This window comes from Nerophis lumbriciformis, linkage group LG02 (genome assembly GCF_033978685.3).
Source record: "Nerophis lumbriciformis linkage group LG02, RoL_Nlum_v2.1, whole genome shotgun sequence".
Classification (NCBI taxonomy): Eukaryota; Metazoa; Chordata; class Actinopteri; order Syngnathiformes; family Syngnathidae; genus Nerophis; species Nerophis lumbriciformis.
Window position 1 is genome coordinate 28,877,934 of NC_084549.2, and position 144,179 is coordinate 29,022,112.

At 39.8% G+C, this 144,179-nt stretch overlaps 2 protein-coding genes across 3 annotated transcripts in view; both read right to left on the reverse strand.

Annotated features, from left to right (window-relative positions):
• Positions 1–35,202: 35,202 nt before the first annotated feature.
• Positions 35,203–93,166, reverse strand: ism1 (isthmin 1). 2 transcript variants are annotated; one of them, XM_061960291.1, is made up of 6 exons: positions 92,540–93,166; positions 53,632–53,856; positions 46,905–47,169; positions 38,669–38,812; positions 36,363–36,452; positions 35,203–36,243 (listed from the first exon to the last, which is right to left on the reverse strand). In XM_061960291.1, the coding sequence occupies exons 1-6, from the start codon at positions 92,663–92,665 to the stop codon at positions 35,726–35,728; spliced, it is 1,368 nt and encodes a 455-aa protein (XP_061816275.1). In that variant the 5' UTR covers positions 92,666–93,166; the 3' UTR covers positions 35,203–35,725. The 2 variants fall into 2 exon arrangements, with proteins under 2 accessions (XP_061816275.1, XP_061816264.1); XM_061960280.1 differs by having other exon boundaries at positions 53,632–53,859.
• Positions 93,167–138,025: 44,859 nt separating this feature from the next.
• sptlc3 (serine palmitoyltransferase, long chain base subunit 3) overlaps positions 138,026–144,179 on the reverse strand; it is a 58,779-nt gene continuing 52,625 nt past the window's right edge. The window contains exons 11-13 of the mRNA XM_061960307.1: positions 142,079–142,214; positions 139,963–140,092; positions 138,026–138,342 (exon numbers count right to left, since the gene is read on the reverse strand). Coding sequence (XP_061816291.1) covers positions 138,220–138,342; positions 139,963–140,092; positions 142,079–142,214 — 389 coding nt within the window. The 3' untranslated portion in view covers positions 138,026–138,219. The remainder of the gene's footprint in view (positions 138,343–139,962; positions 140,093–142,078; positions 142,215–144,179) is intronic.

Here is a 144,179-nt window from a genome sequence, read left to right on the forward strand (position 1 = left end):
CAACCTAGTGGTGCGCTCATGATGGCGTAACCAAAGATTTAATTTAATGATCTTATTTTGAATATTTATTCCCTTTTTTACATTTAGTATATTTAAATATTCATTTATAAACATTGAATACGGTATAGCGTGTGGTATAGCGCGGTTGGTAGAGCGGCCGTGCCAGCAACTTGAGGGTTGCAGGTTCAATCCCCGCTTCCGCCATCCTAGTCACTGCCGTTGTGTCCTTTGGGCAAGACACTTTACCCTCCTGCCCCCAGTACCACCCACACTGGTTTAAATGTAACTTAGATATTGGGTTTCACTATGTAAAGCGCTTTGAGTCACTAGAGAAAAGCGCTATATAAATATAATTCACTTCACTTCAATACATTTCAAATATCAATAAAATGCAATTGCCTTCATCTTATAGGGTAATGTTTAGTTACACCAAGTCATGAGCGTAACACTACGCTTCATCACTTTGACTTGTAATATCTCTATTCTGGTGGTGTTTTATGCTTTTTTCTTTTTGGAACATGTACTATACATATAATACAATAAAGTCCCATATAAAATTATGTTTTTAGAAATACTTTAATTTTGCCACAGCGTACACGTCGATCCCAGTCCTTCAACAATCGCTATTTTTTTTAAATTAAAATATATACTATATATATCTTCATATGTTTCATATAGCCTAATATTTGCGCACTATTGACTAGTGATGCACCGAAAATTTTACCACTAAAAAGATACTTTGCTCACCAAAGGATGACATATCCATTTCCGCTGGTGGTTGTGTCTTCCTGGGCACACGAATAGTGTAGCTCACCCAAAGATGACATAAAAGTCGCAATAATGTCGCATTTCTGTTTAGACTGCCATCACGTTTGGAAAGATAAGATTCCAGTTGAATTAGACTATCGTATTTTTCGGAGTATAAGTCGCACAGGAGTATAAGTCGCACCTGCCAAAAATGCATAATAAAGAAGGAAAAAACCATATACAGTATAAGTCGCACTGGAGTATAAGTCGCATTTTTGGGGGAAATTTACACCAAGTATAGACATTTGAAAGGCAATTTAAAATAAATAAAGAATAGTGACCAACAGGCTGAATAAGTGTACGTTATATGACGCATAAATAACCAACTGAGAACGTGCCTGGTATGTTAACGGAACATATTATGGTAAGAGTCATTCAAATAACTAACATATAGAACATGCTATACGTTTACCAAACAATCTAACTCCTAATCGCTAAATCCGATGAAATCTTATACATCTAGTCTCTTACGTGAATGAGCTAAATAATAATGTTTGATATTTTACGGTAATGTGTTAATAATTTCACACATAAGTCACTCCTGAGTATAAGTCGCACCCCCGGCCAAACTATGAAAAAAACTACGACTTATAGTCTGAAAAATATGGTATCTCCCTGTTTTGGCCTAAATCTGATGTCAAAAGATCAGATTTGAAGCACTTTGGAGCATTTGAACTGGCAAAAAATATCCTATTGTCACTTGACGACAACAAAATCAGATTTGGTGTACAGTGTAAACGGGTCCTGTCAGTCTTTTAAACCATGAAATAGGTTAAACAAGTAACTTAGGAGTGCATGCATACAATATAATCTCCACACAATCACAAAGAAGCAGGATGCATATATGCACTTCAAGAGCTACGCTAAATAGCACTTAAGTAGTAGTTTATATATCTACCCCAAAGAATGACGCTTAGCAAACCATTTAAATAATGTGTATTTATGTAGTTACTTTAAGAGACACATGTATTTTGTTGAAAGTAGGGTAATTCAAATCTAATTTGTTTATTTTAAGGGTGAAGTTACTCGATTAGATAGTAGCTAGTGAAAAGACTTAGGACAATTATTTAAATGTATTATTGTTTCCTGATAATGCAGCATAAAACTGTGCAAAATGTTAAAATCCTAATATGCACAGCTCTACACATAGTTTAAGAAGCAATTAAACTCTGATGTTACTGTGTAACTGTGCCCAACTCCAGTCTGTCTACCTTCAAGACTTTTTCTTAGAATTGTAGTGTTTCTTCTACAAGAAAGACATGCATAGCTATTTGGAGAAAATATTTCCAAGCCTGAAAGACAGCATTATGTGGACTGTCAAAAATGTATAGTCTGGGAATAAATTACATGCTGGTTGGAAAAAGAACACAGCAGACGGTTTCCTGTATGCTAAAACGCCTATGAAAGTATTGAGGAGCTGCAATTTTTACTTTCGGCTTTTTACCTCATAACATAGACTTAGTTTTAACTATATTCAAACAGATGTGATGTTTAATGAGGTTACCGTGTCACGTGCTCTAATTTCTAACCACCTGACTATTCTGTGTCAAAAGAAGATTTAAGGAGAACACTTTTTTTTGGAATTTTGCATATACACAATCCCTACTGTATGTGTGATAAAAACTGAAAAACTGAGTATGATGAGGCTAGGTAATGGGTGTCATCCACTCAGTCTGTATAGCACTCTAAAAATATCCAAAATAGGCTCCTGTTACATGTCGTGATTTACAGTCTTGGAGGATGCTTATTCATTGTTTTTGTAGGGGGTAAAAGCACATAGAAGACACGACACAAAACTATAGTAATTTCAAATTAAACTAGAAGAAATCCAGAAAAAAAATTGTAGTCAGTAAAAGGTTTTTTTAATCAAGCAAGAGTTTATGGAATCACTCCTTTTTGAAAATATCATGAAAAACACAGTAACACTACAACACCACCAGTACTTTGTTGCACCACCTCTGGCTTTTATGACAGTTTGCAGTCTCTGAGGCATGGACTTAACAATAGACAAACAGTACTCATCAATCTTGCTCCATCTTTCTCTGATTGATGTTGTCAGACCATCTTTGCAGGTTGGAGTCTTGTCATGGACTTGCTCTTCAGTTTCCACCACACAATTGGTGGTGAAATTGAGATTGCGATCTGGACTTGCAGGCCATGCCATTGACCTTATATATATTTCTTCAGGATAAGTGTTTCTAGTTTTTTCTCAATGGCAAGATGTATTATCTTAAAAATTATGTCATTATCCCAAACATCTTTTTGATGGATGGAATAGAGTCCAAAATGTCTACGTAAACTTGTGCATTTATTGAGGAATGTAATGGAAGACATCTCGCCTGTGTCATTACCTGACATGCAGCCCCATATCATCAATTACTGTGAAAATGTGCATGTTTTCTTCAGGCAGTTGTCTTCATAAATCTCATTGGAACGACACCAAACAATAGTTCCAGCATCATCACCTTGTCCAATGCAGATTTTCGATTCATCACTGAATATGACTTTCATCCATAACCCACGGGTGCTTTTCTTTAGCCTATTGGAACCTTTTTGCTTAGGTGTTAATGACAGCTTTTGTTTTGCTTTTCTGTATTCGTATCTCATTTCCTTTAGGCGGTTTCCTTTAGGCGGTTTCCTTTAGGCGGTTTCTTTGTTTCGTCACAAATGGCTACTCCAGTTTCCACTCATTTGTTTTTTTCACCTGTTGTGCATTTTCTGTTATCAAAACATATTTCTTTAGGTTTTTGGTCTTGACGCTTTTATGTTTTCCTTTGTCTAGTAACGTTTGATTTTTACAACCTTCCCTTGTTGTTTGTATTTGGTACAGATTTTAGTCACAGCTGACTGAACAATTAACATCTTATGCAACATTGCATGATGATGAACTTTCTTGAAGAAGTTTGATAATCCTCTCCTTTGGTTCAATTGACATCTCTCGTGTTGAAGCCATGATTCATGTCAATGCACCTGGTGCAACAGCTCTCCCAAGTTGAGCACTGTGAGCACTCCTTTTAAAGGGGAACATTATCACCAGACCTATGTAAGCGTCAATATATACCTTGATGTTGCAGAAAAAAGACCATATATTTTTTTAACCGATTTCCGAACTCTAAATGGGTGAATTTTGGCGAATTAAACGCCTTTCTATTATTCGCTCTCGGAGCGATGACGTCACAACGTGACGTCACATCGTGAAGCAATCCGCCATTTTCTCACTTTCGTCGGTGTGTTGTCGGAGGGTGTAACAACACGAACAGGGACGGATTCAAGTTGCACCAGTGGCCCAAAGATGCGAAAGTGGCAAGAAATTTGACGAAATTTGTTCAAAATACGAGGCTGTGGGGAAAGCCGACGAAATGGTCAGTCGTTTGTTCCGCACACTTTACCGACGAAAGCTATGCTACGACAGAGATGGCAAGAATGTGTGGATATCCTGCGACACTCAAAGCAGATGCATTTCCAACGATAAAGTCAAAGAAATCTGCCGCCAGAACCCCATTGAATCTGCCGGAGTGTGTGAGCTATTCAGGGACAAAGGACCTCGGTAGCACGGCAAGCAATGGCGGCAGTTTGTTCCCGCAGACGAGCGAGCTAAACCCCCTGGATGTCTTGGCTCACACCGTCCCGAAGATGATCAAGAGAAGAATATCGACCCTAGCTTCCCTGGCCTGCTGACATCAACTCCAAAACTGGACAGATCAGCTTTCAGGAAAAGAGTGCGGATGAGGGTATGTCTACAGAATATATTAATTGATGAAAACTGTATTCATTACTCACGGTTTTACGTAAATTATTATACATAAACTGTGTTTACCAATAATTTAGCTTAAAAACATTTTTTTCAATCATTCGAGTACATTCGGGTAGTCTTGTGTAATGCAGTATTTTGTGTCTATTTAGGTATGGTTAACCTGAGTGCTGAAATCGTGGAAAAATATATGTTCTTAGCGCGCCTGAAATGGGCTGTCTGCAAAGTGCATGTTGTTGTCAAATGTATTTCATATGCTGTAAACCTAGTTCATAGTTGTTAGTAATTATCTTACCAGACAGTGTTAAGCCGCTGAAATCCGAGTCTGAATCCGAGCTAATGTCGCTATACCTTGCTGTTTGTTTGTATTGGCATCACTGTCTGACGTCACAGGAAAATGGACGGGTGTATATAACGATGGTTAAAATCAGGCACTTTGAAGCTTTTTTTAGGGATATTGCGTGAAGGGTAAAATTTAAGCCACTGGGAACTGATTTTTAATGGTTTTAACCCTTCTGAAATTGTGATAATGTTCCCCTTTAAACGGCAGACTAATGAACACATGTAATTTGAAAATGAACATTTACAGGGTGATTCCATAGTTGTTTCCCCCATCAGAATCTATCTGATCTAAAAACAAAACTTACTGACTACCACAATGTTTTAGTGTTACTTAAAGATGGAAAGTTGCCATTTGAAATAACTATAGATGTTTTTTTCTTCAAAATAAACAACTGAATGAACATACTCCAAGTCTGGTGATTTCACACGTTTTTCAGTGGTTTTATTAACCAAGCTATAGCAAAATTGTTTTAACAGAGAGGAACTACTTGTCTAGCATTATGACATATCGTCTTGCTCACAGTGCTTCTCCGACCAAAGTCAGCTACCAGTGAGCTTGAACTGCTAAAATTGTTGTTCGTGACTCACAATAAACTGAGGCAGAGGAAAAAGGAGCTAGATTATACATCATGCATCTCACCTGTATAGTTAAAGGTTGTGGCATCAGTCAACTTTGAAAATCCACATGCTATCAACTCAAGAAACGGTATGCAGCATAGTGCCGACAACATCTCTAGGAAGCATGTTTTATCTCGACGAGTGAGGATCATTCTTACGTCCTCAAAGATGCAACATCCCAGTTAGTCACTGTTTTATGTTTTTATTTGAAACATTTAGCTATAAACGCTACCACTGCTGTGTGCTTGTGAAATCACTGCGCCCAGGAAATACGTTTTGGTGATATGCCTAAAATACTGTAAATATCACATGTAATCATGAATGTGCCTGTTACTACATTATATACATACTTACAGCATGTATATAAAACGGTGTTGGGGCTATGGCTTTATAGGCGCAATAGATCGTATCCCAATCACCTGCATAGTTGGCCGCCTCTTAGTAGCGTATTTTTACTATTTAGAATGCACATAAAAGGGAAAGACGTGTGTACTCGCCTCACATATGGATGATGGGCACAATTCTGTAAAAAGCAGTTTTCTTTTAAAAGTTTGACAAGAAATGCATGTGTTTGAATCATTTCGGTACTATACATCCACCCCCCCCGCATCCCCTTCGTCGTCATGTGACATTGCTGGTTTACGAGAAGACGAGCATGTTCGGCAGTGCACAATCACAGAGTACTTACGAACAGACACAGTATGTAGACAGAAAAGGGAGAACGGACGCATTTTGGCTTAAAAACTAACGATAAAGATGAAGTTATAACACTGAAACGCCCACCGAAAGAGGTGATTTAAGACATGGCTAGCTAGCTAGCAGCTAAAGTCCAGCCGCAGTCGGCAGTGTTTTAGCTACTTCTAAATCACTAATTCTGGTCTCCATGGCGACAAATAAAGTATGTTTTTTACAAGTATCATCCCTGCAGGACGAGGAATAGCTAAACATGCTTCACTACACACCGTAGCTCACCGGCGTCAAAATGTAAACACACGCCATTGGTGGATCTACACCTGACATCCACTGTAATGATACCAAGTACAGTAGCGTATCTAGTCGATACTACTATGATTACGTCGATATTTGTTGGCATTACATCTTCTTTTGGTTTTTTAAAAATTTATATTATGTTTATAAACTCAGGAAATATGTCCGTGGACACATGAGGACTTTGAATATGATCCTGTAACGACTTGGTATCGGATTGATACCCAAATTTGTGGTATCATCCAAAACTAATGTAAAGCATCCAAACAACAGAAGAATAAGTGATTATTACATTTTAACAGAAGTGTAGATAGAACATGTTAAAAGAGAAAGTAAGCAGATATTAACAGTAAATGAACAAGTAGATTAATAATTAATTTTCTACTACTTGTCCCTAATAATTTATAATAATAATAATTGGGGCGGTATAGCTCGGTTGGTAGAGCGGCCGTGCCAGCAACTTCAGGGTTGCAGGTTTGATCCCCGCTTCCGCCCTCCTAGGCACTGCCATTGTGTCCTTGGGCAAGACACTTTACCCACCAGCACCCAGTGCCACCCACACTGGTTTAAATGTAACTTAGATATTGGGTTTGTTTCACAATGTAAAGCGCTTTGAGTCACTTGAGAAAAAGCGCTATATAAATATAATTCACTTCACTTCACACTTCACTAATTTTGACAAAATAATATAATGGAAAATGACATTATGTTACTGCATATGTCAGCAGACTAAATTAGGAGCATTTGTTTGCTTACTTACTACTAAAAGACAAGTTGTCTTGTATTTAAGGACAAACTTGCAATAAAAAACATGTTTAATGTACCCTAAGATTTTTTGTTAAAATAAAGCCAATAATGCAATTTTTTGTGGTCCCTTTTATTTAGAAAAATACCGAAAAGTATCAAAATAATCATACTGTTACTTGTTCTTGTGAATTTGAAATCAATTATTCTTTAGTAACTTTGCAGGAGTTTTCCACAGAGTTTTGGATTGCATGTGGATAAAATGCAATTGGAAAATGTTCTCCAATGAGTTAGTTTGAAAGCAGCTATTGTTCTGTGCCGCTCGTGCACATTTTTGCAGGAGAGCAACAACATATTGACTTCCCTCGGTTTGATTTTCAGGTGTAAGAAGTCACAGTCCTGTGAGATCACCAACACCCAAAATGTAGCTGACAGGTCAGGAGAAATGTCAAAAATAAGAGGGTTGGGGGTTGTGGGTGTCTTCATGTGTTGGTGTTTGCTCCCCGGCCTCCCGACCCTAGACTGACCCTGCAGGGTCCGTCGGAAAAAAGAGACGTTTGTTAGCTTTTCCCTTCCCAATAGTCACACTTGTCACCATTAGCTTGATTACGGCCATTACGGAGCGTCCACTTTTCATCAGAGCAAATCTGCGTTGCCGGGAGACCCCTCAAGCTAAAATGCATCTCTGAAACCTTGCCCCTCGAGCATCAACCTCCTCTGCCCTGAATCCCCTTCTGCTTTGAAAAAGGATCCTGGATCTTTTAAAAAAGTGGACAAGGTCCTAAGCCGTTCAAGGTGTATCCAATGCCGGGTGCTCGGCGAAGCTCTTAAATGCAAAACAGACGGTGGAGCAAATAAAGATCAAAGGCAACGGGCCGGCCCGCTGTCCTCACATGCCAAACGCCGCTGTCACAATGAATCACGGCCATGCGCCTTCCCATGCGAAATCTCCCACCTCAGAGACGCCGACCTCCTCGTCACTGTCACCATGTCTCACATCAACACACAGTCAGCATTACACCGTGTACTGGCTGCTTAGAACTGGACCATTGTGAGGTGGTTACCTTTTTAAAGCCAGAGATGAGCCTTCTGGCTCTATTTGTGCATGCAGAATACAGTCGTGGTGAAAAGTTTACATGCACTTGTAAAGAACATAATGTCATGGCTGTCTTGAGTTTCCAATCATTTCTACAACTCAGATTTTTTTGTGATAGAGTGATTGGAGCACAAAAAAAACATTCATGAAGTTTGGTTCTTTTATGAATTTATTATGGGTCTACTGAAAATGTGACCAAATCTGCTGGGTCAAAAGTATACATACAGCAATGTTAATATTTGCTTACATGTCCCTTGGCAAGTTTCACTGCAATAAGGCGCTTTTTGTAGCCATCCACAAGCTCCTGGTTGAATTTTTGACCACTCCTCTTGACAAAATTGGTGCAATTTTTTTTCATCTGACATCACATGGACAAAGATAAAACCCTTCTGGAGGAAAGTTTTGTGGTCTATCCATCCATCCATCCATTTTCTACCGCTCGTCCCTTTTGGGGTCACGGGGGGTGCTGGAGCCTCTCAGCTGCATTTGGGCGGAAGGCGGGGTACACCCTGGACAAGTCGCCACCTCACCGCAGGGCCAACACAGATCATACTTGCCAACCTTGAGACCTCCAATTTCGGGAGGGGGGGGGGGGGGGGCGTGGTTAAGAGGGGAGGAGTATATTTACAGCTAGAATTCACGAAGTCAAGTATTTCATATATATATACCGTATTTTTCGGAGTTTAAGTCGCACTGGAGTATAAGTCACACCTGCCGAAAATGCATAATAAAGAAGGAAAAAAACATATATAAATCGCACTGGAGCTCGGCCAAACTATGAAAAAAACTGCGACTTATAGTCCGAAAAATACGGTATATATATATATATAAGAAAGACTTGACATTCAGTGAATTCTGTCACATGGGGGTCGCAGCTTGCTGCGGGGTTGTTCTTCCATCGCAAAAGACGGCTCCGGACGACAGCGTGAAGGTAGGCTTGGTTTTATTAACATAAATAATCCTTGGATTTATTAATATAAATAATCCAAACTACCACAAACGCAAAAAATACAAGAAGAAAAAGGCAAACGTGCCTAAAACACAAAAAGTTACTCTAACAGAAACTAGGACATGGACATGGAAACTTACTTGGTCAGAATCAGATTTAAGCCAGTGTGACATCAAGACAACGAAGGCAGAAAGAGTGACTGGCAAAGGCAATTTAAATAATGCCTCTGATTAGCGCTCAGGAAGCAGGTGAGCGGTCGAGCACTAATCAGAGACAGGTGAACACAATGAGTGACCCTGACAACCAAAACAAACTCACAGGAGCACAACCAAGTACTAAAGCCGTCCAAAACTAACAGAAAATAATTAAACAAACATGATCCGGACCACGGATCATGACAAATTCTAGCTATATATATGTATATATTTATTTTATTATATATATAAGAGAAATACTTGAATTTAAGTGTTCATTTATTTACACATATACACACACAACACTCATCTACTCATTGTTGAGTTAAGGGTTAAATTGTCCATCCTTGTTCTATTCTCTGTCACTATTTTTCTAACCATGCTGAACACCCTCTCTGATGATGCATTCTGCTTCGTCTCTTTGTTGTGTGCGCAGTTGTGCACTGCACTCTCTAAAAGCCCTAGATGTTAATGTCACTTATGCATGTACAGTAGATGGCAGTATTGTCCTGTTTAAGAGTGTCACAACATTGCTGTTTATGGCAGACGGACTGCTTTACGGTAGACGAAAACGTGACTGCTGTGTTGTGTGTTGTTGCCGCGCTGGGAGGACGTTAATGAAACTGCCTAACAATAAACCCACATAAGAAACCAAGAACTCGCCCTCGATCATTCTACAGTTATAACGTGATTGGGCAGGCACGCTGTTTATATTGTGGGAAAGCGGACGTGAAAACAGGCTGTCCTCACTCAGGTCCGCATGGAGCTGGAGGGGGCGTGGCCTCCAGCTCCGCCTGAATTTCGGGAGATTTTCGGAAGAAAATTGGTCCCGGGAGGTTTTCGGGAGAGGCGCTGAATTTCGGGAGTCTCCCGGAAAATCCGGGAGGGTTGGCAAGTATGACACAGATAGACAGACAACATTCGCACTCACATTCACACATTAGGGCCAATTTAGCGTTGCCAATCAACCTATCCCCAGGTGCATGTCAGATGAAACAAAAATTGAGCTGTTTGGCCACAATACCCAGCAATATGTTTGGAGGAGAAAAGGTGAGGCCTTTAATCCCAGGAACACTGCTCCTAGCGTCAAGCATGGTGGTGGTAGTATTATGCTGTGGGGCTGTTTTGCTGCCAATGGAACTGGTGCTTTACAGAGAGTAAATGGGACAATGAAAAAGGAGGATTACCTCCAAATTCTTCAGAACAACCTAAAATCATCAGCCCGGAGGTTGGGTCTTGGACGCAGTTGGGTGTTCCAAAAGGACAATGACCCCAAACACGTCAAAAGTGGTCAAGGAATGGCTAAATCACGCTAGAATTAAGGTTTTAGAATGGCCTTCCCAAAGTCCTGACTTAAACGTGTGGACAATGCTGAAGAAACAAGTCCATGTCAGAAAACCAACACATTTAGCTGAACTTCAGCAATTTTGTCAAGAGGAGTGGTCAAAAATTCAACCAGAAGCTTGTGGATGGCTACCAAAAGTGAAACTTGCCAAGGGACATGTAACCAAATATTAACATTGCTGTATGTACAGGTAAAAGCCAGTAAATTAGAATATTTTGAAAAACTTGATTTATTTCAGTAATTGCATTCAAAAGGTGTAACTTGTACATTATATGTATTCATTGCACACAGACTGATGCATTCAAATGTTTATTTCATTTAATTTTGATGATTTGAAGTGGCAACAAATGAAAATCCAAAATTCCGTGTGTCACAAAATTAGAATATTACTTAAGGCTAATACAAAAAAGGGATTTTTAGAAATGTTGGCCAACTGAAAAGTATGAAAATGAAAAATATGAGCATGTACAATACTCAATACTTGGTTGGAGCTCCTTTTGCCTCAATTACTGCGTTAATGCGGCGTGGCATGGAGTCGATGAGTTTCTGGCACTGCTCAGGTGTTATGAGAGCCCAGGTTGCTCTGATAGTGGCCTTCAACTCTTCTGCGTTTTTGGGTCTGGCATTCTGCATCTTCCTTTTCACAATACCCCACAGATTTTCTATGGGGCTAAGGTCAGGGGAGTTGGCGGGCCAATTTAGAACAGAAATACCATGGTCCGTAAACCAGGCACGGGTAGATTTTGCGCTGTGTGCAGGCGCCAAGTCCTGTTGGAACTTGAAATCTCCATCTCCATAGAGCAGGTCAGCAGCAGGAAGCATGAAGTGCTCTAAAACTTGCTGGTAGACGGCTGCGTTGACCCTGGATCTCAGGAAACAGAGTGGACCGACACCAGCAGATGACATGGCACCCCAAACCATCACCCAACCATGCAAATTTTGCATTTCCTTTGGAAATCGAGGTCCCAGAGTCTGGAGGAAGACAGGAGAGGCACAGGATCCACGTTGCCTGAAGTCTAGTGTAAAGTTTCCACCATCAGTGATGGTTTGGGGTGCCATGTCATCTGCTGGTGTCGGTCCAATCTGTTTCCTGAGATCCAGGGTCAACGCAGCCGTCTACCAGCAAGTTTTAGAGCACTTCATGCTTCCTGCTGCTGACCTGCTCTATGGAGATGGAGTTTTCAAGTTCCAACAGGACTTGGCGCCTGCACACAGCGCAAAATCTACCCGTGCCTGGTTTACGGACCATGGTATTTCTGTTCTAAATTGGCCCGCCAACTCCCCTGACCTTAGCCCCATAGAAAATCTGTGGGGTATTGTGAAAAGGAAGATGCAGAATGCCAGACCCAAAAACGCAGAAGAGTTGAAGGCCACTATCAGAGCAACCTGGGCTCTCATAACACCTGAGCAGTGCCAGAAACTCATCGACTCCATGCCACGCCGCATTAACGCAGTAATTGAGGCAAAAGGAGCTCCAACCAAGTATTGAGTATTGTACATGCTCATATTTTTCATTTTCATACTTTTCAGTTGGCCAATATTTCTAAAAATCCCTTTTTTGTAGTAGCCTTAAGTAATATTCTAATTTTGTGACACACGGAATTTTGGATTTTCATTTGTTGCCACTTCAAATCATCAAAATTAAATGAAATAAACATTTGAATGCATCAGTCTGTGTGCAATGAATAAATATAATGTACAAGTTACACCTTTTGAATGCAATTACTGAAATAAATCAAGTTTTTCTAAATATTCTAATTTACTGGCTTTTACCTGTATACTTTTGACCCAGCAGATTTGGTCACATTTTCAGTAGACCCATAATAAATTCATAAAAAAAACAACTTCATGAATGTTTTTTTGTGACCAACAAGTATGTGCTCCAATCACTCTATCACAAAAAAATAAGAGTTATAGAAAGTATTGGAAACTCAAGACAGCCATGACATTATGTTCTTTACAAGTGTATGTAAACTTTTGACCACAACTGTATTTTGGAATTCATCACTTAGTTCCATGAAAGAGTATGGGGTCTTCTCCATCAGCAGCTGTGAACCCCACCTGGATGACTACAGACATGGAACATTATGAACCACATCTTACAGCTGTAGAATTTATAACCAGTCATGACTTTTATTAACAGCAGAACAAGTTTACAGGCGGGTCAGCCATCTTCTGCACTTTTGTCTCTGCTCCCTTTATCTTACATACGATAATAATGCTTCATACATTTTCTTCTTCCCTGCAGGATTTCACAGGCTTTTTTTTTCTGATTTAGCGGCCTAACAAGCCTGATTTTTTTTTATAAAAATGCAGCAAATTTGCAATGTTCCGAGGTTTATTTTTTTTCAACAACATTGAAATTACTGTATTTTTTGCGCTGTAGCCGCAACCACCAAATTATAGAAGAAATACATATATTTACATACAGTATATGAGCCGCAATGGACCATAAGTCGCAGATACAGTCGCGGTCAAAAGTTTACATACACTTGTAAAGAACATAATGTCATGGCTGTCTTGAGTTTCCAATCATTTCACAAGCTTCTGGCAAGCTTCTGGTTGAATTTTTTGACCACTCTTGACAACATTGGTGCAGTTCAGCTAAATGTGTTGGTTTTCTGACATGGACTTGTTTCTTCAGCATTGTCCACATGTTTAAGTCAGGACTTTGGGAAGGCCATTCTAAAACCTGAATTCTAGCCTGATTTAGCCATTCCTTTACCACTTTTTGACGTGTGTTTGGGGTCATTGTCCTGTTGGAACACCCAACTGCGCCCAAGACCCAACCTCCGGGCTGATGATTTTAGGTTGTCCTGAAGAATTTGGAGGTAATCCTCCTTTTTCATTGTCCCATTTACTCTCTGTAAAGCACCAGTTCCATTGGCAGCAAAACAGGCCCAGAGCATAATACTACCACCACCATGCTTGATTGTAGGCAATGACAGTTACTTAGCTGGTGGACCAACTTTCTGTCACTCGGCAGCACATTTGGTTAGTGGAAATTTCATTGTATCCTTCTCAGATTCAATCAATCAAAGTTTATTTATATGGCCATTAATCACAAGTGTCTCAAAGGGCTGCACAAGCCACAACGATGTCCTCGGCTCAGATCTGACATCTGGGCAGGAAAAAACTCAACCCAATGGGATACAATGAGAAACCTTGGAGGGGACTGCAGATGTGGGGATCCCCTAGGGTGACCTGTGCAATGGACGTCGAGTGGATCTAGTTAATAGTGTGAGAGTCCAGTCCATAGTGGGGCCAGCAGGAGATCATCTTGAGTGGAGACAAGTCAGCAGCGCAGAGACGTCCCCAACGGATGCACAGATGAGTGGTCCACCCCGGGTCCCGACTTTGAACAGCTAGCGCTTCATCTGTGGTCACCTAATAACCCCTCCACGCAGGAGAGGGGGGCAGAGCAGAAAAGAGACGGCAGATCAACTGGTCCAAAAGGGGGGTGTATTTTAAGGCGAGTGTATACAAGAGTTTTAAGATGGGACTGAAATGCTTCCACTGGTTCAAAACAACCTGGGCCAGACGCAACCATTCATCCCCAGAACATAACAATCCACAATCCTATCTCTGTATCTATAAATGAGCCCTTTCAGACACATAATATTACAACGCTAAGATGGTGTTTTGCAGTCTTTGAAACCTTCTAGTGAAGAATTCTAAACATAGTAACACAAAAGTGAGAACAGACACACCCCACAATCAAACACAGCCTTGTTTTCTCTCTAATGTGTGTCATACTGCTGGGCGTGGAACATATTTATTCCATTATTTGACCAAATACTCCAAGAAAATATCTTCTAAATGTACTTAGGAAGAGTGCAGTACTTGTGTTTGTGATAAAGGTATTGCTTTTTATTGGCCAAATTGGGGGGGCTTGAGCCAAATGTAATACAGTACATAATTTTTTCTGACACGGTTAGTGAATTAAGCGAATTATTCCCCCATATTTCTACACAATAACTTTTAGCGAGCAATAATGAATATGGAGCAATTTTTGGTCCGGAACATATTTTGCTTTATTCATTGTGGAAATGCTCCAAAGCATTCCTACATATGGTTTTCTACACTAAAATGCATCTATTTATTAAACTTCTTCAAATTCTTCTTCTCTGCCTTCCACATTTTTCACCCGATTCAAACTCTTCCAACTTCAAACTGTTCAGCCTATTCGGGAATCGCGGGCTTTCCGTTGAAAAATTCAAAAAATTCCCAGAATTCCAGGTTTTGAGGGACATTTTTCCCATCAAAAATGATTTGGCCATTTTTCAAACTTCACTATTTCCACATTTTTCAACCAATTCAACACATTCCACCATCCTGTAAATTCAAACTACCCTTTTTCCCAAGTTCAAAATAATTCTGGGATTTTCCAGAATTGCTGGTTTTCCAAAGCCCTATTTCCGCCCTTTTTTCTGGCGACTACTCCTCCCACATTTTTCAACCCACTGTTCCACCATCAAAACATTCCTCTTAATTAGGACAAAAAACAAAGTTGTTTTTTGAACTGGAAAAATTCCCGGTTTTCCCAAAATTCCAGGAATTCCGCAATACCATTTCTCAATTCAACATGTTACGACTTCAACATTTCTCAACCGATTGAGACACCAACCATTTCAACTCATTCAGACTATTCAAGTTTGTTTACCATTTTCCCAAAAATTCCCGCTTTTACCGAAATTCCCAAATTTTGGGGGAATTTCCCATTCAAACCAATGGGACATTCTTCAAAGTTCCACAATTCCCACATTTTTCATCCGATTCAAACCGTTTCAACTCCAAAATATTCAGCCTGTTCTAAATTGTGTGCTTTCCTTCAATTCCCGGATTTCCAAGAATTCCCAATTTTCATAGACATTTTCCCCATTCAAAATAAATTGCACATTTTTTTAAACTTCCACAATTCGCACATTTTTCAACCTATTCAAACCATTCCAACATCAACACATTCCACTCATCCAACTAACACTTTCCCAAGTTCCAAACCAAATTCCGTTTCTCCTGGAAATTCAAACTTTTCAACATTCAAACCATTCCAACATTCAAACTATTCTTACATTCATACTACATTCTGTCAGCATTTCAGTTCAACTTCAGCATTGGAGCATTCACACGCAGCAATTCCTGAAGGAAGACTTGGACTTTGGCGTGGTTTGTTTTCCCATGGTGCAAAGGATTTGGACCGGACATGGCGTGAAGGTAAATACATGATTTAATAATAGACTATAAAAAGTATAAACAGAAGGCGAGCACAAGGCGGGGAACAAACTTGGCTAATAAAACAAAACTCGCACAAAAGCAGAACTATGGAAAAAAAGGAACAAATAAAGGCGCTCACAGCGGAGGTACAAAACAGTGGCTTGAATAAACAAAAAAAACTTACGTGGCAAGAAAAGAGCAGCATGAACTATGACCTGGACAGAGTAAGCAGTGTGTCAAGAGTGCAGAGCATGAATGTGATGTCGCCAGGCCGACCAACAGAAAATGACAGGCTTAAATAGTCATGTGGTGATTGAAAACAGGTGGGTGAGTTCAAATGAATCAGGTGTGTGAGTTCAAGACGTGAAACAGGTGACACTAATGGTTGTCAAGGTAACAAACAAACAAGGAAGTGCAACCAGGAACTGAAAAGAGTCCAAAAAACAAACAGCACATGGCCAAACAAAAACATGATCAACATACATGACTTCTAGTTATTAAAGTATTTCTTACCACATTATGTTGGACATTTTATGTGGTTTCTATTTATATTATCATATATCATCACACCAAGAAATGTGGTTTATTTTACCCTTTCAATGTCTACATCCGTTTGTATGAACTTTCTCTGCGTCTGTTATGGAATAGTCATAAGACTATTCCATAGTAGTATTATTTCATGTGGTTTTACTGAGATTCAATAATTGTCTGTTTTTGTCAAACCATCTCTATAAATGTATGAATTTCTTCTGTTATTATTTGTATTAGCTTCAGTGTGTTCTCTCCTAAACAAAGTATGTCTGCAAATAGTCTTAACTTCACATCCCTTGTAGCTCTACAAATGTCGTGTAAATAGAGAATAACCAATTTTGATCCCAGTATTGATCACTGAGGTAAAAATTTAGGGCTGTAAACGTGTGTACGCACAGTGTCATGTATTGATGTTTGCACGCGTTTTAGTACACACAGACCTTTAGTAAATCAGGCCCGAAAAGTTTTGAAAGTATCCTTGTTCGTGTGGACATGGCGTAAGTTTTCTACACTGTTTTCCAATTAAACGCGGTTTTGTTTAAACGTTCCCCAGAGTCATATCGCTCACAGTCTGGTGTCTGTGCTTTTCATGGCCTCCTCGTCCTGACCTGTTTATTCAGCTGTTCCCACCTCCTTCCATCCCAGCCATTGGCCTCAGCCCTGTTGTGCTGCTCAGACAGGACAGGCGTTAAAGGAGAGGAACGCACAGCGCAGATAAGCAAGCCCCTAAACTAAGTCAGCTATTCAAGATTAGAACAGAAGAGCTTTTAATTTGCTGTTGAGTTAAACCGTGGCCCAGACACATCCAGCTAAAAATGACACAAAGTAGAACAATTAATTACCGACTGTGAGCGCTGCACCTGACCGACATTTCACAAGTTCTTTTCATGTATTTGTCATACTTGCCAACCTTGAGACCTCCGATTTCGGAAGGTGTGTGTGTGTGTGTAAATATACTCTCTGTATATTTACAGCTAGAATTCACCAAGTCAAGTATTTCATATATATATATAATAAGCGGTAGAAAATGGATGGATGGATGGATATAAGATATACTTGACTTCCAGTGAATTCTAGCTATATATATATATATATATATATATATGTATATATGTATATATATATATATATATATATATATATATATATATATATATATATATATATATATATATATAAATAAGAGAAATACTTGAATTTCAGTGTTCATTTATTTACACATATACACACACATAACACTCATCTACTCATTGTTGAGTTAAGGGTTGAATTGTCCATCCTTGTTCTATTCTCTGTCACTATTTTTCTAACCATGCTGAACGCCCTCTCTGATGATGCATTCTGCTTCGTCTCCTTGTTGTGTGCGCAGTTGTGCACTGCACTCTCTAAAAGCTGTAGATGTTATTGTCACATATGCATGTACAGTAGATGGCAGTATTGTCCTGTTTAAGAGTGTCACAACATTGCTGTTTACGGCAGACGAACTGCTTTACGGTAGACGAAAACGTGACTGCTGTTGTTGTGTGTTGTTACCGCGCTGGGAGGACGTTAATGAAACTGCCTAACAACAAACCCACATAAGAAACCAAGAACTCGCCCTCCATCATTCTACAGTTATAACGTGATTGGGCAGGCACGCTGTTTATATTGTGGGAAAGCGGACGTGAAAACAGGCTGTCGACACATCACTTAGGTCCGCCTGAATTTCGGGAGATTTTCGGGAGAAAATTTGTCCCGGGAGGTTTTCGGGAGAGGCGCTGAATTTTGGGAGTCTCCCGGAAAATCCGGGAGGGTTGGCAAGTATGGTATTTGTGCTCCTGAAAATGACTCTGCCAGTCATTTCCCATGATATCAATTAGTTTTTGAGTAACCGGTAGATAACTAACGCCCCCTTTTCAATTGCCAGACTTGAATATGTCGCCCCCTCTTCGTGTGATGTCATCTATGGCAGTGGTTCTCAAATGGGGGTACGCGTACCCCTGGGGGTACTTGAAGGTATGCCAAGGGGTACGTGAGATTTTTTTTAAATGTCTGTCAAAAAGAACTGTGAAAAGAAATGCAATATTCAGTGTTGACAGCTAGATTTTTTGTGGACATGTTCCATAAATATTGATGTTAAAGATTTATTTTCTTGTGAAGAAATGTTTAGAATTAAGTTCATAAATCCAGATGGATCTCTATTACAATCCCCAAAGAGGGCACTTTAAGTTGATGATTACTTCTATGTGTAGAAATCTTTATTTATAATTGAATCGCTTGTTTATTTTTCAACAAGTTTTTAGTTATCTTTTTTTCCAAATAGTTCAAGAAAGACCACAACAAATGAGCAATATTTTGCACTGTTATACAATTCAATAAATCAGAAACTGATGACATAGTGCTGTATTTTACTTCTTTATCTCTTTTTTTCAACCAAAAATGCTTTGCTCTGATTAGGGGGTACTTGAATTAAAAAAATGTTCACAGGGGATACATCACTGAAAAAAGGTTGAGAACCACTGATCTAAGGTACTGGAGCCCATTTCCCCGCATGGACAGTGTGGATAAAGGCACGTAAAACTATTATTTTGATCACTTAATTGCATGTTTTTGTCACCTCGGTCCATGATTACTTCAAAACTGATATGGTTGATAATATGACAAAAAAAGACATATAAAACAATATCAATCAATCAATCAAAGTTTATTCATATAGCCCTTAATCACAAGTGTCTCAAAGGGCTTCACAAGCCACAACGACATCCTCGGCTCAGATCCCACGTCAGGGCAAGAAAAAAACTCAACCTAATGGGGTACAATGAGAAACTTTGGAGGGGACCGCAGATGTGGGGCCAAGAACCGAACCCTGTGGAACTCCGCACGTTACCTTAACGCAAGAGTTCTTCTAATGTTATTTCATCAAAAAGAGAGAGACTATTTTGGTAGGCAATATCCGTCGTATATACATTCGTATATGTGTTAATATGATAAATGGTTTATACTTGTATAGCGCTTTTCTACCTTCGAGGGTACTCAAAGCGCTCCGACACTATTTCCACATTCACTTATTCACACACACATTCACACACTGATGACGGGAGCTGCCATGCAAGGCCCTAACCACGACCCGTCAGGAGCAAGGGTGAAGTGTCTTGCTCAAGGACACAACGGACGTGACGAGGTTGGTAGAAGGTGGGGATTGAACCAGGAACCCTCAGGTTGCTGGCATGGCCACTCTCCCAACCACGCCACGCCGTCCCCCAATAGAACCCAGTTGTAGCTGGAATATCCATTCTCGGACTTCCATACACATCATGCTCTTTCGGCCTTTTCCTAAGCGACTTGGTGAAAACATCAGTAGAAGAGGACACAAAATAGAATATGTTTTGCCTTTTTCTGTCTTTTTTGAGCACTGGGTCTATTCTTCTTTCGCCCGTTTCACAGCAGGTTCTGACTCAGTCTTTCTCCTTTTAAGGGTGCTCCTGATTATCATAATCACATTTGGCTCGAGTCTTTCAAATTTTTTCCATCCACTCTCTGATTAAAACCCTTCCTCTTCACCACATGTATTAAAAGTTGCATGGATTTTCTACAAACAAACTGTGTACCTTCAAATCCAGAAAACAGAGTACGCAGGAAAACACTTCAGATGTATCAAAGTCTGCGTCCGCACTAATACAAACATATTTCTTTTTTACGTCCCAAACAACGGATGTCCACGCCCCCTTTTTAAATATGCAAATCATATTTGAATTAGCCATGTGCCTGAGCTCTGCCCAATCAGAATTCAGTAGGAGTCAGTGGGAAGTGCTTCTTTCTCCTGTTTCGAGCAAACGAAAGAGGGTTGGGATTTTGAGCCTCTCAATTCTGAGGAGTTCAAGAACCGCACACAGGAAGAGATAAGAACTAAGTGGTACTAAATCGGGAAAAAGGTGAAGAAGAACATGAGTACCTGAGATAAAGTAGTGCCACACCTCGTTTGAAAATATAGTCGATGCAATGATACGTACAACTTTAGAAGAGGTGGGTGGGTGTCTGTCATTACCCCCAATATAAATGTAATTTATTCATGTGTTCATACAGAAGCTTGCTCACAGCCAGATTAGAGTTTCATGTGAACATTATGTAATATTTGGTTTGCAATCTTTAACATTTAAACTTGCCACCACATCAAAAAGGATACAAAACACTTAGACTCTTGTTTGATGACTCAATTTATTATTAAAACACAGGAGATCCAGAGTGCATCGGGAACGTATTGACCGTCCTTCACTTTTTCCACATTTTGTTATGTTACAGCCTTATTCCAAAATGGAATACATTCATATTTGTCCTCAAAATACTACACACAATTTTCCATATGCAGCTGGGATCGGCTCCAAGAGGGACAAGCGGTAGAAAATGGATGCTACCTCAGTAGAAGCATTTCAGTCCCATCTTAAAGCTCATTTGTATACTCTAGCCTTTAAATAGCCCCCCTTTTTTAGACCAGTTGATCTGCCGTTTCTTTTCTTTCCTCCTCTGCTCCCCCCTCTCCCTTGTGGAGTGGGAGACAGGTGGCCATGGATGAAGTGCTGGCTGTCCAGAGTCGGGACCCGGGGGTGGACCGCTTGCTTGCTGTGTATCGGTTGGGAACATCTCTGCGCTGCTGACCCGTCTCCGCTAGGGATGGTTTCCTGCTCGCCCCACTATGGACTGGTCTCTTACTATTATGTTGGATCCACTATGGACTGGACTCTCACAATATTATGTCAGACCCACTCGACATCCATTGCATTCGGTCTCCCCTAGAGGGGGGGGGTTAGAGTCATTCACATCGACGTCCCACTGGGATGAGTTTTTCCTTGCCCTTATGTGGGCTCTGTACCGCGGATGTCGTTGTGGCTTGTGCAGCCCTTTGAGACACTTGTGATTTAGGCCTATATAAATAAACATTGATTGATTGATTGATTGATTGAACTGAACCACAGGTGGACTCCAATTAAGCTGTCGGAACATCTCAAGGATGATCAGTTGAAACAGGATGCACCTGAGCTCACTTTTGACTGTGAATACTAATGTGCATGTGATTTCTTAGGGTTTTTTTTACATTTTGAACAAATGTGCCAAAATTTCTAAAAAAAAACACACAAAAATATCATACACGTTGTCTTTATTGTCTGTTGAATTTTAATGATAAAGATGAATTTATTCTATTTTGGAATAAGGCTGTAACATAACAAAATGTGGGAAAATTCACTGTACATGCGCTAACAGCCGGTTGTGACACGAAGTTGGGCCACTCTTCCACTGTCTTAGGTTCCATTAATGTTCTGCATCCACCGGGTGATGCAATTGTCCGCCCGACTGGCCACGTTGGTGCTGGAGTCAGAAAAACACACGGTCTCCTAAATTAATAGACGTCTTCACAAATATTAATATGAGTATGAAGCATTAAGTGCATTGGCGAAAAAGTTAATTTTGTGTTCTTCCCTCTATCTTTTTACCTTATTGAAATCAAATGCTGGCAAAGTCCCACCACCCACCACTGTGTGTCACCAAAGTATCCACAGCCTGTAGAAAATGTGCGTACGTAGGGCATGAAGTTGGCACACATTTCAACTTTGTCGTGAAAAAGGGCGTGCGCCGGGTTTTTGTGCGTACGCATGCTTAATACATGAGGCCCCTGCTGACCCACAGCATGCAGCAGTTAAATTGGAGTCATTTATTGAAGTAATTTGTGCACTCAGACCCGGATATCAACCAGTACTACTCCGCTTCTCTGGTCCACGCTCCGCAGACTATTGAAAATAGACAACTTTGATGGGTGATTATGACAGATAAAATAAATTAATGAAGTGCTGACACACATAAATTAAATCATTAAATTGGTAAACAACAATTAAATGTTGAAAAAATAAAATGATTAAATAATTATTTGTAATTTAAAATTAAATGTATTTGCCAGTCTTGTCACTGACAGTTTGGGTGTTTGTGTTTATTTCCTGTCAGCGCGCTTATTTTGGTTCAATTTCCTGCATGTCTCCCTGAGCGCTCGTTTCCCTCACCTGTCCCTGATTGGCAGCCTGGCACACCTGGTTACAATTGCCAATCAGGCTACTATTTATGCCGGCCCCGCCCTCCAGTCAGGGCTCGAGGATTGTTTGGTTCTCAACCTTTTTTCAGTGATGTACCCCCTGTGAAAATTGTTTTAATTCAAGTACCCCCTAATCAGAGCAAAGCATTTTTGGTTGAAAAAAAGAGATAAAGAAGTAAAATACAGCACTATGTCATCAGTTTCTGATTTATTAAATTGTATAACAGTGCAAAATATTGCTCATTTGTAGTAGTCTTTCTTGAACTATTTGGAAGAAAAGATAGGTTTTTATTTATATTTATAAAGGATTTTTGAAGTTACTATTTTTAGAATGTTTAAAAAAAATCTCACGTACCCCTTGGCATACCTTCAAGTACCCCAAGGGGTACGCGTACCCCCATTTGAGAACCACTGCTGTAGACCATTTTAGATGGGGGCCGCATGGAGAAAAATGTACTCCAAAGTTGGCCGGACTGGTAAAATCATGGCACGATAACTTAAAAATAAAGACAGCTTCAGGTTGTTTTCTTTGTTTAAAAATAGAACAAGCACACTTTACATGCTGCGGTTAATAGTACTCTATCTTTCTTTGTCGTTATTTTTCCTTTCTGAATAAATGATGTGATAATGTTCATCAGTCAACTCATTGGTGTTAATTTTCAATCTATCAAGATAAAAAAATAATATCAAAATCAAATTACAGGATGTTATTTATGTAGTTTGCTCATTTTCCTCGACTGGTGCACTAACATCATGTGGTTTATTTCTTTTACATATGTATTTTAGCATCATCTACAAAGATACAAAGAATATTTATTGTGACATTTAGTGGGCACATTTAGAGCACCAATTTCTTTCATTCAAAAAATTTCGGCCCATTTTGATACTTAACAAACTCATCCCGCGGGCCGGATAAAACCTGTTCACGGGCCTGATCCAGCCCGCGGGCCGTACGTTTGGCACCCCTGCTGTAGACTGTTGCCTGTTTGCTGTCTCCTGGTTTCTGTTTTCCCTGCATTTCCTTTCCACATCAAAGTCATGTTTTCCTGCAACACGCCTGCAATCTCTGCATCTTGGGCTTCATCACCAGCAGTTGCTGACAGAATCCTCAAGTCCTGAGTGGAGGGCGAGGCCGGCATAAATAGTAGCCTGATTGGCAATTGTAATCAGGTGTGCCAGGCTGCCAATCAGGGACAGGTGAGGGAAACGAGCGCTCAGGGAGACATGCAGGAAATTGAACCAAAATAAGAGCGCTGACAGGGAATAAACACAAACACAGAGGAAAACCCAAACATAACCAAACTGTCAGTGACAAGCCTGACAAAATTAAGGATCAGAATCAGAATAAGAAATACTTTATTAAACCTCAAGGAGAAATCAAGAGCAGACAAACATTACAGGGAGACAGAACAGGAACGCTGACAGGTCTGCCAACTTCCGGCGGCCCTTACAAAAAAGGTGAGAAACAGGTCAACGATGGGGAGGGGTCTAAGCCTGGGCCCCTGGAGAGGGGGTCCAGACTGAGGCCAAGGAGAAAAAAAACTCATAGCCATAGCACACATAAGCATGTGTGTAAGAAGGAAACATCAAAGAACACAAAGGACATTAAAGACATTAAAAAAGCAGAGCTGATGCAAACAGCCATTTCTACATACAGCAACAAAAGTAAAACAACAAAAAAATAAAATAAAAAACATATACCCTGCGGTGGCCTCTGCAGTGTTCCACGCCATCGTCTGCTGGGGTCGGGGGAGCATGGCCAGAGACAGGAGCAGACCCAACAAAGCAACCAAGAGAGCCGTCTCCACCCTCAGTGTCCAGTCCGCATGTATGAACGAGGATGCGTTTAAAGGCCTACTGAAACCCACTACTACCGACCACGCAGTCTGATAGTTTATATATCAATGATGAAATCTTAACATTGCAACACATGCCAATACGGCCGGTTTAGCTTACTAAACTGCAATTTTAAATTTTGCGCGAAATATCCTGCTGAAAACGTCTCGGTATGATCACACCTGCGCGTGACGTCACGGATTGTAGAGGACATTTTGGGACAGCATGGTGGCCAGCTATTAAGTCGTCTGTTTTCATCGCAAAATTCCACAGTATTCTGGACATCTGTGTTGGTGAATCTTTTGCAGTTTGTTCAATGAACAATGGAGACAGCAAAGAAGAAAGCTGTAGGTGGGAAGCGGTGTATTGCGGCAGGTGTTGTGCCGGATAATGCACCCCCGCCGTAGAATGCACCCCTTGACTGTTGTGCCAGATAACACAGCCGGTGTTTCATTGTTTACATTCCCGGAAGATGACAGTCAAGCTTTACCATTGGCCTGTGGAGAACTGGGACAACAGAGACTCTTACCAGGAGGACTTTGAGTTGGATACGCAGACACGGTACCGTGAGTACGCATGCAGCTGCGGCTTCCAAACATTTGATCGCTTGCCCGTACGTGCGTGCCGCTATGTGCATGTCACGTACGTAACTTTGAGGACTTTGGGGAAATATATGTGCTGTATGAACTTTGGGGAGGTGAACGGTACTTTGGGCTGTGGGATTGAGTGTGTTGTGCAGGTGTTTGAGTTGTATTAGCGGGTTATATGGACGGGAGGGGGGAGGTGTTTGTTGTGCGGGATTAATTTGTGGCATATTAAATATAAGCCTGGTTGTGTTGTGGCTAATAGAGTATATAAATGTCTTGTGTTTATTTACTGTTTTAGTCATTCCCAGCTGAATATCAGGTCCCACCCGCCTCTCACAGCATCTTCCCTATCTGAATCGCTCCCACTGCCCTCTAGTCCTTCACTCTTACTTTCCTCATCCACAAATCTTTCATCCTCGCTCAAATTAATGGGGAAATCGTCGCTTTCTCGGTCCGAATCGCTCTCGCTGCTGGTGGCCATGATTGTAAACAATGTGCAGATGTGAGGAGCTCCACAACCTGTGACGTCACGCTACTCGTCTGCTACTTCCGTTACAGGCAAGGCTTTTTTATCAGCGACCAAAAGTTGCGAACTTTATCGTCAATGTTCTCTACTAAATCCTTTCAGCAAAAATATGGCAATATGGCGAAATGATCAAGTATGACACATAGAATAGACCTGCTATCCCCGTTTAAATAAGAAAATCGCATTTCAGTAGGCCTTTAAGGAGACCGAGGTGTCCGATACCTGCTCATTCAGCCAAGACACTGTGAAGCTTGTCTGTCCCGGCGCTCAGCGCTAGCTCCGCAGCCCTGTCTCTTTGTCCGCATCTCCTCCAGTCTCTCCAAACTTACGTCCAGAAGGTCTTATCTTTGTCCATGTGATGTCAGATGAAACAAAAATTTAGCTGTTTGGCCACAATACCCAGCAATATGTTTGGAGGAAAAAAGCAGAGGTGAAGCCTTTAATCCCAAGAACACCATACCTATTGTCAAGCATGGTGGTGGTAGTATTATGCTCTGGGCCTGTTTGGCTGCCAATGGAACTGGTGCTTTACAGAGAGTAAATGGGACAATGGAAAAGGAGGATTACCTCCAAATTCTTCAGGACAACCTAAAATCATCAGCCCGGAGGTTGGGTCTTGGGCGCAGTTGGGTGTTCCAACAGGACAATGACCCCAAACACACGTCAAAAGTGGTAACAGAATGGCTGAATCAGGCTCGAATGAAGGTTTTAGAATGGCCTTCCCAAGGTCCTGACTTAAACGTGTGGACAATGCCGAAGAAAACCAACAAATTTAGCTGAACTGCACCAATTGTTTCAAGAGGAGTGATCAAAAATTCAACCAGAAGCTTGTGGATGGCTACCAAAAGCGCCTTATTTCAATGAAACTTGCCAAGGGACATGTAACCAAATATTAACATTGCTGTATGTATACTTTTGACCCAGCAAATTTGGTCACATTTTAAGTAGACCCATAATAAATTCATAAAAGAACCAAACTTCATGAATGTTTTTTGTGACCAACAAGTATGTGCTCCAATCACTCTATCACAAAACAATAAGAGTTGTACAATTTATTGGAAACTCAAGACAGCCATGACATGTTGTTCTTTACAAGTGTATGTACACTTTTAAATCGCGACTGTATGTATTTAATTCCAATTATAATTAACGTGACAATAAAGTAAATATTTAAAGATGTATTTATATAATTTTGTCCCTGTGCAGCAGAGAGGGTCTGCTATGATAACGATCCAAGCTGTGTACTGTAATCTTTAGCTTCAGACAAACTGAGGACGAGGAGGCAGAGGACAGGACTTACAAAAGTTTGAAGCCTGAGGGATTTACAGTTTCATTACAGTTGCTGATGAATTAAGTTTGAAGAAGTGGAAGGATGCGTGGTGAGGTTCTGGAGGAACAGCAACACATAGGCAACACGAGCCCTGCAGCCAGCCAGCTGTGCTGCACGGTAAACTGGAGGAATGAAGACGATATGAATGGCTTCCCCTGTGTGACAATGGCTGCAGCTGGTCAGAGGTCCTTACTATGTCCAGGCACAACTGTGTGTGTGTGTGTGCGTGTGTGTGTGTGCTGAAAAATTAAGTAGGAATGTAGGAGGATACTTTCCAAAGACAAATATATTTCAAGAGGCTCTTTCAATCGTCAGCCTTGAAAGAAATCCCATCAAAAGGAAGGACCACAGCGTTGCACTAGATTAAACACATGAAAGCCTCTTACAAAGGTTTGATCCTCTTTGGCCAAGATGAGACGACACGGCCTTTTTACTGTGAGAAGAAAAAAAAAAAAAGAAGAAGCAGGGGCCTCATTTCTAGAAGGTTGCTGCAGACAAAAAAAAAAGTTGCGTCAAACGTGGTGATATGTACGCAACTTTCACCACTAATGTTTTGTTTTTTTATAGAAAACAATTATCTACGCACCTTTTTGACTTGTTTTTCGGACACGGAATCATGATGACTTTTGGTGTCACCACCAAAATCACATGAAAAGGGCACACAACACATTTATTTCAGGATGTACTGTATATGCAGTATATACTGTATATATGGATAGATTGCAAACTTAATTGTGAGTAACTACTTATGAACATATGCAGCTGTATTGATATAGTTATATTGTACATACGATTATGTGATGGGTCATTGAAGTATCGTTTATTTTGATCACATTTACTTGAATGACAGCAATGTATAAACATCTATGTTTTATAATATTTTGTGTGTGGCCAAAAAATATTTGGTTAGATAAACTCATGTTATAAAATTAGGAAATGATTACATTTATGTATTTAATTCCAATTATATATATATATACAGTATATATTATAATATAGAGCCTGCTGACCAACAGCATCTCTGTCTGGACTGGAGCCTGCAGTGCCTCAGACTGGAAGTCTCTCCAGAGAGTGGTGAGGACGGCGGAAAAGATCATCAGGACTCCTCTTCCTCCGATCCAGGAGATCGCAAAAAGCCGCTGCCTGACCAGGGCTCAGAAAATCTGCAAAGACTCCTCCCACCCCCACCAAGGACTGTTTTCACTGCTGGTTTCTAGAAAGAGGTTCCACAGCCTCCGAAGCAGAACCTCCAGGTTCTGTAACAACTTCTTCCCTCAGGCCGTAAGACTCTTGAACGCATCATAATTAAATTAAATTATCCCCTCAACTCCCCCCAAAATGGATTAACTCGCTGGAATAAAAAAGACAATATAACATACATCCATAAACGTGGACGCATGTGAAAAAGTGCAATATATTTATCTGTACAGTAATCTATTTATTTATTTATATATATTTATTTATTTTATATATATATATTTATATATTATTTATATATATTTATTTAATTATATATGCATCTTATTGCTTTTTTATCCTGCACTACCATGACCTTATATAACGAAATTATGTTCTTATCTGTGCTGTAAAGTTCAAATTTTAATGACAATAAAAAGGAAGTCTTATTATATCTTTGTGGAAAATGTTGGACGCGGTGTGTTGTCGGGCTTATGGGATGCGATGCAAGTGTAAGCCACTGTGACACTATTGTTCATTTCAATTTTTTTTTATTAATGTTTTTAATGATGATATCAATGAGGGTTTCTTAATCACTGCTATTTTGAAATTGTTACTAATATTGATGCTGTTGTCGATAATGTTAATTTTTGTTTCACTACATTTGGATTTGTGTGTCCTCAATAGCTCTCAATTGCTCTGTTTGTTGTTGTTGTTCTTAGTGTTGCTGGGACGGGTTTGGTTTTGGAATTGGATTGCATTGTTGTGGTATTGTTGTGTATTGTTTTGTTGATTGATTAATACATTAATTTAAAAAAAAAAAAAAAAAGGAAGTCTAAGTCTAAGTCTAATTTAACTTTTTTCCAATACATTTAGACCAGGGGTGTCAAACGTATGGCCAGGTTTTATCCGGCCCGCGGGATGAGTTTGCTAGGTATAAAAATGAGCCAAAAATTTTTTGGAATGAAAGAAACCGCTGTTCTAAATGTGTCTTCTAGATGTCGCAATAGCAATTATTTGTATCTTTGTAGATGATGCTAAATATGTAAAAAACAAAAACAAACACCTGATGTGAGTGAACCAGTCGAGGAAAATGATCAAACGACATGAATAACATCCTGTAATTTGATTTTAATATTATTTTTTTATCTTGATAGATTGAAAATGAACACCAATGAGTTGACTGATGAACATTATCACATAATTTATTCAGAAAGTATAAATAACGACAAATAAAGATAGAATACTATTAACTGCAGCATGTAAGTGTAAAAAACAACAACATTATGATTTGTACATTTGTGCTTGTTCTATTTTTAAACAAAGAAAACAATCTGAAGTTCTCTTTATTTTTAAGTTATCATGCCGTGATTTTACCAGTCCGGCCCACTTGGGAGTAGATTTTTCTCCATGTGGTCCCCGATCTAAAATGAGTTTGCCACCCCTGATTTAAGACTGTAGGTGTTTCTAACATAGTTGGAGTGCAAATGTTTGGATCTCACTCAGGATATATCAAGAATATTGTCATTATTATTACCACTCAAATATTTATTTTTTAAGAATAATAGCAGTGGAAAAAACACATTTATTGTGCCAATAATATCCATCCATCCATTTTCTACCGCTTATTCCCTTAATATATTGACATAATTTGGCTTTAATTATCGCTCACAATGACTACTTATGTGCATTACTTGACAAAATAAATACAGATCAAATATAAAATACTTTATTTTGAAAAAGACTTGGCAAACAGAATGACAAAATGTGAACATGTTTTGTTCATCTCAGCAACAGTTTCAGTCAAAGTGGAGCTGACACCATCCTTGTTCACACTGCAGGTCAATTCCGATTTTTTTTGCCCATGTGCGACCTGTATCAAATTTTTTCACGTCTGTGTGAACAGTGCAATTCCGAATTTTTCCTAATCGACCCAGGCCTCTTTCGTATGTGGATATACATCGGAAATATATGTGATGTGTCCTCAATGTGAATGCTACAGCGCCCAGGTCGCATTCATCCGACCACGTCATCAAATAGCGACAAGTGTCATAATTATTTGCCAAAATAGACGGAGAAGAAAACAGGTAAAAATAAAAGGTTTTAGGAACTCATGTGAAAGTTTTACCACTCCTGTCTGCTTAAAGAGTGTGTCTGTGGGTGAGCAGTCGCAGACAGGTGTGGTAAAACTTTCACAGAGTTCCTAAAACCTTTGATGCAATATAGTGTACTATAATGCAATATATATATATATATATATATATATATATATATATATATATATAAAACTAATATATATATATATATATATATATATATATATATATGTATATATATATATATATATATTAGTTGTTTTTTATATATATATATATATATATATATATATATATATATATATATATATATATATATATATATATATATATATATGTATATATATATATATATATATATATTAGTTTTTTTATATATATATATATATATATTATTATATACATATTTACATATATATATATATATATATATAATATAATATATATATATATATATATATATATATATATATGTATATATATATATATATATATATATATATATATATATATACACACATATATATATATATATATATATATATATATATATATATATATATATATATATATATATATATATATATATATATATATATATATACATATATACGTATGTATATATTTATATATAATTTATATATAATATATATAAAATGCAATATAATGTAAACCTGTCAGAGCCAAAATAATTGTCCTCTTCCTTCTAATCTTCGACGCGCAATAATTCGGTTCAGAAAATATTGACTTTGATTACAAAAAATCCTTGAAATTGCCACAAATGCGCCAGTACTGAGACCGACGAGAGTGGGAGGCATGTTTTCTTCCGTAAACACTGCAGTGCGTTCGACATCCTTTCCATCCTTTGTAACTGAGCTCCTGTGTGGAACAATTTTTCTTTGTGGATCAATAAAATGTGTCTAAGTCTAAGTCATGAGCGCATGAAAGAAGAAAGAATTCGCCACTAAAAAAAAGGATTTGAGAAAAAAATCTAAATTGGACATCCGACCCTGCAGTGTAAACATAGCCTAAGACTGGTCAAATTCTAATACTAATTATTTTTTTAAATTAAATTTGACGTTACGTATCCGTCCAAACTAGGGTTGTACGGTATACCGGTATTAGTATAGTACCGAGATACTAATGAATCATATCGGTACTATACCGCCTCTGAAAAGTACTGGTCCGGACTTTGAATATGACCAATGTATGATCCTGTAACGACTTGGTATCAGATTGATACCCAAATTTGTGGTATCATCCAAAACTAATGTAAAGCATCAAACAACAGAAGAATAAGTGATTATTACATTTTAACAGAAGTGTAGATATAACATGTTGAAAGAGAAAGTAAGCAGATATTAACAGTAAATGAACAAGTAGATTAATAATTAATTTTCTACCACTTGTCCTTAATAATGTTGACAAAATAATAGAATGATAAATGACACAATATGTTACTGCATATGTCAGCAGACTAATTAGGAGCCTTTGTTTGCTTACTTACTAATAAAAGACAAGTTGTCTTGTATGTTCACTATTTTATTTAAGGACAAACTTGCAATAATAAACATATATTTAATATACCGTAACATTTTTTGTTTAAATAAAGCCAATAATGCAATTGTTTTTGCCACAAACTTTGTGGTCCCCTTTATTTAGAAAAGTACCGAAAAGTATCTAAATAATTTTGGTACCGGTACCAAAATATTGGTATCGGGACAGCACTAGTCCAAACATAATATCCTTACGTTGCGCGACGAAATAAACAACAATCTGAAAATATTGCTTTCTTTTTTTGGAGCCGCCATATCTGTCTTCATTGACTTAAACTCATCACCATATTTATGAGATACTGTAATTAGCAGGACCATTTATGGGTGACTGGGCAACAACACTGGGGAAGGAACTATCCTGCGCACAATTAGTAGTCAGCTGGAGGCGTGTCTGAATAAAATTAAACAATGGATGTCCGCTAACTTCTTGCAACTCAACGCCAAGAAAACGGAAATGGTGATTATCGGTCCTGCTAGACACCGACATTTATTTAATGATACCACCTTAACATTTGACAACCAATTACACAAGGCAACTCGGTAAAGAATCTGGGTATTATCTTCGACCCAACTCTCTCGTTTGAGTCACACATTAAGAGTGTTACTAAAACGGCCTTCTTTCATCCCCGTAATATCGCTAAAATTCGTTCTATTTTATCCACTAGCGACGCTGAGATCATTATTCATGCGTTCGTTACGTCTCGTCTCGATTACTGTAACGTATTATTTTCGGGTCTCCCTATGTCTAGCATTAAAAGATTACAGTTGGTACAAAATGCGGCTGCTAGACTTTTGACAAGAACAAGAAAGTTTGATCATACAGGTAAAAGCCAGTAAATTAGAATATTTTGAAAAACTTGATTTATTTCAGTAATTGCATTCAAAAGGTGTAACTTGTACATTATATTTATTCATTGCACACAGACTGATGCATTCAAATGTTTATTTCATTTAATTTTGATGATTTGAAGTGGCAACAAATGAAAATCCAAAATTCCGTGTGTCACAAAATTAGAATATTACTTAAGGCTAATACAAAAAAGGGATTTTTAGAAATGTTGGCCAACTGAAAAGTATGAAAATGAAAAATATGAGCATGTACAATACTCAATACTTGGTTGGAGCTCCTTTTGCCTCAATTACTGCGTTAATGCGGCGTGGCATGAAGTCGATGAGTTTCTGGCACTGCTCAGGTGTTATGAGAGCCCAGGTTGCTCTGATAGTGGCCTTCAACTCTTCTGCGTTTTTGGGTCTGGCATTCTGCATCTTCCTTTTCACAATACCCCACAGATTTTCTATGGGGCTAAGGTCAGGGGAGTTGGCGGGCCAATTTAGAACAGAAATACCATGGTCCGTAAACCAGGCACGGGTAGATTTTGCGCTGTGTGCAGGCGCCAAGTCCTGTTGGAACTTGAAATCTCCATCTCCATAGAGCAGGTCAGCAGCAGGAAGCATGAAGTGCTCTAAAACTTGCTGGTAGACGGCTGCGTTGACCCTGGATCTCAGGAAACAGAGTGGACCGACACCAGCAGATGACATGGCACCCCAAACCATCACCCAACCATGCAAATTTTGCATTTCCTTTGGAAATCGAGGTCCCAGAGTCTGGAGGAAGACAGGAGAGGCAAGGATCCACGTTGCCTGAAGTCTAGTGTAAAGTTTCCACCATCAGTGATGGTTTGGGGTGCCATGTCATCTGCTGGTGTCGGTCCACTCTGTTTCCTGAGATCCAGGGTCAAAGCAGCCGTCTACCAGCAAGTTTTAGAGCACTTCATGCTTCCTGCTGCTGACCTGCTCTATGGAGATGGAGATTTCAAGTTCCAACAGGACTTGGCGCCTGCACACAGCGCAAAATCTACCCGTGCCTGGTTTACGGACCATGGTATTTCTGTTCTAAATTGGCCCGCCAACTCCCCTGACCTTAGCCCCATAGAAAATCTGTGGGGTATTGTGCTAAAGGAAGATGCAGAATGCCAGACCCAAAAACGCAGAAGAGTTGAAGGCCACTATCAGAGCAACCTGGGCTCTCATAACACCTGAGCAGTGCCAGAAACTCATCGACTCCATGCCACGCCGCATTAACGCAGTAATTGAGGCAAAAGGAGCTCCAACCAAGTATTGAGTATTGTACATGCTCATATTTTTCATTTTCATACTTTTCAGTTGGCCAACATTTCTAAAAATCCCTTTTTTGTATTAGCCTTAAGTAATATTCTAATTTTGTGACACACGGAATTTTGGATTTTCATTTGTTGCCACTTCAAATCATCAAAATTAAATGAAATAAACATTTGAATGCATCAGTCTGTGTGCAATGAATAAATATAATGTACAAGTTACACCTTTTGAATGCAATTACTGAAATAAATCAAGTTTTTCAAAATATTCTAATTTACTGGCTTTTACCTGTATTACGCCTATACTGGCTCACCTGCACTGGCTTCCTGTGCACTTAAGATGTGACTTTAAGGTTTTACTACTTACGTATAATATACTACACGGTCTAGCTCCGGCCTATCTTGCCGATTGTATTGAACCATATGTCCCGGCAAGAAATCTGCGTTCAAAGAACTCCGGCTTATTAGTGATTCCCAGAGCCCAAAAAAAGTCTGCGGGCTATAGAGCGTTTTCTATTCGGGCTCCAGTACTATGGAATGCCCTCAGAGGTAACAGTTGGAGATGCTACCTCAGTAGAAGCATTTAAGTCCCATCTTAAAACTAATTTGTATACTCTAGCCTTTAAATAGCCCCCCTTTTAGACCAGTTGATCTGCCGTTTCTTTTTCTTTCTCCTCTGCTCCCCCCTCTCCCTTGTGGAGGGGGAGACACACAGGTCCGGTGGCCACGGATGAAGTGCTGGCTGTCCAGAGTCGGGACCCGAGGTGGACCACTTGCCTGTGCATCGGTTGGGAACATCTCTGCGCTGCTGACCCGTCTCCGCTCGGGATGCTTTCCTGCTGGCCCCACTATGGACTGGACTCTCACTGTTATGTTGGATCCACTATGGACTGGACTCTCACAATATTATGTCAGACCCACTCGGCATCCATTGCATTCGGTCTCCCCTAGAGGGGGGGGGGGGGGGGTTACCCACATATGCGGTCCTCTCCAAGGTTTCTCATAGTCATTCATATCGACGTCCCACTGGGGTAAATTTTTCCTTGCCCTTATGTGGGCTCTGTACCGAGGATGTCGTTGTGACTTGTGCAGCCCTTTGAGACACTTGTGATTTAGGGCTATATAAATAAACATTGATTGATTGATGACAACTATCTGTAAATTTGAATTATATTGAGAGTACATGTGCGTAAATCTGAATCTTTTTGAGCATGCGTACATTCCAAAGCGTGTTCTTCCTCAATGTTCTACATCCATGCACACTTTTCTAAACGAGGCCCCTGGTGCTTTCATGGACGGACGCCGAGGAAGGCACTGCGATTTTCTTAAAAGTTTTATTCATCGATTTATAACCTGCAAAAATATGTCCACTATATTGCATTCACACAGTCCACTATCAACCTACACTGAGACATTAATCTTCCCGCATCAGTCACAGCTACTACTCAAATAAATACTTTACAGAAAGACAATGCAGACTTTTTACAATGGAGGTCTGTTCACGAATGATATGTGCATGCTAAATGTTAAATGCATGCTAAACATACACATAAGTTTACTGCAAATGCAAAAAATGTGGGGGAAACCATCACACACACTTGGACATGTCTATCTAATATTCATTTCCCTTTAAGAATAGAAACTCCCTTTATTGATGACAGGATACCACTAAAAAAAAAAAAAAAAAGCATAATTTTTTTTCAGAGGTATATTTTTTTTTTTAAAAGGCACACTATTCAGTGCCAGGTAGTTCTTGGTGTCCATATAAATGGTTCTCATTGATTTCAGGTTCTCGTACTTTAAAGTCTCGGAACCTTTGAATCCAAAATGGCGGCATCACCATGTTGGAATAGCGTCCAAGCGAAGGGCTAGAACTCTGTCGCTTCTTCGAACTGCTTGTAGTAGTCGTCTTCCTGGGGGTTGTGGCGACATTTCTGTCCGTTGTTGGGCGGCCTGGCCTGGTTGTAGCGACTCCAGTCCCCCTTGCATATGATCCAGGGCAAGATGTCCACTTTGTAGTGCAGGTCGGCCGAGAACTCGGTGCTGATGAGATTGGGCGTCCCCGCTCCTTTGCCGCGCGTGATGAGCTTCATGCCGTCGTCGTAGCAACAGTGCTGCGCGGCCAGCGTGGTGGACTCCAGCGTCAGCATGGAGCGGATGCAGTATCGCGCCGTGGGCTTGTAGATCTCCAGCTTCTCCTTCGGCCCGCTGGCGTCTTTCCAGCGGAAACTTCTGCGCGAGGCGGCGTCGTGCACGTTGGCCGTGCTGTACGCCACCTCCGTCGGGTACGAGCAAGGGCAGCTCGGGAGGTCGTTGGCCACTTTGCTCATGTATTTCTTCAAGAAGTCGCTCTTGCAATTCATCCATCGCTCGCAGCTGTCTGTGTCTAGAAGATACAAAGACACTGTCAAGCAAAAAATACTCCCATCTTGTTTTAATTGTAGAGGATGCATGGAATTATGTTTGTCTTTGACAGCACCGGAACATTCCAGGGACTGAACTTACCAACGCCGAAGAGCTCAGTGGCATTGAAATCATCTGTTCCGGCCAGCAGGCTCACTTCTGTGGCTGCGGTCTTGAAGGCATCTTCAATACCTTTGGACAGAAAGTATTTGGAATGTTTTTGTGACCAACGAGTATGTGCTCCAATCACTCTATCACAAAAAATAAGATTTATTGGAAACACAAGACAGCCATGACATTATGTTCTTTACAAGTGTACATAAACGTTTGACCATGATTGTAGGTGCTAATCTGATTTAGTGTGTCAAGTATCATTGCTGTAGAAGTGTGCTGCACCATTCAGGGAAGTGTAGATAATAGTAAGGTAACCAAAATATTAGTAAGTGTTCCTACTAAGGTTCTGTAACAGCTTCTTCCCTCAAGCCGTAAGACTCTTGAACGCATCATAATTAAATTATCCCCTCAACTCCCCCCAAAAATGGATTAACTCGCTGAAATAAAATTGACAATATACCATACATCCATAAACGTGGACGCATGTGAAAAAGTGCAATATATTTATCTGTACAGTGATCTATTTATTTATTTATATATATTTATTTATTTATATATATATATATTTATATATATTTATTTATTTGTATATGCACCGTATTGCTTTTTTATCCTGCACTACCATGAGCTTATGTAACGACATTTCGTTCTTATCTGTGCTGTAAAGTTCAAATTTGAATGACAATAAAATGAAGTCCAAGTCTAAGTCTAATATACAGGACTGTCTCAGAAAATTAGAATATTGTGATAAAGTCCTTTATTTTCTGTAATGCAACTAAAATCATGGAAATGTCATACATTCTGGATTCAATACACATCAACTGAAATATTGCAAGCCTTTTATTATTTTAATATATATTGCTGATTATGGCATAGAGCTTAAGAAAACTAAAAAATCCCATCTCAAAAAATTAGAATATTTCCTCAGACCAAGTAAAAAAATAAAGATTTATAACAGCAAAACAAAATCAAACATTTGAAAATGTCAATTAATGCACTCAGTACTTGGTTGGGAATCCTTTAGCATGGATTACTTTTAGCTCATTTGCATTATTGGGTCTGGTGTCTTTCAGCTTCTTCTTCACAATACCCCACAAACTAAATTCTCTATGGGGTTCAGGTCAGGGGAGTTGGCAGGCCAATCGAGGACAGTAATGCCATGGTCAGTACACCAGTTACTGGTGGTTTTGGCACTGCTGGATCATGCTGGAAAATGAAATCATCATCTCCATAGAGCTTTTCAACAGATGGAAGCATGTAGTGCTCTAAAATCTCTTGGTACACAGGTGCATTGACTCTGGACTTGATGAAACACAGTGGACCAACACCAGCAGCTGACATGGCTCCCCAAACCATTGCTGACTGTGGGAACTTCACACTGGATTTCAAGCAACTTGGATTTTGCTCCTATCCAGCCTTCCTCCGGACTCTAGCGCCTTGACTTCCAAATGAAATACAAAACTTGCTTTCGTCTGAAAACAGAACTCTGGACCACTCTGCAACTGTCCAGTGCTTCTTTTCCATAGCTCAAGTCAGACGCTTCTTCCGTTGTCTTGAGTTCAGAAGTGACTTGACCATGGGAATACGGCTACATGCTTCCATCTGTTGAAAAGCTCTATGGAGATGATGATTTCATTTTCCAGCATGATCCAGCAGTGCCAAAACCACCAGTAACTGGCGTACTGACCATGGCATTACTGTCCTCGATTGGCCTGCCAACTCCCTTGACCTGAACCCCTTAGAGAATTTGTGGGGTATTGTGAATAAGAAGCTGAAAGACACCAGACCCAATAATGCAAATGAGCTAAAGGCCGCTATTGAAGCATCCTGGGCATCCATAACACCTTCGCAATGCCACAGGCTGATTGCCTCCATGCCACGCCGCATTGGTGCAGTAATCCATGCAAAAGGATTCCCAACCAAGTACTGAGTGCATTAATTGACATTTTCAAATGTTTGATTTTGTTTTGCCGTTATAAATCTTTATTTTTTACTTGGTCTGAGGAAATATTCTAATTTTTTGAGATGGGATTTTTGAGTTTTCTTAAGCTGTATGACATAATCAGCAATATTAAAACAATAAAAGGCTTGCAATATTTCACTTGATGTGTAATGAATCCAGAATGTATGACATTTTCATGTTTTTAGTTGCATTACAGAAAATAAAGAACTTTATCACAATATTCTAATTTTCTGAGACAGTCCTGTAATGGTGCAGAACTTCATTGCATTTTTGATACAGCCCTTGTTTTGGATGTCATTAGACTTAATGAAGTAGTGAAGCATTTATTTACCTGGACAGTTTGGCATATCACAGGTTCTGGACTCGGTGGCGGTACAGGCGTAACCACAAGACCTGGTTCTCTTCTGGTTGCCGTTTCCACAGGTGACGCTGCACAGTGACCAGTTACTCCAGTCCCCCTCTCCATCCATGTAGTCTGATGCCGAGAGAAAAAGACGAGAGCGCTGAAGTAGGGCCACAAGCTGAACATCCTCAGTCCTTACAGCATGCCTGACGAATAATAAGTAGGGGCGGCAAAGTAGTCGTGTTCTGTGCACACATATGTCTTGTACAGGCTCACACTGGATTGTTAAACAAATAACTCCAAGGCACCGAGTATGTGTCTTCAGTCAGCGAGTCAAGTAACAAGGATGACTTTGGCAAACTCCACCAATGATTCAAGGCATTTAGCGTGGAGCGCAATTTATCTGTGATTCGTCGGATTGAAAATGGGAAGTGAATTGGCAAGAAATCCTCTTTAAGTCCAATTATCGCTGAGCGCACGGCGGTAATGGCCATACATGGAAACAGTTACACTTGGCCATACAACTGCCTAAGTCCATCTGCACGACCGCATGCAAACCCAGATCTCCCTGACACACACGTCTTGAAAGCGGTGCTCCTTCAATGAGGAAAATTAATGTGGGCATGTTGGGATGGAAGTATTTCTGGCCAGAGTCCAAGCCCTCTTATACAGCCCCCCCTCCTGACCATCTGCCCCGCATTACCAACAGATAGACACCCAACGCCCCTTCTCTAGCCCTCCAATAAGATATCATGAGCAAAAAGTGTGAGCTAAATCTTTCTAATGCTGATGTGTTAACTTGTTGATCGATTCGCCTCGAGACATCTGCTGAGGCACCCTTGTGCAAGGCACAGAGCCTTGCTTTTGTGTGCACACCTCCAAGGTTATGCATTATACAAACCCTATTTCCATATGAATTGGGAAATTGTCTTAGATGTAAATATAAACGGAATACAATGATTTGCAAATCCTTTTCAACCCATATTCAGTTGAATGCACTACAAAGACAAGATATTTGATGTTCAAACTCATAAACTTTTTTTTTTTTTTTGCAAATAATAATTAACTTAGAATTTCATGGTTGCAACACGTGCCAAAGTAGTTGGGAAAGGGCATGTTCACCACTGTGTTACATGGCCTTTCCTTTTACCAACACTCAGTAAACGTTTGGGAACTGAGAAGACACATTTTTTAAGCTTCTCAGGTGGAATTATTTCCCATTCTTGCTTGATGTACAGCTTAAGTTGTTCAACAGTCCGGGTGTCTCCGTTGTGGTATTTTAGGCTTCATAATGCGCCACACATTTTCAATGGGAGACAGGTCTGGATTACAGGCAGGCCAGTCTAGTACCCGCACTCTTTTACTATGAAGCCACGTTGATGTAACACGTGGCTTGGCATTGTCTTGCTGAAATAAGCAGGGGCGTCCATGGTAACGTTGCTTGGATGGCAACATATGTTGCTCCAAAACCTGTATGTACCTTTCAGCATTAATGGCGCCTTCACAGATGTGTAAGTTACCCATGTCTTGGGCACTAATACACTCCCATACCATCACACATGCTGGCTTTTCAACTTTGCGCCTATAACAATCCGGATGGTTCTTTTCCTCTTTGGTCCGGAGGACACGACGTCCACAGTTTCCAAAAACAATTTGAAATGTGGACTCGTCAGACCACAGAACACTTTTCCACTTTGTATCAGTCCATCTTAGATGAGCTCAGGCCCAGCGAAGCCGACGGCGTTTCTGGGTGTTGTTGATAAACGGTTTTCGCCTTGCATAGGAGAGTTTTAACTTGCACTTACAGATGTAGCGACCAACTGTAGTTACTGACAGTGGGTTTCTGAAGTGTTCCTGAGCCCATGTGGTGATATCTTTTACACACTGATGTCGCTTGTTGATGCAGTACAGCCTGAGGGATCGAAGGTCACAGGCTTAGCTGCTTACGTGCAGTGATTTCTCCAGATTCTCTGAACCCTTTGATGATATTACGGACCGTAGATGGTGAAATCCCTAAATTCCTTGCAACAGCTGGTTGAGAAAGGTTTTTCTTAAACTGTTCAACAAATTACTCACGCATTTGTTGACAAAGTGGTGACTCTTGCCCCATCCTTGTTTGTGAATGACTGAGCATTTCATGGAATCTACTTTTATACCCAATCATGACACCCACCTGTTCCCAATTTGCCTGTTCACCTGTGGAATGTTCCAAATAAGTGTTTGATGAGCATTCCTCAACTTTATCAGTATTTATTGGCACCTTTCCCAACTTCTTTGTCACGTGTTGCTGGCATCAAATTCTAAAATTAATGATTATTTGCACAAAAAAAAGGTTTTCAATTTGAACATCAAATATGTTGTCTTTGTAGCATATTCAACTGAATATGGGTTGAAAATGATTTGCAAATCATTGTATTCCGTTTGTATTTACATCTAACACAATTTCCCAACTCACCAAAAGTCAAGTTTGTTTGACTGGTGGGAGCGCTATGAGTGGGGTGTTCTTTGATGGCCCCAGCATAGTTAGCAAAGAACACGACTGGTGCGTGATTAATGATAACCTCCACCGTGAATTTTAGAAATACCTAGGGCTGCAACGATTAAGCGATTAAATCAGGGGTGTCAAACTCATTTTAGCTCAGGGGCCGCATGGAGGAAAATCTATTCCCAAGTGGGCCGTAATGGTAAAATCACGGCATGATAATTTACAAATAAAGACAACTCGGTACGGCAAAATGGTACGGCAGCTGCACCGCTGCAGACAGGGAGAGGCTCCAGAGAGTGGTAAAGGCAGCACAGTGGATCATCGGCTGCCCTCTCCCTTCCCGCTGCCTCAGCAGAGCTACCAACATTATCAAGGACAGCTCCCACCCTGGTTTTGACCTGTTTGCCCTGCTGCCCTCAGGAAGGCGCTACAGGGTCATCAGGTCTAAGACAAACAGACTCAAAAACAGTTTTTTCCCTGAAGCCATAACCACGGTGCACCCTCATAGGCACTGATTTTATAGTTTAGCACCTCTCTGTCTGCAATTTTTACTTTCCACCCACAGTCTGAAAGCTTCTGTATATATGTATATAGTATAATATTTAAACAACAGGACTGGACTGTGCACCTTACCTCCTTTTGCACTATTTTTTATTTTATTTCCTTCCTATGTTTTGCATATTTGTAGACTGTCGCACTGATACTGGAGTTGCTTTTAATCTCATTGTACCTGTGTATAGTGACAATAAAAGGTATTCTATTCTCTAACTCCTGGTTGTTCTTTTGTTTTACTTTGGCCAAAAATAGAACAAGCACATTATGAAAATGTACAAATCACAAATAATACTCTGGACAAAACACTTCAAGTTTGTTGACAATTCTGAGGAACTTGGTGCAGTTTCAAAAACACAATGAACTTAGACTTCGTCTCAGTGTATCTACAAAGCCAGGATTAAACTTTAAGTCACAGTCTTTCTGGGATTGAACAAAAAACACAACATGTAAACTCTTCTAGGTATCAAATACCTCTTTTGTCATGTCCACGTATCAATCCAGTGCTAACTCAACAAATGAAAGAAACAGACGTAAAAACTATTCAAAAGGGTTTTCTCATGTTTGACAGAGACATTTTGGGGCAACGAGGATGCCAAATGACGATGTGTTCGAAGCAGAAGACATAAAACGGCAGGTTTTAAGTTTCATGTGGGACGAGGAGGAGGAGCCACAGTCACCCTTTACTGTGTATCTCTTGCTTGGCCCCGGTATAAACCGTTTGCTTGCCTAACAGAATTGCTATTGTGACATCCAGTGGACACATTTAGAACGGCAGTTTCTTTCGTTAAAAAAAAAGCAGCTCATTTTAATACTTGGCAAACTCATCACTTGGGCCGGATAAAACCTGTTCGCGGGTTTGACACCCCTGGATTAAATTGTTTATTAATGGTAACTAATGAAACAATCCTAAAATCCGGACCGCATGGAGTGCCTGTATCTTTAAATACGCGGACATAGGCCCTGCAAGGACGCTACAATCAAGCGCACATGAGAGCTGCCACGGCGCATGCGCAATCCCGCATGTCATCTGCTGCAAGCTCTGCCGGCACCTCTGCTAGAAGCGCGCCAGGACACACCCCTGCTCGCTCTGCCCGCATCGCGGCCACGCGCCTGCAAGGCTGCAGGCAATCACCAATCGGCGCACCTGGGTCTGATGAAGACAGACAGCATTAAGACTAGCGGACCCGAAGATCCAGTGCCGGAACGTAGTTCACTCCTTGTAGTAAGCATACTTGCGTACTTGCTCTCTCTGTGCCTTCCCGGTGCCCGTGTCTTATGTCCTCTGTGTTTCCCGCAATGTTTCCCCTGATCGAGCTGTATGCTTCGACTTCCTTATGGATTCCGGACTGCCTCCCTCGATCCTCGACCCATGCTTGGACACGGACCTCGTTGCTTCTCTCCAGCATCCCAACCTCTTGCTTGCCCATGGACTGCCTTCTCGCCTTGCCCCTTTGGTCTGACGAAGGATTCATCCAACACGCACTTACAACAAACTCTGGTAACATTTACATTGTTAATTCTACTCATCGTCTTTCCCCATTCACTTTTAGTAGCATACACACCCTACCACTTCATCAGCATCGGGTTCAATAAACCTAATGAACTGATCTCTGCCGTTGTGTCGTCTCCTTCCCCCGTCGTAACAACAAGAGCAGTGTTGTGTGGGTGCCTTGATATGTGTGGCGTTTAATAGTGTTTGTTTTTTTAATGCACACATATTAAAAGTGCAATTTTAAAGTTGATGATGTGTATTTATTAGAAAAAACAGTGAATGTTAATGGCAAGCATTAAAATAGATGCTAATTTCAATGAGGGCTGCAACTATCGATTATTATAGTAATCCAGTAATTATCGATATTGTTTGATTAATCTAGTAATCAGATAAAACCCACTTTATAGCCTCAATGCGTATTTTAAGGAAAATTGTTTGAATAATAAGAAGAAAAAAATTCTGCTTGCCATAACCTTCAGTTTTTTTCTAATAAATGCACATCATCAACATTGAAATTGCACTTTTAACATGTGTGCATTAATAAAAAATTAAGATCACGACACTAACACACAAACACATACTTACTAAACCGCCCCATGTGTAATGTCTGTAGGATTGCATAAGCCCACCTGCTATTGTAATGTAATGACGCTCGGGTCGTTAACATTAGCCAATGTGCTAACACTTCTACAAGTGTCTGTGTCAGTATTATTAACTTACAATGGCATTCATTTTTGTAATGTTCCAGTTTCACAAATTTCCTCTGTAAACTCACCGAGACGTCACCGTGGAGTTATCGAGTCTGTTTAGCTGATTGGAGAGCTAGCTTCCACAGCTTGTGGGTCTGTGACGATGACTTCTGTTTTGTTTGAACCGCTGTTTAACTGCCATGTTACAGGCACCGTTTGGAAACAATTGAGGTATTAGTGTTGTCCCGATACCAATATTTTGGTACCGGTACCGGTACCAAAATTATTTCGATACTTTTCGGTACTTTTCTAAATAAAGGGCACCACAAAAATTGCATTATTGGCTTTATTTTAACAAAAAATCTTACGGTACATTAAACATATGTTTCTTATTGCAAGTTTGTCCTTAAATAAAATAGTGAACATACATGAAAACGTGTCTTTTATTAGTAAGTAAGCAAACAAAGGCTCCTAATTTAGCTGCTGACATATGCAGTAACATATTGTGTCATTTATCATTCTATTATTTTGTCAAAATTATGAAGGACAAGTGGTAGAAAATGATCTTTTCAGAGGTGGTATAATGCCGAATATGATTCATTAGTATCACGGTACTATACTAATACCGATATACTATACCGTACAACCCTATGAGGTATGTAAATAAACATTTACAAAATCTTTGTGTAAATAACTCATTTTGCAACATATATATCTGCGGCATATAGTTCGGTGCGGCTAACATGGAAACATTTTTCCCCCCTAAAATTTAGTGGGTGCGTCTAATACACCAGTGCGCTCTGTATTCCGAAAAATACGGTAATTGAAATAAAAATTCAAAATAAGACAGACTTGGAAACACTGCAGTAATGTGCGGCAGGGAGTGGCGCAATAGACTATGTCACTGTGTTCTGAAACTGGAAGCAAGAGCAGAGTAATTGGTTCCACGACTTGGCAAATACCAGCAGAGGACGCAATTATTCAGGACCAATTAGTTTGCGGCCTCAACAGGTTGCCCTAACTGACAAAGCAAATAAAGAAGCAGAGTTTAATATTAGGTCGTTTTCAAATGAAGTGGGAACACAATTTGCTGCTAAAATTGCAAGACATACACATATCAGAAATCCTATGTGACGTGATCACCAGAGAAGTTAACCCATCCATACTGCAGCTGTCAGTTTGTAGGGCGGCTGCTTAAGGGGTTGTTCATAAAATCGGTCGCCATTCGTCGCCATCGGTCTACAGCGGTGGTTTCAAACTCATTTTAAATTGGGGGCCACATGGAGAAAAATCTACTCCCAAATGGGCCGGACTGGTAAAATCACAGCACGATAACTTAAAAATAAAGACAACTTCAGATTGTTTTCTTTGTTTAAAAATAGAACAAGCACAAATTTATAAATCATAATGTTGTTGGGTTTTTTTTACACTTCGATGTTGCGGTTGATTTGTCGTTATTTATATTTTCTTCATTGGTGTTAATTTTCAATCTATCAAGATAAACATTTTGTTTTATCAAAATCAAATTACAGGATGTGATTTATGTAGTTTGATCATTTTCCTCGACTGGTGAAATAACATCATGTGGTTTATTTTGTACATACCATATTTTTCGGACTATAAGTCACAGTTTTTTCATAGTTTGGTGCGGCTTATATTCAGGAGCAACTTATGTGTGAAATTATTAACACATTACCGTAAAATATCAAATAATATTATTTAGCTCATTCACGTAAGAGACTAGACGTATACGATTTCATGGGATTTAGCGATTAGGAGTGACAGATTGTTTGGTAAACGTATAGCATTTTCTATATGTTATAGTTATTTGAATGACTCTTACCATAATATGTTAGGTTAACATCCCAGGCACGTTCTCAGTTGGTTATTTATGCCTCATATAACGTACACTTATTCAGCCTGTTGTTCACTATTCTTTATTTATTTTAAATTGCCTTTCAAATGGCTATTCTTGGTGTTGGGTTTTATCAAATAAATGTCCCCAAAAAATGCGACTTATACTCCAGTGCGACTTATATATGTTTTTTTCCTTCTTTATTATGCATTTTCGGCCTGTGCGACTTATACTCCGGAGCGACTTATACTCCGAAAAATTCGGTATGTAGCCTCATCTACAAAGATACAAATAATTGTTATTGCGACATCCAGTGGACACATTTAGAACAGCTGTTTCATTCATTCAAAAATTTCAGGTACATTTTAATACTTAGCAAACTCATGCCGCGGGCCGGATAAGTCCTGTTCGTGGGCCTGATACGGCCCTCGTGTCACACGTGTGACATCCCTGGTCTACAAACTAGATGACATAATGCAACATAATACATAACCATCACTGGCTGTCCACAGTTCTGACTACTAATTTAAAACCAGGAGCAAGTTAAAGCTGTGTTAGTCAGTCATGAAATAAAGCTGACCACAGTGATAAGCCAGTCACATTAGATATGGGCATTGGGATTGACACAAAAAGACCATAAAGTCGCACTTCTAACCACTTTCGTAAAAAGGGCAAGTGGATAAAATGTCATTTTCCACAGCAGCCGCATTCCTGTTCCACCACATTGGTTTGGGCATGCTACAACTCGGACTGCACGCACACTATATGACAGAGAGTGTAAATTCTTCCCCAGCTGATTTATGTGCAAGGTCTACTGTTGGAGAGGGTTGTGAGCGCGGCGAGGCAGACGAACAGCGCTCTTGGCCTCGTTCCTGCTGCTCAACTTTGATGTCGGGAGGCATTTAAATTGTGTCACCTAGCCAGCTCGACACCGTAGAGGAATCTGTCTCATAAAGGAGTGTTAAAAGGTTTCAAGCGAGGGCTGCCAAAAGGCCTGTATGGGGATAGCAACACTTGTTATGGTGACAGACTGAATCAGCAAATCTGTAAATTATAGATTCCGCATCAAGCTGTGGCCAAACGTTGGACATGCTAGGCCATGAATCCTACTATAAATATTCTGTCACACACGCGGCTGTGCTTCTTACCGTATTCCATTTGGGGTTTGCCTCTTTCTCCGGTACCTCCTCTCCGGTCCCAATCCACCGGCGGCCTCAAGAAGTTGCTGTCTTCGCCGTTATCTCCGTAGGACCGATCGTGCTCTGGCGCTTGATGAGTGGTGGAGGACGATGTGGAGGACGTGCGAGGCCACCAGTTTCTCCAGTTGGTAGAAGCCCAGTTGGGTTTGCTCTCCTTGCGGTGGCCTTTTTCTGGCTCGTGCGCTTCTAAACCATCCACGACCTCAATTGTCACCTTCCGTAAAAAGACGAAATACGGTTAAAACGATAATAGCACAGACTTTGAGTCATGCAGACTGTCTTTTGGGAAGGGTTAGAGAGGCTCAGGCTGGAAGTACTTTGGAAAGACACCAAACCATCCCTTTTGACTATGGATTCCATCTGAACAACTGTTGTTGTGATGGCAGAGGTTTGATTGATTGATTGAAACTTTTATTAGTAGATTGCACAGTACAATACATATTCCGTACAATTGACCACTAAATGGTAACACCCAAATAAGTTTTTCAACAAATATATACTATCAGCATAATACAGTCATCACACAAGTTAATCATCAGAGTATATACATTGAATTATTTACATTATTTACAATCCGGGGGGTGAGATGTGGAGGGGGTTAGGTTTGCTTGCTATCAGCACTTCAGTCATCAACAATTATATCATCTGAGAAATGGACATTGAAAGTCTGACTTCGTAGGATATGTACGGCGAGCAGTGAACATAGTGAGCTCAGAAAGCATAAGAACAAGTTTATACATTTGATTATTTACAATCCGGGGAGGTGGGATGTGGTGGTGGAGGGGGTTGGGCTAGGGTTGTAGTTGACTGGAGGTGTTCTTTTAGTGCGGTTTTGAAGGAGGATAGAGATGCACTTTCTTTTACACCTGTTGGGAGTGCATTCCATATTGATGTGACATTGAAGGAGAATGAGTTAAGACCTTTGTTAGATCGGAATCTGGGTTTAACGTGGTTTGTGGAGCTCCCCCTGTTGTTGTGGTTATGATTGTCATTTACGTTAAGGAAGTAGTTTGTGTGTGATCATGTTTTGTTTTAGTCATGTTCGGTTTTGTTTTTGGACTCTTTGTGCACTTTTGTTTGTTTTGTCACCATAGCAACCCATTAGTTTTCACCTGTCATGTCACGCACCTGTTTCACGTTTTGAGTCACGCACCTGTTTTCACTGATCATGTCACTGCTATTTAAGCCGGTCTGTTTCTGTTGTTCGTCCTGGTGATTGTATCCTTTCATACCATACTACTTCTGACACCCATGCTACCTCTGTTTGTTTCATGCTACCATAGTTCCATGCCAAGTACATTTTTGTCTATTGTTCATAGTTTCTGCCTTTGTGCAAGTTTTGGTTTCATTAGTCAAGTTTGTTCTCCGCCATTGTGCGCACCTTTTGTTTGGTTCTTTTTTTGTAGTTTGTTAGTGTTATAAATAAATCATGTACTTACATTCACGCCTTGCCCGCGCCAACTTTCCTTTGCATTCCAGGAAAACAAACTCCAAGGTCCACGTATTGACAGTAGTTTGACATGTACTTCGGTATCAGGGAGGTGTAGTGAATTTTATAGACTAGGCTCATTGCAAGTTGTTTTACTCTGTCCTCCACCCTGAGCCAGCCCACTTTGGAGAAGTGGGTAGGAGTGAGGTGTGATCTGGGGTGGAGGTCTAGAAGTAACCTGCCTAGCTTGTTCTGGGATGTTTGGAGTCTAGATTTGAGGGTTTTGGAGGTGCTGGGGTACCAGGTCTCTCTTCTTCGCATCTTAACAGCTGTCGTTTTGCGCCACAATAGAGCAAATCAATTCTTGTCTGGGCATGCCTCCTCCTGTTGAGGAGAAATACTTTGGATCCGCCATCAAGCGCTCAGGCTTGATCTGCCTTACGTCTGTGAGCATGAACTGATGATGAGAGGCGAAATGTCTTCCAAGACATTCTGAACTGTCCAGATGTGATTGATTCAATGCCCTGAGAATACAATGACCTGAAGAAATTAGAATATTTTACAAGCTTATTATGAAGACATTCTTGCACAATCTTTCTTATGATATCTCTCCTAAGGCCACTTCTACACTGAGCCGGCTAAGGTTATCCAGGGTAAATCCCACTTAACCATATCCTTGTCCACGCACACACACAATGCCGTCGTTTAAGACCCCCTCCCCCTCTGTCCGCCGGCGCAACGCGAATTAGTACGCATGCGCGGAAAATGCGCACGTCATAGTGTGCTGTTGGACCCTATTGCAGTTAATCACACTTGAGCCATCAAAAATTAATCAAATCTTTAATGGACATGTGAAAGTAAACAATGTGACAAAGAACATTTTACAACAATCAATCTAGGGATCTAGATATCTGGTCAGGACACTCCTCACTCTTTTGCCTTCACCTTCATTGTCCATTCCTTTTTTGGTGACTTAATATACTTTGGACCTAGACGTTGAGTCCGCGACATACATGGCGGACAATAACTGATACAGTCTGCTTTGCCAGTCCAAAAGCATTCGCTGTTTTACGTAGTCTTTCCTTGACGTCCAGGTAATACAAAGCACACGGTACCTTTTTTAATCACATCCACGGGAGCCCGCATTCTCGTTGTCTCTCCTTCGACAAATGGACAAAGTTTTTCGCTAAATAGCATCACAGCTGACCTGGACATTCGAAAGTTCTCTTTCCGTCTGAGAAGTGTTGTATCCGAAATAGCTGCAATCGCGCGTTTTCTTCTGTTAAGCTATTCATGTGTGATATTAATGAAGTAGTTGCCAGAAACAAGGGCATGTCTGGATGACTCGCCTCCATCTTTCCAGTGGTTAGGTCCGAGTTACTAAGGCAGTTGCTATGAAGCTGGCTGTGTCGCGTTCTTTCTGACGTCACTTCCTGTGAGGGGAGCGGTCTTTTATGGTTTCACTTCATCTCCGAACACAGTTTGTAAACGATCGATGAGTCCATACAAAGCTAAGAGCCGGAGATTCAAGAAATACACGGCGCACTTAACCTTGTAAAAAAATATCCCAGGAGGTGAACCTTAAACGATGGTTTAGTGTGGCTGAAACGACGCTTAGGCTAAATAATTATTTGTTTAAGTAGTTATCCGTCTTAATGTAGACAGGTCCTAAGGGTTTTACTGTTCATTTTTTCATTTAATTTTTTTTCATTTATATATTTATTTCAGGCAATGACATACAAAAATAATAAAAATAATAAAAAAAAAAAGTTGACAACACATAATAATATAAATTAATATCGTGCAAAAGGTAATGTACAAATGCTCTGTGTATGTAAAGCATGATTGTCTAGTTTTGCCTGAAAGGGAGTGTGAAGAAGTTAACTTATTATCAGGGTTTTACTGTTGAGAAGATACTCGCACTCGGCCATTCATACGGTGCACTCTCCTGGCCCTCTCTGGCCTGGGTTCACACAGAGCATTTGTACTTGGGCCTATTGCTTTTATTCTGCTGTATTACTGCAATTTCTCTGATTGTGTGGATTATGTCCTGTTCCAAATGTCTCTTATTACTTTTGTGCAAAATAAATTAACTAATTGGGAGAGAAGCCATCAAATTAATCGCACACAAATGCAGTCACGGAAGAGTGAACCAGGGATGGAACCATTCGGTTGACCTGACACGTGTGTTGTTTATCATACCATGAGCTTAAGTAACGAAATTTCGTTCTTATCTGTGCTATAAAGTTCAAATTTTAATGACAATAAAAAGGAAGTCTAAGTTTGTATTGCATGTTTAAAAAAAAAAATTTTTACTACTAAGTTTTCATATCTTACTCAAAAAATGTATTCCGTCTGCACACAATAATCTTGTACCTAAAGGTTCAACGATAAAGGACAAGTCTGTGGCTTTGTACACAGTAGGTCTGCTGAATGGGAGCACTTTGACAGACCTGCCAACTCCTCCGGATTCTCCTAAAGACTCCCGGATATTACCCTTGTCTACCAACATCTCGGATTTTGATGTTTTTGTGTGGATATAAAATATTTGCCTGGATGTTGAAAGGATGACAAGGAGGTAGTTGAACAACAATCACGTGGTTTTCCCTTCTGTTTATCCTACGCTCATACAATCACCAATCAGGACACATTCAATGACTCTCAAACAGGTCATTCGTGTTAAAAAAATGGCCGAGTGGAGTTTTAAAAAGATTATGTCTGTTAAAACACATTCACCAGCGCATGTTGTCCAGTCAGAAATAAACTACCACAGATGACTGGCACAAACCACCTTCTTCTGTTCATCAATATATTAATATATTAGATGTGTACCGTATTTTTCTGGCTATAAGTCGCAGTTTTTTTTCATAGTTTGGCCGGGGGTGCGACTTAAATGTATCAAAATCAAATTACAGGATGTTGTTTATGTAGTTTGATCATTTTCCTCGACTGGTGAAATAACATCATGTGGTTTATTTTGTACATACCGTATTTTTCGGACTATAAGTCGCAGTTTTTTCATAGTTTGGCCGGGGGTGCGACTTATACTCAGGAGCGACTTATGTGTGAAATTATTAACACATTACCGTAAAATATCAAATAATATTATTTATCTCATTCACGTAAGAGACTAGACGTATAAGATTTAATCGGATTTAGCGATTAGGAGTGACAGATTGTTTGGTAAACGTATAGCATGTTCTATATGTTATAGTTATTTGAATGACTCTTACCATAATATGCTAAGTTAACATACCAGGCACGTTCTCAGTTGGTTATTTATGCGTCATATAACGTACACTTATTCAGCCTGTTGTTCACTATTCTTTATTTATTTTAAATTGCCTTTCAAATGTCTATTCTTGGTGTTGGGTTTTATGAAATAAATTTCCCCCAAAAATGCGACTTACAGTATATATGTTTTTTCCTTCTTTATTATGCATTTTCGGTCGGTGCGACTTACACTCCGAAGCGACTTATACTCCGAAAAATACGGATGATGTTTGTACTATCTTTCAATCAGCGCACAAGAGTCGTCACACAGATGCTGCAATCCCCCCTGAGAGTCTCAACAGTCAGAATCTTACCCCAAATATTAATGAAGTCGTTGCCAAGTATCGAGCTTAGACAAAAGTGTAACTGTAACTATACATGACATAATTGATTTAAAAATGGTAATGATAGATTACTGAACCAAAAATCGTGACCACCAACTGGGATAAGTAGTTACTGACAGTGGTTTTCTGAAGTGTTCCTGAGTCCATGTGGTGATATCCTTTACACAGATGTCGGTTTTTGATGCAGTACCGCCTGAAAGATCGACGGTCACGGGCATTCAATGTTGGTTTTCAGCCTTGCTGCTTACGTGCAGTGATTTCTCCAGATTCTTTGAACCTTTTGATGATATTACGGACCGTAGATGGTGAAATCCCTAAATTCCTTGCAATAGCTGGTTGAGAAATGTTCTTAAACTGTTCGACAATTTGCTCACGCATTTGTTCACAAAGTGGTGACCCTCGCCCCATCCTTGTTTGTGAATGACTGAGCATTTCATGGAAGCTGCTTTTACACCCAATCATGGCACTCACCTGTTCCCAATTAGCCTGTTCACCTGTGGGATTTTCCAAATAAGTGTTTGATGAGCATTCCTCAACTTTCTCAGTATTTTTTTCCACTTGTGCCAGATTTTTTGAAACATGTTGCAGATCCGAACCATGGATTTTGTGAACCGTTCCAGCCATAGTACAATGCTTGATTGTTGGATCATTTTGAGTATTTGCATTTAATTAATATAGTGAAATGTGTCAGCTATTGTTAAGAATTTGAGGAGTGATCACATTACAGACAATATTTGACTGTTCATGTTTCTACCTACTTCTTCCAATTGTGCCATAAAGGGAGGGGGCACGAATCAGCACTCCCACAAGCCAAACATGCCGGATTGTAGTGGTGTGAAATGGACCCAAGCACAGTATGTCTGGCCTATAGTGTGAGTATGTCCTGAGTGAATGGGTCAACCGCGTGTAAAGAGGTGACACCTCCTCATACCCATGTCCCCCCTATCCCCGTTTGTCCAAACACATGTGCCTCCCAGATGAGTTGGGACCAGCACCCCTGCCCCTTAGGCACCCTCCCACCTCACGGGCTCTCTCCACCTAAACACAAAGTTCAAAGGGCTCCTCAGCCTCCTCCAGACCATGAAAGCCAGATGAATCCCAGGATCAAAGAACCCCTCCTCTTCCTCCCTCTTTTCTCCCACAGCCTCACGCCCTTGCTCAATTGGTGGCTCCTCTTTCCCCGCACATCTTGAGATGTTAATACACTTTGATCGTCCTCGGATTTAGCGGGCGATGATTTTAGAAATGGAGGCGACCCCCTTGCTAGATTAAAACAGGAGAACAATTTAAATATAGCAGTGGTTACCCGGCCATCTGCACCCCGGAGGAACTTAGGGATGAGAGCTCGCCGCAAATTTACATAAGCTGCCAGCTGTATTCCTGCATGTGGTTGAGCAGTCGGGCATTGCTGGCAAGTGTCTGCCTTTCAGTTGTCATTATGATGGATACGAGACCTCAGAGGCTACCCCGACATCCCCAGGAAGTGGGATAAAGGGGGTTAGTGATGTGCACCAAAGTATTTGCCATCTTCCTGCTCACTCTTCCTGCCCTGATTGCTTGAGTAGCCATGTCTTACGAGTCAGTGAAAGCATGAAAGCAGCGGGGCAGGTGCACAGTCACACATGATCACCTGTATGTTGGGATTCTGCCCATTGATATCAGCTTTGGAGAGGTCGGGGAAATTGTGCAGGTCCAGCAGGAAAGCTCCGGGCCCATCCTTGTGGACGTTACTGGCTGTGCCTTGCGTCCACGGGAGAGCAGCGGACCGGTGGGCGAACCGACGCTCTGGACTGGACCGCCATGATCCGTCAGGAGTCAGTTGGCCCGACGAGCTGCTTTTTGCATGGATGATGTTCTGCTGAAGGGGGGAGGGAGGAAAACATTATTTTATTGCTGGTTTGTGAAGCCCTGATACAAGACATTTTTACTATCCGTTTAATGTCAGGTGTGAATGAAAAAAACAATCCCCCAGTATGTGACTTGGCATCTGCACGTCTCAAGTTGACAAAACGCTCATTACTTCTGCCATAAATCTTCGAGCTCCAGATAGAAGGAGCCAGAAATAGTAGTCGGCTTTCGCCAAAACATAATCTGTCTAAATCATCATCGTCTGTTGGACTGTGCAGTTATGCTTTGACAAAGTAATATGGCGTGCACATACTCTATGTATATAGCACACGCTGAGGCTGGCTGGAAGACCAACTGTGTGAAACTGATAGTTTTCCATTACTAAGTCTACACAGAGAACCCAAAGTAAACATGCAAAATCATTACTTGGGTTTCTTGCGGCCAAAGGAACATTTGGTTTCTCTGACAAAAGGTACTGAGAGTGTATGGATCTTCTGTCAGGTATACATGCAAGAAACAATCGCTCCTTAATTGGCCATACAGCTCTACAAAGTCAGCAATCACTGGGCGGGAGAAACTACCAACAAAGAAATCACCACTCATCATGTTTTCTTTGTTCATGCTCCATTTCTTCCACCCCACTGTTTTTGTGGCCTGAGAACATAGCAGCAGTGTGCTGTACGGTTGCGCCGGTCAGTCACAGACAAAGTGTCAGCCCAACCGCATTGTGGGCTCCATAATAGCCCCCCGGTGGAGCTGTTTGTGTCCGACCAAGGTGCACTCTGGGCTAGTGTAGGCACTTCTAAATGGAGCTGCACAGCATGGATGGAAGGGTTATAAATGTAGCTTTAATTCAAGCGCAAAGGGAACAGTGGCTGCACAGAAACGGTTTGAGTCCATTAAGCATATTTAACTTTATTCTGCAAATAAAAGTAATGATTTAAAATAATTTAAAATATTATATACTTTTTAGTGTCTTTTTCCCCCTGACAGTCGCCCCAAAATCTAAAGAAAAAGAAAAGGAATAACAGTCATTTTGTAAATTATTGGAAATTGCGTGGTAAAATGGATGGCCTCTTTCTGACTGTGGTTCAGCCATTTGTGCGTAACTGTGCCAGTTTGCACATACATTCCATACTTGATAAATATAGAGACAAAACAGTCTTGGAAAATCACATTGCGTGTGGTAAATGATTACATTTGCATCTTCTACTACTACTATTCTGGTCGTTTTATTAATCAGCGAATACAACATTTTGCATATGAATGAAGACAAACACGCTAAATGGACTGCCATCTCTATTTTGCTCATTTAAAAGATGCAATACTTGATACACAAGCTTAGTACATTATCTTTGCGTGCACTATCAAGTTTGTATGCCTTTTAGTAAACACAAACTTTTAGTAGATCAGGCTGTTGATGTTTTGTTGTTAAATCAGTTAAACATATGGTAACACTTTAGTATGGGGAACATATTCACCATTAATTAGTTGCTTATTAAAGTAACAAAGACTTAATTTAGAGTTATTTGGACACTAGGGGAACATATAAGGGTTAGGGTTAGGGTTACTAATAAGCAATAATTCTGAGGTTATTGAGGGAAGACTCTTCAATGTTAATGGCTTACTGGTTATATAATAAGGCCATGAAGAATAAGGCATTAGTAAGTACTTAATAATGACTAATTAAGAGCCAATATGTTACTAATTTGCATGTTAATAAGCAAGTAATTAATGGTGAATATGTGTTCCCCATACTAAAGTGTTACCAAAAATATATTTATAGAAAAATACACATTCTTGAAATATTTACCGACTGACAAACTCTACGGTCAACAAAATATCAATCATTTAGTCGTCCTCCCTGAATTTCCTAAGATTGGGCCTGCACGGGCCTATAGAAAGTTAAATTAAAAATGAATTGAACTTTTCTAAGCTTTTGGTAATCATGACAATATTTAAATCTGGTGCTTTTTCAAACATGAGCAGACTCCTGCTGCAACATGTGCCATTTTATCGAAATAACACAGAACAGACCATCGCATCATGAAACCCAACAAGAGTGTTTGTGGGCGATTTAGTCCTCCATTCTCCAGTGTAATCTGATCCAGACGAGTATTGTGTTGAGTCACATACTGCGTAACATGTGGTCTACAGATGACCTAATCCTAACTCACAATTAGATGACCTCATATTCAACATTCAAATATTCTCATACATTTCATCGCAACAGCCATGTTTCTTCGTAGTGTATCTCCAATACCATAATTCAATGTGGTTTATGCATGTCAACTATTTTACAGACAGTAAACTGGCTCTTTGGATGGACCGCTAATAGCAACAGTGAAACAAAAAAATAATGGTCTCATCTTGAGTCAACCAGCTTGACAGTGTCAACATTCCCATTAGAACATTCATAGTACATTCACTGTTGCTTTCAGTTGTCAATCAAGATTTTGTGCTATTGGACATTTTCCATTTCAAAGTTTATCCTGTGGAGACGTTTAAATTTAATTATATTCAAAGCTAAACATGACATAAAAGTCCTTAAGTTTTTGAAGGCCATCCAATATATTTTATTCACATACTTTAACTACATTTAATGAAATGATGAGTGTTTATTTTATTTATTATTTTCATTTTATTTTATTTGAGTATTAATGGTTGCAATTATATTTGTATTCTGTAAATATATACTGGTACTCAACATACTATGTTGTATACTATATACTAATTTAATTGTGTTAAATAAGGTCAACATGTATTCTGTTGATAAATAATCAGATTATTAAATCTTAATGGGGCAGGACATACCGTATTTTTCAGAGTATAAGTCGCACCGGAGTATAAGTCGCACCTGCCGAAAATGCATAATAAAGAAGGAAAGAAACATATAGAAGTCGCACTTTTTGGGCTAAGTCGCATCTTTGGGGGAAATTTATTTGATAAAACCCAACACCAAGAATAGACATTTGAAAGGCAATTTAAAATAAATAAAGAATAGTGAACAACAGGCTGAAAAAGTGTACGTTATATGACACATAAATAACCAACTGAGAACGTGCCTGGTATGTTAACGTAACATATTATGGTAAGAGTCATTCAAATAACTATAACATATAGAACATGCTATACGTTTACCAAACAATCTGTCACTCCTAATCGCTAAATCCCATGAAATCTTATACGTCTAGTCTCTTACGTGAATGAGCTAAATAATATTATTTGATATTTTACGGTAATGTGTTAATAATTTCACACATAATCGCACCCCCGGCCAAACTATGAAAAAAACTGCGACTTATAGTCCGAAAAATACGGTAAGTGTTTGCTTCTTCCTGCTACTTTTCGGACACATATGTTATTTTTATTTTATTTACATTTTTAAAATTGCATAGGTGGAGAGTACGTTTGATTGTTGTGATCGAAATAAAGGATAAAGTAAAAAAAAAATTGATATTTTGGATTCTTTTTTTTCTTTTTCTTTTTTTTACGTTTTTTTGCGCAAAATTCTCAAATGTCAATGCTAAACAAAAATATCAAAACTACTGTTTTTTTTCCCCCTTTTGAAGGCATTTTGTTTAGATTATGTCACAGGTTCATGTGAGTAAAATAACTTATTATGCAAATGTATACTAATTTGATGAAAAGGTATTTAAAGGGTAAAAAAAAAATAAATAAACATTACTGTACTGTTTGGTAATTTAGGGCTAACGTTGATTGAAAGATTTGATCAAATAAAGTTAAAAAAAAAGAAATCAAACATTTTTTCATGCCCTTTGAAAAATGAAGGACTTTTATGTCCTGTTTGGATTTGGGGTATTGTGGAATAACTGCCAGTGTATCATACACCTGTGAAAGAATTGGATGTTGAAATGTTATGATATAGCATGAAAAAAAACTATTTGGAATCATGTATAATGGAGTAACACAACATAAATTATAGCCAAATTACAGCAACAATTTACTGAAAGTCCAAAAAAGTCAGCCTTTGTCCTCGGAGGCAAAAAGGTGCATTTTATTTACATGTCTGCGATGAGGTGGCAACTTTTTAAGTGCTCCCTGTGACTAAGTCCTGTACATTTCCTTCTAGAAATAACAATTTTATTAACAAATAATTTGTATTCATTATAAAATATTTTCTTCCTCTGATATTTTGTAATAATTGGGAAAAAACGTCACTATTGGGGACATTTCCAAATGGCTTATTCGGAGTAAGTATGAAGGAGGGCAATAAAACATACTAAAAAAACTAAAAAGAAGGTCAATATTTTTCACAATTAACAATTACATTAAATAAAAATAGCTTGTTGGGCCGAGAAAAAAGTTTGACGTTCAGGATTGTCAGTCACGACTGTCTTGCGCACACGTACACACAGGGAGTGCGTGCACATACCCAAAAGCAGTCCCAGAGAAGCAACTAATGATTTGCAGTCTTGTTGTTGTTACGATAAAATAATATAATGATAGCTAAGGTTAGTAGCTAAACTTTGTCAAATCGAGCAAACAAAGCTAATGCATGTGTTACGTGGGCCGTAGTTTAGATGCTCAAAGCCACAAGAGGGTGGGATATAATGCTTACAACACTTTAGACGGTTGATTGATTGATTGAAACTTTTATTACTAGATTGCACAGTGAAGTACATATTCTGTACAATTGACCATTAAATGGTAACACCCGAATAAGTTTTTCAGTCGGGGTCCACTTAAATTGATACATTAGCAACCTCTATTCAGCTATGTAAAGGTTTAAACAGTCTAATGTGTGTGAAACATGTCATCAGCATTGCTGATTCTGATATCATCGTAATATCACAAAATGTATTGCAAATGTTGCCCTAATACTTTTGATAGGTTACAACCAGAAAATACAAGGAAATAAAAAAATAAACAAAAATATGTACACAGCCCTGTTGTAGTATGGTCGGGTGTATGGAGATTCAAATGTGATTAAATTTGGTAAATAAACCTTTAAATAATTACTTTGTTTCATTATTAATTAAAATTGGAATTAAGTACATAAATGTTATTAAATGTGTCATTAGTATTTAATATGAAATTATATATCTACTTAACAATTTAATTACTTACCAAATGTATTAAATATTACTTTATGTAATTAATATTATGCAATTAATTACTTCAACTATTCATTTCACAATTTAAATAATTGTTTCATGTTTTAGTTATTTATTTCATGATTTATTTATTTGCCATTTATTTCACTATGTGATTATTTCACAATTTAATTAATTGTGTATTTATCTAATTCAAGAAGCTGCGTGGCAGCATTTCATGAATTGATTTTATCCGTCAAACTTAACCGTCAATTGGTTACTCTGCGCTTCCACTTGTGTGGAACCCTTCTACTGGAGAAGCGGAGGAGTACTGGTCGATATCTTAACTCGAATAACTTTAATACATTCCTCTATTTTAATGGGTCAGCAGGTCTTGCTTCCACATCAATACAGTTGTGACGGTGGTAACGTGGTCAACATGACGTCATCATATCATTTGCTTAACAGTCGATGATGCATGTATTTTCTTTTAAAAAGAGTAAAAAAATGTACCTGCCGTATTTTCCGGACTATAAAGCACACTTAAAATCATTTTTTTCCCTCAAAACTCGACAGTGCGCCTTAAAACCTGGTGTGCCTAAGGTAAGGAATACGTTTGGCTGAGCTTACCCACCTCGAAGCTATTTTATTTGGTACATGGTGTAATGATAAGTGTGACCAGTAGATGGCAGTCAAACATAAGAGATAAGTGTAGGCTGCACTATGATGGCAATATGTCTCAAGTAAACACCAAGATTTTAAATGTTCCATTGAAAATATAGAATATTACACACAGCGCTCAATGAAGCCACATTGTCGGCACATTGCACATACCAGTATTATTATGGCGTATGTATAAGGTAAGACATATTATATGGCGTTTTGTTTCGCAATGTTATGCAAAAGCAACTTTTCTTACCTTTTGGTACCTGCTGATCTGTATAAGTCCTGAAAAATTGCGCCCTTCTGCCTTTGTAGTCCGCGCCAACACCGTGGTTGATAAGCTTCTTCTTTTTCTCTATCTTCTTGTCATGGGACATTCATCCTCCGCTGTTGCCATTTGTAATATAAAGTAGTGTAAAGTTCTCACTGATATCTGTCAGTAAACTCGCCATGAAAGCGCTAAAACATACCGGTATAGTGAGTTTACATTATTCACCCAAGGATCTTTAGTTATTAGAGAGTTGCGGTCGGACATTTTTTCACGGGACACGTTTCTTGTGTTGTTGTTTCCGGATGAGGAGATGCTGCTCCGATATTGATTTAAGTAAAGTCTGAATATCATTAAAACAGTTAGCTCCATCTTTTGACACTTCTTCCACGCCCGTCCTTGCATGCTACACCGCTACAACAAAGATGACGGGGAGAAGACGCTGCCGAAGGTGAGCCACGTAAATAAGACCGCCCACAAAACAGAGCATCCTGAAGCGATTGTCAGAAAGCGGCTTGAAGATGATCTGTAAAACATAATATATGCAACATTTTGACCAAAAAAAACACCATTACATATTGTGTAGACCACAAGGAAGTGTTTTCAATTTAAAAAAAATAAAAATAATAATATGACTCCTTTAATCCGGTGTGCCTAATATATGAAAAAAGATCAACAATAGACTATTCATCGGCAGTGCGCCTTATGCCCTATGGTCCGGAAAACACGGTACATTTAAAAACAAGTCTGGGTTATTAGTAATGAGTATTCACATATTTTTTTCTTTTATCATATGCTCTATCTTTTTAAATGTTATTATTGTACAATGTAAGAAGAGGCCGTATACCAGTGGCGGTTGCTGGTCTTTCAAGTAGGGGAAACTAATATTCGGCTACTCTCTAAACATTAGTACAGTCTGTACTTAAAAGATATAAAGCTGCATACAAAGAAAACATTAATACAAATTCTCCATTTCAACAGGAATAAAAATGAAAAAGGCTATGGGGGTGTTATATATTTCAAGGTCGCTCATTTTGCTGTCAGACCAATCATCCAATGATGCAAAAGCCCGGCGTCCAGACCAGTCGAGGCCACGCAAACTTTCATTACATTTTCAGAGACGCGCCAGCCTCCGTGGGCGGGACAAGGCAGAGCATTTATCCAATGATTGTCTAGTTACCCTGCAGAGGAACAACCCACGCTATGCTCCGAATAAATTAGAAAAAATCGAGTCAGCTGTCACGAGAGTAGATGATTCGGAACAAAAGTTGAATGCATTCGCGCCTGTATTTAGTCAATGAAAAGTAAACACAAAAGTAAATATTTTACCACTTTTTGGGGGGAGAATCAGAATCAGAATAGTTTTTATTGCCGTTGTTGAATTTTACTTGGTACAACTGCGATGAGGTGGCGACTTGTCCAGGGTGTACCCCGCCTTCCGCCCGATTGTAGCTGAGATAGGCTCCAGCGCCCCCCGCGACCCCAAAGGGAATAAGCGGTAGAAAATGGATGGATGGACAACCGTGCAACATAAAACACATATAACACAGAATAGAATAACATGAGCTGTGACTGAGCTATCAGATCTTGTTATTGTTCATGTGGTCCCAACCCCATTGATAAAGCAAGAAATTCCACTAATCAACCCTGATAAGGCCCACCTGTGAAGTGAAAACCATCTCAGGTGACTACCTCTTGAGAGAATGCCAAGAGTGTGCAAAGCAGTAATCAGAGCAAAGGGTAGCTATTTTGAAGAGACTAGAATATAAAACATGTTTTCAGTTATTTCACCTTTTTTTGTAAAGTACATAACTCCACATGTTCATAGTTTTGATGCCTTCAGTAACAATCTACAATGTAAATAGTCATGAAAATAAAGAAAACGCATTGAATGAGAAGGTGTGTCCAAACTTTATGTATACATATGTATATATGTGTATGTGTGTGTATAATATATAAAACTCCTGAAAAAAGGACAAGTATATCCTCCATAGCCGTCACTTTTTGGAAATACTTCCAGGCTTCAGACCAAAGCAACCATTGGACTAGTTTCCAGTTAGCCCCGCCCACTGACTTTGACGGGCGAGTTTGTCAGAATAAATAATCTCATGAAATGCTGACACAAAAGTTTATAAAATAAATAAATACGTACCTAATTAAATAAATAATGAAGTAATTGATTAAATTGTGAAATAACTAAATACATTGTGAAATAATGACATAAATAATTGAATAAATATGAAACACACATTCATTAACACAGTTATGTATTTAATTCCACTTCTAATTGATAATGGCACATATAAGTAATTATTTAATGATGTATTTTTTTTATTTGATTTTGTCCCATTTGACCCTCTTGGTGGGAGAATCCTGCTTTCAGGAAAACATTTGACTAAGATGCCATGTACCCTAAAAGCATATAATAAATACAAGAAGGATCCCCCATACTAGTTATTCAGCAAACTTGCAACCATTTTTTCCAGTAGATTGAGGGAGATATTTGTCAAAACTAGACATTTTTATGGGCTTGCAATTTTTCACCATTCGCAAGTGGTCTCGGAATGTAACCCCCGCATATTTACTGTATTTATAAATATAATTGGCAAAATAATCAAAACATCAGTCGAGTCTTTATAGTTTATAAAACAAAATCTGTAACTGATTTTGCACATCCTCTTTGACTTACTACTAAGATATATTTGTGCTTAATGACTTGCTTGTATTTCATCTTAAAACGATGCGGAGCCAAGTATTGCATCATTCTTGCCTTATCCTTTAGCTGGAGTGACTTCTCTTGTACAAACCCCGTTTCCATATGAGTTGGGAAATTGTGTTAGATTTAAATATAAACGGAATACAATGATTTGCAAATCCTTTTCAACCCATATTCAATTGAATGCACTACAAAGACAAGATATTTGATGTTCAAACTGATAAACTTTTCTTTTTGCAAAAAATAATTAACTTAGAATTTCATGGCTGCAACACGTGCCAAAGTAGTTGGGAAAGGGCATGTTCACCACTGTGTTACATGGCCTTTCCTTTTAACAACACTCAGTAAACGTTTGGGAACCGAGAAGACACATTTTTTAAGCTTCTCAGGTGGAATTCTTTCCCATTCTTGCTTGATGTACAGCTTAAGTTGTTCAACAGTCCGGGGATCTCCGTTGTGGTATTTTAGGCTTCATAATGCGCCACACATTTTCAATGGGAGACAGGTCTGGACTACAGGCAGGCCAGTCTAGTACCCGCACTCTTTTACTATGAAGCCACGTTGATGTAACACGTGGCTTGGCATTGTCTTGCTGAAATAAGCAGGGGCGTCCATGGTAACGTTGCTTGGATGGCAACATATGTTGCTCCAAAACCTGTATGTACCTTTCAGCATTAATGGCGCCTTCACAGATGTGTAAGTTACCCATGTCTTGGGCACTAATACACCCCCATACCATCACGCTTTTCAACTTTGCGCCTATAACAATCCGGATGGTTCTTTTTCTCTTTGGTCCGGAGGACACGACGTCCACAGTTTCCAAAAACAATTTGAAATGTGGACTCGTCAGACCACAGAACACTTTTCCACTTTGTATCAGTCCATCTTAGATGAGCTCAGGCCTAGCGAAGCCGACGGCATTTCTGGGTGTTGTTGATAAACGGTTTTCGCCTTGCATAGGAGAGTTTTAACTCTCACTTACAGATGTAGCGACCAACTGCAGTTACTGACAGTGGGTTTCTGAAGTGTTCCTAAGCCCATGTGGTGATATCTTTTACACACTGATGTGGCTTGTTGATGCATTACAGCCTGAGGGATTGAAGGTCACGGGCTTAGCTGCTTACGTGAAGTGATTTCTCCAGATTCTCTGAACCCTTTGATGATATTACGGACCGTAGATGGTGAAATCCCTAAATTCCTTGCAATAACTGGTTGAGAAAGGTTTTTCTTAAACTGTTCAACAATTTGCTCACGCATTTGTTGACAAAGTGGTGACCATCGCCCCATTCTTGTTTGTGAATGACTGAGCATTTCATGGAATCTACTTTTATACCCAATCATGGCACCCACCTGTTCCCAATTTGCCTGCACAACTGTGGGATGTTCCAAATAAGTGTTTGATGAGCATTCCTCAACTTTATCAGTATTTATTGCCACCTTTCCCAACTTCTTTGTCACGTGTTGCTGGCATCAAATTTTAAAGTTAATGATTATTTGCAAAAAAAAAAGGTCTATCAGTTTGAACATCAAATATGTTGTATTTGTAACATATTCAACTGAATATGGGTTGAAAATTATTCGCAAATCATTGTATTCCGTTTATATTTACATCTAACACAATTTCCCAACTCATATGGAAACGGGGTTTGTATTTTGTGAACATGTTATATGCAAAAATCACTGTTGTAAAAACAGAAATAACTTTCACAGCACCAAATATATATTTAAAAACAATATTACTTAACAATTAAATTGAATTGGAATAGGCCAGGTTTCAGCAACCCGCGGCTCTCGAGCCGCATTCGGTTCTTTAGTGCTTCCCTAGTGGCTCCCTGGAGCATTTTTAAAAAAAGGATTGAAAATGGAAAAAGATGGGGGGAAAATATTTTTTTTCTTTTAGTATGTTTTATATTTGACGACCAACATGACACAAACATTCCCATTGTGTGTATGCTTCACTGATGAGAGTATTTGGTGTTTTGTCCTACTAATTCCGGCGGTTCTTAAACTCATCATAGCGTGGACTGTGACGCAACAGTTTGTTTACATGAAAAATCTTTCACTCCTTATTTGTCTCATTTTGTCCACCAAACATTTTATGCTGTGCGTGAATGCACAAAGGTGCGCTTGGTTGATGTTATTGACTTGTTGGAGAGCTAATCAGGCATATTTGGTCAGTGCATGACTGCAAGCTAATCAATGCTAACATGCTATTTAGGCTAGCTGTATGTACATATTGAATCATTATGCCTCATTTGTAGGTATATTTGAGCTCATTTAATATCCTTTACTTTTATCTTCTTTGTATATAATTTAGTTTTGCATGTCACATGACACATTATTTGTATGTAATATTGGCTGCATTTAGGGCTGAAACTAACGATTAATTTGATAATCGATTAATCTGTCGATTATTACTTCGATTAATCGATTAATAATCGAATAAAAGAGACAAACTACATTTCTATCCTTTCCAGTATTTTATTGGGGGGAAAAACAGCATACTGGCACCATACTTATTTTGATTATTGTTTCTCAGCTGTTTATACATGTTGCAGTTTATAAATAAAGGTTTATTAAAAAAAATAAAATAAAATAAAATAAAATAAAATAAAAATAAATAAATAAAAAAATAAATTGCCTCTGCGCATGCGCATGGCATAAATCCAAAGATCGATGACTAAATTAATCGCCAACTAATTTTATAATCGATTTTAATCGATTAGTTGTTGCAGCCCTAGCTGCATTTCAGATAGTTGTTTGTGTGCCATGTTGTTCCAGACCACAGCAAACATTACCTAGCTTGCCAAAGATTGTAACAAATCTATTAAGAGAAGACAGCCTGCCGTTTCCTTTAACTTGGACACACACATCTATACCTTTGGCCATTAAAAGCCAGTCATTTCCAGGAGTAATCTCACCTTCTGAGTAGCCTCTGATTTACTAATGGTTTCCAATGTTGTAAAAATGTGTAGAATAAATATTACATTTCAACATTTCTGTCAACGAAGATTTGCTTCAGCCTCTGACACATTGTCATTTTGATAGTAGGCTATTATAGCTAATATAGACTCTTACATCATGTGTTGCCTTCATTATAACACTTATATACGGCTTTTCACTTTTTGCGGATCCAGACAGATTTGTTTTTTGTATTTTTGGTCCAATATGGCTCAGTTTAAGGTTTTGGGTTGCCGGATCCTGTAATAGGTTATGGACAGGTGTAATTTCCATTTTTAATTGTATGCATAATCAATAAATATAGTAGGACAGGCTGAGCTCATTCTGCCCTCCGCCTACGTGAGTGCACGGCTGAGAAGCATCTGGCACAATGTGCAACTGCCTTCATTTCCTGCCAGCCTCCTGGGAGGCGGAAAGGACCCCTGAGTTGTTCCCAATTGAAAATAGAGTCATGCCCCTTTAAGCAGCCCTCACAAAGTGAAAAAAAGGGGAAGCGGGAAAAGAACAGGAGCGAGGGTGAGGGTGTGTGTGGGTGTGTGAGGAGGCTGGCTTGTGTGCATGTGTTCATTCAAGGCTTTTAGGAGTAGGGGGTGACACCCTGGGGGGCCCAGATGAACTGAGGGATGGTGTGTCACTTTTGATCTCCAAATTAAAGCACACAACTCATTGAAAAGGATTGCACAGCACTGGCTGCAAGTGGAGCGCGGCCTGACATTTTTTTTTTTGGTACCACTTTTTTAATATGCTTCCTACTCTGGACTATATTAGAGGCAAATGAGAAAACGGCATGTGTTTCCCCACTGAGGTTGAAATAAATGGAAAAACTGATGTGCTCACTTTGACACTATCAGGAAACAGAGGTCTAATTCCTTTCACATGACTTATTCACAATTTTTTCACACATATAAAGTATGTATTTTTTCTCCAAATCATTTTGCAGAAAATAAATCAGTGAATCTGTAATTTAGGCATAGCAATAATGTGTGCTTGTGGGTTAGATACTCTATTTTATTTTAGGAATCTATGGGCTATATAAATAAATGAATATCGATTTTTTTTTTTTTAGTAATCGAGTATTCTATCGATTAGTTTGTTCGATTAATCGACTAATCAGATAAAAACCTACACTGCAAATTATTTGCCAGTTGACAAGATTTAAAATGTTATTTCTAAAAGTTTTAAGAGCTGTTTGCTTCTTTTCAGTCATTGACTAATCTTAATTTTAGCACAAATAATCATGATGTTTCTATTCTAGTCTAAAAAGATACAATTTAAAAAATAACTATTCAAATAAGATATTTTGGTTTTCCCCAGATAGAGATTCTGCAACATCTCGAGGATGCTTAATTTAAGAATTGTAAGTTGAATAATGCTTTTTTCAGAATAGATACTTATTTATATCTTGCTAATTTCTAGATATACAATCCTTAATTTAGAATGTCTTATCAAGTACAATTATCCGTCCATGCAGCGAATCTAATCTAATTTCATTAGATTTTAGTATTTTTTCCTAAAATCTAGTAATTTTATCTTATATTTGACAGCTCATGTTTGCAGTGCACTTTATAACCTCAATGTGTACCTTTGGAAAAAAATTGAAATAAACAAATATCTTTCTGCTTGACATAACCTTCATTCTTATTTTTCATAATAAATGCACACCATCAACATTGAAATTACACTTTTATTAACATGTGTGCATTAATTTAAAAAAAATAAAATACTTTGCTGTTCGCCGCCACTTAGATCACAACACCCACACATCACCGCTCTCATGTTTGCACTATTGCAGCGGCTGTGTGCAAACTATGTTCGCATATTTCAAGTTGCATGCGGTCCAGATTTGACCAACTTTTTTTTGTTACACTCGTTAAACGATTAAATGAAGCAACAGAATATAAATCAAAACTATTTTCTAATTGTTTTAATTGATTAATCTTTATAGCCTTAGATCAGGTGTGTCAAAGTCAAGGCCCACGGGCGAGATCCGGCCCGTGAATAAATTATCTATGGCCCCCGGGATGATATTTAAATAGTATTAGACAGAGGTGTGGACTCGAGTCACATGACTTGGACTCGAGTCAGACTCGAGTCATGAATTTGATGACTTTAGACTCGACTTGACAAAATGTAAAAAGACTTGCAACTCGACTTAGACTTTAACATCAATGACTTGTGACTTCACTTGGACTTGAGCCTTTTGAATTGACATGACTTGACATGACTTGCTACTTTCCCCAAAACCCAAAGATGAAAAAGTTATTCGGGAGCGCTCCGTATTTTTCATTGTGTACTTGTCTATCAGCGTTGCGTGTGTCAGCTGGTGTGCTCTCAGTACAACAGCCAATCAAATTAGATCTACTTTGTTTTCATCACACAGCATTCATCCAATCAAATTGAAGGACAACCAACGAAGAAGACATGTCCAAACCACACGCCAGTGAACAAAAAATGATACCTAAAATAATTTTGTTTGGGTATAAAAATTACGAGGTGGTCAACACCAAACGGTTTGCAGTATGCAACACATGCGGTTCGAAAATTACTGATGGAGAGGCAACAACTTCCAACTTCGTCCGGCATTTGAAGTTGCACAAAGAACGGTAAGTTTTGAATGTAAGATAACGTTTATTGGCTAAGTAACGTGACTTTTATTTGCTGTGTAGTTAAATCAGTGAGGCTGTAAACTCACTGCTAACGTTATAACGTTATTGCAAACACGGGAATCTGTTGCAGTTCACTACCTTATTCATACTTTTTGTTCAGTGATTTTTTTAAGCAGGGTTACGTTAGTCAATATATCACACGTAACGTTAGACGGCGGTCAGCAGCACCGCGTATTTTAGCCACCTAAAAAAAGACAAAAATAGTAAAATAAAGGTCAGTTAAAATGTATACTATATTATGAATATGTGTACCTTTCTGACATACTGTTGGTTGTTTACCTCAGTGGTCCCCAACCACCGGGCCGCGGCCCGGTACTGGTCCGTGGATCGATTGGTATCGGGCCGCACAAGAAATAATTTTTTTTTTTTTTTAATTTTTTTAATTAAATCAACATAAAAAACACAAGATACACTTACAAGTAGTGCACCAACCCAAAAAAACTCTCTCCCCCCTTTTGTTCTGGGCATTGAACATGAAGACTCTTCCTTCACTGTTCCGAGTGGCCATGAGAGTCTTGGCAGTGCCTGCCTCCGGTGCTCCAGTGGAGCGAGTTTTCAGCCATGGTGGCATCATACTAGGCCCCCATCGTGCACAAATGACTGACAGACTCTTGGCTAATTTGGTCTTTTGCAAATGCAATGCAGCATAGGGCCCTGACATATAAAAAGTACAACTTTTTTGTTATGTTCACGTATATGTCATGTTTTTTCAATGTTAACACTTTTGTACAAATAAGTACATTTGCACTTTATTTTTCAATGTGTTTGTTCTGTAAAGGAATGAGTTAATGTTTAAAATGACTGGTTAATAGTGCTATTATAAAGTGCAATGTCAGCACAATTTTCTTTCCTGCAATTTAAAATGCACTTGTTTTAATAAATAAATACAGCGTTTGAAAAGCATACACAATCTGTGTTAATATATTAGTCTGTGGTTAAAAGGACTTGAAAGGACTCGAAACTCAAAATGCAGGACTTAGGACTTGACTTGAGACTTTCCAGTCTTGACTTTGGACTTGACTCGGGGCTTGCCTGTCTTGACTCGGGACTTGACTCTGACTTGAGGGCAAAGACTTGAGACTTACTTGTGACTTGCAAAACAATGACTTGGTCCCACCTCTGGTATTAGAACCGGCTCGCAGGCCACAGCCATCTGCTGCTGTTTTACACGCACCAATACTCCATCAGTGTTGGCGCAAGGAATTTTCAAAATGGGGTCCCACAGACCCCATCAAGTCATAAAAATACGGTCCCGCAGTAAATTTTAGGGGTGCCACTTTTTTGTAACCGTTTTGAAAACAAATGATACATGTATGCATTTATATCTCACATTCTATATTGTGTTTTGGAAAAAGGTTGTCATAAACGTTACTTAATTCATAAAATAAAATAATACAAAAGAAAAAAAATGTATGCATATGTTAATGTATTCAGTTATAAACGTTCATTCACTTTCTTCTTTCCTTCATGGATCTAAACTTTACCGTTGCCGGTATTTTTTTTCGATATTTTTATTGTAATATTTTCAGAATGTGTTGGTTCTATTTTTGGCCAAAGTAAGACAAAGAAAACAAACTAAACCTGTCTTTATCTTTTTGTTTCAATGCCATGGTTTTAAAAGTCCGGGCTATATGAACAAACTATGATTAATTAATACTTTGTTGAGAATTGTTTAAGTTTCTCGAGACTTCTCAAATCATTGAAATTACTTTATTTTTTTAATCAAAAACAACTAGCAACAAATCTAGCATACGTTTCTATTGTTATTGGAGACTGTACTGGTGTTTAGATACTTTTTACTTCTGTTGCTCAATGTCCGCGACGAACAACAATAGCTGCAGCCTGACATCACACTTGCTGTTGCAGTTGGACTTTCTCTCCTTAAAAGCCGCTACTGTCCTCTTAATATTTGCACATTTTATAACTTGTAAAGCGCTATCCGCGGATATATGTCGGATATAAGTACGTCCACATTGCAGACATGCTGCCTTCGCTCCAGACAATCCTGTGCGTATTGCTTATGTTATCACAACATCCGGTTACGGCAGTGCGGGAAAACAAGTATTTTTTCGGTGCATCACTAGTCCATACCTGCCAACTTTTGAAATCAGAAAAACCTAGTAGCCAGGGTCCAAGGGCCGCAGGCCCCGGTAGGTCCAGGACAAAGTCCTGGTGGGGGGTTCCTTCGCCCCCCGACGCAAAATGATTATTAGCATTCAGACAGGTTAAAATGTTGCTAAAACCATCACTTTTCTATCAGTTACAGTGACTTTTCAAAACAAAAATATTACAGCAAAAATCATATGGGTTGATTGACATGTTTATTCTGTAAGCTAACTTCAATAGTTTGAAATTATTTTGACAGTTAATGCCAGTTATCCTGTCAACCTTTCACAAGACTTCAATTTGTTAATTGAAAGTATAAACAGTATAAACACTTTTTACAGTAAACAAATGGTAAAACAGTACTAAACAATTCCATTAAAAAAAAAATTGGTGTCATTATTAACTTTCTGTCCAAGCTTGTATAATCTACTGCTTTGTTCAATTGTAAAAAATATTCTGTGCCTAAAATTCACATTTCTATCACAATTATCATACTGTAAACATGGTAAGCTAACTTCATTAAAATTAATAGTCCTGTCAATAGCATGGAATTACAATTCAAATGTAGTTTTTTTGTAAGCCTTTCAAAAGAATTCAAAATATGAAAAATTAATGAAAACTAATTTAAGCCATCAGACACTTGAAAAGTGGCACATCACATCTCTAATGTAATCATTTTAACTTTTCAACAGAAATAGCACTGCAAAAATATTAAGGACATACTTCTGTATTTTGGTAGTTATGCTGTCAACATTTAACAAGATTTCTTCAACTTAGACTTGAAAGCATAAATAGTATAAACACTTTTAACAGTATAACAGTACTAAACAATTCCAATAGATAACATTGGTGTCATTACCTTTTTGTTTGCTCAATTATTGCCTCCGTAAATAAAACTTCGGCATTTATCACATCCAAAGAATCTGTTTGGGCGACGAAAAACGTTGAAAGTTTTCCACTTGTATCGCTAGCAACGGCATTAGACTTGTGTTTTTTTGTCCCAACGTGGTCTTTTACATCGCTAATTCCTCCGTGTCCGATCGAAAAATCTTGTCTGCACAAGGTGCAATTCGCGTAGTTTTCACCCTTTTTGGAACGGATAATTATTCCCGGATAGGCTTTTGAATATTCTTCACGGAATGACTGCAGTTTTCTTTTCGGTTTAAGACTCGTATGCGATTTTTCTCCGGCTGATTCCATGATCGTTCGCTCGTTTGGAAACAATGGCAACTGGTGCCTCGTGCTTGGCAGCGGTGCTATAAATAGCCTCGCGCATGTGTAACAGGTACGTTAGCTATTATAGTAGACGTTCTCAATATTTGGGCTAATCAGAAGTCTAGATTACGACTCGGAGAGAGTAGGACAGACACAATTAAATGCTTTAAATTATACTGGTGTTATTTAAATATGTACAGTGCAACAAATAGTGGACATACATTGATAGGAATGGCCATTCAAAACAAAAGAAAAAAACAGCAAGGGTTCAGGTAATTCATAACAGGTAGTATCAAAAGTTCTTAAAAGGTCATATGAGACTGATCGCAGTCCATATGCGCATTCAGAGTTCATACAGCCACACGGTTTGGGGTTGTGGGTATGGCAGTTTGTAGTGAGAGTTCAGTTTATGGGCAGGGTGTGTATGAGGTAGTGCAAAGGGCCGCAGAGCAATGAGGTGCGAGGCAAGGGGTTCGGCTATAAGCCGCCTACCGGCCCGACCAGAGCAGGTGGAGTTCAGGGGTTGAGAGGTGGAGATCCTTGGGCTCAGGCTTGAGGCCTATCTACAGCTCGCCATCCAAGACTTAGGGACCTGGCCTGCGTAAGCACAGGACCCGAAGTTCAATCAATGTGCGCACATAACATCCACATTAAGTCATCTATCGTTCGACCTTCAATAAATAAGTTACTTATTATTATCATTATTAGCTATAATACTGCTAACATTAACAATATTTAAACAATCACATGCATGTATAAAATAAACACGACAGTACACAGTGTTGTCACTATGACGGGAGTAACATTAACAATAACAGTGACGTCACTATGACGGGTGTAACCGCACACCAGCGGCAGTATTCATTCATTGTCTTTACCATAGCACAAAAAGTGCAAATGGCCTTAAAACGCCACAACACTCAGTTACCATATGTAAATACTCAAAATAAAGACTCGACATAAATATAAATTCAATCGGATCAGAAACATTGGAGGAAACGGGATTAAAACCCGATGCTAACCGCCCATAGGAAATACATGGGTACGGCTAGTCGCTACTATTAGCAAACAGATTTACTTACCAACTCGGCTTAATATCTTATCATCGACACACTCTCTCGTCGCAACACGTCCCTGATGTTCGGCACCTACAAGTTTACAATTAGTTGTAAAATGTTGGACGGTTGTTTTTACAATATGCAAGCAAACGACAACTTTAAAACATACCGGCTTCATATGTCCCCAGGTTTAGCCACTGCACCTGGCAGCCATCTAGGAATGCTGGATTTTATAGAGCGTGATTGGCTGCAGCGGGTCACGTGAGCGCGTGTGTTAAACTCGCGAGATTAAACGTGGAAACGGCGCAGGTAATATGAGGAGATGTCATGAGAGGAAATATGGCTTATTTCCCACCCGTGTTACACATGGCATTCGGAATGGCTCGATAGGAAGTTACGGGAAGCAATGTCGATTGTCATTGTTGTTACGCGATTTCGTGAATAAAACTTAAAAAAAAATATTTTTTTTTAAATTAATGAAAAACCGTATTTTTTATCACTGCAACCGTAACCCGGAATAGGTTGATGAAAACCGTACTAATTACGGGAAAACCGGAGTAGTTGGCAGGTATGCTAGTCAATAGTGCTAAATAATAGGCTATATATATATATATATATATATATATATATATATATATATATATATATATATATATATACACACACACACACACACACACACACACACACACACACACACACACACACACACACACACACAGTACATGCCAAAAGTTTGGACACACCTTCTCATTCACAACACAACTGATGGTCCCAACCCCATCGATAAAGCAAGAAATTCCACTAATCAACCCTGATAAGGCACACCTGTGAAGTGAAAACCATTTCAGGTGACTACCTCTTGAAGCTCATCGAGAGAATGCCAAGAGTGTGCAAAGCAGTAAATCAGAGCAAAGGGTGGCTATTTTGAAGAAACTAGAATTCACCTTTTTTTGTTAAGTACATAACTCCACATGTGTTCATTCATAGTTTTGATGCTTTCACTGACAATCTACAATGTAAATAGTCATGAAAATAAAGAAAACACATTGAATGAGGAGAAGGTGTGTCCAAACTTTTGGCCTAAAAAAATATTTTGGGTGTGGCAGTTTTTATTTTTCGCGGCGAAACCCTGGAACATAAAGTATTCAGCCTGACTTCGGATCGGTGAGGCGAGCGATGTGCGACAACCTGGTAGATTGAAGAGAAATGTGAAATGAAGGACAAGTGGACTGACAATAAATCACATCAAATATCCACGACTTACAGTACCGGTACTTTGTCACATAATGTAAAAGTAGTCAGTGACACGCCATTTGTGTCGTTATTCGTCTCAACCCAAGTGAATCAAATGTTATTGCTAACAAGGTAACACTAAATCATCCGATGTGTTCCTGTTGTTGCCGTGAGATGAATACTGACTTTTATTCTTTATATATTGTTTTTTGGACCAAAAGGAATCATTTGACTCTCTTGAATTGGGACAAGCGGTAGAAAATGGATGGATGGATGGACTTTCTGACTGTTGGACACTGCGGACAAAAGTCTGACTTTTTATTTAAAATCCGGTACACTTTGTTTTTAAATCATATCGTTTGGTATACTATTGTTTTCTATTTAATTTACTCACACTTTAGTAAAAACATATAAACTAATCATTTATGGGGGGTTTTACATGGTAACTGTGTATTTATATGATTTACCACTCATTCATATGTTATCAGCCTGATTTGTATTAACTACCCTGAACTGTGAAATGCGGTGGAAACACAAACCAGACTTATACAGGAACTTAAAGTTCCTGAACTTTTGGTGGAAAAAGGCCTAATGGCTGCCGACTGGAGCATGTCCACACGTACAGTACATTACAGTGAAGCATCTCTTTTACCACCGCACAAAATGTGAACGTCAGTGTGGACCAACAAAAGCCAAAAGGCATGCTGGGAGTTGAGTGGTTTGTGTTATATATTTATTCTTTTTTGAAAGGTGAGAGTTGACTCCCTCCTGGTCCTCGCCCTGCCTGCCTGCCCAATCAAACAGTTGGCGGTGTGTCAAATATTCCTCACATTCTTGGAATATTTCATCGGCTTTGCATGTCTTCACATCCAGCTGAACACAGACCTGCAGTGATGGCACTAACAGTAGAAGGAGCATTTCTAAAAGCATCCTTTAGTTAGAGGAAACATTCCCCTCAGTGCTAATAAAGCATTTATGGAGGGGGTCACCGTTCCATTGGCCATAAATACCCATTCATCATTGGGGACATGAAGAAAATATGTCACTTGCAGGCTAAATATACATCAACAAGCAGCTGGAGGATGCTTAACACTCTCTAAAAAGCCTGTTGATCCTAGACCTGTCTTAACCTCCGGGTCAGAATTGGAGGGGTCCGGCTGATGTTAAAATAGGCATTTAAAGTATTAAAGGGTGGGACATCATTGCCATGTAATATTTGGTGGGATCTCGATGTTTTCCACTACAGTGCAAACAAAGTTGTCAAAAATAGGATGACAACAGGGGTCATTGTTCATCCCTTAGACTTCACTCTGTAGGGCTAATCTAAAAAAACATGACAATTTGAATGGTGCTATACATCCCTCTGTGTTTTCATTGGCAAAAGTACAACAATAACCGTAGTAGTGTAAACACAAGTGCACTGCACTACTGGGTGGCAGCATACTTCAAAGTCATGCAATATAAAGTCTTGTTCACACTATGGGTCAATTACGACTTTATTTGCCCATATGTGACCCGTATAGGATTTTTCCATGTCAATGTGAACAGTGCAATTCCGATTTTTAAAAAAATCGGAAAAAAAATCAGACACAGGCCTCTGTCGTATTTGGATATAAATCAGTTATGTATCCGACGTGACTGCAGTCTGAACACTCCGGTTCATCCGACCAGTGTAATCAAAAGCGAAAAACGTCATAATTGTTCGCCAAAATATAAAGCTGCGAAATAAATAGTTGACAAATAAGCAGAAAACAGGTGAAAATAATTTATTTTAGGCACTCTATGAAATCAACGACTGCGTTTCCATGCACTAAATTAGTCTGATTTGTCAAATGTCATGGCGTGGACTATGGAGTGTTTGTTTTCCCGAGATGCAAGAATAGAAGTGGACATAGCGTGAAGGTAAGGATATCATTTAATTTTAACACTAACTACAAAAAGGGTATAAACTAGGGCTGGGCGATATTGCCTTTTTTTAATATCGCGATATTTTAAGGCCATATCGCGATACATGATATATATCTCGATATTTTGCCTTAGCCTTGAATGAACACTTGATGCATATAATCACAGCAGTATGATGATGCTATGTGTCTTCATTAAAACATTCTTGTCCATACTGCATTCATATATGCTACTTTTAAACTTTCATGCAGAGAAGGAAATCACAACTAAAAAAATCACTATTTTTTTCATACGGTGTTGATCTGGAAATGTTTGCCTCTGCATTTTGATGGTGTGGACGTGTGGCACCAAACGGAGATATTGACGTGCGGAGTAAGCCCTCTTCATTGTCTAGCGGGTGACTTTTCAAATGATGCTACATATTAGCAGTGTAGCTGAGTGTCCTGGGTTCGCCTATACAGTGTACTTATCTAATAAAATAATAAACGGGAGACATTAGAGCAGGTTCGGTAGCCACCGCTTCTTTAATGTCAACATCACACACCTCCTTCCACAACCACACACACCCTACGTCACAGCCCTACGGCAACAACTCTGGAGGGACAAAACTCCTCCTCCTTACCTAACACTCCGGTAACTTGGGACACCCTGAACTGTTTGTTACAGCAGTAATGCTACTTTTTATAGCAACGCTTTTGCTCCACACTTGACAAATTACGGTTGTCTGTTCGACATCTTCCCACTTGAAACCAAACCACCGCCAGACGATGGACAGCCTGCTGTTTTTTGGGGGAATTAATTATTCCTCCATTTGTTACCAGATTCGCACCTTCTTTCTCTTGTATTACCACTCCGCTAGCATCACAGCTAACGTTAGCCATGCTGCTACCTCCCTGCTGGGAGAGGGTGTATACGTATGTGACGTATGACGTGACGTATGACCTGACGTATGACAATATGTGACGTGTGTAAGAAGGTGAGCTTGTCTGTCTGTGAGAAGGAGAGACTGGAAAGAGGAGGAGAGCCTGTAGTGTAATGCCCGCAGCTAAAAGCAACTACGTGAGAACGTATACTCGACATCACGATATAGTCATTTTCTATATCGCACAGAGACAAACCCGCGATATATCGCGTATATCGATATATCGCCCAGCCCTAGTACAAACAAAAAGCGCGGTCAAGGCGGAGATAAACTTGGCTAAGAAACAAAAACTACCACAAAGGCAAAACTATGGACAATAAACAAAAACTTACTTGGAACATGAAAATAGACAAAACTCACTTGGCATGGAACTATGGTAGCATGGGTAACATGGGTAGCAGAAGTCAAACAGAGTTAATGTCGCCAGGCTGACTTCCTGGCAACTATCGGCTTAAATAGTCTTGAACATGATTAATGACAGGTGTGTGAGTCCAAATGAATCCGGTGCGTGACATGAGGACAGGTGAAAACGAATGGGTTGTCATGGAAACAAAACAAACAAGAGTGCACAAAGAGTCCAAAAACCAAACCAAACATAACCCAAACAAAACATGATCACACAGACATGACATCAAATTTCTTGTTTTTTTTGTTTTTTCACACCTTCACGTGAAGTCCCAGTGTCCCCGTTATAATGCGACTATAGGTCATGTGCCATGGGCCTCCCATACAATGGGCGCTTATTTCCTTTTAGCACGGATAAATGTATTGCTATTTCGGTTGATCTACGATGTCTCACCAGGCATCTGTGGCTCCTTACAAGTTAACAGCCAGCTCTGTAGTACAAAATGTCTGCTGTATTATTGGCACATATTACAAAAATTACATCTAAAATGGCTGTGCTGAAGATAAATAGCAGACAGCATCAAAAATATTAGATTGACAGCTACAAACATGACACCACCACCAAGAAGGTCTCGGACCAGATGCAGGTCAAAAGCAAAGAAAGATCGACGGAAGAAAGTTGTTTTGAAGGGATTTTCCGACAAAGAATCATGGAAACAAAACTTTCGAATCTCACTGAGTTCATTCAAAAGGCTCTGTGGTTTGTTGGAAGGAGTTTTAAATCTGAAGGAAAAGACCATTCGTGCCTCGGGCAAATACAGTTTCAGATGAAAGTTGCTATTGTGTACAAGCTTGCTGGTTGTGTGGAAAACATAGGCTTTGTTAATCAGTTTGGAGTGCAGAGTGAAGAGGTTTGTGTACGCTTTATTGTTCGCCTTTATTATACCTGCTTCATTCTCTTCCGTCTCTTTCGTATTTCGTTCGGCAGTCCGAATTAACCCGGCATTCGCTATTTCCATTGCTACTTTCTGAAATAAATCTGTTATTTTTTTTCCTCCCATCAATGGACTTCAAAATGTTCTGTTCTTTTAATGTGTGAAGCAAATAAAGAGTCTCCTCTTCATTACAATTGTATGTTTTCATTGAATGGTAACTGACGCTGAAAGGGACAAGCGGTAGAAAATCGATGGATGGATGGTAACTGCTTCCAGGTTATATCCCGCACTTTGAGACTGACACATGCGCGATTGAGATTTTCATATACTGTAAGCCATAATAATTATACCAACAGAAGGCTTGAAAGATTTTGTATTGCGTATTATGAGCCTATATCACACATTAGTTTCACCGGCGTGTACATCTAATTGCTGGAAAAAAACAAACCTTTGCATAATATTCTTATTTTGTGAGTTTCACCTGTACATTACGTATAAACTTCATAGCAGGTGCAATTTTTTTTTAATATCAAATCAATTGAAAAATATTAAGACCCTGTATATTTCCATTGACAAAGGTACAAAAATAATCATACTAGTGTAAACACAAGTGCACTGCACTACTGGGTGGCAGCATACTTCAAAATCATGCTAAATACTGTCAAATTCAAAGATTCCACCCATCCATCCATGGATGCTGGAGCCTATCTCAGCTCCTGGACAAGTCGCCACCTCATCGCAGAGCCAACACAGATAGACAGACAACATTGACACTCACATTCACACACTAGGGTCAATTTAGTGTTGCCAATCAACCTATCCCCAGGTGCATGTGGGAGAAAGCCGGAGTACCCGGAGGGAACCCACGCAGTCACGGAGAGAACATGCAAACTCCACACAGAAAGATCCCGAGCGCAGGATCGAACCAAAGATTCAAAATGAGTTAATTCAAACTATGCAAGCAAGTCATTCTGTTACGTCGGGGTCGCATGGTTTTGCGGTGGTCGTTTCCCCAAATTGCAGAAGGACGCCCGGAAGCAGTGTGCAGGTAAGAAGGTGATTTATTCTAATAAGTAGGACAACAAGTATAAAAACTTAGACACTAGTTAAGTGTGGAGCCAAAAAAAACAAGATAATCAGCAGGGGTGAACAGCGAGAAAGTCTAACACAAAAGTGTGATGAAAACAGGAACCAACGTAAACGTCGCGAAGAGCGAGCAAGACTGCCAAGCAGAGTGTGGCGCGAGGCAGGAATAAATAGCTCTCTGATTAGTGACGAGGAGCAGATGAGCGTCCCGACCACTAATCAGAGGCAGGTGACAAAAATCAGCACTCACGGCAACTAAGAAATCAAACAAGGTTGCTGAAACAGAACTAACCAACAACTGAGGAAATACTAAACAAAACAAAACAGGACCCGGGAAACGGATCGTGACAAATTGACTGCAATTAATCATGAATAATCACAATTCCAAAGTGTCTGATTAAATAAAATAATCATTTAACAGCACTAAAAAATATACAATTTTACTGTGCAACAAAACCAAAAATGTGTTACGCATACAATAGGTACTCCTTCACAAACAATTGAATAATGTAATAACATTCTGTTTTAAATGACTGGCTGCAAACTATTCATTTAACTACCGTATTTTTCGGATTATAAGTCGCAGTTTTTTGCATAGTTTGGCCGTGGGTGCGACATATACCCCGGAGCGATCTATGTGTGAAATTATTAACACATTACCGTAAAATATCAAATACGGTAATATTATTTATCTAATTCACGGAAGAGACGAAGCAAATGTCAGCAATCTTCACACACACGTCAGCAATCGTCACACACACGTCAACCAATAAGAATTCGGTGGGGGAGGGTCAAGGCAGAAGTGCATTGTGGGTCATGGGATGCTAACTGCTATATGCTATATGCTACTGCCGTAGCTATTAAAATGGATCATTTCAACATTGGCGGTAGCTTATAAAAACTGAGAAGGGCTGAACAAAAATGGCACCGAAAGGAAATCATATACTGCAGATTACAAGCTGGACGTAGTGAAATATGCACAAAACGGCGATCGAGCAGCAGAAAGAAAGGACGCTAGCGGCGCATACCAGGAGCGACAACAAGGAAGAAGATTTCATCGGATTTAGCGATCAGGAGTGACAGATTGTTTGGTAAACGTATAGCATGTTCTATATGTTATAGTTATTTGAATGACTCTTACCATAATATGTTACGTTAACATACCAGGCACATTCTCAGTTGGTTATTTATGCGTCATATAACGTACACTTATTCAGCCTGTTGTTCACTATTCTTTATTTATTTTAAGTTGCCTTTCAAATGGCTATTCTTGGTGTTGGGTTTTATCAAATAAATTTCCCCCAAAAATGCGACTTATACTCGAGTGCGACGTATATATGTTTTTTTCCTTCTTTATTATGCATTTTCAGCCGGTGCGACGTATACTCCGGAGCGAATTATAATCCGTAAAAAAAAAATTATATATATATTAGAGATGCGCGGTTTGCGGGCACAACCGCGGAGTCCGCGGATTATCCGCGGATCGGGCGGATGAAATTTTAAAAAATTAGATTTTATCCGCGGGTCGGGTCGGGTCGGGTCGGGCGGTTGAAATAAAAAAAAATTAGATTTTAAATAGATTCAGGCGGGTGGCAGTTAAACCAATTCGGAAATATATATACATAGTTAAATGTTGTTACCCACATACGAAAAACGAGCAGGCACCTGCTGCATATGCCACAACAGAAAAAAAAAAAGAAAAGAGATGGACACTTTTACGGAGCGGAGAAGGCCCCCGACGCCTCGCCGGGGTCCGGGACCGAGGCCCTTCCCCCGAGAGGGCCCCACCGGGAGCCGTAGCTGAGGCGATCCGCGAGGAGGGCCCGACGCACGTCCAGGGTCACCACCGCGCCCACCGCACCGACACCCCGCCTCGTCCGCCTTCGCCGCGGCCGGCGTCACGCGCAGCAGGTAAGCAGCTTACCTGCCCGCCACCCCCGTGGCCGGGGGCTCGTAACAGGGGTCACTCCGCGCGCTCCGCCCACGCAGCTTACCTGCCCGCCACCCCTATTGCCGGGGGCGCGTAACAGGGGTCACTCCGCGCGCAGTGCGCTCACGAAAGGGGTGGGGCTCACCCTGGTTGATATAGACAGCAGCTAGGACGGTGGCCATGGAAGTTGGAACCCGCTAAGGAGTGTGTAACAACCCACCTGCCGAATCAACTAGCCCTGAAAATGGATGGCGCTGGAGCGTCGGGCCCATATACCCGGCCGTCGCCGGCAGCGAGACGCGCTTGGAGGTGCGCTCAGCGCGGCTCCCATATGATTGCGCACTGGTGTGCGTCTGGGTCGTGACAGTGTGGCACGCGAATGTCTGTGCTGCATTGGATCAGTCTCCTTTCTTTAACAGGCAAAAGCTTTATAACCTCACTAATGCCTTGCATCGTCTATATTAGATATATAACAACGGGCGGGTGCGGGCGGATGGCGGGCGGATGCGGTTCTGATCAAATGTTAGATCGGGTGGATTGCGGATGGTTGACGACTTTCTGATGCGGTTGCGGATGAAATAATTGCCTATCCGCGCATCTCTAATATATATATATATATATATATATATATATATATATATATATATATATATATATATATATATATATATATATATATATATATATATATATATACATACACACAATCTACATATACTTTGAATTATTTTGATTGCTTTATCATTTTATTTATTAAGATTATTAATACAAAATATTTATCGTTTAGGGAAAATAAAAGACAATATATTAATAATAAATATGTATATTAATACTGCTGTCAAATTATTATTTAAAAAAATTACATTAATCACACTTTTGAATTTGGTATATTCATGATTAATCACAGATTATTACTCGCTTTAATTAACTTTTAAAAAAGTCCCCGAAATTTGGACATAAATGTATTTTTTTCATTGTCAGAATATCATGTGGGCTTCACGGTGGAAGAGGGGTTAGTGCATCTGCCTCACAATACGAAGGTCCTGAGTAGTCTTGGGTTCAATCCCGGGCTCGGGATCTTTCTGTGTGGAGTTTGCATGTTCTCCCCGTGACTGCGTGGGTTCCCTCCGGGTACTCCGGCTTCCTCCCACTTCCAAAGACATGCACCTGGGGATAAGTTGATTGGCACCACTAAATTGGCCCTAGTGTGTGGATGTGAGTGTGAATGTTGTCTGTCTATCTGTGTTGGCCCTGTGATGAGGTGGCGACTTGTCCAGGGTGTACCCCGCCTTCCGTGACGAAAAACAAGATGGCGCCGGTGTGTCTGGCTCGCCGCTTGTCTATGATCACTATTGTCTGTTTTGTGGTTATGTTGACGTGTGTTTCGAGGACCATCGACTCACTTCTAGTGTATGAACGCCAGGAGTTGTTGAGGATTGGGGAGTCAGTACAGTCATGTGAACTTTACAATGCAAGAGACCCGGATTCATGTTTCCATGCTAACCTACCTGAGTGCTTCCGTCGGGTGAACGCGCCGCTGCCCAGGAAGCGGAAACGCCGAGGAGTACGATCCGGCCGACTGCTAAAGGTGAAAGCTTGGCTGGCACTGTATCCTGACGCAGTGAGGTCCTCGGCAATTCCCCGGGAGTACAGCGACTGTTTTGGTCGCTATTTGTCACGCCGCGCGCTTCGGCTGGTCGGGTCTTGGTTGGTGCCAATCATCGGACAGCGGGAGGATCCCTGCGCGCTGCGCCCTCTTCGCTCGTCTCACCCGGGCTCAGGTGGCGTGTCCCTGGCTAATCTTCGGTCGCTGAGCTGGGCACCGTACGTGGCTACAACAACGTCTACGAGGTGTGCACTTGTGAATGCGAGATCCGTGATGAACAAGACTTTCGTTCTTCAGGACTTTTTCTCATCATGCTCTTTGGATATACTGTTCTTGACAGAAACCTGGATCGGCACCGGTGAGTCTGCTGCTTTTTCAGAGCTATTACCTCCAGACTGTACTTTCATTAACACGCCGAGAACAAGCGGTCGTGGCGGGGGTTTAGCTATTGTTTTAAAGGAAAGCGTTCATCACAAGGTGATCGTGGAGTGGTCTTTTCCCTCCTTTGAACTGAGCTGTTTCGAGCTGCGACAGACTGATCCAGTATTTTGTGCTGTGATCTACAGACCACCAAAGCACAACAAAGATTTTATTAAGGACTTTTCGGACTTCATTGCTTTTAGTCTGGTGCGCTACGACAAGATTTTAATCGTCGGGGATTTTAATGTACACGTTTGTTGTCCTTCTAAACCCATGGCCGGAGAGTTTTTGGACTTGATCGAAGGTTTTAATTTGGCTCAGCATGTTACTGGCCCAACGCATGTACACGGACACACTTTAGACCTTGTACTGTCTTATGGTTTTAATGTTGACAATGTCGTTGTTGGTGATGCTGTGTTTTCCGATCATAGTCCTGTTACGTTCAATTTAAGTTTGGACCCTGATGTAAAACCGCCTGCCGTGCGTCATGGGCGTGTTATTAGAACTGACACTGCAGCCGCCTTTTCTCCTTTGTTCACTGTGTCTATGCAGAATATATCACACTCTGCAGACACTGAACAATTAATGTGCTCTTTTATTTCCACATGTTCTGAGATTCTGGACAGTATAGCGCCCCTCAGAGCTATACGTCCAAAGTCAAAACAGGAGCCTTGGCTCAATGAAACCACACGCACAGCTCGGCGTGAGTGGCGAAGGGCGGAGCGTAAGTGGAAAAGGGATCACTTGGAGGTCTCTTATCAAATTTTAAAAGAAAGCTGTCAGAACTATCAAAGTGTGGTTAAAGCTGAAAAAACTAAATATTTGTCAGACTTAATTTCAAATAGTATCAACAAGCCACGTGTTCTTTTTAAATCTATTAGTTCTGTTCTTAATCCGAATCCAGCCACTTCACTAGAGATGACAAGGGAAACTTGTGAAAAATTTCTCTCCTTTTTTAACGACAAGGTTGCTACTATTCGGGCAAATCTTTCTCCTTCTCCATTTAGTTTTAATGTGGCCACTCGGTGCTCGGCTGTGTTTTGTCAGTTTGAGCCTGTGTCCATGCCTGAGCTTACAGGAATAGTCGACAAATTAAAACCCTCGTCCTGTCCCACAGACCCAGTCCCCCCTCACTTTTTTAAAGAAGTTTGGGACTCTATTAACTTATCTGTTAGGGACATCATCAACAGCAGCTTGATTTCTGGCAGTGTGCCCTCTTTTTGTAAAGGAGCTGTTGTTGAGCCTTTGATCAAAAAAACAGGTCTTGATCCTACAAGTTTGTCAAATTATCGGCCCATTTCTAAATTACCTTTTGTGTCAAAAATTTTGGAGAAATGTGTTTTGGCGCAACTACAACCTTTTTTAGATGAAAATAGCACTTTAGATCCATTTCAGTCTGGATACAAAGCTTTGCACAGTACTGAATCTGCACTTTTAAAGGTTTTTAATGATTTGCTTTTAATATCTGATTCTGGCAGCTCTGCCATTTTAGTGCTTTTAGATCTTACAGCTGCCTTTGACACAGTCGACCACACAATTCTTTTAGATCGCCTGAGAGACTGTGTGGGTGTCAGGGGGACTGCATTAGAGTGGTTTAGATCCTACCTGTCAGAAAGGTCTTTCTCTGTCAGGCTGGGGGACGCCACTTCTTCTTCTGCTCCGCTTTACTGTGGTGTCCCCCAGGGATCTATTCTAGGCCCCATCCTGTTTGCACTGTACCTTCTTCCTCTTGGAGAGATTTTTAAGAGGCATGGAGTGTTTTATCACTTTTATGCAGACGACTGCCAAATTTATATGCCTATTTCAAAAGGCCACGGCCCCCTGACACCCCTTCTCAACTGTCTATGCGACGTCAAGGCTTGGTTAGCCCAGAATTTTTTAATAATGAATGAGGGAAAAACGGAAATTTTAGTGTTTGGTCCGGCCCTCACTGACTTGGGACCATTGCAAAATTATGTGCGTCCCAAAGTCACCAGCCTTGGCGTCACTATAGACAGCGATTTTAAACTTGACAAACAAGTCAATGGCGTTTTAAAATCGTGTTTTTATCATCTTCGTCTTTTAGCAAAGGTAAAACCGTTTTTATCTTTTAACCTTTTTGAACAAGTCGTGCATGCTTTTATTTCAAGTCGCCTGGACTACTGCAATGCACTTTATGCTGGCATTAGCCAAAAAGCTCTCTCCCGGTTGCAGTTAGTCCAGAATGCGGCAGCACGACTTTTAACAGGGGCCAGGAGACGCCAGCATATAACCCCAATCCTTGAGAGTTTGCACTGGCTCCCTGTTCATTTTAGAATTGATTTTAAAACCTTGCTGTTTGTTTTTAAAGCTTTACATGGACTGGCACCTCAGTATATCTCGGACCTCATCCAAACTTACAATCCTGCGCGCGCTCTGAGGTCCGAGAGCCAGCTCCAGCTCGTGGTGTCCAAGACGAGACTTAAAACCAGGGGAGACAGGGCCTTCTCTGTGGTCGGCCCTAAGCTCTGGAACACTCTGCCCCTCCATGTTCGAACTGCTCCCACAGTGGAGTGTTTTAAGTCTCGTCTTAAGACCCACTTTTATTCTCTGGCTTTTAGCACTACGTGAGTTGTGTGGTCCTCTGTTGTCCTCTGTGTTTTTAAAATTTTGCTTTTGCTTTCTATTTACTGTTTTAATTGGTTTTACCCTTTGAAATTGTTTTTAATCACATTTATTTTATATTGTTTTTAATTGTGTTTAATATTGTTGTGCAGCACTTTGGAAACATTTTGTTGTTTAAATGTGCTATATAAATAAAGTGGATTGGATTGGATTGGATTCCGCCCGATTGTAGCTGAGATAGGCTCCAGCGCCCCCCGCGACCCCAAAGGGAATAAGCGGTAGAAAATGGATGGATGGAGAATATCATGTAAGATTTGTTTTTAAATGTTTCACTTGAATGCACGTTAATTATTTGCTCGAAACTTGGTAACAGTTTCATCTAAAGTCCAGTCAAGGTGTATTTTGAAGTGAAATTTTCCGCGATTCAGAGTCTCCCAACTCATCTTTGCACTGGCATATGCATTGGCCACATATCAGGTACCTACTGTCAGTTAAGGTAAATATAAATTGCGTGATTATTCTATGTATATACATGATTAATGCAATGTTTTGTGATTAATCATCACATGGGTGAACTCCTCGTCTTAATTTTTGACAGCCATAATAATAAATACTAGAGGTGTCCCAATAAAACGTTTCATTTCCGATACTATATCGATATTGATCCTATATGATATCATCACTAATCATAACATATACTTGTATTATTTGTTGTGTGGAATGTTAGAAATAGCTTAATTAAGTGAAAATACATAGGACAGATAATAATAGTAACCTATGGCCTACCAGTATCTTTATCTAGAGTAATATTATATTAATAGAGACCGTATTACAATATTTGATACTTAACTATGTGCTTGTCATCTTGACTTATGATTTTAAAGCAAATTATACATATATTTGTACATAAAAAAAAGCTAATAATCAAATGCATAAGCATTTTTTTTAAATAATATTGTGAGCCGATTAAACATTAATATTCATATATATTCAGTGTTACAAGCGGTCCAGCCATAACTGCGATGTGGTCCTCAATTAAAACGAGTTTGACACCCCTGTTTTAGATGCAAACCGATATAATCCGATACATTTTTGACCAGTAGTACCAATAATGCCAATATTGGATCAGGACCCCCCGCAATAAATACTAAATGGAGTGATATGTATATTCAATTAATTTAAATATTGTTAATATTGCACCTTTTTAATTTTCAAAACAAACATGTTGATCATGTTTTTGCATCCCATACTAAACCATCATAAACAGGAAAGTTTGAAAATCCCAGCGTTAGGTGTTGTACAATCCTAGGGCATGGCATTTATGTGATATGATTGTTCCCTTTGAAAGTTAGTGGTCTAAAATTTCGGCAGTGAGGTTTTTTTTTTTAATAAAACGGCATTGTGCTTTTGAGTAGGATACAAACACAACACATTCTCTTAAGAACGTTTTCAGCCCCATTGACTCCCATTACTACTACTATTTTTTAACAAACAGTAATCCTATTATATTACTAAGCTTTTTCAATGAAAACCAAATTAATCTCTTTCTTGCCGATTGAAAAATTTGAAAATATGTTCTTCCTGTGATTTTTTTCATTGTCAGAATTAATTAATTCATTTAGGTAGAAATATCACAGAATAACACAGAAAAACCGAATAGCATGATCGTATTGTAAGACGATTTTTCGTTGTTTTGTGGGTTAGATCGGATGTGAAGCATAGCGCTATTATTGGGACACCGGCAACTGAATGTGTATGATTGGTATGAGAAAAGACTTGACATGTTTTGACTAAATCACCGGTAAAAGTGACTTAAGACTTCATCTCTACCGTCTTTGTTTCTGCTAAAGCAGTTCGAGTAACAATTTACATTTTATGTTTATAATGTATTTAACTGTTATCCAAAGACGGACATGCAACTTCTCCTCACTCCAAGCAGCTCAATGTTTGATCCAATGATGTCGTGTCACGCCGATTGAAGGTAAAATTCTCTTGTCTTCTCCTGAGAACGACTTGCCATGGTTTTGCATCTGAGATTTCCGTAAGGTCTCCCATTCTTTGTGCAGTTCTGCAAGTTATTTTAGGGCCTGTGGCTCAACAGTAACTGGAAGCCATTACATATTTCCCCAAACTATGGAACAGGCCAAACGTTTGTACATGTATACATAAATATTAGGGGTGTAACGGTACACAAACATTTTGGTTCGGTACGTACCTCGGTTTAGAGGTCGCAGTTTGGTTCATTTTCGGTATAGTAAGAAAACAACAAAATATACATTTTTTGTTTATTTATTTACCAAATTTGTAAACAATGGCTTTATCCTTTTAACATTGGGAACACTATAATAATTCTGCCCACGTTAATCAACATTAAACTGCCTCAAGTTGTTGCTCAGATTAAATAAAATGACAAAACTTTTCTTCTAAATATAAAAAGTGCAACATTAAACAGTTTCAAGTCAACTCATCATGCTTAATTTATTACAGCATTTGGGAAGCCTGTAGTTGATTTTTATTATGTAAATGTTATATTTTTATCAACATGTGATAGCAGGGTCCCTGCCATTCAAAGCTTTTCTGTCCGTAACACACACACACACACACACCGCAAAATGAGTTAACGTTACACTAAAAGCTAATTAGCCTTCACCTCAAGCCAGGACTGCGAGCGAGCTGAGCTGCAGTTTAAAGTTTCTAGAACGTCAACGGGCTCATAGTGATGTTACTTGTAGTTGACTGGGAGGTGTTTATTATAATTTGGGAGAGCCCGCTGCCTGATGCTTACCTGCTAAACACCTACCTGCTCGACGCTGAAGCATTGACTACATGCGCTCTGAATATGCACTGCTGATTGGCTGTTACCGCTTTGAATACGCACTGCTGATTGGCTGTTACCGCTTTGTGTGTAACCAAACAGATGGTTGTGTGGGTGGGACAATGCTGGGTGCTGAGACAGAGGCAGAAGAAGCAAAGCAGCTTGTTAAGACTTTAGCTTAGAAACTTGTTCGGTGCACCCCCGTACCGAACCGAAACCCCCGTACCGAAACGGTTCAATACAAATACACGTGCCGTTACACCCCTAATAAATATTCATATATATATATATATATATATACACATATATATGTCTTAATAAGATTATCCAAAAATTAGTGCTAGATACCGTGGTAGAGTGCAATATATGTATGTGTGGGAAAAAAATCACAAGACTACTTCATCTCTACAGGCCTGTTTCATGAGGGGTTCCCTCAATCATCAGGAGATTTTATATATATATATATATATATATATATATATATATATATACATATATATATATATATATATATATATATATATATATATATATATATATATATATACACACACACACGCATACATACATATTCATATATATACATAATATATACATACATACTCGTGTATTTACATAAACAGACACTCTCCAAATAGATTAATTTTAAATTATCTATTTGGAGGGTGCTTTCATTTGAAAAAAAAACAAACAAGTTTTTTAAATATAATATATATATATATATATATATATATAAAAAAGCACTTTCCAAATAGATCATTTTAAATTAATCTACTTGGAGAGTGTATTTATACGTTACTTTTAATTGGGAGTCTCACTGAAAATGTTGTTATAGTCACATAATGATAATAAAGAATTTTGAATCTATGGTAAACTTCACCTGCAGTGTCCAGTATTCAGTATTTGTTTAGTATTAGTATTTAGTATTCGATTTTTTTGGGATAAAAAAGTTGCTGAATCGATTTCAACTCACTGAATCGTTTCGGGTCATATCGGTGTAAAACAATGAGATCGTCCCTGAATCCTATCCTCAAGCACAAATATCAAATCAGTAGTTAGTGGCATGAACAAAGGCACTTGCTCTTTGATAACCGAGCAACGCAGAAAGTGAACCTTGGTCAGTGGGAGTGACATGCTAACAGCCAATCAGCTAACAGTATCAACTACCACGTTTGGTTGCACCATCTCATCAGGGACGGCGTGGCGAAGTTGGGAGAGTGGCCGTGCCAGCAATCTGAGGGTTACTGGTTCAATCCCCACCTTCTACCATCCTAGTCACGTCCGTTGTGTCCTTGAGCAATACACTTCACCCTTGCTCCTGATGAGTCCTGGTTAGCGCCTTGCATGGCAGCTCCCGCCATCAGTGTGTGAATATGTGTGTGTATGGGTGAATGTGGAAATAGTGTCAAAGCGCTTTGAGTTCCTTAAAAAAAGGTAGCAAAGCGCTATACAAGTACAACCCATTTACCATTTGTTGCCTTGCAGTTGATTATTTGCATGGAGTGAGAAGAGAAACAAAAGATGAGTGCTGCAGAGAGTGAAGAAATTGTCGATAAAACAGAAAAACTCTCCTCTACAGTATGTCAGTTGTTGGATTTTTGAAAATGACGTTGTGGTTGGTAAATTATGCAAGGCGCTCGTCCCTACCAAGCCCTGAGAGCACAACCGTAACTTCCTGGCACAAAACTTGCATAAAAATTGTTCTTCTCAGGTTTTCCCACTTGTATACATTTTCACACTTTGCACTATTTTGTTACGCTTTATTAAGCTTCTTTTTTTTTTTACACTAACCGGACATGGCTCGGTTGGTGGAACTGCCGAGCTAGCAACTTGGGGGTTCCAGGTTCGATCCCCGCTTCCACCATCCTCGTCACTGCCGTTGTGTCCTTGGGCAAGATACTTTACCCACTTGTTCCCAGTGCCACCCACACTGGTTTAAATGTAACTTAGATAATATGTAACGCGCTTTGAGTCACAAGAGAAAAGCACTATATGAATATAATTCACGTCACATATTCCTTACTTTTACACCTTCATTTTCAGAGATTATTGTTAAGTGTTTATTGTGATTTTAGAATTTAGTTTACATTAAATGTTTTCCATGGTTGTGTTGACATTTCCTTTCCTTTCTGCCTTGACAGCTGAATGGATTATATTCAGACAAATGTTCCATCCATCTATCCATTTTCTACCGCTTGTCCCTTTTGAGGTCGTGGGGGGTGCTGGAGCCTCTCTCAGCTGCACATGGGCGGAAGGCGGAGTACACCCTGGACAAGTCGCCACTTCATCACAGGGCCAACACAGATAGACAGACAACATTCACACTCACATTCACACACTAGGGCTAATTTAGTGTTGCCAATCAACCTATCCCCAGGTGCATGTCTTTGGAGGTGGGAGGAAGCCGGAGTACCCGGAGGGAACCCACGCAGTCACGGGAAGAACATGCAAACTCAGACAAGTGTTCCTTTTTAAATTAAAAAAAGTTTACATTTAATATATATTTTCTCCTGATAACTATTTTTGGATAGGTCGATAGGGTGGTGTGGTGTGAGCAGCCGGCCAAGAATTAGAGCTCCTGGTTTGAATCCAGCTGGAGAAAAAGCGCTATATAAATATAATTTACATAGGAAATATAATTTACATAGGAAATATCAATAATTATCAATATCGACTGATATAAAATACTTATATTGTGATACAGTTTTCAGCCATATGTATATACACATACATATATATATATATATATATATATATATATATATACATACATATATATTAGGGCTGCAACTAACGATTAATTTGATAATCGATTAATCTGTCGATTATTACTTCGATTAATCGATTAATAATCGGATAAAAGAGACAAACTACATTTCTATCCTTTCCAGTATTTTATTGAAAAAAACAGCATACTGGCACCATACTTATTTTGATTATTGTTTCTCAGCTGTTTGTACATGTTGCAGAAAAACAATTAAAAAAATTCCTCTGCGCATGCGCATAGCCTAGATCCAACAAATTGATGACTAAATTAATTGCCAACTACTTTTATAATAGATTTTAATCGATTTAACGATTTAATTGATTAGTTGTTGCAGCCCTAATATATATATATATATATATATACACAGTATATATATATATATATATATATATATATATATATACTATATATTTATAGTATATATATATTTATATATACATATAGATATATATATATATATATATATATATATATATATATATATATATATATATATATATATATATATACACAGATACATATACCGTATTTTTCGGACTATAAGTCACAGTTTTTTTCATAGTTTGGCGACTTATATATGTTTTTTTCCTTCTTTATTATGCATTTTTGGCAGGTGCGACTTATACTAAGGTGCGACTTATACTCCGAAAAATACAGTATATATATATATATATATATATACATACTTATATATACACATATACATATTTATATATACACATACATACATATATATATATATACACATTCATACATATATATATATATATATATACACATACATACACATATATATACACATACATACATATATATATATATATATATATATATATATATATTTGAACACATACGCATATATATACACATACATACATATATATATATATATATATATATATATATATACACATATATATATATATATATATATATATATATATATATATATATATATATATATATATATATATATATATATATATATATGTGTATATATGTATGTATGTATGTATGTATGTATGTATGTATGTGTTGTTATTGCTGAATTTTAAAAAAAAACATAGATCTGAGGTTATTGAAGAATTTCAAGCATTAAAGTACATAAAATATTAATGTATTACTGACTTATGACACTTTTATGAGCCGGTGACTTTTGGATCCTATAAGTACATTTTAGGGCCCCTTCCATCTCATCACTTGAAATGACATTGATGTTTGCATGATGACAGAGAAGAGCCCGTAGCAAGCATTTAACCCCCTCAGGACAACAACAGCGGGGTGTGTCGGCTTTCGGGGCGGAGAGGGGCTGACCTCTCACCTCCGAATGACTGCCTTTCCCGGGGGGGGACACTCTCGGGAGAGAGCCTCGCTTCCGCGCATGTGCCAACACCCTCATCCCGCAGAGACGGAAACGAAGCGGGACTCACCTCGCTGTGATCCAGGCTCAGGCTGACGTTGGCGGGCGGCAGCGCGCTGCTCCTCAGCACGGTGATGTGCAGAGTGAGAAGGAGAAGTCCCAGCAGCAGCAGCAGCTCGGCCGCCAGCCGTGCCATCCTCCTGACGCGGCCGCCCTTCGGGGCCGCCGGAGCCCCGCCTCCGCCCGGTGCAGAGGCTCCGATCTCCGGATCCGCCGGGGACGAGGAGCCGCAACACCACTTCGGAGCCACTTCGGGGATCAGAATTGCGAAAAAATAAATAAATAAATAAAAATAGTCCGAGGAAGTTAGTAAACACAGCAGAGTGTAAGTGTTCACACGTGCGGCGTAGATGTTTCGAGTCCGGCTCGCGCGCTCTGATTCCCACTTGTTGCGTCCTCAAGTCCACTTTTGTCCACGTTGGTCCACATTGTGCTCCATGTGCCGCCTTCGCTGGTCCTCCACGGAGCCGAATGAATGCGTCGTTGACCCTCTTCAGTCCTGACGGGCGTGTTTCAGAGTGCGTCCATGAGGAAGATGAAGGCGGTGTTGGTGCGAGAATGCGCGCCTGGAGGTGAGCCACGGCAGGAAGGAAGAGGAGGTGAGAGCGTGTCAGAGCAACATGGCACGTTGTGCTCTGATGTTGTCTTAAGTCACCTTTATAGTCCACACCCCTTCCTCAACCCTCCTTGTGTGCGCCCCTCCCCCTGTTAACTCTTTCATCCCACTTGGACGCACTCGACTCTCTCAAGTGGCAAACACCTCAAGTCTGCAAACTACCACTAAAAAGTGCATTTTAAAAAATTGTAATAAGACTCTCCTTAGACCAGGGGTGTCAAACGTACGGCCCTTGGCCCAAATCAGGCCCGCAAACAGGTTTTATCCGGCCCACGGGATGAGCTTGCCAAGTATAAAAACTGGCAGAAATTTCTGAATGAAAGAAACCGCTGTTCTAAATGTGTCCACTAGATGTCGCAATAGCAATTCTTTGTATCTTTGTAGATTATGCTACATATCTGCTCAGTGGCCTTGTGGTTAGAGCAGTGATTCTTAACCTTGTTGGAGGTACCGAACCCCACCAGTTTCATATGCGCATTCACCGAATCCTTCTTTAGTGAAAAATAAAATGTTGTTTTTTTTCCAAATTCAAGACAAAGTTATATGTTTTTGGTAACACTTTAGTATGGGGAACATATTGTAAGTAACAAAGACTTAATTTAGAGTTATTTGGACACTAAGGGAACATATTCTAAGTAACAAAGACTTAATTTAGAGTTATTTGGACACTAGGGGAACATATTCTAAGTAGGGATGTCCGATAATGGCTTTTTGCCGATATCCGATATTCCGATATTGTACAACTCTTTAATTACCTATACCGATATCAACCGATACCGATATCAACCGATATATGCAGTCGTGGAATTAACACATTATTATGCCTAATTTGGACAACCAGGTATGGTGAAGATAAGGTACTTTAAAAAAAAAAAAAAAAAATAAGACAAATAAATTAAAAACATTTTCTTGAATAAAAAAAGAAAGTAAAACAATATAAAAACAGTTACATAGAAACTAGTAATGAATAAAAATTAGTAAAATTAACTGTTAAAGGTTAGTACTATTAGTGGACCAGCAGCACGCACAATTATGTGTGCTTACGGACTGTTTCCCTTGCAGACTGTATTGATTTATATTGATATATAATGTAGGAACCAGAATATTAATAACAGAAAGAAACAACCCTTTTGTGTGAATGAGTGTGAATGAGTGTAAATGAGGGAGGGAGGTTTTTTGAGTTGGTGCACTAATTGTAAGTGTATCTTGTGTTTTTTATGTTGATTTAATAAAATAATAAAAAATAAACGATACCAATAATAAAAAAAAAACGATACCGATACGATGAGTCGGGTGTGTTTTGACCGCCGCCGAACCCCTGAGGCAGACTCACCGAACCCCTAGGGTTTGATCGAACCCAGGTTAAGAACCACTGCCTTAGACCAGGGGTGTCAAACGTACGGCACTTGGCCCAAATCAGGCCCGCAAACAGGTTTTACCCGGCCCGCGGGATGAGTTTGCCAAGTATAAAAACGAGCAGAAATTTCTGAATGAAAGAAACCGCTGTTCTAAATGTGTCCACTAGATGTCGCAATAGCAATTCTTTGTATCTTTGTAGATTATGCTACATATCTGCTCAGTGGCCTTGTGGTTAGAGCAGTGGTTCTTAACCTTGTTGGAGGTACCGAACCCCACCAGTTTCATATGCGCATTCACCGAACCCTTGTTTAGTGAAAAATAAAATGTTAGTATGGGGAACATATTCTAAGTAACAAAGACTTAATTTAGAGTTATTTGGACACTAGGGGAACATATTCTATGTAGGGATGTCCGATAATGGCTTTTTGCTGATATCCGATATTCCAATATTGCCCAACTCTTTAATTACCGATACCGGTATCAACCGATATATGCAGTCGTGGAATTAACACATTATTATGCCTAATTTGGACAACCAGGTATGGTAAATAAATAATAAATGGGTTGTACTTGTATAGCGCTTTTCTACCTTCAAGGTACTCAAAGCGCTTTGACACTACTTCCACATTTACCCATTCACACACACATTCACATTCACACACTGATGGAGGGAGCTGCCATGCAAGGCGCTAACCAGCACCCATCAGGAGCAAGGGTGAAGTGTCTTGCTCAGGACACAATGGACATGACGAGGTTGGAACTAGGTGGGGATTGAACCAGGGACCCTCGGGCCGCGCACGGCCATTCTTCCACTGCGCCACGCCGTCCGTGAAGATAAAGTACTTTTTAAAAAAAAATAAAAAAAATAAGATAAATAAATTAAAAACATTTTCTTGAATAAAAAAGAAAGTAAAACAATATAAAAACAGTTACATAGAAACTACTAATTAATGAAAATTAGTAAAATTAACTGTGAAAGGTTAGTACTATTAGTGGACCAGCAGCACGCACAATCATGTGTGCTTACGGACTGTATCCCTTGCAGACTGTATTGATATATATAGATATATAATGTAGGAACCAGAATATTAATAACAGAAAGAAACAACCCTTTTGTGTGAATGAGTGTAAATGGGGGGGGAGGTTTTTTGGGTTGGTGCACTAATTGTAAGTGTATCTTGTGTTTTTTATGTTGATTTAATAAAAAAAAAACAACAACAAAAAAACGATCCCGAAAATAAAAAACCCGATACCGATAATTTCCGATATTACATATTAACGCATTTATCGGCCGATAATATCGGCAGGCCAATATTAACTAACTAATTCTAAGTAATTAAGACATAATTTAGAGTTATTTGATTAGGGTTAGGGTCAGGGTTAGAGGGTTAGGGTTATAATAAGGCCATGCCGAATAAGGCATTAATAAGTACTTAATAATGACTAGTTAAGAGCCAATATGTTACTAATTTGCATGTTAATAAGCAACTAATTAATGGTGAATATGTTCCCCATACTAAAGTGTTACCATGTTTTTTTTTTACTGGCGCATAAAATGAATAGTGCATGAACATCACCTTGTTCAAAGAACAAAACCAACACAGTGCATAAACTCACAACAAATTACACACCTGCAAATCAGTCAGCTGTTGCCGTATCCGTAATACGCTGATAGGAAGAAGTTTGTATTTACACGATGAGTCGGGTGTGTTTTGACCGCCGCCGAACCCCTGAGGCAGACTCACCGAACCCCTAGGGTTCGATCGAACCCAGGTTAGGAACCACTGCCTTAGACCAGGGGTGTCAAACGTACGGCACTTGGCCCAAATCAGGCCCGCAAACAGGTTTTACCCGGCCCGCGGGATGAGTTTGCCAAGTATAAAAACGAGCAGAAATTTCTGAATGAAAGAAACCGCTGTTCTAAATGTGTCCACTAGATGTCACAATAGCAATTCTTTGTATCTTTGTAGATTATGCTACATATCTGCTCAGTGGCCTTGTGGTTAGAGCAGTGGTTCTTAACCTTGTTGGAGGTACCGAACCCCACCAGTTTCATACGCGCATTCACCGAACCCTTCTTTAGTGAAAAATAAAATGTTGTTTTTTTTCCAAATTCAAAACAAAGTTATATGTTTTTGGTAACACTTTAGTATGGGGAACATATTCTAAGTAACAAAGACTTAATTTAGAGTTATTTGGACACTAGGGGAACATATTCTAAGTAGGGATGTCCGATAATGGCTTTTTGCCGATATCCGATATTCCGATATTGTCCAACTCTTTAATTACCGATACCGATATCAACCGATATATGCAGTTGTGGAATTAACACATTATTATGCCTAATTTGGACAACCAGGTATGGTGAAGATAAGGTACTTTTTAAAAAAAATTAATAAAATAAGATAAATAAATTAAAAACATTTTCTTGAATAAAAAAGAAAGTAAAACAATATAAAAACAGTTACATAGAAACTAGTAATTAATGAAAATTAGTAAAATTAACTGTGAAAGGTTAGTACTATTAGTGGACCAGCAGCACGCACAATCATGTGTGTTTACGGACTGTATCCCTTGCAGACTGTATTGATATATATTGATATATAATGTAGGAACCAGAATATTAATAACAGAAAGAAACAACCCTTTTGTGTGAATAAGTGTAAATGGGGGAGGGAGGTTTTTTGGGTTGGTGCACTAATTGTAAGTGTATCTTGTGTTTTTATGTTGATTTAATAAAAAACAAAAAAAACAACAAAAAACAAAAAACAATACCGATAATAAAAAACCCGATACCGATAATTTCCGATATTAAATTTTAACGCATTTATCGGCCGATAATATCGGCAGGCCAATATTAACTAACTAATTCTAAGTAATTAAGACTTAATTTAGAGTTATTTGGTTAGGGTTCGGGTCAGGGTTAGAGGGTTAGGGTTATAATAAGGCCATGCCAAATAAGGCATTAATAAGTACTTAATAATGACTAGTTAAGAGCCAATATGTTACTAATTTCCATGTTAATAAGCAACTAATTAATGGTGAATATGTTCCCCATACTAAAGTGTTACCATGTTTTTCTTTTACTAGCGCATAAAATGAACCGTGCATGAACATCACCTTGTTCAAAGAACAAAACCAACACAGTGCATAAACTCACAACAAATTACACTCCTGCAAATCAGTCAGCTGTTGCCGTATCCGTAATACGCTGATAGGAAGAAGTTTGTATTTACACGATGAGTCGGGTGTGTTTTGACCGCCGCCGAACCCCTGAGGCAGACTCACCGAACCCCTAGGGTTCGATCAAACCCAGGTTAAGAACCACTGCCTTAGACCAGGGGTGTCAAACGTACGGCCCTTGGCCCAAATCCGGCCCGCGGGATGAGTTTGCCAAGTATAAAAACGAGCAGAAATTTCTGAATGGAAGAAACCGCTGTTCTAAATGTGTCCACTCGATGTCGCAATAGCAATTCTTTGTATCTTTGTAGATTATGCTACATATCTGCTCAGTGGCCTTGGGGTTAGAGTGTCCGCCCTGACATCGGTTGGTCGTGAGTTCAAACCCCCGGCCGAGTCAATCAATCAACCAATCAATCAAAGTTTACTTATATAGCCCTAAATCACAAGTGTCTCAAAGGGCTGCACAAGCCACAACGACATCCTCGGCTCAGATCCCACATCAGGGCAAGCAAAAACTCAACCCAATGGGATGACAATGAGAAACCTTGGAGGGGACCGCAGATGTGTGAACATACAAGACAACTTGTCTTTTAGTAGTAAGTAAACAAACAAAGTCTCCTAATTAGTCTGCTGACATATGCAGTAACATATTGTGTCATTTTTCATTCTATTATTTTGTCAAAATTATTAAGGACAAGTGGTAGAAAATGAATTATTAATCTACTTGTTCATTTACTGTTAATATCTGCTTACTTTCTCTTTTAACATGTTATATCTACACTTCTGTTAAACTGTAATAATCACTTATTCTTCTGTTGTTTGATACTTTACATTAGTTTTGGATGATACCACAAATTTAGGTATCAATCCAATACCAAGTAGTTACAGGATCATACATTGGTCATATTCAAAGTCCTCATGTGTCCAGGAACATATTTCTTGAGTTCATAAACATAATATAATTTTTTTTTAAATGAAAGAAGATTTTGTGATGTTAAAAATCTTGATCTAATCATAGTAGTATCGACTAGATACGCTATTGTACCACAAATTTAGGTATCAATCCGATACCAAGTAGTTACAGGATCATACATTGGTCATATTCAAAGTCCTCATCTGTCCAGGGACATATTTCCTGAGTTTATTAACATAATATAAATTTAAAAAAAACAAAAGAAGATTTTGTGATGTTAACAAATATTGATGTAATCATAGTAGTATCAACTAGATACGCTATTGTACGTGGTATCATTACAGTGGATGTTAGGTGTAGATCCACCCATGGCGTTTGTTTATATTGTAGCGTCTCGGAAGAGTTGGTGCTGCAGGGAATTCTGGGAATTTGTTCTGTAGTGTTTATGTAGTGTTGAGGTGAAAATATTCTTCCAAAATGTGCTTATTGTTGTTGTTTAGTGTGGTTTCACTATATGGCACATGTTTATGACAGTGTTGACATTGTTCATACTGCCACCCTGTGACATGTATGGCTGTTGAGTAAGTATGATCTTCTTTCGCTCGTGTGCAGTGTGTTTTAAAGTCAAGATGATTTTGTTGTTAGTTCATTATCGGGCATAATGAAGTTTAGGATAGGCTTTGTTAATGGAAGAAGTTCAAGACAACTGTTAATCTCCCTCGATCTGGGGCTCCATGCAAAATCTCACCTCGTGGAGCATCAATGATCATGAGGACGGCGAGGGATCAGCCCGGAACTACACGGCAGGACCTGGTCAACGACCTGAAGAGAGCTGGGACCACAGTCTCAAAGAAAGCGATCAGTAACACAACACGCCGTCATGGATTCAAATCCGTTTGAAGTTTGCCATTGACCATCTGTATGATCCAGAGGAGGAATGGGAGATGGTCATGTGGTCGGATGAGATGAAAATAGAGAAAATACAACTCACCCGCCTGTGTTTGGAGGAAGAAGAAGGATGAGTACAATCCCAAGAACACCATCCCAACCGTAAAGCACAAAGGTGGTAACATCATTCTTTGTGGATGTATTTCTGCAAAGGGGACAGGACGGTTGCATCATATTAAGGGGAGTATGGATGGGGCCATGTATCGCAAAATCTTGCCCATGAAGCCCATTGAAGATGGGTCGTGGCTTGGTCTTCCATCTTGACAACGACTGAAAAACAGACAGACAAGGCAACTAAGGAGTGGCCCCGTAAGAAGCAGACCTAAACCCAATTGAAAATCTTTGGAGAGGGCTGAAGGCCCGTATTGCTCCGCAACAGTCCCAAAACCTGAAGGATCTGGAGAAGATCTGTATGGAGGAGTGGGCCAAAATCCCTGCTGCAGTGTGTAGAAAGCTGGTCAAGTACTACAGGAAACGTCTAATCTCTAATTGCAAATTAAGGTTTCTGTAGCGAAATATTAAGTTCTGTTTTCCTGACGTATCAAATACCAATAAAATGCTGATTAATGACCTAAACAAATTGTGATTGTGATGTTTTATGTTCTGTGATTTACAGTTGAAGAGTAAACAAACAGTAAATAAACTTCTACATGCTTTGTAAGTGGGAACATTTGCAAAACTAGCAGTGTATTAAATATGTATTCTCATATATGTATATATATATATATATATATATATATATATATGGGCAGCACGGTGGTAGAGGGGTTAGTGCGTCTGCCTCACAATACGAAGGTCCTGAGTAGTCTTGGGTTCAATCCCGGGCTCGGGATCTTTCTGTGTGGAGTTTGCATGTCCTCCCCGTGACTGCGTGGGTTCCCTCCGGGTACTCCGGCTTCCTCCCACCTCCAAAGACATGCACCTGGGGATAGGCAACACTAAATTGGCCCTAGTGTGTGAATGTGAGTGTGAATGTTGTCTGTCTATCTGTGTTGGCCCTGCAATGAGGTGGCGACTTGTCCAAGGTGTACTCCGCCTTCCGCCCGATTGTAGCTGAGATAGGCTCCAGCGCCCCCGCGACCCCAAAGGGAATAAGCGGTAGAAAATGGATATATATATATATATATATATATATATATATATATATATATATATATATATATATATATATATATATATATAATATATATATATATATATATATATATAGATAGGCTTCACGGTGGCAGAGGGGTTAGTGCATCTGCCTCACAATACGAAGGTCCTGAGTAGTCTTGGGTTCAATCCCGGGCTCGGGATCTTTCTGTGTGGAGTTTGCATGTCCTCCCCGTGACTGCGTGGGTTCCTTCCGGGTACTCCGGCTTCCTCCCACCTCCAAAGACATGCACCTGGGGATAAGTTGATTGGCAACACTAAATTGGCCCTAGTGTGTGGATGTGAGTGTGAATGTTGTCTGTCTATCTGTGTTGGCCCTGCGATGAGGTGGCGACTTGTCCAGGGTGTACACCGCCTTCCGCCCGATTGTAGCTGAGATAGGCTCCAGCGCCCCCCGCGACCCCAAAGGGAATAAGCGGTAGAAAATGGATGGATGGATGGATATATATATATATATATATATATATATATATATATATATATATATATATATATATTGTATATATATATATATGTGTGTGTGTGTGTTTGTATATGTATATGTATGTATGTATATGTATGTGTATATATGTAGATATGTTGTATATATATATATATATATATATATATATATATATATATATATATATATATATATATATATATATATATATATATATATATATATATATATATATATATATATGTCTTAATAAGGTTATCCAAAAAATAGTGCTCGATACCGTAGTAGAGCGCAATATATGTATGTGTGGGAACAGGCTGGCGTAGGGGCGTGGTGATTGGCTCATGTGTTACCTAGGAGGTGTTTCCGTCTATGGCGGCATGCTGTTACAATTTCGCTGCGCTTGTTGAGGGATGACAGGTCTGGACGGTAAATAATAAACAGTTTCTCTTTCAAGCATAGGTTGCATCTTTTATTACCACTATTCTCCCTCGGTTAATCCTACATATGTGTCGGATGTGTTAATGTCCTTGCGTATTACCTTAGATTGGTAGACAACTGATGTTTGTAAGCACCCCCCGTTGAGAGGGCAATCAGGTTTCTTTCGACAGTTACAGCCTTTGGTGGTTTTGGAGTCGCTCTGTCTGGGGGCCGACGGCTCATTTGCAATTGTTTTGTTGTGGTTTGAGATGATTTGTTGTATATTGTTCATGCAGCTGTAGCTCAATTTAATGTTGTTCTTGTTGAATACTTTTCTTAGGGTGTTGTCTTTGGGAAAGTGTTTGTCAATCAGATTGAGGAATTTGTGTCCAATGTTAGTTGAGACGTTTTTGCTGTATGGGGGGTTTGGTATCTGGTACAACCCCCCATACAGGATTAACCGAGGGAGAATTCAAAACCAGATGGAACAACCACAAGGCTTCTTTCAGGAACAAAAACCTGCGAAATACCACAGAACTCAGCAAACACATTTGGGACCTCAAAGACAATAATGTTGAATATTCAATAACATGGCAAATTCTTGCATCCAGCACACCTTACAATAGTGGTAATAAAAGATGTAACCTATGCTTGAAAGAGAAACTGTTTATTATTTACCGTCCAGACCTGTCATCCCTCAACAAGCGCAGCAAAATTGTAACAGCATGCCGCCATAGACGGAAACACCTCCTAGGTAACACATGAGCCAATCACCACGCCCCTACGCCAGCCTGTACCCACCCACTCTGTGCCCTATATAAACCATGGTATGCGAATGCTCCCATTAAAATCTCCTGATGATTGAGGGTACCCCCCCTCATGAAACAGGCCTGTAGAGATGAAATAGTCTTGTGATTTTTTCCCCACACATACATATATATATATATATATATATATATATATATATATATATATATATATATATATATATATATATATATATATATATATATATATGTACACACATACATATACATATGTTACATCTCATGTATTGTTTTTATAGGTACAAAATGTGCGTGAATGTGTGTATTTTCTTTTTTCCCCTTTTAAAGTGGTGTAAAGCACTTTGTTTTGCAACTTGTCCTTGTATTTAAGTGCTAAAAAAACATTATTTGATTAATTGAATACCTTTTGGCAGTTTTTGAAAAGCTGACTTTTTCTCGTCGGGGACAAATGATTGAAAATATTTCAAATGACTTTTAAAGGGTTGGTTTAAAAGGTCTATAAATGTTCATTGTCATCTCAGGGCATTCAATCGATCACAACTTGACTGTTTGGTTTGTCTTAGAAGACTTTTCTACTTTCATCCAAGTAGGCTTCATCAATGCATTTAACTATTATTATATCTGTTAGGACACCATTTTTGATCTCTTGCAATGCAACATAAGGTTACTAATTCCATTAATAATAATTCTGGTGTGATAGTATTGTAAAATGTCCTTTATTTTTCCTTTAAACTATGTTTTTCTTGCTGAAAAAGCACAAAACATCCATTTAATGAACACATCTTTTTTTTTTTTAAACCACAAGCTTTTCTTAGTGCAAATGAATTCTTGAAATTGTCTGCAATACTCTGGCGTGATGACATCTCCCTCAAAGCGACCTGCAGTGACCTTGGTGGTCTGTGGAGGCGCGTCATTGTGCAGAGGAAGACACCCGGAGCTGCCTCACAGGAGGTCTGAGTGCTGTCGCAGCACAAAGCTCGCGTCTCGCTGAGGATGCGGTGACACTTCACTTCAGCAAGACAAATGGTGAGTAATGTGATTAAGCCTTTCACACGCATTTTTTTTTTTATTGTCCTCTTCAAAGGACGGACCCCTGTGTCAAATTGTGCACCATGCAGGGATTCTTCTGCTCAGGCACACGTGACACTTCCATGGAGGGTTGATGGCTCTAATAGAATGTGTCACCTTTGAAGTGAGATCATTTGCATTCAGGGTGGGCACAAGAGGAGATGATTCAATACCTTACAAGGTGCTATTCATGCAGGAATTATGTAGAAAGAATACGCGTGAGCATAGGCGCCGATCCCATGGGTGCTTCGGGGCCAGAGCACCCACGGAAAATGCCGAGCACCCACGTGGGATTGATGGCTACTTTCAATCTTTAAGATCATTTTTCATAATTCAATCTTGTTGTTGTTAATTTTGTAGCAAGTTTGGTCCGTTTTACATATTAAAAGAGTCACAAATATAATTAACAGTAATCATATAATTAACAAAGCCTAACCAAAATTTCACTGTGCCCGATAATGAACTTATGACTCAATCATCTTGACTTAAAACACACCACACACGAGCGAATGAAGGGCATACTTACTCAACAGCCATACATGTCACTCTAAGGGTGGAAGTATGAACAATGCCAACACTGTCATAAACATGTGCCTTATAGTGAACCCACACTAAACAACAACGGCAAACACATATTGGAAGAATATTTTCACCGCAACACAACATAAACACTACAGAACAAATTCCCAGAATTTCCTGCAGCACCAACTCTTCCAGGATATATAAACAAACGCCATTGGTGGATCTACACCTAACATCCACTGTAATGATACCACGTACAATAGTGTATCAAGTCGATACTACTATGATTACATCGATATTTTTAAACATCACAAAATCTTCTTTCGTTTTTTTTTAAATGTATATTATGTTTATAAACTCAGGAAATATGTCCCTGGACACATGAGGACTTTGCATATGACCAATGTATGATCCTGTAAGTACTTAGTATCGGATTGATACCCAAATTTGTGGTATCATCCAAAACTAATGTAAAGTATCAAACAACAGAAGAATAAGTGATTATTACATTTTAACAGAAGTGTAGATAGAACATGTTAAAAGAGAAAGTAAGCAGATATTAACAGTAAATGGACAAGTAGATTAATAATTAATTTTCTACCACTTGTCCTTAATAATTTTGATAAAATAATAGAATGATAAATGACACAATATGTTACTGCATACATCAGCAGCTAAATTAGGAGACTTCGTTTGTTTACTTACTACTAAAAGACAAGTTGTCTTGTATGTTCACTATTTTGTTTAAAGACAAAATTGCAATAAGAAACATATGTTTAATGTACCCTAAGATTTTTTTGTTAAAATAAAGCCAATAATGAAATTTTTTGTGGTCCCCTTTATTTAGAAAAGTACCGAAAAGGACCAAAATACTTTTGGTGCCGGTACCAAAATATTGGTATCGGGACAACACTGATAAACACACACCGAGCACCCACTGGCAGAAATGTAGTTCGGCACCTATGCACGTGAGAATATTAGTTTGAGAATACTTACATCACTTTGGATTTGGCTCAGCTGCATTCGGGCGGAAGGCGGGGTACACCCTGGACAAGTCGCCACCTCATCGCAGGGCCAACACAGATAGACAGACAACATTCACACTCACATTCACACACTAGGGCCAATTTAGTGTTGCCAATCAACCTATCCCCAGGTGCATGTTTTTGGAGGTCGGAGGAAGCCTCAAAATCTAAAAAATATCCAAACTTTAACCGCATGTAACAAGTTTATTTTACCCCAATACAAAGATTCAGGGAAACTGGTTCAGCAATTTTTGCTTGGTTTCGCCATCAAACACTGAATTTTGTTTTATCATGTTAGATTGTACTGATGTATTTGATAAGCTCTTTAAACTCAATGTCGAATGTTTTATCTTTCATATTGTGTCTGGCATTAAGCACACATAACATGCATAAATGTGCATAAAACAACTATTATTATGTCACACTCCATAGCTGTTAAATGTTTAATTTCCTGCATGACACTTTTGCATGATCCCCTCCCTAACCTATAGTATATATGATAGTATATATCTGTATCATGAATCAATTTAAGTGGACCCCGATTTAAACAAGTTGAAAAAGTTATTCGGGTGTTACCATTTAGTGGTCAATTGTACGGAATATGTACTAGGGACGGCGTGGCGCAGTGGAAGAATGGCTGTGCGCGACCTGAGGGTCCCTGGTTCAATCCCCACCTAGTACCAACCTCGTCATGTCCGTTGTGTCCTGAGCAAGACACTTCACCCTTGCTCCTGATGGTTGCTGGTTAGCGCCTTGCATGGCAGCTCCCTCCATCAGTGTGTGAATGTGTGTGTGAATGGGTAAATGTGGAAGTAGTGTCAAAGCGCTTTGAGTACCTTGAAGGTAGAAAAGTGCTATACAAGTACAACCCATTTATCATTTACTTCACTGTGCAACCTACTAATAAAAGTCTCAATCAATCAAAACCCCCCTTTTCAAGATGCAACACTGCATAAAACACAACTTTCCAGACTGTGTTTTGTGTTGTTCTGTGGCAGCTATCAGTTACTATTAATTGGCCAGATGAACAATTCAATCACGACACTTCCAGGTCAGCACAATAGCAAACATGCCGTGCTCAGACTCACCTCTTGCAACCAAAATTGGCACTTATTTGATTACTAATACAATGGTACCTTTGTTTTGGTTCCACAGGAACATATATTTTACATAAAAACAGCCCTACCTTCGCGCTGTGTAGCGCCCCTAATCTGTAAAATGTCAATTAATGGATAATGGATAGCTCTGTATGATTTTTTAAATTTTTTTTGCATACACACCATCCAACATCAATAGAAACACACACACTTTATAATTTCAATAGCAAGGCGGAAGACATTTGACATTTTTCTGCATGCTTTTGTAACTTGCTTAAAAGTTAAAAGTTAAAGGCCTACTGAAACCCACTACTACAGACCACGCAGTCTGATAGTTAATATATCAATGATGAAATGTTAACATTGCAACACATGCCAATACGGCCGGGTTAGCTTACTAAAGGGCAATTTTAAATTTCGGGCGAAATATCCTGCTGAAAACGTCTCGGTATGATGTCGTCAGCGCGTGACGTCACGGATTGTGGAGGACATTTTGGGACAGCATGGTAGCCAGCTATTAAGTCGTCTGTTTTCATAGCAAAATTCCACAGTATTCTGGACATCTGTGTTGGTGAATCTTTTGCAATTTGTTCAATGAACAATGGAGACAGCAAAGAAGAAAGCTGTAGGTGGGAAGCGGTGTATTGCGGCCGACTGCAGCAACACAAACATTGTTTACATTCCCGAAAGATGACAGTCAAGCTTTACCATTAGCCTGTGGAGAACTGGGACAACGGAGACTCTTACCAGGAGGACTTTGAGTTGGATACGCAGACGCGGTACCGTGAGTACGCATGCAGCTGCAGCTTCCAAACATTTGATCGCTTGCCTGTACGTGCGTGCCGCTATGTGCATGTCACGTACGTAACTTTGGGGACTTTGGGGAAATATATGTGCTGTATGAACTTTGGGGAGGTGAACGGTATTTTGGGCTGTGGGATTGAGTGTGTTGTGCAGGTGTTTGAGTTGTATTGGCGGGTTATATGGACGGGAGGAGGGAGGTGTTTGTTATGCGGGATTAATTTGTGGCATATTAAATATAAGCCTGGTTGTGTTGTGGCTAATAGAGTATATATATGTCTTGTGTTTATTTACTGTTTTAGTCATTCCCAGCTGAATATCAGGTTCCACCCGCCTCTCACAGCATCTTCCCTATCTGAATCGCTCCCACTGCCCTCTAGTCCTTCACTCTCACTTTTTTCATCCACAAATCTTTCATCCTCGCTCAAATTAATGGGGAAATCGTCGCTTTCTCGGTCCAAATCGCTCTCGCTGCTGGTGGCCATGATTGTAAACAATGTGCAGATTTGAGGAGCTCCACAACCTGTAACGTCACGCGCATATCGTCTGCTACTTCTGGTACAGGCAAGGCTTTTTTATCAGCGACCAAAAGTTGCAAACTTTATCGTCGATGTTCTCTACTAAATCCTTTCAGCAAAAATATGGCAATATCGCGAAATGATCAAGTATGACACATAGAATGGACCTGCTATCCCCGTTTAAATAAGAAAATCGCATTTCAGTAGGCCTTTAAAGTACCAATGATTGTCACACACACACACTAGGTGTGGTGAAATTTGTCCTCTGCATTTGACCCATCCCCTTGTTCCACCCCCTGGGTGGTGAGGGGAGCAGTGAGCAGCAGCGGTGGCCGTGCCCGGGAATCATTTTGGTGATTTAACCCCCAATTCTAACCCTTGATGCTGAGTGCCAAGCAGGGAGGTAATGGGTCCCATTTTTATAATCTTTGGTATGATGCATAAAACAACTATTATTATGTCACACTTTATAGCTGTTAAATGTTTAATTTCCTGCATGACACTTTTGCATGATCCCCTCCCTTGCTCCCCTTTTCAAGATACAACACTGCATAACAGCAACTTTCAAGGTTCAGTCTGTGCTTTTCTGTTCCGCCCAGGACTTGAACCTGGGTCCTCCAGCCTGAGAGCGAGCTACTAAGCTAAAAGTCAACTTTGAAATTCAATTTAGACGGAAGACATCACTAGAACGACGGATAAGGTGCTCATTTGCCGCCAGCATTTTTTTTTTTTACCTGAGTGAGGATTATGATGAATTCATCATCTAAAAGGGGAAGACAAGTCCTGTGCTCAAAGATTTAAACATCCCATTAGTCGGCATCCCTGTGAGACATTGTACAGTAAGTGATTGTGTTATGTTATTTTCTTACTTAGCACTACTGCTACATGATGTTTAGTGTTTCACTAGAGCAGTGGTTCTCAAACTTTTTTCAGCAGAAAAAAATTCAAGTACCACCATAAAGACCAATATTAAAATACAGTAGCATAGTAGGGCTAAGTATTCATTGAAACAAGGAAAAGGTTTTATTTAACATGTACTTAATAATTTTTGACCATTGTAACATTAGACACAGTTTAAACAGTAACACTGTCTTTGAATATAAAACAATAAAATACGGTACTTTAATCAAGTGATTCTTTGGCATACCACTAGATGGCGGACCACCGTTTGAGAATTGCTGCACTAGAGCATGATCTGCTTAGCACCCAGCTTCTAAACCTTGTAGCTCGTCCTCCGTATATTCAGGCTGAAAAAATAAGATCCCTAGATCAACACTGGCACTCATCGAGGGTGGACGCTCCCCTTTCCTCTCCCTTATCTCTCCTGCTTGCTTCTTTGTCTTGTCATGTCTTAACTTTTTTTGTTGCCTCTTTTTGCACTGCTTTCCAAACCTAAACATTGGAACTATTTTACTGGCCTCAATGAAATTGACAAGATCTTGGGTTTGGGGGAACCTGCTTGTCGTGACGGAGCGGTTGTTGCTGGACACACGACGGACTCTTGGGAGAAGAAGGAGTGCCGCGTGCCTGGCGACCCTTTCAGTCCAGGACGTGAAGATATCCACCTATTCGGAATTATGACACCAGGACATCTGCTGATTGGAGTAAACGTTGCTCTGGTTTGTCGACAAATTGGAAGTTGCTGGCAATCTTCAAAGTACCCCAAAGCTGCCACAAATGATTGGAGGATGCGGGAAGAACTGAATTGTGAGGATCAGTCATAGACAATTTAGAGTGAAAAGCAAATTTTATTTTCACTCGCATACCAAACATTCTAACTTGGATTGTTTCCCTGGCTTCGAGACTCTTCCGAAGGATAGTGCGGCGAAGACACAACAAACTCCAACGCCCTTGACGCACTCCCTCCCCTCTGTTGCTAGATATCTCGAGATGTACGTTGTAATATGTATATGTGCTTTGCTATGGAGGTTTTTTTTCCCCACTCCAGACTGGACCCCCTTAGGAGCCCAGTCTAGATTGTATTTTTTGTACTCATCCTTCCCCAGCGTTTACCTTTTTTTCATCTTTTACGGGGCGCCTTGTGACGACCCATCAGCGTTCCTGTTCTGTAACCCTGTACACTGTTTGATTGTCTAATCTTGAACGGGTTTGTGCTGAAAACAAAGTTTCGTTGTACTTGTGCAATGACAATAAAGACCTACCTACCTACCAAAGTAGTCGTTGTTGGCTCTCATTAAGTCTGTCAGGATTAGTAGTAGTTGTCGTTGTTGTTACAGCAATGCTTAAAATAACCAAAATACTGTAAATATTGCGTGTTATCATGAACGTCCCTGTTCCTACATTACGTGTATACTTGCAGCATTGCAACGTTGCATTGTTAGCCACTTATTACTAGTGTCCGTTCACGATTTAGAATGCGCAAAAAAGAGAAAGATATGTGTCTCACATAATGATTGTGAATGATCGGCACAATTCGGGAAAGAAAGTGCAGTTCCCCTTTAACATAAAGGATTAATCACAGTCAAACTTCATCCATACGCTCCATTTTTATTTGGCCCCATGGTGGCTTATTTTGCAGGCATGCTCAATAAAAACTGACCAGTTTGTTTTACGTGCAGTGTTGGGCTGTACGATAATTGAGGAGGGAAGACTGTCAACAGTATCGATACTTCGATGGACACCAAAATGCTAAAAATCCTTCAATACTGTACCTGCTTTTTTCAGTGTATTTAGTATTGCATACTGCACAAAACTTTTTCCCTGGCGAGCCGCATCAACAGAAAAATGTTCTGTCTTAAAAAAAATGATCTAGTGTTTCCCATGTATTTACTTATTCGTGGAAGCCTGCCACGGATGCAGAATTAGAGTGTCCATTTCTGCCTAGCTGAATTACAATGGAAGTGTGGCAGTGTAGCAGAACTGTACTGTAGGCGTGGCATTACCCCGCTTCTCAACACACCTCATATGCGCTTGGTTTGCCGGAGACTAAGACGTGGCAGAAATGATCTGTGAAGCACTTAAGATACTTTGTTGCAAGTGAAAGAGAGGATTATCTTGCATCGTTAATTTATTCGGAACACAAATACAAGCGGTCACAAAGGTAATTGCCGCACGAGTGCGAGCGGAGATCCGCCACCACAAGCCCAGGGAGTGTGCATTACCACAAAACCTCCAAAAGCGTGAGATGTAACCTTTACCTAACGTAAACACACACTGGTTAACTTATTTCACCAGTAGACAAATGGTTGCCTGGGGGAAAATTGCTGAACGCAGCTCTTTTTCATGGGCCTGTGACACATTGTAGGAAGGAAAAAAACAAAAAACAAAAAATGGAAGAATAGAGCAAAAATGCAAAATGTCATAAAAAGAAAGCTTAAATGTTGATACTAAAAACAAATAGAAACAAAGATTTGTCTTTAAATATATGTTTTAGCCATTTTATCAGTCTATTTCCTTACAAATGACATGATGACGTCACGCTACCAACACATTTAGATCAACATTGTTTGTTTTATATACAACCCTTTATATACAACAAAATACAAAAAGCCGCTGCCTGACCAGAGCTCAGAAAATCAGTAGAGACTCCGCCCACCCCCACCAAGGACTGTTTTCACTTCTGGACTCTGGAAAGAGGTTCCGCAGCTTTTGGAGCAGAACCTCCAGGTTCTGTAACAGCTTCTTCCCTCAGGCCATAAGAATCTTGAACGCATCATAATAATTCCCTCAATTCCCCCAAAAAAACAGATTAACTTGCTGGACTATAAAGACAATATAACATACATCCATAAACGTGGATGCATATGCAAAAGTGCAATATATTTATCTGTACAGTAATCTATTTATATCTGCACCTTATTGCTCTTTTATCCTGCACTACAACGAGCTAATGCAACAAAATGTCGTTCTTATCTGTACTGTAAAGCTCCAATTTGAATGACAATAAAGGAAGTCTAAGTCTAAGTCCAAGTCTAATCCCTGAAAAAACAATATGGAACCACCAGACTGTGGTACTCAGCTTTGAAAACTTGATCAGGCGCTGCAATATCCGCCTGGTACATAAGATCCATAATGATGCTGCCCCACTCTTCCTAAAATAAATGTACAGCTACGCTCTCAATTAACAAGCATAGTGCTAATGTCTGTATCTAGGGGTGACTATAAAGTTTCAAAAAGAAAGTCTGCCTCTCAATCAGCCTCTTCCTACAAATCCATCAAAGAATGGAATGGGCAACACAGACTTTTTTACAGCTTCTCACGGGCAGTCAAAGACTGGCTTGTAGACCACCAATCCTGCTCACACTAATAGTATCAGACGGGTGTTTGGCCATCAGATGATATCATCGCGGGTAACGTCAGACTAAGAGTGTAATAAAGCCATCTTGTCTGCATGTGCAGTACCAATGGGGTATGTCTATTGAAAGATACCCTTGAAAGTACCATCAGATGACTACCACACTGTATGATGTGTTACGTGTGTACAGGGGAAGAAGACGGCACAGACAGCGGGGATGTCATTAACTCTATATTTATTATATAACACAAGGGAAATGGGGTGTGTAATTAATCCAAACGACGTATGTGTGCGACTATGTGTGAACATTAACTGTTGAGTGTTACCGGTAGTGTTGAGCGAGAGGCGGAAGTCCAAGAGGGGCAAGAGAACAGGCAGGAAGTCGGGGGAAATAGAGAGGCGTCGAAGGTCCGTGTCCAGGTGGGAGGTCGAGATCCAAGACGCAGCCAAAGAAAACCAGAGGGAATACGGGGAGACGAGACACACAGCTCGTGACGCGGGAACGGAGGAATGCTGCTGGATGACGACAAGGAAAATACGAGACAAATGAACACGGAGGGGAAGAAAACTGTCACGTGGGGGTCGCAACTTGCTGCGGGGTTGTTCTTCCAACGCAAGAACGGCTCCGGACGACAGCGTAAAGGTAGGAAGTGATTTATTTCTCATAAATCATTCAATGAACAAAACAACAGGGATGCGTGCCGAGTGCACGGGAAGCTAAGGCACTACTTCTTAGCATAGGCAAAATACAGGGAACTCAAAAAATCACGTGACAATTGCATGGAGCAAACACAACGAAGGCAGAATGAGTGACGAACAAAGGTAGGCTTAAATAGCGTCTCTGATGAGCAACAGGTGCGCGTGCAAGGCAGGTGAAAATCAAGTAACCATGGTGACGAAACAAACTCACAGGTGCACGAGTAATAACAAAAGGAGTTCAAAACTAACAGAAAACACAAAAACATGATCCGGACAACGGATCATGACAAAAACAGACTGAGAGAGTGCATGGAGATCGGGTTTGTCGGCTTACTGTACGGGAACAGATCGCTATGTTCTGGCACAGGATAGCAGGTTGCGCTGGCTTAAGAAGGCAGGAGAGCTCATCAGCGACAGGTGTGTAGATTGCTGATTGGCGATTGAGTGCAGCCGCTTGCTGTAGCCGGAGTGGCGCCCGCCGGCGCGTTCTTGGAGGTGCACCCAGCGCAACGCACAGATGAATGCGCACTGGGGTGACATGATGGGTTGTATGGATTTTGATAAAAACTGTTGCACTTTATATGCTTCTACACTTTACATGATGCTACTAAAATACTGTAACTTGAGAACATTGCATAGAGATTTGTAACGAGCACTTTGTGTATGTATATTTCACTTGTATTTTTAATTGCTTTTTATTGTGTAATTTCAATCTCGTTATGTATTTTTATTCTTGTTGTGTCATTTTAATTGTGGATGCTAAATGTGCCTTAAAAGGACCACAGATGTAAATTAGCATGGTGCTATATCTGGTGCAGCCATATTTTTAATGTAACTGCACATTGTCCTCTAAAGTACCAGTAGTGTGGAAAAACAAGTTGCTTCTACATTGAAGCTATTGTCATGTATATATGATTTATGGCACCAAAAGTTTAAAATTTGCGAATAAATAGATATGATCAAAATAGTATCAATCTCACAGAGATTCCCGAGCCATTTTGAGAGTTTTCGTGACGTCTACAGATCCCTTCCACATCAATAACAATGCTAATCAGGAAGACTTTGTAAGAGCAACAATGATTACTTTGGAAAGTATTATCATCCAGAACCGTATATTTTTGAGCCCGAACACAAAGGGGATGACCAACAAGTTTTAGAAGCCGAGCGCTAAACGGATGCAACTTTATTGAAACACTATAACATCAGAAGCATTGCTAGGTGCTAAACATACAAACTAACCATTTTAAACCATAATAAAACAAACACTTACTATAATATTTCCACTCTCACTGGTATGCCGACTGACGGGACGCTCACATAATCCTGTTTGGATGAAGATTAAATAGCAATCCTTACAAAGGGTTAAAAAATGTTGCCGCAACTTGCATCTTTTTGTGTCTTATTCGCCATCTTGGGGGGATGTCAAAATCGACCAGCCTCTCAGTCCATGGCCACATTTGTCTACTATCAGGTGAGAGATGCATGAATTATAATCTAGAATTGACTTTGAGCAAGTTTGAGACAGAGCAAAAGCATCCATCGGCTTATAGTGTGTCAACAATAGCAGCGGAAGCTAGCATTAGCTCATTGCTATCGATGCGCTGCTAAAATAGTCTGTCTGCGTTAGCGTTTATAATAACATCACTCTTATTTGGTTAATTTTCAGTTCACGACATGTAAATGGAGTATTGTTGGTGCTTTCTGGAGGTTTTTCGAGAGAGGTATAATGAGCGCAGGAGAGGTCCCTCCGTCTGATGACTCAATTGTTAGCTATTTACTAACGATTTGGAATGCATGGAAAAAGCCAGGCATATGTGTTCTTGTCTTACATAAGGATTGTGAACAATAAACAGCACATCTCTTTCCAATTTTTGCATATTTCCACTATGACTGATCACTTTTCTTATTCCATCAATTGAAAGGATGTTTGGGGATGATGACATAATTTTCAAGATGACAATGCATCTTGCCATAGAGCAACAACTGTAAAAACTTTGCTTGAAGAAAGATACATAAGGTCAATGTCATAGCCTGAAAAAGTAGAAAATGGTCCATGACAAGACTCCAACCTGCAAAACTGGTCTGACAACAGCAATCAGAGAAAGTTGGATCAAGATTGATGAAAAGTACTGTTTGTCACTGGTTAATTCCATGCCTCAGAGACTGCAAGCTGGTATAAAAGCCAGAGGTGGTGCAACAAAGTACTAGTGGTGTGTTGCAGTGTTTTTTGATTGTTTATTTTTCATGATTCCATATTTTCTTCCTCAGAATTGAGTGATTCCACAGTTTTCACTCTGCTTGATATAAAACGAAATCTGGTATTGACTACCACAATATATTTTCTTGATTTATTTTAAGTGTTTCTTAAAGCCAGAGAGTTGCCATTCAAAATGACTATAGTTTTGTGTCATTGTGGTATCGATCTAATGAGTATCGAGGATCATGGAAATTCATAGGTATTCGTATCGGCTACTGAATTTCTGGTTTCGGGACAACCATACAAGATTTATGCAAAAACTGGAGCAAAATTTTCCAAAAATCTAATTCTACGCAAAGTGGGGTGTATGAAAAGTCCGGTACCAATGTACTGTATTTTCCGAACTATAAGGCGCACTTAAAATCCTTTGTTTTGCCTCAAAACTCGACAGTGCGCCTTATAAACCCGGTGCGCCTAATGTACGAAATAATTCTGATTTTTCTCACCGACCTCGAAGCTATTTTATTTGGTACATGGTGAAATGATAAGGGTGGAAGAGGGGTTAGTGCGTCTGCCTCACAATACGAAGGTCCTGAGTAGTCTTGGGTTCAATCCCGGGCTCGGGATCTTTCTGTGTGGAGTTTGCATGTTCTCCCCGTGACTGCGTGGGTTCCCTCCAGGTACTCCGGCTTCCTCCCACTTCCAAAGACATGCACCTGAGGATAAGTTGATTGGCAACACTAAATTGGCCCTAGTGTGTGAATATGAGTGTGAATGTTGTCTGTCTATCTGTGTTGGCCCTGCGATGAGGTGGCGACTTGTCCAGGGTGTACCCCGCCTTCCGCCCGATTGTAGCTGAGATAGGCTCCAGCGCCCCCGCGACCCCAAAGGGAATAAGCGGTAGAAAATGGATGGATGGATGAAATGATAAGTGTGACTAGTAGATGGCAGTCAAACATAAGAGATACGTGTAGACTGCAATAAGACTCAAGTAAACAACACCAACATTTTATATGTTCCATTGAAAATGTAGAACAGTACACACGGCGCTCAAAAATCCATCAAAATGTTTTAGTACGACTTTGGTAAGCTATGAAGCCGCACCGCTTGATGGATTGTACTGTGCTTCAACATACGAGTATTATTATGGTGTATGTATAAAGTCAGGCATATTATCTGGTGTTTTGTTTCGCAATATTATGAAAAAGCAACTTTTCTTACCTTCTGGTACCTGCTGATCTGTATTTGGGATCTGCATAAGTCTTGAAAAATTGTGCGCGTCCGCCTTTGTAGTCTGTGCCGACACGGCAGTCGATAACCTTCTTCATTTTCTCTATCTTCCTGTTATGGGACATTCATCCTCCACTGTTGCCATTTCTAATATAAAGTAGTGTAAAGTTATTACGTAAGTCTGCCATGAAAGCGCTAAAACATACCGGTGTAGTGAGTTGACATTATTCACCCAAGGAACTTTAGTTATTAGAGAGTTCCGGTCGGACAGTTTTTCACGGGACACATTTCCGGCGGATGAGGAGATGCTGCTCCGTTATTGATTGAAGTAAAGTCTGAATGTCATTAAAACAGTTAGCTCCATCTTTTGACACTTCTTCCACTCTCGTCCTTGCATGCTACACCGCTACAACAAAGATGACGGAGAGAAGATGCTGCCGAAGGTGAGCCACGTAAATAAGACCGCCCACAAAACGGTGCATCCGGAAGCGACTGTCGGAAAGCGACTTGAAGATGATCTGTCAAACATAATCTATGCAACATTTTTACCAAAGAACTACCATTACATGTTATGTAGACTACAAGGAAGTGTTTTCAAGTTAGAAAAAAAAAAATAATATAACTCCTTTAATGCACCCTATAATCCGGTGCGCCCTATGGTCCGGAAAATACGGTACTTGTAAAGGGTTGACAAATTGTACATCATTTTGCAACCTTAAACACTTATCAGACCTACATATATTCTATTAAAATGTATAAATAAAAGCATCCAATATCAAAAGGATGCTTGCATTTATAATGAACAGATAGTTAAAGTAGCCTCCCAAACTGTACTTGTCTGTTTAGGCCAGGCGCAGCACAGATGTCTAAACCATGTAGGTTTTTTGATTTTGTCTGTTTCGCTTCAAAAATCACTTGCCACAATTGCAAGATCGCCCTCCAAATGGAAAACAGAGAGCAGAAGAGGAATACTTTGGTTGCTTTGGACACAGTGGTGGACATCAAAGCGTTGCAGAGGATCCCCCTTTCAGAATAGCATCTACATGCCATTCCAATAAGTGCGGCCTATTTGGTCGTGCAGTTCAAACGAGGGCTGCTAGTGCAGCCCGCTCTCTGGGGCCTCGCCACTCCATGTCTGGCTGCACAGATGTTTCGAATGTCACTCAAGTCTTTAACTTAACTTATCTTGGGAGTCATCTTGTGTTATTGCAGTCACAGGACAATGCAGTTTGATCCAGAAGCATTCGGACAATGACAAAATGGTCTTATTCCACACCAGTGCAGGGCAATGGGAACAAAACTATCTGTGATTGAACAGTAGACGTCAGCTTTGTCACATGACATTTACAATTTAAAGCAGCTCTAAGGACATTTTCAACCTTCATAAAATATTTTCATAACTTTTGGGATTATACATCGACTTACAACTAGTTAAATGGCACCTCTGTCATGGCCTTAGGGCGGGGGTCGGCAACCCGCTCCGGCCTTGTGGCTCTCTAGAGTTTTTTAAAAAATGTATGAAAATGGAAAAAGATGAGGAAAAAATTGATTTTTTGTTTTAATATGGTTTCTGTAGGACGACAAACATGACACAAACCGCCCTAATTGTTAGAAATCACACTGTTTCTATAAAACATGCTTCAGTGATTAGAGACTATTTGGCGAGCGCCGTTTTGTCCTACTAATTTTGGCGGTCCTTGAACTCACCGTAGTTTGTTTACATTTACAACTTTCTCCGACTTTCTAAGACGTGTTTTATGCCACTCCTTTTTTTGTCTCATTTTGTCCACCAAACTTTTAAAGTTGTGCGTGAAGGCACACAGGTGAGCTTTGTTGATGTTATTGACTTGTTGGAGTGCAACTCAGGCATATTTAGTCACTGCATGACTGCAAGCTAATCGATGCTAACATGCTATTTAGGCTAGCTGATTGTACACAATGCATCATTAGGCCTCGTGTGTAGGTATATTTGAGCTCATTTAATATCCTTTAGGTCCTCTTAATTTGATTTATACAGTATATGCATGTCTCATGACATCTGTATGTAATATTGACTGAGCACATAGTCATTTGATTGTAGGCTAATATAGCAAATATAGACACTTACATAATGTGTTGTCGTCATTATAACACTTATAGAAGGCTTTTAATTTTTTGCGGCTACAGACAGATTTTTTTTTTTTTGTATTTTCAGTCCAATATGGCTCTTTCAAAATTTTGGGTTGCCGACCCCTGCCTTAGGGGGTCTGTAGTGCTTTCCCTGGCACCAAGCAACTTTGAGGAGGGCGTTCCTGCTAAACTACTAAGTGACTTCCGATGCTCAAATCAAAATGTTAATGCTAATGTTAGCTATTAGAAATTTGCATGGTAGCAATAAATAGCCATTTACGTGCAGTACACCACTGACACGACCAGCCACGCAACAATCTCAAAAGTACTGTATAAAGAACAAAAACATTTATGAGAATAAATCACTGTCTTACCTGCACCTTGTCTCCGGAGTTCCCGCCTCCGGAGTTTAAGTCTGCATCTTGGAAGAACGACCCACGCTAGAAAATAAAAAATTATTTGCGATGACCGCAAATAAAGTTTGAGTAAAATATGTAGGTTCTTACTGTGGAAAGATCAGTCATACTGAATCACTGTAGTATTATCCTGTCAGTTTGACGCTATATGCGCAAGTAGTCCTAATGGGAAATTTGGTCTTCCTTCTGGCAAAACATACCGCACTGGCGCCGCCAAAATCAACCAAAACTGAAAGTTCTTAAGTGGGGCTTTAAGCTTTAAGAAGGATGCATTCTTCCCAAGCGAGTCAGAGCTTTTCTTTCTGTCACTCACGTCGTGACTAAACTACTGGAAAAATGTGTCTCAGGTTGGGTAAGTTAGTAAACAACATAGGAGGAGGGATGGTGCTCATTTAGATAATGGTGAAAGGACAAGCGGTAGAAAATGGATGGATTGAGCAAGTAAAAAAATATAGTATCAATCAATCAATCAATCAATGTTTATTTATATAGCCCTAAATCACAAGTGTCTCAAAGGGCTGCACAAGCCACAACGACATCCTCGGTACAGAGCCCACATAAGGGCAAGGAAAAACTCACCCCAGTGAGTGAATTTCAAGTATATATATATATATATATATATATATATATATACATACTGTATTAATATTTACCATCTACCAGTTGTTGTTTTTTTACTAATAGCTTACTCAAAACAGGATTAAAAAAAAAAGTTAAATAATATTATAAATTGTACTTTTATTTGTCAAATTGCTCAATTTATGAGTCATTTCTGAATATAAACCAAGCCATGACATATTGGTGGTGCTCAATGAATAAAATGTGTTGCTTAATATGGTTGAAAATAATCCATATTATCAATAGAGGGTTGGTCTTGTTGATTGTTGATGACTTCAAGCTGCTCATGAGTTTTGCATCTTTGTAGTCAAAATTATGTTTGTTCAGTTCCTTGATATGTTTGAGAAAAGATCATTTAGAATTCTTCTCGTCCTCCATTAATCCACTATTACAATCACTATGTGAGACAGGAACACATGTCTTTCCGTTTTCTGTGTGTTCTAAAGATTGAAAATGTGCTAGTACTTGGCGGCTAATAATGCAGTTAACGCAGATTTATCTTTTCCACCTACTGTATAAAGCGGTCTAAAACAACATCTTAAAACGCTTCATTTACATGCCATGACGAAGCAACATTGTTCTTGTAGGGGCTAACACAGAGGAAGTACTTTTGTAGTCCATGACCTTGTTCACACTGCTCTTGCGATCACTAATGAGTAGACAGCTACGAGCTAGCTTGAGCTGTTAATATTGTTGGTTGCGACTCGCCTTAAAATAAAAAAGGATTTAAGATGCTTTAATTTTAGCAATCATACTTTAATGCTAAATTATAAATCATGCATCTCCCTTTAGTAGTGGAAGGTTGGTCAACTCTGAACATCCACACGCTACCAACTTGATACCATAAGGCTCTCAACAAATGAAACGAGAGCGAGATTTATTCTGAACTTAGCCGCTCAAGGAGAGCACAAGTGCTGAAAGATACAACCGGCCTTCATTTGCCCAGGTCTGCACTAGATAGATACTTTTCATGTTTTTATTACCATGACTGGACAGTTCATTTGCTTTAATAAAATGTTTTTGAATACTATCCTTTTATAAACATCTAAAAAAAAGGGACATGAACACACATTTAATGACCACCTGCAGTGCTTTGGTGTCTTGTCAGATTTTGTATTTTGTAGGAATACAACATTTTCATTCCTGCTGTAGGAGCTACACCATGTTTGCATACCAGTTTCTTGCATTAATAACACAAACTATAGATTGGTTTGATTGATTGAGTGAAACTTTTATTCGTAGATTGCACATTATAGTACATATTCCGTACAATTGACCACTAAATGGTAACACCCGAATACGTTTTTCAACTTGTTTAAGTCGGGGTCCAAGTAAATCAGTTCATGGTATGGTATCGTATGGTTATGATCATGGTTTGATTGCCAAAGATGTTTTGTAATGCAATCTGTGATATTTATACCTGAATAAATGCTTCTAACATTTTGTACATTGCATGTTGTACAAGTTAATGGTATTCATATCTTTTTATGACACTGTTTTAACCTTCTCTATTAATTATCAAAATGTAATATTTAGCCTGCTAAACGGTTTGTAATTGCGGACTATCAATCAGAACGTGTTATAAAAGAAAATACACTTTATTTAAATCTGACAGAAAACATTTAATTAGGTAGAAATATCACAGATTACATTACAAAACATCTTTGACAAAGCATGATCGTAATGTAAGTTGATTTTTCATTTTGTCACTGTAATTAGGCCGGATGTGACACACAGCGCTGTTATTGTGAAGCCAGAAGGAAGTGTGTTTGATTGGTTTGATGACGTAAAGTCTCCGATAAGAGTGACTCTCGACTTTCTGCTTACCGCCTTTCTTTTATTCCATCTCACTAAAGTAGTTAGTGTAACAATCTACATTTCATGTTATTAATGCACTCAACTGTAATGTAACCACGGAAGTAAAGCTCTACCAGTCTGCAAAACGAGCCAGCATGGCGATCGAAGATAAAATAGTCTTGTCGGGAAAGGGACTTGCCATGGCTTTGAACCTTTCTTTAATGTCCCCATTTATTTGTGCATTTCTGCTCACTATTTTTGAGTTAGTGGCTCAACAGTAACTGAGCGCCATTACATTTCCCCATGCTATGGAATGGACCGAGGGTCAAAAAAGCAGAGAAACGTTTTGGTATTACATTATTATCGCGTTAACTGACAGATTGGAAAGTTAGCACCCAGGTAAAGCAAGCATTCCGTATGAAAGTGTCTTCTGCAACTTGGTTGCATTCATGACCAAACAGGACAAAAGCAAGCTAGATTTATACTGCAGCTCCCTAAACAAATATGCATTCCCCCCCTCGTGCCGCCCCCCCACACACGGCGCTTTGTACAAAAATGCTGCTGGTCTGTGCATGTTTGAGTTTGTCTTTCTGCATCATCACAATAGGGACTATTGTGCGAACGCCGCACATGTGCGACGGTCTGAGTCATTCTGCAGGAAGAATTCTTCAGTGTCCCTGCAGACTGTACCTTTCGCCATTAACTTTCTAACCGTGACACAAAAGGAGCGAGAGCAGATATGAGGAAATATGAAAAAACCTCCTATCCTCCTCAACATGTGTATGAATCAGTACATGACGTCATGTAGAAGTGTTTTGTATTGTTTTAGGCCTGTATAGGAGCCAGATGTGAATATTCACTGACACAACAACGTGATCCACTATAGAACAGTGGATCGTTTAGGAGCGGGGGGATGGATTTATTTTTTTCGACCATGTCAGTTTACAGCTTTCTGAACATGCTTCTCACATGACTAAGCATGCTGTACTCTTTCATTTTGTAAAGGTCATGCAAACTGTCAATTCTAGATCATAAAACAGCGGATATGCATATTACTAAACTATTTAATCCCCCTAAAAGCATGCATGTGCTACATTGGCATCTTGTAAAGAATATACAGTATGTCATAAAAGTCTCATTTCAGCAACTCGGCACATGCACAGGAGTGCTGCTGAGAACCGTGGCCTCAGATTTGGAGATGCTGATCCTCATTTTAGCCGCTGAACACTCGGTTGACAGACCTCAGCCCTGGCGGAGACCAACCCCCACTGGAAACGGATCTCACTTACATCCAAGCACCCGGACACGGGTGGGGCGGTATAGCTCGGTTGGTAGAGCGGCCGTGCCATCAACTTGAGGGTTGCAGGTTCGATCCCCGCTTCCGCCATCCTAGTCACTGCCGTTGTGTCCTTGGGCAAGACACTTTACCCACCTGCTCCCAGTGCCACCCACACTGGTTTAAAAATGTAACTTAGATATTGGGTTTCACTATGTAAAGCGCTTTGAGTCACTTGAGAAAAAGCGCTATATAAATATAATTCACTTCACTTCACTTCACAACTCTTGCTTTGGTTGTACAGAGATTGGATGGCCCTCAGCAGGGTTCCCCTCACCCCGTACTCCCTCAGCACCTCCCACAGGATCTCCTGGGGGATCCGGTCATACGTTTTCTCCAAATCCACGAAGCACATGTAGACTGGATAGGCGTACTCCCAGGCCTTCTCCAGGATTCCTGCAAGAGTAAAGAGCTGGTCAGTTGTTCCACGACCAGGACGGAATCCACATTGCTCCTCTTGAATCTGAGGTTTGACTATCGGCCGGACCCTCCCTTCCAGTACCTTGGCATAAACTTTCCCAGGGAGGCTGAATAGTGTGATACCCCTGTAGTTAGCACACACCCTCTGGTCCCCCTTTTTGAATAGGGGAACCACCACCCCAGTCTGTCACTCCCTCGGCACTGTCCCAGACTGCCACGCAATGTTGAAAAGGTGTATCAACCAAGACGGCCCTTCAACACCCAGAGCCTTCAGCATTTGTGGACGGATCTCGTCAACCCCCAGAGCTTTGCCACTGTGGAGTTGTCTAAATACCTCAGTGACTTCCCTCCGAGAGATCAACGTCCATCCCCCATCATCCTCAGGCTCCGTTCCTGTCAGGGAGGGTGTGTTTGATGTAGTTGGGTTCAGGAGTTCCTCAAAGTGCTCTTTCCAACACCCTGCGACTTCCTCACTTGAAGTCAGTAGAGTCCCATCCCTGCTGTACACAGCTTGGATGGTTCCCTGCCTCCCCCTCCTGAGGTGCCGTATGGTCTTCCAGAACAGCTTTGGTGCCGCCTGATAGTCCTTCCCCATGGATTCCCCGAACTGCTCCCGCGCCCTCTGCTTAGCCTCGTCCACAGCCACGGCCGCTGCCCTTAGGGCCTGTCGGTACCTTGCAACTGCCTCCGGAGTCCCCTGGGATAACACACCCTGGTAGGACTCCTTCTTCAGTCGGACGGCTTTCCTGACCACCGCTGTCCACCAGTGTGTTCGAGGGTTATCGCCTCTTGAGGCACCTAAGACCTTCTGGCCACAGCTCGCAGCTGCAGCTTGAGCAATAGAGGCTTTGAACATTGCCCATTCCTGTTCAATGTCCCCAACCGCCACAGGGATGGCAGAGAAGTCCCGCCGGAGGTGGGAGTTGAAGTCCTTCCGGACAGAGGACTCCTCCAAACGTTCCCAGTTCACCCGCACTACACGCTTGGGTTTGCCACGTCTGTCCAGAGGTTTCCCGCGCCATCTGACCCAACTCACCACCAGACGGTGATCAGTTGACAGTTCAGCCCCTCTCTTCACCCGAGTGTCCAAAACATACGGCCTCAGATCAGCTGATACGATTACAAAATCGATCATTAATCTTTGGCCTAGGGTGCTCTGGTACCAGGTACACCTGTGAGCATCCTTATGTTTGAACATGGTGTTTGTTATCGCAAGTCCATGACTAGCAAAGAAGTCCAAGAACAATCCACCACTCAGGTTCAGATCAGGGAGACCATTCCTCCCAATCACGCCAGTCCAAGTATCACTGTCATTGCCCTCGTGTGCGTTGAAGTCCCCCAGCAAGACTATGGAAGCCCCTGCTGGCGCCCCATATAGGACCCCATGCAAGGTATCCAAGAAGGCCGAATACTCTGAACTCTTGTTTGGTCCGTACGCACAAACAACAGTCAGAGTTTTCCCCCCTCCAACCCTAATGCGAAGAGAGGCAACCCTCTTGTCCACTGGAGTGAACTCCAACGTACAGGCACTCAGCCGGGGACTCGTGAGTATCCCCACACCCGCCTGGGCCCTCACACCCTGAGCAACTGCAGAAGTGAACAAGGTCCATCCCTTGTCCAGGAGTGTGGTTTCAGAGCCCTTGCTATGCGTAGAGGTAAGCCCCACCAGATAGCGCTCCACCTCCCGCACTAGCTCAGGCTCCTTTCCCACCAGCGTAGAGACGTTCCACGTCCCAAAAGTCAGCCTCTACTGCGCCGAATTGGTCCGTCTGGAGCCTCCACTTTCACTGCCATCCACTTGGCAGCGCACCCGACCCCACTGGTTCCGACCGCGGGTGTTGGGCCCATGTGGGGGAGGGGATGGTGTGTCCACGTAGCTTCTACGGGCTGTGCCAAGAGTGTGCGAAAATGTAATCAGAGCAAAGGGTGACTATTTTGAAGAAACTAGAATATAACATATGTTTTTAGTTATTTCACCTTTTTTTGTTAAGTACATAACTCCACATGTGTTCATTCATAGTTTTGATGCCTTCAGTGACAATATACAATGTAAATAGTCATGAAAATAAAGAAAACGCATTGAATGAGGAGAAGATGTGTCCAAACTTTTGGCCTGTACTGTACGTTACAGTAAATTAAATGTAATGTATGAAGCGATGTATGTAGTGCAATATATTTAGGAGGGTTCTAGTCTTTTATGGTTGTTATGTGGAGGCAACACAGATATCAGCGTGGATCTACGTTAGTTTTATTGTTCAACTTACTTACGTAAACAACGTACGCAATGTACGTAACATACAAGCAAATGTGCCACAGCAGCAATTCCAGTCTGTCAACAATTGCTATTTCTTTGGAATTAAAATATATATTCATATGTTACATATAGCCTATTATTACACACACACATATATATATATATATATATATATATATATATATATATATATATATATATATATATATATATATATATATATATATATGTATATATATATATATATATACATATATATATATATATATATATATATATATATATATATATATATATATATATATATATATATATATATATATATATATATGTGTGTGTATATATATATATATATATATATATGTGTGTGTATATATATATATATATTAGAGATGCGCGGATAGGCAATTATTTCATCCGCAACCGCATCAGAAAGTCGTCAACCATCCGCAATCCACCCAATCTAACATTTGATCAGAACCGCATCCGCCCGCACCCGCCCGTTGTTATATATCTAATATAGACGATGCAAGGCATTAGTGAGGTTATAAAGCTTTTACCTGTTAAAGAAAGGAGACTGATCCAATGCAGCACAGACATTCGCGTGCCACGCTGTCACGACCCAGACGCACACCAGTGCGCAATCATATGGGAGCCGCGCTGAGCGCACCTCCAAGCGCGTCTCGCAGCCGGCGACGGCCGGGTATATGGGCCCGACGCTCCAGCGCCATCCATTTTCAGGGCTAGTTGATTCGGCAGGTGGGTTGTTCAACACTCCTTAGCGGGTTCCAACTTCCATGGCCACCGTCCTAGCTGCTGTCTATATCAACCAGGGTGAGCCCCACCCCTTTCGTGAGCGCACTGCGTGCGGAGTGACCCCTGTTACGCGCCCCCGGCAACAGGGGTGGCGGGCAGGTAAGCTGCGCGGGCGGAGCGCGCGGAGTGACCCCTGTTACGAGCCCCCGGCAGCTTACCTGCTGCGCGTGACGCCGGCCGCGGCGAAGGCGGACGAGGCGGGGTGTCGGTGCGGTGGGCGCGGTGGTGACCCTGGACGTGCGTCGGGCCCTTCTCGCGGATCGCCTCAGCTACGGCTCCCGGTGGGGCCCTCTCGGGGGAAGGGGCCTCGGTCCCGGACCCCGGCGAGGCGTCCCTTCTCCGCTCCGTAAAAGTGTCCATCTCTTTTTTTTTTTTTCTTCTGTTGTGGCATATGCTGCAGGTGCCTGCTCGTTTTTCGTATGTAGGTAACAACATTTAACTATGTATATGTATTTCCGAATTGGTTTAACTGCCACCCGCCTGAATCTATTTAAAATCTAATTTTTTTTAATTTCAACCACCCGACCCGACCCGACCCGCGGATAAAATCTAATTTTTTTTAATTTCATCCGCCCGATCCGCGGATAATCCGCGGACTCCGCGGATAATCCGCGGACTCCGCGGTTGTGCCCGCAAACCGCGCATCTCTAATATATATATATTTATGTGTGTATATATATATATATATATATATTTATATATATATATATATATATTTATGTGTGTATATATATATATATATATATATATATACATATGAATATATGTGTATTTTTATATATATATATACATATACATATATATATGTATATACATATATATGTATATGTATATATATATATATATATATATATATATATATATATATATATATATATATATATATATATATATATATATATATATATATATACAATTTGACCGCTGACATAAGACTGCTAACTGAAACCGGATGTTGTGATGAAGTAACCACTTCCGCTGGCGGGCTGCGTCTTTGCCCTCGCACACGAACGACGTAGCTCGCCCAAAGCAGACGAAAAAGTTGCATTCGGGTTGCGTTCAGGTCGCATTGCCGTTTAGACTTTACTCACATTTGAAAAAAATTGATTCCAATCAGATTTGGACTACCTCCTGATGTGGCCTGAATCTGATGCGAAATAATCTGATTTAAAGCACTTTGGAGCGTTTAGACTGGCATAAAAGTATACGATCTGTCTTGAGGACAAAATACATCAGATTTGGTGTGCAGTGTTCAAAGTGTGAATATCTAGTGTGAGCCATGAGGCCTCGTTTCCCAAGAGAGGGGATTATGCAGCATATAGTCCAAGATATGCGTATGTTACACACTGTCTGTCATGTTCAGGATATGCACATCATATACATATGTTCATCTTGTAAAAAGATAAAAACACACACACACTAGCCCTGAGGTGATAGCAAACAAGTGTCGACTGGAGCCCACATGACACATTGTAAAAATATAAAACAACAACCAAAAAAGCCCCACATTAATCATCCACGTCCAATCCTACCAGTGCTAATCAAATGATTACCCCATTGCAGGAGAATTTGGAGCTCATTGCGCTAATTGCCAGGTTAGGTTTCTGTTGGCTCAGGTGCTGCATACCCTGCATGCTTACCTTCGCAACCGTTGCACAGTTTGTGTGCGTCAAAGAGAACAAGCTGGTCTTTAAAACATAAACCAACAATGAGGCCATGCAGAATAGGATCCTGCCTGGCCGCAGAAACAAGCCCCAACACTCTGCATCCTCCTCCGGGTTTGTTGGGATTTAATCACACGTCAAAGAAGTCGTTGCTAAATGATCTATTGTGTACACAAAGGCTATGATTGACTCTGAATGAAAGCTCTGTGTGACATTTGTGTATTTTGGAACACAGTGCACTTTTCTAACGCAGCTCTTAACAAATGATCATTTTATTGGATAATACAGTGCATCCGGAAAGTACTCAGAGCGCTTCACTTTTCCTACATTTTCTTATGTTACAGCCTTGTTCCAAAATGGAATAAATGCATTTTTGTCCTCAAAATTCTGCACACAATACCCTGTTATAATAATGAGATTAAAAAAAAAATTTAGTTTAGCAAATGTATTAAAAATAAAAGAATCATATGTAAATAATAATTTACAGCCTTTGCTCAATACTTTGTTGATGCACCTTTGGCAGCAATTACAGCCTCAAGTCTTTTTGAATACGATGCCACAAGCTTGGCACACCTATCTTTGGGCAGTTTCGCCCATTCCTCTTTGCAGCACCTCTCAAGCTCCATCAGGTTGGATGGGACGCGTTGGTTTTCATCCAGCATGTCTGTACATTCATCTTAGTCTAGTCAGGGAGGTGACCAAGAACCCGACGATCACTCTGTCAGAGCTCCAGCATTCGTCTGTGGAGAGAGCAGAACCTTGCAGAAGGACAACCATCTCTGCAGCAATCCACCAATCAGGCCTGTATGATATAGTTGTCTTTTTTGCCAAAATGCACCTGAAAGACTCTCAGACCATGAGAAACAAAATTATTTGGTCTGATGAGACAAAGATTGAACCAGGCATCATGTTTGGAGAAAACCAGGCACCACTAATCACCAGGCCAGTACCATCCCTACAGTAAAGCATGGTGGTGGCAGCATCATGCTCTGGGGTTGTTTTTCAGCAGCAGGAACTGGGAGACTAGTCAGGATAGAGGGAAATATAAATGCCCAAAGATAGGTGTGCCAAGCTTGTGGCATTGTATTCAAAACAACTATAGGGTGTAATTGCTGCCAAAGGTGCATCAACAAAGTATTGAGAAAAGGCTGTGAATACTTTTGTACATATATATTTTTTTGTTTTTATCTATGATAAATGTGCTCATTTAAAATAAATAAATTACATTGTCATTATGGGGTATTGTGTGTAGAATGTTGAGGGCCAAAATCAATGTATTCCATTGGTTGGCAACCTTCAGCATTCAAAGAGCCGTTCAGGCCCATTTTCGCCCAAATAAACCCCACCTAGAGCCGCAAACTCTGTTTGATCCCTTAAATGACGATAACACCACTTATATAAACCCCAAAACCAGTGAAGTTGGCACGTTGTGTAAATCGTATATCAAAACAATACAATGATTTGCAAATATAACTTAGAGGGCGGGGGTTACCCACATATGCGGTCCTCTCCAAGGTTCCTCATAGTCATTCACATCGACGTCCCACTGGGGTGAGTTTTTCCTTGCCCTCATGTGGGCTCTGTACCGAGGATGTCGTTGTGGCTTGTGCAGCACTTAGGGCTATATAAATAAACGTTGATTGATTGATTGATTGATATATTCAATTGAATACACTGCAAAGATATTTAATGTTCGAACTGGAAAAACTTTGTTATTTTTTGCAAATATTAGCTCATTTGGAATTTGATGCCTGCATCATGTTTCAAAAAAGCTGGCATAAGTGGCAAAAAGACTGAGAAAGCTGAGGAATGCTCATCAAACACTTATTTGGAACATCCCACAGGTGAACAGGCTAATTGGGAACAGGTGGGTGCCATGATTGGGTATGAAGTCAGTCTACCCCAGGGCAGCTGTGGCTACAAATGTAGCTTACCACCACCAGGTGTGAATGAATGATGGGTTCCCACTTCTCTGTGAGCGCTTTGAGTATCGAACATTAGAAAAGCGCGATATACAATTTAATCCATTATTATAAAGGCAGATTCCATGAAATACTCAGTAATTTACAAACAGCGATGGGGCGAGGGTCACCACTTTGTGAACAAATGCGTGAGCAAATTGTCGAACAGTTTAAGAACAACATTTCTCAACCAGCTATTGCAAGGAATTTAGGAATTTCACCATCTACGGTCTGTTATATCATCAAAAGGTTTAGAGAATCCAAATAAATCACTGCACGTAAGTGATGATATTACGGACCTTCAATCCCTCAGGCTGTACTGCATCAAAAACCGACATCAGTGTGTAAAGGATATCACCACATGGGCTCAGAAACACTTCAGAAACCCACTGTCAGTAACTACAGTAGGTCGCTACATCTGTAAGTGCAAATTAAAATTCTACTATGCAAAGCAAAAGCCATTTATCAACAACACCCAGAAACGCCGCCGGCTTCACTGGGCCCACGCTCATGTAAGATGAACTCATGCAAAGTGGAAAAGTGTTCTGTGGTCTGACGAGTCCACATTTCAAATTGTTTTTGGAAACTGTGGACGTCGTGTCCTTTGGACCAAAGAGGAAAAGAACCATCCATACTGTTCCAGGCACAAAGTTGAAAAGCCAGCATCTGTGATGGTATGGGGGTGTATTAGTGCTCAAGACATGGGTAACTTACACATCTGTGTAGGCACCATCAATGCTGAAAGGTACATACAGGTTTTGGAGCAACATATGTTGCCATCCAAGCAACGTTACCATGGACGCGCCTGTTTATTTCAACAAGACAAACCACGTGTTACAACAACGTGGCTTCATAGTAAAAGAGTGCGGGTACTAGACTGGCCAGCCTGTAGTCCAGACCTGTCTCCCATTGAAAATGTGTGGCGCAACATGAAGCCTAAAATACCACAACAGAGACCCCCGGACTGTTGAACAACTTAAGCTGTACATCAAGCAAGAATAGGAAATAATTACACCTGAAAAGCTTCAAAAATGCGTCTCCTCAGTTCCCAAACATTTACTGAGCATTGTTAAAAGGAAAGGCCATGTAACACAGTGGTAAAAATGCCTCGGTGCCAACTTTTTTGCAATGTCTTGCTGCTATTAAATTTTTAAGTTAATGAGTATTTGCGTTTTGTAGTTTCATAACACTTATGCTATAGCATTTTTTAAATCAAACACTAGACCAGGTGTCTGCAATCCGTGGTTCTGGAGCCGCATGTGTTTTTCTTTCTGCCTTCTTTTTGAGGCTCCCTCAGATTTAGTTTGACCCCTTAGTGAGAAGGTTGCATTTTTAGAAAGAGTTCTATAATTTCCCACTGTCTATGAGGCCGTGAACACACACAGGCTGAGTCCTGAGGTGAAAGAAAGGCAAGTAAAGGAGAGTTCAAGCCTGTGTTCAGTTCAGCTTCTTGAGTGTGCAACCCCTTAGGTAATCTAACCATGAATACCGTATTGTTTGGACTATAAGGCACACTTAAAGTCTTTTCTTTTTAGCAAAAATCCGGTGCGCCTAATGTACGTATTCATTTTGATTGTGCTTACCGACCTTGAAGCAATTTTATTTGGTACATGGTGCAATGATAAGTGTGATCAGTAGATGGCAGTCACACATAAGAGATACGTGCGGACTGTTCAATAAATGACGCTAACAAGTACTTAGTCCAAGACTGACCCGCAATGCCCTCCATCTTGAATACGGCGGACCAATATTTGAGTTGTGTCTATTCTTTGTTTTTTTTTAGACGTACAGCGTATTTCTTCCTCTTTTGGGCTTGTCAGCAGTATATGTTGTAACAGCAAGCGCAGGTATTGCAATCTTTCCAGGTGGGTGTTTGGCAGCCATGCTTTCCTGCAAACACGTGTGTGGAGGGGGGCGTGGCCTTCGGGCCTGCCGCGGAATGGGGTGTGCCAGGACCGGCCTCGAAGACAGCGACAGCCGCGTAGATGGCCCATGCGGGCCTTGTTATCTAATCACCTGTCACCTTTATTAGCAGCAGCCGTGATGAGACGAGTAGTTGGAGTTGGAGGTGCTGCTGCACAGACGCAGAAAAGATTTGGAAAGCAAAAGTCTCTCACCTTGTGAGAACAAAATAAAACAGTGTTATACCCTGAATTCCTGGCTCTCGTGGTAGTGTGTGGTGGTCTGAAGAACCCACTAGAGGGCAACCTCTACAACGTGCTTCACTATATATCGCATCAGCCAATGAGGCTCCTCCTTCGTGGGCTCTGCTCACCCCTCCTTTCTCTAAGTCCTGTGATTGGACTTGGAGGGGTTGATCGCCAGAAAAACAAATTATTTTGTCTTCTGGGTTTCATTTACTAAAGCACTTATTTATAAGGCACAGACAGCACACAGACATACTATTTTTTAACAAATGATTACGATATACTGTATGACGCTAATAGGATTTTTTTTTTAGTTAAAGAATGTAACTTGGGGACCCCAGCTTTAAGCAACACCAAAACTTTGAAGTTTCATTGAGAATATAGAACATTGCACACGGGACTCAAAAATCTGTCAAAATGTTTCAGTACGACTTTGGTAATCTATGAAGCCGCACCACTTGATGGACTTGACAGCTATCATAGTCAGACGTACTGTGCTTCATTCAACATACAGTTATTTTATATAGTGTGTTAGAGATGTCCGATAATGGTTTTATTTTCCGATATTGTCCAACTCTTAATTACCGATTCCAATATCAACCGATACCGATATATACAGTCGTGGAATTAACACATCATTATGCCTAATTTTGTTGTGATGTCCCGCTGGATGCATTAAACAATGTAACATGGTTTTCCAAAATGCCAACATGGCACTGCCATATCTATTATTGAAGTCACAAAGTGCATTTATTATTTTTAACATGCCTCAAAACAGCAGCTTGGAATTTGGGACATGCTCTCCCTAAGAGAGCATGAGGAGGTTGAGGTGGGCGGGGTTCGGGATAGGAGTTAGCGGGGGGGTGTATATTGTAGCATCCCGGAAGAGTTGGTGCTGCAAGGGGTTCTGGGTATTTGTTCTGTTGTGTTACGGTCCGGATGTTCTCCCGAAATGTGTTTGTCATTCTTGTTTGGTGTGGGTTCACAGTGTGGCACATATTTGTAACAGTGTTAAAGTTGTTTATACGGCCACCCTCAGTGTGACCTGTATGGCTATTGACCAATTATGACTTGCATTCACTTGTGTGTGTGAAAAGCCGTAGATATTATTGGTGCTCTGTACTTCTCCCTACGTCTGTGTACCACTCCGCACAGCGGCGTTTTAAAAAGTCATACATTTTACTTTTTGAAACCGATGCCGATAATTTCCGATATTACATTTTAAAGCATTTATCGGCCGATAATATCGGCAGTCTGATATTATCGGACATCTCTATAGTGTGTATAAAGACCCCAAAATAGCACATTGAGACATTATCTGTCGTTCTGTTTTGCAACAATATGCAAAATCCACTTTTCCTACCTATTGGTACCTGCTGATGTGTTTTTGGGATCTGCATAAATTCTGAAAATTTGCACATGTCCGCCTTTGTAGTCCGATGCCGTAGTCAATAAGCTTCTTTTTCTCTATCCTCTTGTTGTGGGGCCTTCATCCTCCGCTGTTGCCATTTCTAATATAAAGTAGCGTACAGTTCTTACTTATATCTGTCAGTAGATCGCTATGGAAGCGCTAAAAACTACAGGTACAACAAAGAGAAGCCGCAGTCAAAGTGTAGGCACGTAAATAAGACCACCCACAAAACGGCATCCCCTGAAGAGACGGTCAGAAAGCGGCTTGAAGATGATCTGTAAAACATAATCTATGCAACATTTTTGACTAAATATGTTATGTAGACCACAAGGAAGTGTATTAAATGTAGAAACAAATCCCAATATGACCCCTATGAAAATAGACCTGAATAGAGCCACTCATCGGCAGTGCGCCTTATAATCCGGTGCGCCCTATGGTTAGAAAAATACGGTATTTGCCAAAACAGAAAAGAGAAAAGGATATATTTCACATGGACAGATTGCTTTTCTTGTAAAATAAAAAATGACAACTTTTAAAAAGTTTATAAACTGTGTTACGTTTTGCGGATCTATACTATTTTTCTTCAGTGGAAGAGGCGGCAAGTTGTCTCTTTTGATGGTAAAAACTGCAGACCCCTGCACCAGACAAAAAACGACTCACATTTTATTTCTGGGTGTAGCGAAGCAAAACACCAAATTATTTTTGAACTCTAGAAAAAAAATACACTGGTTCTTCTCGTATTAACGATTAAAATAGTCAACAAAGGCCAGTTTGTATTCTATTATGACTTAAGTTTAAGTGTGCAGAGGTCCTTTAAATGTATATGTCGTGTCAACAGTGAAAGCACATAAATATGTCCTATGTTCTATTTTCATCATAAATGTTTCTCTTTTTTGATCTGTCCATTGCTAGCTTATTGGGGTTTGACAGCTAACAACAATACAACGCATAAGTGGTGTGACGTACATTTCGATCTACAACATATTACAATATGTTTTATTTTTATATTACAAGATCACCGAACTCTCCAAATTAACAAATGTTACATTGAAATAAACTACCTATCCATCCATCCATCCATTTTCTACTACTTATTCCCTTCAGGGTCGCGGGGGGCGCTGGAGCCTATCTCAGCAACAATCGGGCGGAAGGCGGGGTACACCCTGGACAAGTCACCACCTCATCGCAGGGCCAACACAGATAGACAGACAACATTCACACACTATGGCCAATTTAGTGTTGCCAATCAACTTATCCCCAGGTGCAACAAAATTGAATACATTAAAATCAAATAGCTAATATTTATTGACGTTTTTTTCCAAAGCCAACGGGGGCGAGGGCCGAAGGCATGAGATAGCCGCATGAGGCTTCAGAGCCGTAGGTTGCAGACCGCTGATGTACTGTATTTTCCGGACTATGAGGCGCACTTAAAATTCTTTTTTTTTCCTCAAAACTCGACAGTGCGCCTTATAATCCGGTGCGCCTAATGTAAAGAATAAGTTTGGTTGAGCTCACCCACCTCGAAGCTATTTTATTTGGTACATGGTGTAATGATAAGTGTGACCAGTAGATGGCAGTCAAACATAAGAGATAAGTGTAGCCTGCACTATGATGGCAACATGACTCAAGTAAACAACACCAACATTTTAAATGTTCCATTGAAAATATAGAGCATTACACACGGCGCTCAAAAATCTATCAAAATGTTTTTGTACGACTTTGGTAAGCTATGAAGCCACACCGCTTGATAGATTGTACTGTGCTTCAACACACAAGTATTATTATGGTGTGTGTATAATATACATATTATCTGGCGTTTTGTTTCGCAATATTATGCAAAAGCAACTTTTCTTACCTTCTGGTACCTGCTGATCTGTATTTGGGATCTGCATAAAACCTGAAAAATTGCGCGCGTCTGCGCTGACGTCGTAGTCGATAAGCTTCTTCTTTTTCTCTATCTTCTTGTTACGGGACATTCATCCTCCACTGTTGCCATTTCTAATATGAAGTAGTGTAAAGTTCTTACTTATGTATGTCAGTAAACTCGCCATGAAAGCGCTAAAACATACCGGTGTAGTGAGTTTACATTATTCACCCAAGGAACTTTAGTTATTAGAGTTCCGGTCGGACGTTTTTTCATGGGACACATTTAGGGTGTGGTTGTTTCCGGATGAGGAGATGCTGCTCTGTTATTGATTTAAGTAAAGTCTGAATGTCATTAAAACAGTTAGCTCCATCTTTTGATACTTCTTCCACTCCCGTCCTTGCATGCTACACCACTACAACAAAGATGACGAAGGTGAGCCACGTAAATAAGACCGCCCACAAAACGGCGCATCCGGAAGCGACTGTCAGAAAGCGGCTTGAAGATGATCTGTAAAACATAATCTATGCAACATTTTGACGAAAGAACCACCATTACATGTTATGTAGACCACAAGGAAGTGTTTTACATTTAGAAAAAAAATAAAAATCTGACTCCTTTAATGCGACCTATAATCTGGTGGGCATAATGTATGAAAAAAGTCCAAAAATAGACCATTCATCGGCAGTGCGCCTTATAATCTGATGCACACTATGGTCTGGAAAATACGGTATTCCATTTTGGAATAAGGCTGTAACACAACAAAATGTGGAAAAAGTGAAACTCTGTGAATACTTTTGCGGATGCACTATATCTGCAGCTGTAACTTTCAGATGATATTATTATAACGTAAAAACAAACAAAACAAAAAGGTGACAACTTACTTATGTGCCAAAATAATTTATTAGAAAAGACAACTGAATGCATATAAAGCAGGGGCACAACCATATCATGATCTCAAATTTAAATAATCCCTTACCTATTAAACTATTGTTGACATATGTGACTTAAAGAATTGGACAAGTTTGACTAGTATAAAAGAGTACAAATATTTGGCAAACTTTCTTCTATTGAAAAAGAACAAATATAAATGTTTCAGATGCCCTAAAGTGCAGCCTTTCAACATTTGGCTGTGTCACTTGGAACCGTGGCACAGTGAAAAGTGGCACAATGCAGTCCAGACCCTATTTGTTACGTCTCAACAACACACACTCTTATTTTAATCTATTCATCTTCATTGTCACATAGCGGCATGTAAACTGCGGTGGTTATATTTATGTATTCATATTTATGGAAGTGAAGGTGAATATTTCGACCTAGTTGATCCACCCATTTTTTTTGTTTGGTATTTTAATCATCTTATTATATATTATATACTCCCCTGAATTATTACATTGTTAAAAATAATTTAATTCATATAAACGTAATACAATGATTTGCAAATCCTTTTCAACCCATATTCAATTGAATGCACTACAAAGACAAGATATTTGATGTTCAAACTCAAACTTTATTTTTCTTTTGCAAATAATAATTAACTTAGAATTTCATGGCTGCAACACGTGCCAAAGTAGTTGGGAAAGAGCATGTTCACCACTGTGTTACATGGCCTTTCCTTTTAACAACACTCAGTAAACGTTTGGGAACTGAGGAAACTAATTGTTGAAGCTTTGAAAGTGGAATTCTTTCCCATTCTTGTTTTATGTAGAGCTTCAGTCGTTCAACAGTCCGGGGTCCCCGCTGTCGTATTTTACGCTTCATAATGCGCCACACATTTTCAATGGGAGACAGGTCTGGACTGCAGGCGGGCTAGGAAAGTACCCGCACTCTTTTTTTACGAAGCCACGCTGTTGTAACACGTGCTGAATGTGGCTTGGCATTGTCTTGCTGAAATAAGCAGGGGCGTCCATGAAAAAGACGGCACTTAGATGGCAGCATATGTTGTTCCAAAACCTGTATGTACCTTTCAGTATTAATGGTGCCTTCACAGATGTGTAAGTTACCCATGCCTTGGGCACTAAAGCACCCCCATACCATCACAGATGCTGGCTTTTGAACTTTGCGTCAATAACAGTCTGGATGGTTCGCTTCCCCTTTGGTCCGGATGACACGATGTCGAATATTTCCAAAAACAATTTGAAATGTGGACTTGTCAGACCACAGAACACTTTTCCACTTTGCATGAGTCCATCTTAGATAATCTCGGGCCCAGAGAAGCCGGCGGCGTTTCTGGATGTTGTTGATAAATGGCTTTCGCTTTGCATAGTAGAGATTTAACTTGCACTTACAGATGTAGCGACGAACTGTATTTAGTGACAGTGGTTTTCTGAAGTGTTCCTGAGCCCATGTGGTGATATCCTTTAGAGATTGATGTCGGTTTTTGATACAGTGCCGTCTGAGGGATCGAAGGTCACGGTCATTCAATGTTGGTTTCCGGCCATGCCGTTTACGTGGAGTGATTTCTCCAGATTCTCTGAACCTTTTGATGATATTATGGACCGTAGATGTTGAAATCCCTAAACTTCTTGCAATTGCACTTTGAGAAACGTTGTTCTTAAACTGTTTGACTATTTGCTCACGCAGTTGTGGACAAAGGGGTGTACCTCGCCCCATCCTTTCTTGTGAAAGACTGAGCATTTTTTGGGAAGCTGTTTTATAACCCAATCATGGCACCCATCTCTTCTTAATTAACCTGCACACCTGTGGGATGTTCCAAATAAGTGTTTATCAGTATTTATTGCCACCTTTCCCAACTTCTTTGTCACGTGTTGCTGGCATCAAATTCTAAAGTTAATGTTTATTTGAAAAAAAAAAAAAAGTTTATCAGTTTGAACATCAAATATGTTGTCTTTGTAGCATATTCAACTGAATATGGGTTGAAAATTATTTGCAAATCATTGTATTCCGTTTATATTTACATCTAACACAATTTCCCAACTCATATGGAAACGGGGTTTGTATATACATACATACATAGATATATATATATATATATATATACACACACAAATATACATATATATATATATATATATACATACATATATATATATACATATATATATACACATAAACATATATACACACATATATATATATACATATATATATAAATATACACATATATATACACATATATATATACATATATATACACATATATACACACACATATATACATATATATACACATATACACACACACACACACACATATATATATATACACACACACACACACACACACACACACGTATATATATATATATATATATATATATATATATATATATATATATATAAGAAAAAATAATATATATATACACATATACATTTATTCATATTATATATGGCTCCCTCAGCATTTACAACTATTTTAGAAAAAAAAAGGATTTTTGGTCCAGCTCTAATATCAGATCTAATATCAGTTAGTGAAATTACCTGGCCTTTCTCATTCAGTGAATGTACAATTTTAATTTCCACCACAAATCATATATACAAGAGAATGTGAGGAGATATTTGTTGGAACCCCATCAAGTACTTGGTGTCTCCTTTACATCCCGTGTGCTGTTGTCGTCCAACCACATGTACATTCTGGACTTCGGTTTTGACACCAAGAAGCCAAGAGGTCAAGTGTCAGGTTAGCCGTCCGGCTCTAATTCTGTCCCAACGCAGAGGTCGCACTGGGGGCGGGGGGGAGAATATTTCCGACGTGAGAATTTCAGACCAAAATCGTCTCCCACCTGGTTGAGGTGGTGCAGCACCTGTGGACAAAGCAAGCTTCTCAGTCTGTGTGTGTGTTTGTGATGAAAGGTCCCCTATTATGCAAAACAGACTTTTTACCTCCAAACACGAGAAAAAACGATCAAGGCTTATTTATTGTACTTTTGAGAAACGGGATTACGTGACACCAAGGAAAAAGCTCCTTGCTCATGTTTATAATAATGCCTCTGACCAGATTAAAGCTCGACAAATATGCCCCTACCAATTCACAATTTAATAAAAAACAGGTCTACACGTCTTAGAATAAAGATTGATGCTTTGCAAACCAATGTGTCAGAAAGCTGCATACGGTGGGAGTTGTTCGTTTGATTGTTTTGCTGTTCTCCAGTGAATAGTCGAACCTAGCATGGTGTTGCTGTTAAAACAAGTCTCAATCTTAGCTCTTTAGCTCACACAGGTATGCTAGTGCTGCTAAAATGTGTGTTCTCATCCTATTTTTCCTTGTAGAATTTGCTGTATCCATGATGTTAGGTAAATACAGAATTGCAGTGTAGACAAAGGACGCAAATTACGCAACAGCGTTTCTTGAAGCCACACACTCTGCCGGAGACAAGCATGGATCAACACAGCTTATCAACATTAAAGCTATTGTAAACACAATCAAACTGGTGCGTACCCAATAGGGCTAACAAATAGCATTTTGGGGCATTGTGGGCAACACACTATTGTGGGACCTCTGAAACGTATTTAAAATAGTTGAAAAATGCAAAATGAAACCCATAATAAATATAGTGGTACGTCAACATTAGAGTGTTTTGAGATAAGAGCTGTCTCTTTGCTAATGGTTATGCTTTAAATTACAAGCATCTCTGCCATCAGTTGGAGTAGCAAATGTCACAGTGAACCCCATAAGATCCACCCAAAACATCTGGTCTTACTTGCTAGCATTATCTTATAGCTAGAGATGGACATACATTTGTTTTCCTGCACGAGGAAGGAAAAATGTGAGTGTGAAAAAAACAGTGCTGAGAAGAATGGGATGATTATATTCATTTAATTAAAAAAAAAATAAAATCATCCCAAAAAGACCGAGCGTGACGTCGACAATTTGAGCGTATCACTGCTCGTCTGCACCACACTGAAGCAGAGTAGGTTAACGCCAACCAATGATGTTAAAATAACATCTAAATGGCTGACATTTATCCATGAAAATATAAAAATGCTGCTAATTGTGTGTTTGACAGAGAAGCAGGTGGAAGGAGATACCATAGACATCCACTCTCCAAAGTAAGTACTGTACATTATTATTACATTACGTCATAAAACTACTGTAGTTGTTCGTGCTACATTATAGTGTATTGTTTTTATACAACATTTATTATTCAAAAAGTTGTTTTTCTTTTAAAAAGGTATGTTACATGTTAAAACGGTGCTGTTTTGGGGGGGCCAAACACCAAATAAATTGATTTCAATTCATTCAATCGGCAACACTGATTTGAGATACAAGAGTTTTGAGTTAAGAGCTCTGTCACAGAACCGATAAAGCTTGTAAGTTGAGATACTACTGTAATTAATTTTTCAAAAAATACGTAAAAAAAATATTGTCGTATGGTATGGGACCTTTAACCCTTGTGTGGTGTTCGAGGACAATAAAGACATACCTCATCCAGCATGTCTTTGGTGTGGGCAGCAGACATGCAGAAGCGAGCTCGGGCTTCCGTAATCGGCGTGGCGGGGAATCCGACCACAACCACGGCAATTTTCCTCTTCAGCATCTCTCGAGCAAAAGCGCTGGTCAGAGGAACGAACATTTGTTACATATTCTGGTTCACTACAAGATGTACATTTTTATGAAGAGATACATTGGCATTGTGTTCCTGTAAAACTACTTCTTGCTCAAATAGTGTATATTGTTGACTGTTTTACTATCTCAGCCAAGGGGGCGATGCTTTCATTGCTGTTTATTCGCTTTTTAGCACCATTACACAAAAACTACTAACAGTTTTCATGGAAAACTGTTCCTTTTACTTTGTGAAATAAATACTACAGATTTTAGTGCATATCCTGATAAAGGTGCATACTTGTAAACATTGTAACAAACATTCTTGATTTCTTAGATAAAATGTAGGTTGAAGCAGGACGTGGCTCTCTATAAGGTGCTGATCCACGTGGTGGAGGTCTGCCATTCTAGCAGTGGCGGGCCGTGCGTTTCTCACTTAGGCCTTCAATGATTACCTCTCAAAAAGCCATAATTTATATCACCACCTGACCATTGCTTCAAATATTATACAGGAACACATTCATGCACCACCTGGCATTGAATCTCCTCAACAGTGTACAAAACGGGTTATTTTCTGGCACATTTAAAAATCAATAAACCCGCATCAGCCATTAAAACACTTATGTGGTACTGTCAAAATTAAAATTGCAAAAAACATATTAAACTTGAAAAAATAAAGACATAAAATATTTGATCTCACAATTTGTAGGACCCATTCGACGCCATATATATGCCAGTGGTACACCTTGTAGTCGTTTGATTCGAATGGAAATGGCGGGCATTTCCCCATTTCATCGTCGGAACAGCTGAGCTAGCTTCCGGGGTTGGCCGACATCATCTCACAAGATGTAAGATCTCTTTAAATATCCTTCTTGGAAATGGCCTTGCAAATATATATCTGCCACCTAATCAACGTTTTGTTCTCCTTCTTTGTGGATTACGACACAACACTTCCTGCTTCCTGCTAAATTGCAACTTGTGAATGACAAGTGAGTATCCAATCACAGTCTTGTTAACATCAGGCTACCTAGATAGGCTATTGTCAACAACTTGTGATCTGATTGACTATTGCAACGGTTTTTCAACTGTATGTGTTCTCAAATTCATCCGCTAAGTGTCCCGGTGAGTATCCAATCACAAGACACATAAATGTCACTTTCAACCTTAGGCCAGCTCGAAGGCCTTACTGATAACAACTCGTGATCGGATTGGCTGTCGCAATTGTCTATCAACTGTATGTGCCCGCTCACTTAAAATGCACGGACGCCTGCATTGTTTGATTCTGAAGGCCCCGGGCAGATTTGGTACAGCATGGCAACAAAAGCTAGCTGAATTCTGATTGGATACAAACTCTAACCTAAAACAACAGCACTGGAAAGAGCATAATATGACGAATATAATATAAATACTTTCAGATATTTAGGGAAAGTAAATTAAAAAATACTTTTATCTTTATTTATGATAATGATTTCTGGTTATGTTAGGCCAGCAGAGAAGGCCTTGCTGGCCCTGACGGCCCATCACTGCATTCTAGTACTGACATATCTTTTTCACGTCTTATTTGGATCTTAGCGTCCAAACAGAGCCGTCCTGCCTCGCTGTGTGATCATGCAGCAACTCTTTCTCAGGGCTCGTGCGCGTCAACATGCACTAAAAGACACATTATACCTGAGTGGGTTCTGCATAATAGCTACCTGATGTTTTCTCCTCAGTAGTCACAGATACGAGTCAACCCAAACAGTCCACACCAGTGATTCATGGAAACTTCTAAATGTGGGCCGTGGCAGCCGTTCAAATCGCTTCAACATGAAACGCGCTGATGTGGCTGAAAATTGCTCGTGACAACAAACAACGCTGACATGAGCGTTTAATGCTTGAAAATGGGTCCGCGCACAGTTCATCTGACAAGATGCGCACTGCAGCCTGAAGGAGGCTTGTGTATGTCAACAATGTGTGCTTGTGTTAGTGTGGTGCTTGGTCGACTGCAGCATCCTTACACTACTTTGCCCGGCATATAGAGCAGGATAGGGACCACGGGGGAGTCGTCGTTGCCGTAGATGATGAAGCCCATCTCCTTCACTTTGGCCCTGAAGTATCGAGTGTTCTGCGCCAGCTGCCGAATGCGTCTGATGCCTTCAGTTAAAACAAGCGAGAGATATGTTTTGATTTATTTTGAAAATATTTTCACAAAACTTATATGATTTCTTCCTTTGCAGACTTATAAATGTTGTTACAATATTGGACACTCCTGTTAAACAATGCCAAAGTTCATACATCTGGACAAAGCTCAAACAAAATCTCGTTGTTCATGTATGACTTAAGTGTTATTATGACAATGACAATAAAGGAATTGATTGATTGTAAGCTTGCACGCAGTTTTTTAACAGTGGGCCATTTGTGACATCACTGATTGACAGACGTACATATGTAGTGGAGTTGTCCCGATACAAATTTTTTGGTACCGCTATTGGTACCAAAATGTATTTTGATACTTTTCAAAATAAGGGGGACCACAATAAATTTAATTATTGGCTTTATTTTAACATAAAATCTTATGATATATTAAACATATCTTTCTCATTGCAATCGAACAATTTTGTCATAAAATAAAATAGTGAACATACAAGACAACTTATCTTTTAGTAGTAAGGAAGCAAACTAAGGCTCTTAATTAGGCTGCTGACGTAGGCAGGAACATATTTTGTCATATCAGATTGCATTATTTTGTCAGAATTATGAGTGACAAGCGGTAGAAAATGGATTATTAACCTACTTGTTCATTTTCTGTTAATATCTGCATACTTTCTGTTTTAACTTGTTCTACTGTAACCCATTCCTCTTTGCACAACCTCTCAAGCTCCATCAGCTTGGATGAAACATCCAGGATGAACATTGCTGCATTCATCTCAGTCAGGGAGGTGACCAAGAACCCGATGGTCACTGTCAGAGCTACAGCATTTCTCTGTGGAAAGAAGAGAACCTTCCAGAAGGACAACCATCTCTGCCGCAAACCACCAATCAGGCCTGTATGGTGTAGTGGGCAAACGTACGCCCTTTTTTTTTTTGTAAAAGGTTTGCCAAAATGCACCGAAAAGACTCTCAGATAATGAGAAACATATTTCTTTGGTCTGATGAGACAAATATTTAACTTTTTGGCGTGAATGCCAGGCGTCATGTTTGGAGGAAACCAGGCACCGTTCATCACCAGGCCAATACCATCACTACAGTGAAGCATGTTGGTGGCAGCATCATGCTGCGGGTATGTTTTTCAGCAGCAGGATAAAGGGAAAATGAATGCAATGTACAGAGACATCCTGGATAAAAAAAAAACCCGATGGAGCTTAAAAGGTGCTGTCAAGAAAAATGGGCAAAGAGGAATGGGCAAAATTGCCCAAAGATTGGTGTGCGAAGCTTGTGGCATCGTATTCAAAAATACTTGAGGCTGTAATTGCTGCCAAAGGTACATCAATTAATAAGTATTGAGCAAAGGCTGTGAAAACTTATGTACATGTGATTTTTTTTTTTTAATTTGCTAAATTAAATTTAAAAAAAACTTTTCACATTGTCATTATGGGGTATCGTCTGTAGAATTTTGAGGACAAAAATGAATTTATTCCATTTTGGGATAAGGCTGTAAAAGCAAAGCGCTGTGAATACTTTCCAGATGAACTGTACAACTATGAACAAGCTTACTGATGTGTTTAGTGGGACAGGCAAAAGTTAGGTCTACGAAAATGCAGTCGTTTATAAATCATACAATGTTTTCTGTGCAAGCAAATGCATCACAGACCAGTCCCTGGACCAGTGGTTGAGGACTGCTGATCTAAACCACAAGGAAATGTGTTACATGTAGATTTTATTAGGTCCCCTTTGAACGACTAAAAAATAATTCCTACAATTTTTAGTGTAATTAAAACATTTAAATTATCGGTGTTACACTACGCTCGCAACTGGGCCTTATGCAGCAGTGACCCACCAGGTCAAGAATCAATCAATCAATCAAAGTGTATTTATATAGCCCTTAATCACAAGTGTCTCAAAGGGCTGCACAAAGCACAACGACATCCTCGGCTCAGATCCCACATCAGGGCAAGAAAA

Excerpts from the sequence above, each read along its gene's own strand:
- ism1 (XM_061960280.1), bottom strand. The coding sequence starts at position 92,665 with ATGGCACGGCTGGCGGCCGAGCTGCTGCTGCTGCTGGGACTTCTCCTT. Across the intron at positions 47,170-53,631 it reads GGCAGAATCCCAACATACAG|GTGACAATTGAGGTCGTGGA; the intron begins GTGATCATGTGT and ends TTTTTACGGAAG. Across the intron at positions 36,453-38,668 it reads TGATATGCCAAACTGTCCAG|GTATTGAAGATGCCTTCAAG; the intron begins GTAAATAAATGC and ends TTCTGTCCAAAG.